The 144,179-nt window shown below is 40.0% G+C and overlaps 1 protein-coding gene across 1 annotated transcript; it reads left to right on the top strand.

Moving 5' to 3' along the window:
- The first annotated feature begins 40,547 nt into the window (after positions 1-40,547).
- Positions 40,548-137,219, top strand: RORA (RAR related orphan receptor A). Its single transcript, XM_045530568.1, has 10 exons — positions 40,548-40,702; positions 95,101-95,186; positions 110,993-111,134; positions 113,726-114,121; positions 119,613-119,734; positions 120,988-121,120; positions 121,955-122,062; positions 124,821-124,931; positions 125,873-125,985; positions 127,928-137,219. The coding sequence occupies exons 1-10, from the start codon at positions 40,672-40,674 to the stop codon at positions 128,090-128,092; spliced, it is 1,407 nt and encodes a 468-aa protein (XP_045386524.1). The 5' UTR covers positions 40,548-40,671; the 3' UTR covers positions 128,093-137,219.
- Positions 137,220-144,179: the final 6,960 nt, after the last annotated feature.

The raw sequence follows: 144,179 nt of genomic DNA, 5'->3' as shown, positions 1-144,179 counted from the left end.
CTACATATAAGATGTGAGTTGGGCAATAGATTTTAATCGTGGTTCCTATTAATTACTCAGCAATTTCAGGCAATCCTCCACTCTTACACCATAGTTTTCCATTGTGTAAAATAGGAAGGGCCATAGAAAATCTGAACTTGGGGACTTGGTCTCTAAGCACTGCTACCAACTACACCTGCCTTTTGGCAAATACCCAACTCTTCTCAGCCGGGGTCACACATTCTGCCAGTTCACAGGAGCCAGGAGGCTTAATTACCTGTATTTTCAAAGACCTCTGAACTCTCTTAGGAAGGAGGCTGTTTAAGTTCAGTGTCACGTTATCCAGTTCCTGAAGCATTCATTTTAGAGAGATAGGGAGGAAGAGATCAGAGATTGGGCTGTGCTCCAAAGAAAGTTTAGAAAAAGCTTTTCTATATAGTATAAGTTGAGGAAATGCTTCATGGTTTGAGAAAAGTCACATTATACTTCCACACAAATAATATGCATCTCAGAAAGAAAATACTTACATTAGATATTAGTTTCAGGTCATCAAAATTCACACTGGTGTGTGTTCACCTTCTCTTTCCTCTACTAGAAGGTGCTCTGTGATTATCTCCTACCAACACAAACCTGTATAATGTGCACCATTGCTACTGTCATTTGGCAGGCACTGCTATGGTACAACCTGGTCTGGATGGTCTCAAACTCCAGGGCCAGCACCAGATTGTGATGAAGTTTTCACAAAAATGAGGGCAACACATTGTCAGGCTGCCAACTTTATTTAAGAGGTATTGTTTTTTATTCTAAGAGTGCATCCTTTCTACTTTGAGGGTATTGAAATGTTACTTTCTTTTATGAATTAATGGTAATTGAAGATGGTAGCTATGGAGTTTTTTTTAAAACATTCTTATTTGATCAAATTTAAACTTGGCAGCAGTTTATTGATCTTCCCACAATTTCACAATTTCCTTTCCCTTTCTTTTTACATTTTACTGGTCTGCAAAATCCAATCTCTGGAAAACATCAGCCTACAGCTAATTCTGTCTATATGGTATAGGGAGAATGCAGATAATCACCATTTTTAGCTCAAAGTATTAAATTCCTCCCCTCCCAAAACTTGTGCCTCAGCTAACGATAAGTAGGACACTCAGTGCACTTGAGTTGTATTTGTCCCTGCACCCTCTAATAGGATTCCTAAAATTAAGCCACTGAAAGATCAGAAAAGAAGGAAGCAGGGGAAAAAAATAATCTGAATAATAAATGAACCAGCTGGTTAATGGACTCAGTGTCAATTAACAATGCATAAAAGAATGTACTATGAAATATTTGGAATATACGTGTTTTGTATCTTTGTTTTTAACTTATTCTACAAGTAATAAATGATTACAATTATTTAAAAACTCCATCATTACAGAAAAACATAATATAAAAAAGGCCCCCCACCCAGAGATTATCACTGTGAAAGGTTGCTATTTTTCAAGTATATAAAAATTATTCATTGTTTATTTGAAATTCAAATTTACCTGAGAATTCTGTATTTTGTCTGGCAACCCTACACCCAAGACTGACCCTTTAGAATATACTTAGGTAGTAAAACATAGATTCAAGTAGCCCCTACACATAAATGGCTATTAATATACTCTTTTGGCTGTCTTTATGTTGTCTAGTTTTCTTTTCTAAATGTAAGATATATAGATTGTTGGGTTCTTATAAATGCATAACCACCTTCAGTTAAATCCAGAGAAGAGTAAAACAAGGTACCTGGACCCCAGTGGGCTTACCTGATAGCCAGTGTTTTATAAGCAGACCCTGCCAGGCCACCTCTGAGCCGTCTGTTCAGGTACTGCGGAGTCATCCTCTTCAACCCACACTGAAGTTTCAGGATCTGAGAGTTTGTGGGTAGGAAGTGGGGAAGAAAGCCAAGATACCATGAGGTGCCTTTAGCCGGACTTAGCACTTGGCCAGCACACTTGTTCTTTGTTTCTTGTTTACCCCTCTGATGTTACAACTGATACAAAGTTAAAAGCTCTACATCACTGTTCTACCTGGCAAATGTAGGGTTCCCCACCTTAGCTTAAAACAAAAGTAATAATAAAACTGTCAAGTAGTGCTAATAACCTCTCTGGTAATATTTGCTGGGAAATGACTTTCCATCTACAAAGCTGACATCTATTTTCTGTTTGGGAAATGAATTGATATGAGCTGGAGATTGGCAGGGAAGTAGGAGTCTGGGTCAGATACCTGGTGTGCATTTCATTAAAATGCGTAGGAATGTGGGTGGTTGGTTTTGTTTTGTTTTTCCCTGGCCATCTCAAGGTTGTTACAGAAGCAATGTGAGGGGAGAAAATGTGAACAGTGCTGATAAATTCAAATACATGGGAGTGAAAAATCAAAATGTGGAATCAGAGCCAATTTTGGTGGTCAGTGACTCACAAATCCCCAGATGGGCTGCTTAGGATTCAGAAAAGAAAGCTGGATTAGAAAAGGCTCCTCCTGGCTCCAACACCATCTACCAGGGTGACTTTGTGTTGTCCGTTTCACATCAGTTTCCTCCCTTCATAAATGAAAGGGTTGGGCAGGCTGCTACCTGGGGTCCCTTCAGCACTAAATCTCTAAGGAGGCACAGAGGAGAAAAGGAATTCCTGAGTTGCATGCAAGACTTGCTCACTTACCTGCTGGGTGTTCAAAGGCTATAGATTTGCGGTAACAGAGACAGACCCCTTGATCTCTTGTTCTGACCTTCAGAGACAGAAGTACAGCTGTTCTTTGTTCTTTTTGCTTTGTCTGCCCACCCCCTGCCGTGTCGGAGGACGGTTGGTTGGACCATGTTCCTGGTCCTCCCGGGAGCCTGGTGACCTCTATGCCTGACGGTCCCTCTGGACTCCTGTACACACAGGTCATTGTTATCTTTCTTTTTCAAAGCCGTTCCTTAGGTTAGATGAAAAATAAGGAGAGTTCAACCATTGTAATTATTTAGATGGGCATACAAAGCTGAAACGTACCACTTTTCCTTGGTTATTAATCACCCTCTAGATTCTCAGAGCTTCTTTGCCACGTGCTTTCCAAGCCTTTTCCCACTGGGTGGTTCTAGTCAGAATCTGTATAAAATACCCCCTTGGGGTCAGCAGTTTAAAATTGAACTTGGATGGGAAAATATTAAATATGTGCTTTCTGCAGTAGACAACGTATACCCCGATTCTGTCCTCCATAACTGTGTAGAACGCACGGTGGTGGGAAAGATCAAAGATTTCTATAGGGTTCTTTCCACTCTGAGCCCTGAAGCTTATGAGTTCATTCTTCAAGGTTTCCTCATGTGATGACTGTTCTTTTCTAGTCCTGAAGCCTACAGCAAATTACAGGTCTTGCATTTTATCTTTCTTATTCAGAAGTATTCACTAAAGTGCCCCTTTTCCTGTTGGGGTTGTGGCAATACCATGAAAGTTAAACTGGATACCCCACCTTGCCTTCCAGGGGCTTTTGTGTTATTCTCATTCATGGGATGCGTTCTCCATGTTAATGTGTGCAGCAGGCACCCTTCCAGCCCTTGTCCCTCCTCTGACCCTTGTCATTCCTAATCCCCCATTCTTTGTCCTACAAATTCTCCTTGGCCTTCCCAAGATGGAAAATTACTGGATGGCCCATACCTCTGTGTGGCCCACACCTAGTACATTGCTGGCCTTTGCCCAAATTATGCCACCCCATTTGGGATGACCTGACACCATTGTGATCCATCTGATGACGTGGCAGCATCCCATCTGCCTGCCCAGTTCACTCTTGCTCCATTTCAGGGCCTCTTACAGCAACGGCTCAAGTGTCTACTTGACACTGTCTCGTGGTTTGTCAGTCTCGGCCAACATCAACCCATTCACTGATCCAGCAAGATAATTTGAGAACCACTATGTGCTCTGCCAGGGCAAATAAAAAATACAGTACTTGCCCTCAAGGAGCTTAGACTTAATGAGGGAGGCAGGCAATAAAGAACTAAACAATCAGCCATTATAAACGCTGACAAGAGCTATGAAGAAAACGGGGTGTTGTGAGAGAGAGTGGCAGGTGGCACCTATTTTAGATAATGCGAGTCTGCAGCGGTCACATTTCAGCCATGACCTCAAGAACCAGAAGAAGGCAGTCGAGAGAAGAGAAGGGTAGAAATGCCTTCAGACTTCAGGCTCAGCACGTGAGCAGACCCTATGGCAGGGAAAAGGTTGGCGTGCTTCAGACCTGAAAAAGGCTTCTCTAAATCCTCCCCACTTTCTGGATCCTTCTTTCCCAGAGATGCTGACTTCACCCACTCATACTGATTAATCCATCTCCCGAACTGCCAGAGGTCATTCTCTCGGTTCCCCTTATTTGACATTTGGTTGCAGACTGTCTTTTATCATTCAGCTGTGTGGATATCTTTACAGGACTGGAGCTCTATACTTCACCCCTCCAAGGGCATCCGTCAAGGTTCTATTTATAGAGAAGGTACTGAATTCTATTCAGTACAATAAACATTAATCAAATGCCTAGTATATGCTAGGTGCTATGTGCTGGGTATTTAGTTCAGTGCTGATGTCTAAAAATAAGCTAACCTCAGTCTAACCATGAGGAAAACATCAGAGAAACCCATTGAGGGGCATCCTACAACATGTCTGACCAGTACGCCTCAAAATTGTCAAGGTCATTGAAAACAAGGAAAGTTTGAGAAACTGCCACAGACTAGAGGAGGCAACAGAGACGTGACAGCTAAACATAATGTGAGACCTGGATGGCATCCTGTGACAGGAAAAGGGCATTAAGTAAAAATGAGTGAAATCCAGACAAACTGTGAAATTTAGTTAATAGTAATGTGCCAACGTTGATTCCTTAGTTGTAACACGTGTACCATAGTAAAGCAAGATGTTAAGCCCACAATAAAGTACATGGGAACTCTCCATACTATTTTTGCAACTTTTCTGTAAATCTAAAACTATCCTAAAATCGTTTATTTAAATTAAGAATAAATAAATTATTAAGACACAGTTCCTACCCTCTATAACTTACACTGCAGTAGAGGAAACACACATCTAAATAAATATTTGCAATACAGTACGATAAGGGCAACAATAGAAATGTATACTACGTACAAAGTAGCCAAAATAAGGGCATAATTGCTTCTAATGTAGAGAAGGATTCACTGAGGAGCTCCATGCCTGGAGCTGGGCTTTAAAGGATTAATAGGAGTTTGAAGAATGTGGAAGACAAGCCTGGAAAAGGTTAATTCCAGCCTAGGTAAGGGCATTTGACAAGATATGGAATTTTTTCATACCTTCTCTTACCGAAAGAAGGGAAGAAAGGAAAGAAAAGAGAGGAGCCCAACTTGGGTATTTGATAAGCAATTATGGTAAAATAGTGACATCATTATTTGTGGCTGGGATTCCACTGCCCACGATAGCTGACCCACAAAGTCTCTGAGTGTCACCTACTAGGATTCCCTCCCCGCATTCTCTTCTCAGCTCTTGGGGTCGTCTGCTTGATCACCTTGGGCTCCACAGCACACTGGGGCATGACCCAGCCCTAGCTCCTAGAGGTGGACGGATAATCAGGAAAAGTCATGGAAGCAGGGACCGCAAGAGGCAGTGACTTAGAGACTGAGGCAAGAGCCCAGTGGTCAGTCATAGGTCACTGCCTCTGAACTGGACAGGCCAGTATGTCTGCCACACCTGTACCTACAGGTGAAAAGAGCCAGAAGGTAAGTGCCATTGAGAGCAAGTGTTTTGTTCTGTTGATTCTCCTGGCCCCCATGATAATGCCTGGCTTCAAGTCAGTTCTCAAAGAATATTTGATGGGTGAAGGAAAAGACTAAGCTGATGAGGACTGTGGCCCTTCAGCCACAGTTGAATGAAACAAAATGGAGCCCTGCTGTGGGACGGCCAACCCACAGGGAGGAAGTGACCAGGCCTCCAACAGAAGGATGGTCTCTCAAGTCTTCTCTATGGGAGTCTGAGCAGGCAGTTTGGAGGCAGCAGAATCAGTGCAGAGGAGGCCTTGAGGTGGATGAGGGCCATGGAGCTCTCTGTAGAAGCTGGTGTATTAGGGAAGCAAACTCGATGAGTGAGCCCAATAGGTGGTGAGTAAGTCTACTGGTATCAGAACAGAGAAGCAACTGTGCAGGGAGAAGTGGCAACTCTGAGAAAGATCCATTTCTGGCCACAACAGTGAGACAGAGAGGAGAGGATTTTCCAGGTCCCGTTTCTGTGAGGCCCACCCACTCTATGGGGACAATGACCTCTACAAGGCTCAATGTTCTATAAAGTGGGGGTAATCACCATGACAGCCTCGTGGGTTCATGGTGGGGTTGAAATGAGATAACCCACACAAAGCACTTGGCACCATCCTGGGCACCGAAGTGCTTCATCAGTGTTATTTTTGAGGTGGTTGTTTCATTACTCTTACTAAATTCCCATGAGAACTCTGCTACTCACATGGCTCCACGTGTATCCTTGCAGTTATCATCCCCTAGCTTGGTGAGACTTTGTTCCTTGCAAACAAAAAATAAAATTGAAAAAAAAGTTTAAAAATCATTCCTGGTTAGAGGTGCAGCAGACGTGTTTGGCATAGCCCAGTGGGGGCCCTAATCCCTAGGGAGCATTTCTTCCATCAGTCCCACGTGGAAGGTCCCTGCGTACTCAGGTATGTGTGCGACAGTGTCTGGTACAGCTCAGGGGGGTCCTGGTGTGGGGAGGGCTAGTTCAAATGGACACCAGGCTACTCACCCTGAGTTGAGCTGTGGGGGACTCAGGAAGTCAGAGGCAGGGAAATAGTCACCGGCTGACGCAGTCAGGCATTCCTGGCATCACCCTGGGTTCCCTGAGGCAGCAGGGTGCTTGGAAGCCTGGTGAGGACGGAAGAACGTGGGAGAACTCTGAAGACATGCCTCATGCCTCCTTGTCCCCACAAAATGGTACAAAGTTCATGTTGTTATTTTGTTGTTTAATCAGTGGTTTCTCACACATTAGTATTATTCAATTTAATTTTTTTGAATAGGACACATAGGTATGTGATACAATATTCAAAAGGTATAAAGTTAGAGGTAAGCCCTAACCCTAAGCCACAGTGACCAATTTCTCATGCAGCCTTCCAGAAGCCCATTCTACGCATGATGAATTCAAACATACATATTCAAAAATCTGTGTACACACTGTCTGCATCTCAATTTTTTTTCAGTTAACACTACATCTTTAGAGATACTTCCATAGCAGTTTGTACAGAACTGCCTTGTTCTTAACAACTGTGTGATATTACATTTTATGGATACACCGAAGTTATTTAATCTCCTACTAATCAACTTTTAATTTGTTTTCAGGCTTTGCTAATACATCAGAGCTATAATGAATATCCTCAAACATATACCATTTTGTACATATGCAAATAGATGTCCAGGATAAGTTCCTAGATGTGGCATGGCTAGGATAACAGGTAAATACATCTGTAATATCGCTGGATGCTGCAAAGTTGTCCTCCACAGACTCTACCAGTTCATTCGCCCACCAATAACTTGGGTGCGTGCCTGTCACCCTACAACCTTACCAAACAGAATGAGTACGTTTGTTTACTTAGCAAAACAAGAAAGGGATTTGGTTTTGTACCAAATACAAGCATTTGGACAAAAGGTTTTTATATCCTTTTTCTGAAGCCCAGTCTGTGTCTCTCTGTATGTCTGTATGTATCTCTTCTCTCTATGAGATACATGATATAGCATGTATCTCTTCTCATAGGTATGTGCACACTCTCCATTGGACCTTGATTTTAAAAGCTGTAATTTAACTATTTCTTTTCCATACTGTGACATGTTTTAGTCTGTGGGGTGCTTTTCATTTGCAAAAGAAGAAAAGTAGTCCTAGGGCAAGTGTTTTTACTAAACCCTACATTTCCCAGTGTAGACGGTCTCTTAATCTTTCCAGAAGTGATTGCACTCTCAGTTTTCCAAGGCCCAAATTTCTTGGTTAATTTTTCCAAAGCCCTGATAATATCGAGGGGAGTGACACTGGGCTGCTAATGCTCAGTAATTCTCAGAATTTACAGAGCTTCTTTGTCTGAGATCTCAAAGCACTTGACAGCATTAAATCATTGTTCCCTTGGCTCTCTCAAAAGCATCTTTGAACGTAGATGGATGCTGCACAGAAACGAAAGCTCTGCTTGCTGTCCAGATTGTCTGGAAGGTGACCAGGAAGAAAATACCAACTAACCAACATAGTTTCTAGCCATAGTAGCATGTTGCTTTGGTTACTTCAAATTTTTTGCCTTTTGTGGATACATTTTGAATGAATAATGGTCTATGTGTATATAAGCAGCAAACCGAAAAGCCTTTCTTCTATAGGCACGTGGTAAGGTGGTTAAATGATATCAGGGCGGTTGTGTCCCTGGATGCAAAGGGAGTTGTGCTCAGGCCTTAGGGCCACTTGATTCTCTCTGGTCTGAGTCTCTGCTGGTCTTTTCTACTGGAGAAAAGGTATAAATATGACAAAACATCACTTCTGGTGGTCCAGGAAAAAAAAAGAGGGAAGGAAGAAAGGAAGGGAGGAAGAGAGAGATGTAAAAAAAAAAAAAAAAAAAAGGAAAGAAAGAGGGGGAAAACCTAATTCAGATGTGATGTTTCCTTCCAATATTAAACAATATCTTATAAAGAGAAGGCCCAGCCCAGCCGCATGCTTAATGTCTGATTCCACCAGTGAGTAATTGTCCTTTTAAAGTCTTTCTGCCATCACCTAACCCTATTCCTCCCTGCCCTTTCCCCATTCTCCATACCCTCCATATCCAACATATACTGTATATGGAATTTCAACCTTAGAGCAAGGATTTTAGTGGGAGAATGTTAGCAAATATTATCTCATATTTCAGATACAGAAACCAAGGCACAGAAGAAGATATAATTTATTTGGTGCCAAAGATTCTATGTTAGGCACACATATCTCAAATTGCATCTATTGGGTCAAGAATGATCAACCAAGAGGTTGGATTGTTTTTAAAAAATATTATAAATAACACTAAACATCAAAATGAAGGTAAATCCTGCCACTCTAACTAATAATAGTGCTCCCACCCACCCCTTGATGTCCTTTGAAATTCTTTGTCCACATGCACGTAAAGTAGTAACCAGAGCCTAGAGCAATAAAATACTGTGGGCAAGAGCCCGGCTCTGGAACCAGGCCACCTGTGCTTATATCCAATTCCACCATTGACTAGCTGGGCCTTAGTTCTGTCATCTGTAAAATGGGAACATTAATAGTACCCACCTCGTGGAGCTGTTATGGGAAATCAATGAGATGTCCAGATTAAATGTTAATTAAGTATCTAGAATATAATAAGCACTTGGCAGATATTAGCTGCTGCTATTACTTTTAAATTTTGCTTTCTGCTTTTTAAAATGTATCATAAGCAAGTGCAACAGAATTGTCTGATCCATCCCAAATCCTTACTCAGCTGACTGCCCACTCTGGGTGGAGCCACTTCCTCTAGATTCCTAGGGTCCCTCGCTGAGGACAGGCAAGCAGCACCGTGAGGCCCCTCCCCTTTCAGGGTCCTTGGCAGACCACACATGTTGTGGGCCTCACTGCTGTCCTGATCCTCAAGATTTCACACACAAAAAAGAAAGGGGTGAGGAAGGACACACAGAAGATACAGCATTCCTTAGGGTTCCCAGGACCTACTACGTTGAGTAGCTTTATCTTTCCCACCAAATTATGTCCTGATTATTGCCGATGCTCTTCTAAATGATGGTAATAGAAGACATTGGCATGTCGGTATTTTAAAAACTGATTTAGTCTATTTTGTACTTTAAAAAATGTTTGTTAACTTTTTGTGTTAGTATCATTTCAGATTTACAGAAAAATCACAAGTATAGCACAAATTACTCCCATGCATCCTTTTCCCAGACTCACTAATTATTAACATTCTGTCGTGCTTGCCCTATCAGTCTCATCCCCTCTGCATAAATACTACCCTATGTGCTATCAGAGAGAGAAGCGTGCACACACTGTGGGTGCTGTGTGCAGGGGACATCCCCCTTTACTCTTTCTCTGAGTAGATTTCCCATGAACACAGTACAATGATCATAATCGGGGAATGTAACATTGATAACAATCCTATTCTCTGACCCACAATCTGTTTTTATATTTTTAAAGCCTCACTTAAAAAGCAGGTGTGGGACAAAGATGATCAATGGACATCACAACCTAATTAGGCCACTTGTTCACCTGGTGACCTCCTCACTGGAGTCATTCTTCAAAGCCAGGCTCTAACAAGGCATCCCTGCAAGCCTTTGTGGGCAGCTATCCCCACCTGGCAGAAATAATTCTCTGCCAGGCCGCTCTCTGTGCGTGCCCCCGTTATAGCCCTTCATGTCACATAGCAGCAATTTACTCTCTGGCTCCACACTGGACTAGGAGCTTTTCTGGGTTTCCAGGGCCTAGCTGGGGAGCTGACCGGTAATTGGTGCTCAGGAGATGTTTGTTAAAAAATGAATGGGCAGAGAGACAAATGGAAGCCTCTGGAGTGTTGAACTTGAGAAAGGGTTGTTTTTTTAATCTAGTAGATGAAAGTTCGGAGATACACAGTACAGGGGGTGAAATGACATCTTCTTAGGAACATTTTAGGGCAAGGAAGTAATCGTGCATGGGATCTTAGCTTGTTCCTCACTGCCACTCCCTCGAACTTTTTTCTCCTCCCTTTGCCCCCAAATATAGTAACTGTTGAAAGAATACAGTTATGTGCAGGGGACGTGTAGCGACTAGACTCTCCGAAGAGCCGTGCCTGGGAGCGTAAGAAAGGCGGCAGGGTTGCAGCGCTTGGCAGCCCTGGGCTTTAGTCGTCCCTGCCACGTTAGCAGGCAGTAACTTTCCGTGCGGCGCTGGGCGGGCACTCCGGGGGCGGAGCTCCAGGCAGTCCCCCTCGCCGCAGCCACCCCCGGCCCGGCGCCAGGGTGCCCGGCAACTGCGCCTTGGGCTAACCCGAAAAGCCACACGTCCCAGCCCTGGGAGTGCTCCAGCTGAACCAGTCTGTGGCAGAACCTGGTAACTTCCAGGGCCTTTGAACCGGAGTGTGAAGTTTACTGTGTTCCCAAGTGCTTCTCCTCCTGGAAGGCGATGTCACCAGCCAGCCCCTTGGTCCTGGCCGCTGCTCCCTCCCCAAGTTCATGCTGGTGCAAGTGTCACAATGTAAGGACAGTACTTGAGTTCAGCGCTGATCCAGCCGCTACCCTGTGGCAGATACTATGTTTGATTCCGGCATTACCGTGTTCTTTAATTTTTATTTTCATCTAAAAATACTTACATAGCATTTGCTGCATGGCTGACACTGTCCTAACTACTTTACAAACATGAACTCATTTAATCCTTGTGACAGCCTATGAAATAGGTTCTCATATTTTAATTTTTTGGATACAGAAACTGAAGCACAGAGAGTTTAAGTGATGTAAGAGGGTGAGACCAGGTGCCTGTCCCTGTTTGAGCTGATACCAGGATGTCTCTTTCTCTTTCACATTTTCTGCACTGTTTTCACTTACCTACGTTTCCATTTGATAGTTATCTTATATTATTTGGATCCACCTATAAATATACATTAATACTTCTGTGCACTAAGTTTCCTGGGGACTCCAGAGGAGTCTGAGGTAGATTCCTTGCTCTATAAACAGCAGAGTTTGGTTAGAGGAATGAAGCATCTATACTTAGCAGCAAAGGGAGGTAGTGAAAGATGCTGACCATGGGACCTTCAGGAGTCTAAAGGAAGGGGAAAGTCTTATGGGCAGAAGTGACTGGGTAAGGCCTTGGGGAAGATGAGTGGAGCCCTCAGAAAGTCAGATCGGCTTTGGACAAATGAAGAGAGAGGATCAGCCTTGTGGACTATGGCTTCCTGTCCCTTGAGGCCTGCAAATGCAGACAAAGATGCTGCGTACCTTCTGCAGACAGTGCCTCAAGCAATGCCTGTGGCTCTTGATCTTAAAATCATAAAACCCTAAAATCTTGAGTAGTTTGGTTGATGTGCCAGCTCCTGAGCCAGGCGAAATGGTCAAAATGGATGATCCTTGTGCTACAATCCGTTATGATTCATTATGATACAGTAGTAATATAAAATGGAAAAGGGGAGGCCGGCTTGTACGCAGACAGCTTTCAGTGCTGTGAGACCGAGGAAGAAGGGAAGCACTCAATGTGTTTAGGGTTCCAGAATTACCAGTGAGTTTCTCAGTTGCTTTATATGTTATGATACTCTTATACAATAAAATTTAAAAATTTTAGCCAACAAAGCGGAACAAAAATCCCTCATCCCTGCTGATTACAAACTAACCCAAAAGGAATCATCATGACACATCATCTGTGAGTGTGGGTGGCCATATTTGTAGCCCGAAGATATTTTGTCCCAAAATTGATTAAATGACGCTGAGATGGCTGCTGACAGCAAGTGAAACTAAATTCCATCCTCAATAACAAGAAGAGTCACAACTTGTCTTAGTCTCCAAAGAAGGATGGTCTATTTAAGGACGTGTGTCAATTTTTGTAGTTGTTTTATTACCATAACAGTGCTTTAAATCAAAGAAACCATTACTGTGAATTCTGGAGTGCACTTTTCATTACGAAACATTACAATAAGCAGCTTATGTCCAACATGATTGCAGTTAGAGTTTAGTGAACCACAAGAAAGGACAATCTATGTAGGATGCATTAGTGTAACCGTGTTTGCCAGGAACAAGTTTTAACCTTTTGTACAGCTGTTGAGGGAAAGGTGCCAGTATTCCCTGTGAGAATACCTGTCAAGTTTTCATTTGAACAGGGAACACCTAGTTTATGTTTTTGGAGACCACTCCCTTTTTTAAGCTGAGCACCTTCGGGCATGTGTCAGCAGGAGGTGTTGGGACAGATGAGGAAAAACAATTGCATGAGCTCCAAACCCAGCAGATTAGCAAGATTCGGGGAAATGGCAAGATAGGAAAAATGACAGAGAAATTGTCTGTTCCCATAACATAGAAACGTTGGGAAATGACATTTGGAGAGTTATTTTGGGGAGTGAAAAGGGGATTATCTTTAAAAGGTAAAACTCAGAGGAAGGATGACTTTCTGCTATCTTGAAATGAGAAAATGAATTATTTTTCTTTTTGTCACCAGAGTAGAGAGAGCATATTACCTATGTATCCCAGCTCTCACAAAGCTCCTGGAGAATAAGTATGTGAAAAAGAAGCCATGTCCACATATTTTATAGTGAGTTGAAGTTAGGTAGGGGCAAATACATCACTCAGTAGGTATCCTGCCTCCTAATATTTTAATCCAGTTATTCAACATTTGACACATTTTGGGGGCACTGCTGTGTGCACGGTGCTTGGGGTACATTACTGAACACAAAGGACAGGATTCGTGTGTGTGTGTGTGTGTGTGTGTGTGTGTGTGTGTGAGGGCTGTGTGTCACCATGTACTACATGTATCTGAAGGGTGCTGTGTGGGTAGGCATGGATCAGAGAGGGGAGGAACATAGCAGAGGTTGTGTCTTGGCCTGGACAGAGGCTTGAGTGCTGGTACCCAGATATTGTTCCATCCCTGTTTCTCAGGGTGGTGCTGCTGTCAGATTCGTAGAGTCCCCAGTCACCTTTGCCTTACCTCCAGAAACACAAGAGAAGAAAACCAGTCAAGCTAAGTATTAATGGCCAAGAAAAGAAAGATATGGGTAACAGTTAGAAGAATGTCTATTTTACAGCTTATCTATGGTCTATAGTAGTCCCATTCCTGTCGGATAATTTACAAACTGCCCTCAGATACGGGCCCCATTCACTGCTCTATGACTTAATAGTTTTAAGAACCAGAGTTGGGTCCACCATCATCGTTCTCAAGAGTACAGTGAACTTCTGGAGTACTTCTTAGACCCAGCTGCCTCCCTGTCATCCCCCAATACGCACAGGGACACCCCAGTCCCTAATCCCACCAGGCCCTGCCTCTGAAACAACCCTGCCCAAACTTGGGCCTAGCAACTGTTGTCAAGGACTGGATGAACCCAGGCCTCCTGCCCACTGTGGGGCAAATCTACCCATCACCAGGTTTGAAGGTCTTAATGAAGACCTGGCTTCGAAGGTTTTAGGTTTGTGTGTATGTGTATATATACATATATTTTTAATTTACTCTTTATTTCTTCCTGATTAATATAGCTCATCATCCACTGTGCTACGAAACTGTAACAGGAACTGAAATTGGCCGACAACAGTTCTGCAGGCAGTCCCTCTAGGGGTCTATGGATGGGATATTCTCTGAGAAGGTGTCTCACTGTCATGCTTCTGCCTCTTGCTAAGTTGCTTCTCAGACCTTGCTGCCCTTCAAGACTCAGGACAGAGTCTGACTTTTGCCCCTGTATTTCTGTAGTAGAAACAGGGGTCCCAAATTTCAGTGGCACCAGGTATGATTTTTTTACCTCAATTAGTGGACAAGTACTTATTGAGGACTTGCTGGGCTCCCTACCCTGTATGATTCATTTATTTATTTAAAAAATGTGGGCAGGAAAACAGCACCTACTGTGTACCAGGCACTGTGGTAGGCTCTGAGACTATACCACTGAGCCAGACAGATATGTTACCTGTCCTACTGGGCTCACTAGCAAAGAATACATATAACCCCCACCTTTGACAAGTTATACTAGGGTAGAAAGGAGAAAAAGCTTGAGGCTACTGTATTGTTAAGGGATTTTTCTGTTTGTCTTTGGAAGCAATTCTATATTGTGGGAGTCTTCCCCCAAATGCATTGCCTTTCGTATGAAGTTTGTCTGCCACAGTAAAAGCATGCCCATGAAGTCTTCTTCAAGTTATTTTCTCTGAGAATGCATCCAGTTACTTACAAGAGGTAGATATGGCACTGTCTTGAACAAGGACAGACGTGACACTGGACTCATTCTTGCCACTAACTCAGCAAACCTTTGGGTTAGTTGTACTGAACCTAGACTTGCCCCAGCCATGGCATGGAGGGGTCGTCATTCTTCTATATGCAAAGTACAAGATTATTCATGGAAAATCAGTTTATTTTTACCTGACAAACTGTATTTCCCAAGCTCTTTTCCTGAAATTTAGTCTGTTTCAGTTCCAGGATCTGAATCCCTTAAACCCTGACAACACTGCAATTTCTCACAACTTCCCCTCAAAATTCCTTTGCTGCTTTTCCAGACTCTTGATTTCTTTCTGAACCTTTGTAAGGACTACAAGGGATGTTTTTCTAACTTTTAGTTAACAACAGATACCAGTAAAACAACAAACAAATTGCAATTTCTCAATCCTCACCAACCAGTGACGGCCCTCGTGCAACTGGGAGGGTGCCCGGGCAAGTGTGGGAGACGGATTTGAATAGACAAGGGGAGGGAGATGAGAGAGCAGGTGCATGTGCTAGCATTAGTCTCACACACACTGCAGACACGTCACAGCACCTCCCTGAGACACACACGCCCTTGTGGGATTTGACCAACACTTTTATTGAACTGTTTAACACTATCAATTCACAGGTTCTCTCATTTACCTTGCTCTGGCTGATACCCAAACCACAAATACTTATGTGTGCATGCATACATTGGACAGGACAGAAAGTATTATATGTGTGTGAATATATGTATATTTACGAAATTTTACGTATTTTTCTAATATTTTCATAGTGAGTTTTATGAGTCAAATGGAGGTGCATTTGCTTCCCCTAAAGCAACGGCACTTTTTGGAGGACATAACTGCAGTGCCCCCCAGATGAGACATGCCCGTGACAATACAGCGTATGGCGTGCCCACGTGTGAAGAGCAGGAGTGTATGGGCGGATGGTGAGAAGGCAGATTTTTTTTCCAGAACAGCCCTCTCAACCTCCATCCACAAAACTCCGTGCAGCTAAGGGTTTTCAGGCGGCAGCGCCTCCTCAGAGTCATTGCTCTTAACAAAAGGACTTGTCATCTGGAGAACCGGTTGCCATGTGTTGATTGTTAGGAGTTCAGGACAAACAGGTTTCAGCAACGCACAAAGGCTTTTTTGGCAAACAGAAAACATAAACAGTTTCCTTAGGAGCTGGGTTGATGGGGAGCAGCCTCCCCAGACCTGGGCTACCTTCAGCTCACGTTCGCTCACGTTCTCCTTCCACCTGCGCAAGACTGCTGGCTGTAGGTTTTACTGGGAACACTGAAAGCCCCTTATTAACCTTCTCTTCCCCAGCTGCTGCTGGAGCCCCGAGGAGAACAGTTCCCTGCTTAGCAAGCTCCTGATAAGTCCCAGAGCCCCATCCCGTGAGACTTTGGGGAGAAGCGGCCCTCCCTTTCTCACTTTACACGCTGCAAGGTGAGGGTTAGAGATTGGGGCTGGGGGCTTATTCTCTCCCATTAGCAGCTTCCAGATGAGATAGGCAAACCTTCAGGACTTAGGAGCAGTTGGTCTCAGGGCTCAGTAGAGAACAGAAGCCACCCTTTACCCCTTTATCTATATCCCCTGACCCCAAGCATGGTAAGCACGGGCTATTACAGGACTCCAAATACAGGAATCAGGGCCATCAGCTCAGCCCAGTGCTGCGGCACTAAGAGGAAGAAACGGAAGAGAGCAATAGGACTTGCCTCTGCGGATAGTGGCAGCTAATCCACCGCCAGCTTCTGGAGAGCGGGGGGAGGGCTGCTCAGTTTTCCCTGGCGGTTATTCAACCCGTGGCCCCTGGAGAAGGCTGTTCTGGCTTCTCCTTGAGCATATAAACTGGGATGGAGTCACAACCTAAAACTTCGTTAATTTTCTTATTATCTTAGACAGGAGTTCTTATCCTTTCTGCTCCCTGTAGCAAGAATAGGCACATTATCTGAGACTTTACTATGTTCCAGGCATTTTATATGTATGTAAGCATATCTATCTGTGTCTGTATGTGTGTATAATCTCATTGGAACCTTATGAGAACTGTGAATATTAAGTATTCTATTTCCTGGAGAAAACTGAGTTTCAGATGTTAAGCCACTTGGTGCACGTGGCTAGTCGGTGGCAGAGATGGGCTTGAGCCTTATTCTGTCAAGCCCGAAGGCCTCCTGCTTTCTGCTGTGCTGTGCTGCCCGCCTCCCCATAAAGGTTCATAGAACCGACAGCAGAAGCCGTGTCTTTATAAGCCAGATTTTCAGTGAGCTTATTCCAAACTCTTGATTGCTTTTGTTGAAGACTTCTTCTCATCAGTGCACCCTAAAGATGTCTCTTGTGTTCAAAAATACACCCCCCCAAAAGAACCCCTTAATGCTGCCCCCTATGCAACCAGAGCTCCCCAGCGGTAGCCTTTGTAGAATTTGCCTTACCTCTACAACGTTCTCATTCCCACTCACTCCACCGCCTCCCCACCACCCATCTCCTGTCTAGGGTCCGGTTCCTCCAAGTCTGCTTCCCTGAGCTGCCGGCTCATCTTCCAAAACTGTCCTTCTGTCCTCTTCCCCAGCAGGCACCCTTGCCTTCCCGCTGTGCTATTAGGAGGAGAGCATTCCATTTAGCCAACTATATTAAACTTCCATTCCCAAGATATTTACCTTTTGAACCAAGTAACCCATCAACCCAAAAGGATGAATCTCTAATCCCAGAATTCCTTCTTTGCTCACCTGAATGCCCAAACCTCATTATAATAATGTTATTTTTTTTTATTTCAGAATATTACGGGGGTACAAACGCTTCGGTTACATAAATTGCCTTTGCACCACCCAAGTCAAAGCCACAAGCATGCCCATCCCCCAGACAGTGCACACTGCACCCCTTAGGTGTAAATTTACCCATCTCCTCCTCCCACTCCCACCTGCGTGATCCCCGATGAATGTTACTTCCATATGTGCACATAAGTGTTGATCAATTAGTACCAATTTAACGGTGAGTACATGTGGTGCTTGTTTTGCCATTCAAATGATACTTCACTTAGAAGAATACTTTCCAGCTCCATCCAGGTTAATACAAGAGGTATTAGTTCACCATTGTTTTTTATGGCTGAGTAGTACTCTGTGGTGTACATATACCACATTTTATTAATCCACTCATGTATTAATGGGCACTTGGGTTGTTTCCACATCTTTGCAATTGTGAATTGTGCTGCTACAAACATTCGAGTGCAGCTGTCTTTTTTATAAAATGTCTTTTTTTCCTTTGGGTAAATACCCAGTAGTGGGATTATTGGATCAAATGGTAGTTCTACTTTTAGTTCTTTGAGGTATCTCCATATTACTTTCTATAGAGGTTGTACTAGTTTGCAGTCTCACCAGCCATGTATGAGTGTTCCTATCTCTCTACATCCATGCCAGCATTTGTTGTTTGGGGACTTTTTGATAAAAGCCATTAAAGGGTGTTATTAAAGAAGAAAAATGTACCCATTTTTTTCACTAAACTACCAAAAATATTTACAGTTGTCCTTTTTCATTTTTTATCATATACCATTGACCTTTGAACAACACAGGTTTGAACTGCTCAGGTCCACTTTTGCACAGATTTTTTTCAGCCAAATGCAAGTCAAAAATACAGTATTCGAGGAATGCCAAAACCAGGTATACAGAGGGCTGACTTTTCCTATATGCGGTTCTGCAGGGCCAACTGCAGGACTTCAGTATGGGCAGGTTTTGGTATACCTGGGGAGTCCCTGGAACCAATCCCCCAAATACACTAAGACTATGGTCCACAACCCCCAAATCACAGACCAGTACCGGTCTGTGGCCTGTTAGGAACTGCGCCACACAGCGGGAGGTGAGCAGCAGCAGTGAGCGACTGAGCGAAGCTTCATCTGTACACATAAGCTCCACCTCCTGTCAGATCAGCAGTGGCATTAGATTCTCATAGGAGCACAAACCCTACGGTAAACTGCACATTCGAGGGCTCTAGGTTGTACGCTCCTTATGAGAATCTAATGCCTGACGATCTGAGGTGGAGCTGAGGTGGTGATGCTAGCACTGGGGAGCAGCTGCAAATACAGATTATCATTAGCACAGAGGTTTGACTGCACAATAAATGTAATGCACTTGAATCATCCCGAAACTGGAATGAATTGTCTTCCATGAAACCAGTCCCTGGTGCCAAAAAGATTGGGGACTGCTGTACTAAGGGACAGATGTTCCTATATGACTTTTATGTTTTTGCAATTGTAGTACAGATTCAATATTGAATTCTTTTTTTTCACATACTCTCTGCCATCAGATATCACTTGTTTGTCTGAAAGGCTACCAAGGTTACAGCCACAAATTTATTGTCCCATAATGCCTTCCCATGAACCCAGGATTTTGAGGGTGCCCCTTCACTAACTAGTAAACATGAAGGGAGAAGGTCTTTCTCTTTGACACCCTCTTTTAAGGTGCCTTTGTGATTTTTATCTAATCCTTACCCAAAAACCAGATATCAAATTTGAAATTTTGTGATCATTATCCTCTGTTACATATTAATAATTTTTAGGATTTTGAAAAGAGATCAGAAAGAGACATTTATTTAACACCATGTACCTGCATCCTAGTGGGAATTTTACAGTGAGTTGTCTTACTTAAATCATCGAACAACCTGTGGGGAAGGTACGGTTACCCTCCTTTACAGCTGAGGAAACTAAGGCTCAGAAGGATGAAGCTCCCTGTTCCACGAGCAAGTGACAGGACAAGATCGAAGATGGATCCGACTCCAAAGCTCCTTTCAATCTGTCACCTGATGTTCTTCCTTTTAGAAAAATCTTCACTAAATGAGGGCTAGTCTAAGTGCTGTTTCCAAGGCATGCCAGAGAAAAGGTGGCAAAGAAAAGGAAATAGGGAAGGTTTTATGGTCGATGACACCCCCATATATTACAGACACACAGAGATATGAAACAAATGTAAATTTATTCAAATATGAGAGAGGCAGTTATAGGGATACATGTTAACAGGAGACCTATTACTCATAATTGATTTTACTAATATTTTAGCTTCTGACCTGTTTCTCTTAATTGAATTGAAATGACTTATGCAACACATTTGTTTTAATAACTTTGGAAAGATATAATCACCTTCACCTACACTTTTATTTTTAAAATGGAGTTTTTCAAAAAATAATTTCTTAACAGTGGCCTTAAAGCTAAGTAAAATACAGTTAAAGTTTTCCTCCCTAAGAAATGCCTAGAAGATTGCTGTTATTTTATTTTAAGGAAAAAAAAAATTTAAAGGGCATTTTGTACAATGATCAGTGAGGTCACCCTGAACGAAAATAAAATATGTCCATTAAACCCTTCCCAAGAATCACAGATTGAGTCACTCGGGAGAGTACTAGAGGACTGCTCTGCCCTTTTTAACTTAGTCGAAATTAGTAATTCCAAAGCCCTTAAAATATAAACTAATTTCATGTTTGCAGAAAATACTTTACCACTGGGAACAGAGTAAAACAGAGAGAGAGCAAGAACAAGAAAGAGAGAGAGAGAGGAGATTCTTACAGATACTGAGGTGTCTTAGCTCTCAGCTTTCTCAGGACAGCTGACTTGTTCTGCCAAACTGCAGAGAATACCAGTCTGCTGGGTTTGCTAATGCCTGGCCCAGCAATACACCAAGAATGACAATTCAGGAACATACCAGGGGATTGTTCACTTAAGGAGGTAAAAATTATGACTCTAACCTCGGGCTTCAACTGGGCGTACATCCACCAGTTTCTGCCTGGGGTTAGTTGAGGCTTGGAGAAACATGCCAAAATTAGGGGAGGTTCATTTTTGTTTTTCAAGTTGGCACGTCGTGTCTTGGAAAAGAAACAGAATGGGTACACCAGCTTTAATGGATTATAAGATGATTGGACATTGAGTGAGAGCAGAGGGGGTGGGAAAGGCAAGCAAAAAGAAAAAATTATTTTTGAGAACTTGCAAGAAATTTGTCTTGCTGACCAATAGTGGCCCTAGGTTGACATCTGTTGTATGTTAGTTTCGAATGTGTCTGTTTCTTAATAAATGACCTCAGAACTTCAGTGATAGCATCCAAGGGAAAATCAGAAAATGAGCTTGAGGAAACATTTTTTCTGGGTTCCTTCTCCCTGTGCCCAACAGGAAAGAGCCGATAGAAGCCCTGCCTAGTCTAACTTGAGGCCACCCATTGGCTGGTAGGACTAGGATGAAACATCAGCACCTTTAATGTGGGGTTGAAAAACGGAATGCCAGGAAGTTAAAAGGACTTAGGGGAAAATGTCCTTTGGCCTTCCGCTGCGTGACAGGATTCTGAAGTGGCAGCTAGTGAGCAGAGTAGACTCAGTTAGTCCAGTCAGAGGAAAAAAGCAGCAAAACCAGAGGACCAACATCAGTAATATCTTTGAGTACAGTGATGAAAGAGTGAGGATGGCTCTGCCAGAAAGGCGGGTCTCTTCATCAGGTTTCCCAAAGCAGCTTGTGTCTCTGGCCAGCTCTCAGAGAAAACCAGCCCTGCCCAGTGCCTGACATTTATTGAGCACCTACTAGGTGCTAAGAGTTCCCTTCTCTAGACCCTTCATGCAAAGAAGTCTCCATCCTTTTTTTTTTTTTTTTTTTTTTTTGCCAAAGTTAAGATTATTTCAGGTGGAGACAGATGGTGATTTTGTTTTCTACCAGCAGAATGGAATTATGAAAAAAATGCATTTCTACATGGTCAGAAATCCAGTAGTATACAAACACAGAAGACTTCGAGGAAGGTTAAAGCTATGGTGAACTGGATCCCGTTTTCTTTCCACTCGTGCCCTATTCTGGCACTGATGCAGTGCTGGAAACATGGTAGAATATGGAGTGAACAACCAAAAGTTAAAGACAGATGAAATCACAACAAGGCTCTAGTTACTGCTGCTGTAGAAATTCCCCTGGAGACCTTTTGAGGTCTGAAAGATTGAACCCATTCAAGAGTAAAGAATTTTCTATTCCCCACTGTCTAAGTAATAATACCCAGCCTGGCAGAGTGAAGATAATCGAGTGGGAAGAGAAATTTTAATTTACCTCTAAATGCAAATTCCCTTTGACTTGTCCCTACTTCAGAATACCTCCTTCCTCCCTTTTGTCTGAAATTAGGTTAAGGGTCACCACAGGAAAGCCCACTGGCCCATAAACTTTAGGTAACCTGACTGCTTAGCTGTATCTACTACAAACTTTCGAGTATCTTCTGATTTTTTGACCTTACATAAACCGAAACACTCTCAATCCCGAGGAGTTATCGATAATTATCTGCATGAAAACAGAATAGCTTTTTAAAAGTCTCTATATTTCATCTCCACAATGCAATTTAGCCACATGGTACTTGAATGAAATTCAAAGTTCTTATTCAGATGCTTGCCCTGGATTGGACATAGTCCTAAAGAGAGCCTGTCTGGTCCTTTGGTGCTTTCTCTCTCTCTCCCTCTCTCTCTCTCTCTCTCTCTGATCTGGGTGCTATTGCTCAGTTGTGCTGTTTCTGTCATTGCCTACTTAGTAACAGCAATGGGAAATGAGCCTTACAAGTGATAACCCATCATATTTTGTTTTATTCTGCTGCACTCATAAAAAACTACCAGTCATTTATTTCATCTCACTTATTGTCGATCAGTCCCTCATTTTTTACCTCCTTACCGTGATTTTCTTTGTGCCGTGCTTCCCAGCCACGGCCCGCTTCCTGCTGAATTAAACTGCAACCCAGACAAAAACCAAAGAGCACATCGCTCCCAAAGTTCACTCGGAAGGTCACCCCTGGTGAGATGGACATTGCAGATGTGCTAGAAAGATTAGAGGCTGCTTTGATGAAACCTGCATCTGTTCTTTGCTGCTGGTCCTCAGAGTGGAAGATGGGATGGATTGCCATGGCCTTGCCTTATTTAAGAGTTTTGATGAGCACCTCCCATCAAAATTCCCCACAGACCCTGAACCGTGTGTGTGTGTGTGTGTGTGTGTGTGTGTGTGTGTGTGTGTGTTTTACATGGCACTTTAGAATAATTGAGATGTTCAAAAGGACATTGCCAAGTGAGCTCTTTGCAGAGCTCACATTCCATTAGATTGCCCTTCCTTAAGGTCTCTTGGTGGCCCCTCTGTTCTATTTGATGGCAATTTCTGTTCATTCCAGATTGTATTAAATCTCTTTAGCAGCTTCAAACAGCTCCCTCGAGCTGCAATTTTAGCATTTGGGTGCTGATCACATCAGTCCCTGGACTTTTGTTATTTTTCACCCCTTTGATGGTTTTCCTCCCTGCCTGTGTTTTCATTGGCTCCCGCTTTCATCTCCACTGTCTGTTCTGTAAGGGTGTTATCTATTCATTCGAGAGAGTCCGGCCATTCAGCCTCTGAAGAGGAGGCCATCCCCTCACTTCTCTGTCCTGGCTGTCCCAGTGGGTAGTCCGCGATTTGTGCCTTTCATCAGGCAACTGTGGAGACCCCTCTTTGGGCAACCACTTTGGTGATAGGAGAAGGATTCGTGGATCATGATTTCATTTTTATCAGCCTCTTCTGTGTCTTCCTGTTTGGGGTTGGGAGGCAGCGGTTTCTGTGATGGCAGGTATTTTTATAAATGGCTTCGTCTCTGATGATTGCGAATGATGAAAGGTAGGCCACCTCATTTCCATCTTATGGACTTTCCACAGATATATATTTATTGTCTCCTCCTAGAGTGTGACCAAATGATCAGAACACTGAGCAGGAATGCCCTTGAAGATTTAATTCCCAGGCCTGTCAGTATCTCTACCTGAGACTCTATATGAGTCATTTAACCCTATGACTACCACATTTTGGTTCCCTCTAAAATCCCTACTATAAATGTTGCAAACTACTTTGCCTAATTAAATATTTCATGTTTTGTTTCAAAACCCCTAGTGCCAAATAACATAATTTTTTAAACAATACTATAACCTACTATGGTTCTTTTCTAAGCTAATTCAGTATTTCATATCAAGCAAAAGATGTTAGGAGCAAAGGTCTGTGGAGTAGAATTTCCAAATGAACATCCCTTAAATGTGGAAGGTTAGTTTTAGATTTGATCATAGGAACCCTTCTTTCTGCTATTGGTAAACACCTGTGACACAGCCTGCCTTGACCTCCCCCCATCCGAATGGATAAAACATTAAAAGGTCCAAGAAAGGTTTAAATAAATTAATCGAAAGCAGAGCCACAAAAGAGAAGAGCTGTAACTTCAAAATACATTCTTAACTTCTGAGACTAATGTCATGATGAACACAGGGACCCTTCACAAGCACTCCGTGTTTCTGTGTCACACAGAAAGGACTGGAGACTGTAAAATGACCATGATATGACCAGGCTTATTGCCCTACATCCTATGAGCTGGTTTTCTGGAGATTATTATGAGGCCCAATTAATTGAAACTTATTTGGTGATTTATTGGTGGCATGTTATTAAAGAGCCATGTAAATTATCTCTGGTGGCAGGAATGAATAGATAATATAAAAATGTATGAACAGAAAAGGATAGATAATTAGTGACAAAAAAAATCTGAAGAAATAATAAGACAGCTTCATGTTTCACTTTCAAAAAGCCTCCTATGGAAAACTTCCTTTATATTAATACTTGCCAGCCAGAGCTCCTCAGAATATAAATTGTTAAAGAACAAGAAATCAGTTTTCAATACCTAGCATGTGGCAATACATAGTGAGCACTCGAATGGGAGTCAGAAATCCAGGTCCCAGCTCTGCCATCCTGCGGCGGTGTGACCTGCCGAGCCAGAAGCCTGTCTGAGCTTCATTTACCCAGCTGTGAGTGAGGATGATGATCCCTGCCTGCGGCCTTTAAACTGCATGCTTGTTAACAACATCGACATAATGGTAATAATAATAAAATTCAACGGCAGTTTAGAGGTGGCCATGGTGATTTTAATATAAAAAAAAAAACATTATTCTGGAGCCTGGACAACATGTGGAGTAATAGAAACAGAAACCCAAAAGCATCTGAGCTCTTGGTCGAAGACAGCTTCAGTGGCCACCTCCCATTTCTCTGTCTAGGTGGGACCCAGGAAAATTTATCTGAGGACCTTCGTTTGGCTCCTGCCCTTGTAAAGTCTGTACAGTGTGGATCTAGCCTGGCAGGTGGAGAGGCGGCAGTTTCCATGCCTCTGACAAATTAACTAGTTTTCACGGTTGTTTTGCAGCTGCCCTGGAAACAGGCTAGCAGTTTTGAAAAAGAATTATTGCAGCCATGAAGAAGGTGTCGGTATCGTGCGTGTGCACGGATAAAGCGTTCTTTTAAAGACCTGTCACTTCACCTGCACTGAGTGAAAACAATGCCAAGTTGTGCCTATGGTTTTCTTTTTTCCATCAAACTTACTTTAACTGCTAACCCTCCCTTCTCCAGAATCCACCAGTAGGTTAAATATTATTACATATTTAATAACAGCAATTGCAATAAATACCTTAACATAATGATATATATTTAAACCTTAGTACTCGTAATTCAAGAAAACGTATACAAAAAACATTCTAGCTTTAAATAGGGAGGAAGGGGTTGTGCTTGAACAGTTTTTATTTTACTGATATTTGGCTAATATTAGAATTGAATGAAATACCTGTGTATAAAACAGATATCCTACTATGGAAAGCTTTTCATTTCCCCAACAGGCTTCAGAACATAGCTTACTGAAACTAGAATACCCAAGTCCCTGATCATAAGTCTTAAGGAATTAGGGTTATTATTTTATATATGTATACCAATGTCGTATTCACAGGCATTATCAGAAAATGAGATATCCCATATAAATTAATTTTCTGGGGCATATTTCTGTAAGTGCCTAAACCACTTTATTTGAGAAGGGGGGGGCTTTCAAAATATATTATGTAAGTCGCAGTCTTCTTACAGTTCATGGGTTAATCCATTCTTAATGATTCAAAGTCATTATAAACATTAATTATTATGGCGTGTACAGTATGCTGTAATACAGGATGTCCTCAGAGACTCGGCAGGTGTGGTAGGTTGTTTGCCTCTATGCTAAACGTCCCCGTGCTGCCATATTTTTTGAGTTCTTATGTCTAACTTTTTATCTTTTTAAAAAAATCTCTTCCTTCAGTATTTGTTACTTCTTCTTGCTCTTATGAGCAGAACTCTCTACTCCTTTCTGCTGTGCTTTTTTTAATATCTTCTGCATACCGGCAATCCAGATAATCATGGTTGCCAGAATTATGTCTTACATAAGAGAAAATAGTCTCTGAATGAATACCGGAGGAATGATTTTTTTTAAGTGCATATACAAAGTTTGGTTTTTGGAATTTTAGTGGTATCTTTGTCCATCTTTGTTTCTTTTTCTTATTCTTTCTTTCTTTTTTTTTTTTTTTTTTGGTTTTTGGTTTTCTTCCATGTTCTATGTCATATGGCTTTCAAGCAAGAGATCTCTAATTATGAAAAATGTGATGGCAGTTATTTATATTTCTCTGATAGCAGTTTTAGTTTAGTGTTACTTTAGATAACCACTTGCCTTACTGGAAACTGCACACCTTCTACGAGTCTCAGTGACAATCTTTGGTGCATATTCAAGAATGGGACTTTTTCCTTTTAACTTCCTTTTTCAAACATCTCACACTGTGCCCCACCCAAAGTCTGCTCCCAGAAAATATCTGATGATTAACTGAGATTTAAAAATAATTATCACACACAAGCTACATACAAATGAAACTTTCTAAGAACTATATTTGTCTTTCATGTTCTGGAGAATGCTTCTGTGCTTTTCACACCTTAGTTTAAAAAAAAATCAAGAAAGACCAAGTTGAGCAAAAATGATAAAGATAATTTGTGAAGGAGGCGAAAATAGAACTCTTCATAGATACAATTTCCAAGTACAGTGCAGCTTTTCTGTGGGATTATTTTGTTGATGGAAGCATGTGTAGCTCATAATAAGGAACCCTTTAATTCATTCATTCGTTCCAACAACAGCATTTATTGAACGCTTGCTGGGCCCCACCGGGGATGCACAGGCGTATCAGACACAGTCTCAGGAAACAGACATGTTGGCCAGAATTCGAAGGTTGCTGTGAGTCAGGGCCCAGCTGCCATATGTTAGAAGCATTTCCCTAGTTAAAGCCGAAAGCTTTCAAGTCAAGCTTAACTTGTTTTTTCAAACTAGGCTTGATTCAATTAGAACGATCCCAAATATTTCATGTTCTGGGAAGAAATCTGGAGAAGTGGTGTCATAATGTTTTCCTGTTCACTGACAAGTCATTCAGTAGCCCTGTCCAAGATCATTTAATAGAGCCCGGGAATAATCGGAAGTGATGTGCCTCTGTGGAAAGTACTTGGAGGATGCCTGTCAGCAAACGATGTTTTAAACCCTACGTTTGATGTAGGCTTGTCGTTAGGTTCCTTATGACAATTTATATGTTTAAAAAATGTCATCTCCAGGAAATTTCATATAAATGCAAGTTAGGAAACAATGAAAATGTCATATGAAATAATCAGTATTGATTCTGTTGCTTTACTTATCCCCTCTGCTTTGTAATCAAATACACAAACTTAGCATCTCTCCCTGCCTGCCATTAGCTTTCTTCATCAGTGATCCATCATGTTTTGCATCTACTAAAGACCGATAATCTTAAATAGTGTCACTTAATCATATTTGATCATCATCATTTTGTAAGAAAATCATTTGAATACATTTTGAGTGAAGTAACCATCGCATTGTTTATGCATGTTCTTTTCCACTGTATTTTAGCATTTAGATTATGTTGTTAGCCTTAGTTACCCACAGGAAGATTGAGATAATTTTATAGAAATTATTGGTCTTTATTGCCTCGAAATCTTGAGGGACACAACAGATTTTTGTAAGAACATTTCAGACAGAATCATAATATGCTCCTTAATTAAATTTCTTTGTTTTTTTAAGGAGTGTTTGGAAGAGAAAAAAAATCTCATTTCCAGAGAGTGCAAACTCTAACTACATTATTAAAGAATCACTTTTAAACATTCAGAAAATATTTTTGAAACAGATTGGATAAATTATCAGTTCTTATGATGACATATGCATAGTATATAGTACATATAACCTTTGATCCTGAAGGCTTCCGTCCCCAACCCCTGGGCCACAGACCGTACCGATCTGTGGCCTGTTAGCAGCTGGGCCACATAGCAGGAGGTGAGTGGCAGGCAGGCCAGGGAAGCTTCATCTGTATTTACTGCAGTTCCCCATCACTCACATCACCACTTAAGCTCCGCCCCCCCGTCAGATCAGCGGCAGCATTAGATTCTCATAGGTGCACAAACTCTACTGTAAACTACACATGCGAGAGATCTAGGTTGCGTGCTCCTTATGAAAATCTAATGCCTGCTGATCTGAGGTGGAGCTGAGGTGGTGCTGCTAGCACTGGGGAGTGGCTGCAAATACAGATTATCATTAGCAGAGAGGTTTGACTGCACAATAAATGTAATGCATTTGAATCATCCAAACCCCCTCACCTCCCCCCCCATCTATGGAAAAATTGCATTCCATGAAACTGGTCCCTGGTGCCAAAAAGTTTAGGGATCACTACTGAAGAGTATGGCTAGCTTGATGGAATAGCAAAACATCTATTTCCTTTTCTTTTCTTTTCTTTTTCTTTTTCTTTTCTTTTTTTTTTTTTTTTTTTTTTTGAGATAGAGTCTTATTCTTTCACCCTGGGTAGACTGCAGTGGTGTCATCATAGCTCACTGCAATCTCAAACTCCTGGCTTAAGGGATCCTCCTGCCTCAGCCTCCCAAGTACCTGGGACTACAGGCGTAAGTCAGGGTGCCTGGCTAACTTTTTTCTATTTTCAGTAGAGCAGGGTCTCAGTCTTGCTCAGGCTGGTCTGAACTCCTGACTTCAAGCAATCCTCCCATCTCAGCTTCCCAAAGTGCTAGGATTGCAGGTGTGAGCCACCATGCTTGGCTGCAAAACATCTATTTCTGAAGTGAAAAAGTATCTTAGTTATCTGGGTGCTCTGAGTACATAACACCAAACACTTGGATGGAGAGTTGGTGCTATCTGGATGTCTAAATAAACTTACTATTCATACTGTTCATCAGTATATTTGATATTATTCATATAGTTATAAATGACTAGTTGTGAGTTTTAAACCATTCCAATCCAATGATCATTAGATATCAACAGTGTGCCAGATACTAATGGTTTTCATGTTTATTGTTTGACTTTTAAGGTCTTAGAAACATCTTCAAAGATAGGTATTATTTCTCCAGTTTTACAGGTGAGAAAACTGAAGCTCAAAGAATACAAATAACTTGTCACCAATCACACGGCCACTGTTAGAACTAGGATGGAAAACCAGATTTTCCAACTCCAATTCCAGTCAGTACTCTTTCTACCATATATGCTACTTTCAAAATAGTGTTCATTTATTCAACAGCTATTTACCCACTGTCTATGTATGCCAAACCTTAGAGATATAAGAGATACAAAGGTGACTAAGACAGATGTTTCCTGACTCTAAAGAGTAGAGTTCAGTGAAGAAGATAGAAAAGATAACAAACGTTTACAAAACACAGGGTGAAGAACTAGGTTGACAGAAAGGGAGGAACAGAGGCCAGTAGGAGCCCAGAGCTTGTCTGATGGTGGCTGGGGGTTTGGCTACGACCTCCTGAAGGCAGTGACATTGAAACTGAGACCATAAGATGGCAAAAATAGACAGAGATAGTCCGTTCTCATTAGTGCCAGATTTTGTATTTATGAATTTGCGTACTCACTAAAATTATCTGTAACCCCAAAACCAGTACTAGCCGTGTGGTCATTTGCAGACAAGCACAGACATGGTGTCCCCCTACACATTCCCTGCTGAGGTCCATGAAGGTGATGTTCTACCTTCTTGTTTCAGCACTCATATTGTAAACAAGTGTTCTTTTTGAGGTCTAATGCCACATTTTTCTACTTTTTGTGCTTTTCGTTGGTGATCTCGCTGCCTTGTTGTGTTCTTAAACACAAGAAGGTTGTGATTGTGCCTTACGGAGAAAATACGGCGTGTTAGATAAGCTTACTTTAGCCATGAGTCATACTGCTGTTGGCTGCCAGTTCGATGTTAATGAATCAACAATATATATTAAATAAGATATCTTTAAACAGAAACCCACATAAAACAAGTCTGTGTATTGATTGATTAACAAAAACGTTATGAGCACAGAATCACAGAAACCTATTTCCTCTAGAAGCAATGATTTCATATTCTCTAATTCTGTGTTTCTGGTGACTTTATAGAACTTAAATACTGCGAATAACCAGAATCAAACAATAGATTGATAAATATCTGACAACACCCAGATCTGGTGAGGATATGGAGCAACTGGAACTCTCATACATTGCTGATAGGAATGCAAAAATGGCACAGCTACTCTGAAAACCATTTGGCATTTCTCATAATTCAATTTATACACTCATCCCATATGATCTAACAATCACATTCCTAGGCATTTATCCATATAAAATAAAAACATATGTTCACACAACAACCTGTACCGTGAATGTTTATAGCAGCATTAATTTTGATTGCCAAAAAGTGGAAACCACCTAACTGTCCTCAGTTGGGGAATAAACAAACTGTGGAATGGAATATTATTCAACAATAAAAGAGAACACATTATTGATATGCTGAAAACAGGAGTTGAATTTCAAATGCTTCATGCTAAGTAGAAGAAACCAGTCAAAAGGTTCCATAATATACTATTCCATTGAAGTAATATTTTTCAAAGGCAAAACTATAGGGATAGAAAACAGATCTCTGGTTGTGAGATAAGTTGGCTACAAAGAAAGCGGCACAATATTCCAAAGAGGAATATTGTGGAAGAGGGGATAGAACTGTTCTGTGTTTAGATTGTGTTGTTAGTTATAAAAGAAAATGCCTTAGCCTGTATATTTAAAAGGGTGAGTTTTAGTACATGTAAATTATATTTTAATAAAAAGATAAGAAATCCCGATATTTGAAGGATGAATTAAAGTACGGTTCTTCTAGTGTGCCACAGTAACATCAGAAAATACCATAAAAACAGAAAGCAGCCTCCGTGCTTTACTGTAGTTCTAGTAGATAATATACTGTTAGTATAAAATAAAAGCTATATAATAATTTGTTGCACTACAAATTGAACAGTGATTGCTCTGAACATATAAAACATGTTTTCTTTTCTCCTGTTTAGTTATGCCTAAATCTAATATGGTGACAGGAAACAGTTTCTTACTGGTTTTTTTGACAAGTGCTGAAGTCTGCAAACCATACTATAATTCTCATATATGCATTATTCATAAGTGGACAAAACTTTTTGTTTTTTAATGACCCTTGTTAAATGGCAGTTGACCCTGGGATAATATAGAAAACAAGGCAACAGAGCAAATATGATAATATCACTTATCTTGCTCATATATAATTATTTAATGGTAGACAACTGTCAGAAATGGACAGTTAAGCTGCTTATATCCTTGGAAGAGGGAGACCTACCACATAACCTCTTTGAGTATCTTCCGACTCTGATATTTCCCTTTTTTATTCTTCCTTGCTTACAATGGCTGTGCCATATGACCTTTGTTATATTTCGAGACACAAAGATATTATAAATCAAATCACCATTGCCTTCTGGTTTATGAAAGTCAGTTTCATCATGTAACATGTACCTAACCTTTGGAATAATGGACAAGTTGGGTTTTCTGAGACTAGCACAACTAATTTAATAATGCATATCAGTAGTTTCTCAATAATGTATACCATAGCTTACACAAACAAGTCACTCTTTCTCACTTGTATTATGACATTTTGGAAATTACTTTATCTTTATTTTACTTAAGATGTGCTTTCAAAATATCTCAAGGCTATGTATGTACTATGTTCTTTTATAAATAACAAGACCATACATCACTATAGTTACTTAATAAACATAGACAACAATTTATTCAAAGTGCATTGATAATTAAATGGCTCTGCTTAAGATTTTTATGCTATCAAAGCCATTTGTTGGGTGATTAAAGTAGATGAACAAATTGCTATATTATATAACATATGTTGCAAAAACTGTTTAGGAAAAGAGCAGCAGTGATACAATTTGGAAGAGTGAAAACAATAAATATCTTTGTCTTGTGCTTTTTGTGGAGAATAGCATGAACTATGAATTTGTTATTTTCTCCATTTTTAATATATTTTTCTTTTGTCTGGAATCTTTCAGAAATGCCAGCATTGGCTTTTGTATTTTTAAGTTCCTTTGCAATCTTATCTAACATTCCATTACTAATATTTAGAGTTGTTTAATTACTCCAAAACACAAAAAGCTCTCCTCAAGAATTGTTACTGTGTAACAAGTGTTTCTTAAATGTACAAATGGCAACATTGTTTTCCAACAGGATAATTACAACTGTGTACAGTATGTTTCTTCATTAGTAGTAATTAAATAATTTACTAAATTGTGCAATAATTCATAAGGACACGTGCTAACCCTGCTCAATTACAGGAGCCAAGTGATAAAAGAATTTCTCACACACATGCCTAAATGTTATCAGAGTAGTAATTTTTGATTTCTGGAGAAGTCAGCTTGCCATTTTCAAAATACTGAGTAGTGCTGAACTCAAGGAAAAAGTAAGAGAATTTTTGAGAGTCGTAGTTAGGAGTGTGCACCCTAGAATCAGTTTACTTAGATTTTTCTTATGGTTTCACGAGTTATTAGCCTTTTGCTCTTGGACAAGTCACTTAATTTCTTTGTGCCCCAGTTTTCTCATCTGTAAAATGAGGATAATAAAAGTACAGAATGTTTTTGGTTGAATGAAATGATAAAAAGAGCATAAAATAAATGCCTACCACGGAGGAAGTCCCAAGGAATGGTTAACCTATAGGAGACGTAATAGCAGCAACACCAACAGTATTATGTAATTAGTGGAAAGCCATTTTGATTTAAGAAAATGATTTTGGGGGACATACGGTTTAGCTGGATACTAAAAATCTAACGTTAATTTTGGAGCTTCTGAATGGAATGCCTAATTTATCTATCCTCATCTTACACAATGTAGGAATAGCTTTTATTTCAAGAAAAGAGTGATTATTTTTTAAATGCAAATCTAATGTTTTTAGAAGAATTTAACATTTTTATTAAAACAAAAAAATACCCATGTCTGTTCTTGTTTTAGTGCTCACAACACACTCTACAGGGCAGGACTGGACATAAATAATAGATGTACTTCTGAGAGCAGAGAATAGACTTCTGATCAGACGCTGTCAGCCCAGATGAATCCCGTCCTATAAGCTAGAGCTTAAATGTGAGCATCAAAACCGCTATTGACATGTGGCACAACTGTCTGAAATGTCAATAGTTATCAAATGAGTATTTCATAATGCAGAATAATTGATTACTTTGCTTGACTGAACAGGAACATATTTTCTCTGCGAAAGCAAAATAATGCCAGCATTTGCTCCTGGAACACTCCTCGCTGCGAGATTTGGATTTCCCAAAGAAGCCCACATTACTCTGCGGTCCTTGATCATGCATGACAAAAATAGGGAAAACCATCTGTAACCGCTTATCTTTTCTCCATTATTTGAAAATATATTTTTAAGATAGTTCTTTAAAAGAAATAAAATATGGCCTATATATGAAGCATCTATATTAATAGAACTGTCTCAGATAATTTTCAGAACCAAAATGGATGAGATACAAAATCAAATAACATTCAATTTATCTTGTTCATCCTAAAATGCACTGCTTAGCTTTTCACTCTGATGAAATAACATCCATTTCCAGTTTTATTCTTCCTCGGTGTGCTATGATGTGGAACTTTTTTGCTCTATGTGTTTTATTAAGTGTAATTTAACTTTATGACTATCAAACCAACTATTAATCCCTACAATAAGACTATGAAATAGGCAAGCTGCGAAGAGATTTATTTTCTAAAGCACAATTCTCTTCTCATACCCTCAGTTATTTTTTAAAAATCATTCTCTGGATAGGTAGAGTTTGCAGAGCTCTGTTCTAGGCACTTGGAGGAAAAGCAGAAGAAACAGCCACCAACTACATTTTGGGCTTTTGCTTTTTCTTGTCTGTATGTATTTTATGCTACTGTAAACCCTTACTACTAGTTGTTCCTTAAATGAGAAATGCATTTTCTGTCTGTACTTTAACCTGTGTTCTGCCCTCCTTCCAAGAGGCAACTCATTCCTATTTCTATCCACTGAGATGTTATTTGGCCCTCAAGGTCTAGCTCTAATGGCATCTCCTCCTTGAAGTCCTTCTCAGGAAGTTTAAGATTAACCCTGCACACAGTAACCTCTCTTATGCTTGACTTATGTAGCACTTTATTTCTAGACCACTTAGACTATGTGCCACACATTCTGCCTTACTTTATAAACATTGCATTTAGTTTCTACTAGTTTGCAAGCTCCTTGAAGGACAGACTGACATCTTGATCTTTTTTCCTTTCCTCTCTCTGTCCTAGTACAATGTAATACATACAGAAGATATTTAGTCATTGCTCAGTGGATGACAGCTTGCTCTCTTATAGGAAATAAAAAGCCTGCTGGACCACGAGGCCTCTTAGTCCAATGGGCAATTTAGTTCTTATTCATTTTTATATGCCCAATACTTAGCAGATGCTTAATAAAGACAGTTGACTCTTGAATAACGTGGGAGTTAAGAGTGCTGACTCCCTTGCAGCCAGAAATGTGTGCATAACTTTAGACTACCCAAAAACTTTGTAATGACTAATAGCCTACTGTTGACTGGAAGCCTCACCAATAATATAAACACTAGATTCACACATATTTTATGTGTCATATGTATTATATACTGTATTCTTAGCATAAAGTAAGCTAGAGAAAAAAATTAAGAAAATCATAAGGAAGAGAAAACATTTATTCATTTAGTGGGAGTGGGTCATCATAAAGGTTTTCATCTTCATTATCTTCACATTAAGTAAGCTGAGGAAGAGGAAGAAGAGGAGGGTTTGGTCTTGCTGTCTCAGGGGTGGCAGAGGTGTAAGAAAATCCTTGTATAAGTGGACCCACACATTTCAAACCCATGTTGTTCAAGAGTCAACTGTACTTGTGTTATACACACACACACACACACACACACACACATATACACACTCTCACATAGTTTCAAAATTGTAGAAAGCTTAGCAAAAGTGCATGCTAATAGGCATTTCAACAAGTCTTTATTAAGGATCATTATTTTATGTCAGGCACAGGCTCTGTGTGTATAACAATATAGGGGGTAACAGGGGTGGTGATGGGAGTGCCACTTGTAAGCCCTACTAAGACATAATTACTTTGTCCTTTCTTGATAGTGTTTAATTCAATCCTTCTATTGGTCCTACAAGGCTCCACTATCGTTATTTCACATATGGTGCAACAAAGGTTGCTCAAGCTGACACAGCTAGTGAGTGGGATGAAAGTTGGTTTTGAGCCCAAGTTTGTCTAATGGCAAAGCTCATTCTACCATTCCAAGGAGTTCGAGGAAACAAAGAAGTTTCATGGATGGGTAAGTATACACGGCACCACAGAGAGAAAGGGATGAAAGTGTGCCTGAAAAGTGGATGGGGAAGGATCCTGAAACCAGTCATGAGATGTTCAAATGGTAGGTTTGAGGTCTATTCCCACTCCCTCATTCTGCATGTGCAGGATCTAATGTCCTGAGAGGTGAAATGACTTATCCAAGAGGACATAGAAAGCTAGTGACAAGTGTGAAACTGGAGCCCAGGATTCCAGGTTCTGAGTTCATTTATATTTCCTGTATTCTCTTAATTTAAAAAAAAAATGTTTCCTGAATGGCCTGTTTCCACTGCCAGCTCTAGGAGTGGGGTGAGGACGGCACATGGGAACACAAAGGGACGGAGGGCCCTCTGGGATCTGGTTTGCATCTCTTCCTTTACTGCCTTGGCAGGTGTGTGTATGGTGAGGCACCTGCTACCTACCTATTCTGTGAAAGTTGCTCCGCTCTGTCTGCCTGTGAACTTTACCCTTTTCCTCATTGTGATAGTTACAAAACATAAGCCAGTTCTCTGAATTTCCTAATAGGTGTATGAAATATCTGGTTCCAGAAATCACAGAATCCCTGCACCATTGTCTCCATCCAGTCAAATCTTTCACCTCCGACATCCCATTACACTAATAGACACACTAACGACCTGCAGCCATTTATCAACTCTGAGTGGCAAAGTGCTGTGCAAACATCTTTTCAATGGGCAACCACACACACTGTGCTCCTTTAGGAAGGTTCCAACTGACTCAGGAACTGACTTCTATAGAGTTTTCAGAGCAAAGGTCAGCTGATTCGTGAGCTTTTCAAGCTAGGGCTACTGTCTTATTAGATTCTCCAGCACAGTGCCAGGCACATAATACATACTCAGTAAGTGTGGTTGATTATGAGAAGTACATGTGAGTGTGTAAAATTGAAGATAATCTCTTGCAACCAAAATACAGTTTTTTTCACCATATTTCATGGACCATGCAAAAGCATACATACATGCATGTTTAAATCTACATCTATATTTGCTTTAAAATCATGGATAAGACAGATAAGCCATATTAATCTGTTCATCCTCTCCCATCCCGCCCCCCTTTTTTTTTTGAGACAGAGTCTCGCTTTGTTGCCTGGGCTAGAGTGCTGTGGCATCAGCCTAGCTCACAGCAACCTCAAACTCCTGGGCTTAAGCGATCCTACTGCCTCAGCCTCCCGAGTAGCTGGGACTACAGGCGTGCGCCACCATGCCCGGCTAATTTTTTCTATATATATTTTTAGTTGGCCATATAATTTCTTTCTATTTTTAGTAGAGACGGGATCTCGCTCTTGCTCAGGCTGGTCTCAAACTCCTGACCTCGAGCAATCCACCCGCCTTGGCCTCCCAGAGTGCTAGGATTACAGGCGTGAGCCACCGCGCCCGGCCATCCTCTCCCCCTTAACACTCATAAATAGCGGGGCTCGTCTCTCACTGTTGGTTTCTGGGTCTCACTAGTATTAATATTACTCCATTCATAAATGTTCTTTTATGAGATACTGACTCTTCCTGGACTCAAAATTAAGCAAGGCCATGAGCTATTGTAGGTAAGTCTGTGCTTTCTCCATAGCTTCCCAAGCAGTCTTGCTTAGAACTTTCTAGGTCTGACCCTGTTTGGTTTATAGGAAACTTGGTCCCCTGGCTCTGTGTCAACCAGAATGGCCTAACTCTTAAAGGTCACTGCTTGGTGGTAGCTAAGGATTCAGTTGAATCAAGCTGCCTAGGACCTCATTAACCTTTTGCTGATCCTTTTCTTGTTCAGCTAGAAAGAAATTAATTGAATTAGCAAGCTGCCACACGAGAGAGACACAGGGCCTGGGTGGGACAGAACCAAAATGCTCTCTCTCACATCCATCAGCAAACTTTCAAATCACCTTTGTCCCAGGAGCCACTTAAAGGCTTGGGATAAGTTTGTCAATCCGCTGGTCTGCCCTTCTCCCCAGTAGCATTATATGTGTGATTTGGGGTGGCATACCATGAGATCAGACCTTGTAAAAAAACAAAATACACTCTCATAAAGTCAAGTATTATTTCTTCATTTAACCTCTAATGTAGGAAGATTGGCAACCAATTTACTGATTATACTCATCTAGACTCCTGCAAAAATGCACCAGGCTTTTCTGATAGGCATTTTGGAACAAACTGGCATCAGAAATGTCTCTCCACTTCCTTGCTAAGTGACAGATTCAATGGGAAACCCAGCACAGAGGGACAGCATGTGGGGCTGTGACTATCTCTAGGGGACTCTGAGATGAATTACATTGTGTTTATAAGTATGCTGTGTGCCTTCTTTTTCTGAGATTAGCCAACAGAAACCTTTGAGTTGAGAATTAATACATACTGGGCTCTCATCCACGGTAAAGAATTCCCATTCTGTTTAATTATCTTCGTGTAAGCAAAATTATTTTTGGTTTTTTTTTCAGAACACTTGGTAAAATGAAAAAGATGGAAAGAAAATATTGCCTAGCACTGTGTTTTCCCCATAGTAGGTACTCAATAAGCATTTGTTTAATAAAATCCAAATAATTATTCCTACATATCTCTTGTATTTTAATATTTTATTATATTTCTGCATTATCTCATTTTAATATAATAATAGTAAAAATTTGTACTGAAATGTATCATTGATGGCTCCAAGTTTGTATTAATAAAGAGAGGTATGGACCCTTTCATTCCTCACTGATTTGTTTGGTTGGGGACTTATAATTCTGTAGAAAATTTGTACTTCAAGTGTTTTGTTTTGTTTTGTTTTGTTTTTAAAAAAAAAAACAGCCTCTCATTTTTTACTTTGAAAGTTTCGTGAGAGCATTATCTTAATATAAAGAACAGTAATATGCCCTGGGTTAAAAGCTGAAGACGTTTAATAGAGGCATGTATTACAAATAGCATCTAGCCACATTGGAAGATTAGGACTTCAGATCTGAAATTTTGTTGCTCATTAGTTGTAGGATGTGAATGAAATACATTTTTAAAGGGTAAGGTCAGTATTACATTATCCTGGAAATGTCTTTGTTGAATAAATGTGTAAATATTTCAAATAAGTATTATTAGATTATATTTCTATTGGGGACATTATCTATAGGATGAATGATTCAACTGCTTGTAACAGTAGGAGCACATGTCACCTTACATGTCGTTCCCAATGACCAATTTCATTTGAAATGAAATAAATACTGATTACTAGCTATATAAGACTATTCACCATGGAGTCAGATGTCTAAAAGTCAGGCTAGAGCTAATGGATTTAGTTATTTTCAAAACATTATTTTCTAAAGCAGGATACTGTTTTAAAGTAACATTGTGAATTATCAGAGTTGTATATCTGGGTTCATTTGTATTGAATATGGAAGAACAAACCTATGAGCGTGCAGTTTCTGATGGTTTTCGATCCTTTAATGGTACAAGAAAAAGAAAATTGTACCTGGTACTTAACTACAGAATAGCTTGGCATTACCTTTCCTTGTCATAGTGGTTAGCACAAGGGAAATCAAGACCCAGATTTGAATGATGGTGTCAGTGCATGACGGGTGTTGCCTCACTGGGAGATGTAGTTGCATCATGGGTACGTGGTGTGATTTCATTTCATAATTGTAAACATTTCAGTGGGTATGTTCGATTCATTTGTAACTCTTGTCCACTTCTCTGTGGCTGGACAGCTGAGTTAACATGGGTAGGTCTTGCCTTCACACTTTTATAATTTCTTTTCTTTGTAGTTTTATTTGAAAAAAGTTATAAAGGAAAAAATTGTATTAGAATGAATTTATCTGAAATCAAACTTTTATAAAGCCACAGCTTGACTGAAGGGCAATGAACTTTCTTGACCTTCTAAATCAGAGCCTGTGTAAATGTTTGGAAGACTTAATTTTGCCTTGAAAGGGGGCTGGGGAGTGGGGAGTGTATGAATCCTTGTTTTCTACAGTGCTGATTGGTCTGCTTGTGTTTTTAATTAGAGCCCTACTCAGGGGCAAGGGCAACTCAGTTATACGGAAAAATAAATGCTAGAATTCTCCTTGCTTAATCGTCATGAATGCAACAACTAATAGCCATCTAATATTTTAAGTTGTACATGAAAACACAGACCAACAGAAACGAAAGCAGAATGAAATTTCGTGAAGGAACAGCAGTAGGTATGCAAACTTGGCTTTTGAGAATTTTTTTCTGTTATGCTCAATACTATAGATATACTTGCCAAAGTTTTAAATAATGCAGAATGTGAGCATGTAGCATCTGAAATTCATCGCAAGGAGATTCATCTTTGAAATGACAAAGTCATGATTTACGGTTCCATAAGGTCAGTAAAAAGGATTAAGTTTCCAAGTTTGCAGGGAATTATGTCTTGGTTGCAAGTTAAAATTCACAAAGTTGACCTTTAGAGATTTTTTTTTTTCTGTCCAAAATACCAGAGTCTCATTTTTAGGGTATGAAAACTACAGCCTTTTCCACTTGTAGATGTGTTCTCTGGAGAGAAGGCTGGATATGAAAGAGCCTGGGAATTTAGTGGCCCAAATTAGCCGGCAACTGGAGTTCATTTAAGTGATTCACGTACAGTTTTGTGCTCTCCTTCCAGGTATCGGCGGCCCTGGACGCGGGGAGGGGGGCGAGGGATGTAAACCGGGCCCCTGGAGTTGGTACGATGAGGGTTACCCAGGGTTGAGTGGGCGGAGTCCCCCTGCCCAGGCGGAGTCTCTCTGGAAAGACTTCGGAGGTGCTTTCTCCAGTCCCCCGACGGTCCCTGTGGCTTCGTTCCCCATGGCCTGGAGGGGTGTGTGTCTTCCGAATAGAGCTGGGGCTCTCAGGGAAATGAGGGTGCCTGTTACCCGCCCCCGCGAGCAAGCCCCTCTTTTCCGCCGACAAGCTGGCGCATCTGTCCCCCCCGGGGGCCGCGGGGAGGGAGCGGGAGAGTGGCGTCGGGTTGTGCGCCTCTGGCCTCGCGGAGTCGAGGAGGCTAGTGGTCAGACGCGCGATGTGCGAGGCGCTGTGTGCAGAAAGCGCTCCGGCGGCCACAGGTGATGCGAGAGGCTCGGAGCAGGCCGGGGCGCGGGCGCGGGCCGGGGGCGCGGGTGGGCCCGCCGAGCCGCCGCTGCTCACCTGCCCGCGGGGGCGGGGCGGGGCGCGGCGCTGGGGCGCGCCCGCCTCCCGCCTCCCGCCTCCCGCCCGGGGAGGAAGCGGAGGGGCGCGGTGTAAACAGAGCGGCGGCCGTGATGTCAGCCGGTCACATGGAGCCTCTTATGGCTCGGGATGGCTCTCGGCGGGCGGGCAGCTGCGGCAGCTGCTGCTGTGGCTCGGGCGGCGGCGGCGCGGCGGCGGCAGAGGGGGCTCCGGGGTCGGACCATCCGCTCTCCCTGCGCTCTCCGCACCGCGGCTTAAATGATGTATTTTGTGATCGCAGCGATGAAAGGTGAGCCCGGGCGCCCCGCCGGGGCCGGGTGGGCTGGCTGCTCCGGGGGGGCGGGGAGGAGGGCGCGCAGGGGGAGGGGTGGGCGCGCCTGCCCGAGCGCACGTACTGCTCGGGGCTCGGTGCGAGGGCCCCGCCAGGGCCTTCTGGGCCACCGCGGCGGCGCCACCTGAGCCCGGCCGTGGGATCGGCCTGGCTCCCATTAGGGGCAAAGGCGCACGGGCTGGATCCCCCTCTTCCGCCCCTTCCGGCTTCTGTCAGTCGCCTGGGTCCTCCTGGCACCCGGCAGGGCTCCCAAAAGAAAGTTTGCCGGGAGTCGCTGCGCTTCGGGAATGGAGGGGGAGGATCTGGGGAGCTCGGAGGAAGCCGGGGCCGTCCGCGGCCGGTCCCTAGGGCCCGCACCCGGGACAGCTCCGGCCTAGGTGGGGGAGGCGCCGTGGCCGGGCCGGGCGGTGCGTGCGCGCGGTCGCGCTGTCATCCCCGGAGACTGGTCAGCGCCCCAGGCCTTGCGCCCTCCCCCTCTGGCGGCCCGGCGGCCCCTAGCGCCCGAGCGACCGCCCGCCGGGGAAGTGCGGCAGGTCCCCGCCGCGTCCCGCCGCGGCCGACTGCGAAAGCGCGCGGGCCGGAGCGAGACGGGCGCCTGGAGCGTGCCGAGAACCCTCGCTAGCCGCAGCGCACTCCCACTTGATACTTCAGCTTGTGGATGGATGTGGGGAGGCAACTTGTCAGCTGATGGGACTCGCGGGCAGAGGTGGAGGTTAGACCGTGGTGAGGGCCGACGGGGCCGGGCCAGTGGCGGCCAAGCTTCCCCGCCCGGCCTGCCGCCCGGATCGGGACCCCGGGCCGGTAATGGGATGGCAAGAGGGACTGGTTGGAGGTGGGGGGGCTGGCTCGAGGTCCTCTCAGGTGAGGAGGAAAGAAACCTGGCAAGTCAGGGAAGTTTGTCATAAGAAAGCCAAAGTTTGGAGGTGTGCAGGAAGTCGCCTGTGCCGCCGGAGGAACCAAAACTCGCTCTTGCGACTGTTGCAAACAGCCCCGGAGAAACTCAGCCCGCAGAGCGCTGCCCGCTTCAGCGCCTGCAGGTCCCTCCCGGTGGATAATCTGCCCGAGCGGCTTCGCAGGCCCGGCCGCCAGGCTTGGGGATTTAGAGCCCCATCTGTTTGTGGCCGTCGCGGCTCCCCTAATGCGCAGCAATTGTGCAGACCCAGACTGTCCTGCGGGCTCTGCCCACACGTGCGGGCGCCGAGCGCTGGTTAAACGTTTGCTAGGTTGGGGTTTTGCTGCAATCCAGAATGAAGAACACCAGTTCGGTATCTGTGCTGGGTTTACTTTCGGATCACCGAGCTTTGCCTTTCTTCACTAGAGATTGGGTAGCATCTCTTTTATTAATTATTAACAGCCCGAAACGTACTGGACGCTAAGATGAGCTGCTTGAGATGAAATCTTTCTATACAATGTGCCCACAGCAAATTTTCTATCTTTTCCCCTGTGGCTTGCGGGAAATGGGATTTAATCAGTTTTAGAATATGCAGCTGATATAGTAAAAGAAAGGAAATCTCCCCGTGATCCACGCTCTTAAGCGCTTAAAATCATTTGGGGGAAAAAAATGTAAAGGTGTCTTACCCGACTTCTTATGTAAAACAAATCTATTTCTCTTCCCGTCTCCCCCCAAAAAATTTTTATGCTATTCCTGCATTTCTTTAACCCTGTAAGTATAAAACGACTCAAATAGTTTTTATAGTTAGCACGTTTCCTTCCATTTTTCCTTTAAGTTATGAAATAGATTTTGCTATTTTAGGAGGTGTCAATGCTAGTCTTTATCCATTTTGTTTAGTTTAATTTGCGTTGATTGGGGGAAAGGTGAGAGGCTGAGACATTTTAAACTGCTTTTTCCCCTAAGAACAGTAACCACCAAACAATAAGGAAAGTACATTTTAATATTTTAATTTAATTTTGATGTTTCCTAGTACATAGGCTTTTGCTTTTGTAGTTCTACAAAGTGAATTTCCATACTATCCCTTGCTAATAGAATAATGAGAATCACACACACTACCCCCCTCCCAAAAGCTCCAGCCCACACATTTGTCTTGGAGTGACCTCTGGCTGCCATAAAATAATAGATTCATAGTATTGTGCTTTGAGAAAAGTAGCTCAGAAGTACTGGCAATGCAATTTTTCTATAAGCTCAGCTGAGAGAGAGTGAGAAAGACAAGGGAGAGAGAGCGAATGTATCTGGACAATTAGAATATTTCATTCCCAATATCATAACATCCTGTGTTTTAATGGGATTATCTTGCTTTGGTACAAATTTAAGCTGAAGAAAAATAGTTTGTGGGAAAATGAGGAATGCACTAAATGTTTCCATATCAGATTTAAGGGGAAAAAACTGGCCCAGAATCATATTAAATACTTCCCTATTGCTGTTTTAATAGTTAAATTGGTTCCATATGTAAGAGAGTTTGTATAATTAGATTTTTCATGCAAAACAGAAACACTCTTTACAATGTAGCTTTTTGGTATGTGGATGCATGTGGACAGGGAGGAGAGAACAAGCGACCATAAAAGAGAAACATTCTCTTTGTTGGCTGATTTACTTATGTTTTTTAAACATCATTAAATCAGGCCCTTTGAACTCACCAAAGAAGAAAATCTTCCCTCTGTGTTAGTTGTCAAATAAGTTTAGGCTTAAAGTAGTTTCATGATTAGATGTAATAAATCTGCATTTGAACAACTTTCCTCTCACCCTTCAGTTTTGTTTTTGTTTAATTAACAACAAAATTCCAATACCATTTGGACTGCTTCTTGGCAAATGGAGAAGGCCAGTGATAACGTTTATAATCAGGGGAGCACTTGTTCTGCTCATCATAAAAGTGCCTTGGCCAAATGTCACACGGCAGCCAAGTGCTGAAAGGAAATGCAAGAGCTTCATCAGTTTCAGTAGATTATATACCCCTTTGCTTCGTATGAGTACTCAGCCTATGTTCATGTAAATGAAGTTATAAGAGCACAGGGAGGCTTAAAGGGAATTTCTGTCCCATAATAGATTCTTCCTCTAGCCCGATTCGTGTGCCTTACCACTTTGAAAATGCTATATACATTGGTAGTTAGTAGTATGTCCAACAGGAATAAATGTGATTTTATAGTTTTGAAGAATTTGGCCGTTTTTTTTTTTTAATCACATGAAAATTGAATTCAATCCCTGGTCTCATTTTAAGCACCATTTTTCTGGTATCCCTTAGCTGGGATTTTTATTCCACTTTTGTGACCTGCGATGGGTAGGATTGGGAGAGGGTGATGGCTGGATCTTGAAAAGAGAAAATCCAAATGGTTGCCACTACTGAACATAGTGCTCATCTGGCAAGAAGGCGTCAGTTCTTTTAAAGACAAAGAGGATTTAGGAATCCATTTTTCCCTGGGAGGAGGAGGGAGCCTGGACCCTCGGTGAAGTAGAGAGTATTTCAAAAGCACTGTTTTCATGGGCCCCCACTTGATTTTATGTATTTCAGTCACATCACTTTAAATGCAAAGCAACATCATGCTCAAGTAAACCACTTTGCCCTCGACTTGAATTGAGAACCATATAATTTCTTTAATGCCACCCAGTTATGAAATAATATTTCTAAATAGAAACAGTCCTTTCAAAATATATAGAATATGTGATTTAAACCTTAGGTCTTTAATATCTAGTAAATATGCTTGTAAATATATTAATAGTTCTCACTAGACTCCTTTTTCTCCCATCTTTCACTCCTAGCCAAGTGAATCACAATAAAAATGGTTGAGATCAGCAAGTAGATAATTGCAAAGCACCTGCAATAGCACCCAGCCACTTTGTAACTTGCTCTAGGCTGCCTAAGAAAATAATATTTACAAATGGCCATTTACTGGGAGAAAAAGTTACTGGATGGATGAATAGATTGGAAGAGGTAGATATGGAGTTCAGTTTTCTTAAAATACTCTTATTTTGGAGATCAATAACACCCCTTGTATGGACCAAATCTTCTAAAAATACTTTGTCATAGAAATGTTTTCTGCATACATTTTAAATATTTATAATGTTCATTAGTAAGAAATCCAGGCTGTCTTTATATATTTCATATTTAGTAATTTTAAAAACCGTAATTAGATAGTCAGCAGCTATACCATTTTTATGTTTCTCTACTTAAAACAAAATTTTATGGAGAGATCTACCAGGGACAAGTCAGGTGTCATTTGATAGCATCTCAAAGAACATATATTGACCCCCTGAGAAATGATTTACAAGTTCCCTCTCCCCAATCTAGCTACGCCCGCCACTAAGGATACCTCCCTTCTACCCCAGCATTTTGACTCATGGACTGAGAGATTCATAGGCAGGGCTTTTTGTATCTGTCAGTATTGTTTGTGACATGATAGAACATGCTTTTTTGGTAAATTGTCAGAGTGCTATGGCCAGAGATAAGAGACCTAAATAGTCAGATAATTTAGCCAATGGGAAAAATGCAAGAAGGTAGCTGAAATCTTTTGTTTCTGGATTTTCTTTTTAAAGTAAAATTTGTTAGCCCTCATCATATTTTAAAGAAATAGTATAACTTTAAAGTCTTTGCTCCCGTGGGCATAAAAAAGTAACATCAAGTTTATTCCTTAGGTTTGCCAGTGATTTCATTTTTTGCTTTTGCTTTTATAGCTCCTGAAGTTTACTAGGCATTTCAGAAATAAATAGGGAAATGATGGTAATCTATATTTTGTGCTTTATGGTTTACAAACAGTCTTATTTAATCCTCCTTAGAAAGTCACTGATAGTGTCATGTTTTTTCATGGAAGAAACTGAGGCTCACAGAGGTTATGTGTTGTAGCCAAGCTCTTCCAGCCGATACATCGTGAAGCACAGACTGAAACCCTAATTTCTATCTTCATGCTTCCCCTGGAGGAAGCTATGAAAATGTCCTGGATATAACTTTGTCTCTAGTTAGTGGAAATTATAACTCTGGCATTTATAAGGGAAAAAAATAGATCCAATTATGTAATGCTTTGCTGAGCCTAATATCTTTAAATTACTATTTAATAAAATCAATTTGGTACAAATGGGGTTATTCTTATTTGCTTATCATTAGCTCTCTTCATGATTTTCATTAAGTCCGCTTGTTGTAAGAGGATCTGGGTGAAATATAAGCATTACTCTCCTAAAGGGTACAGAATACCATGAAGTAGAGCTAACCTGTGTAACTGATCACCATTGTGATAGAACTGAGAGATGTATCTATATGTTCCATTTATCCCTAGGCAAAGGGAGCATCCACAAATGCATCTTCTAATTTTAATATGCCTTTACGGAGCAGAAAGCTCATGTACCTTGTGCTTGTGAATGCTGTCCTGTTTGTTCCCATGACAGCTAGGGGGAATGATTATAGATATACTCTTGAGAAATCTGTTGTCTTTTAGAAAATCACCCAAAATCTAAAAGTTTCCAAGTAGATCTGCAAAAGCTCATTTCTTATTTGGCGAGGACTTACCTTTATGACTGCTGGATTGAGGTGTGTTTGAAAACAAATTAGCCTCATTTCATAGAGTCTCAGAGTAGGAGAAACCTTAAAAGTCAATTAGATGAAATGTCCCATTGGCATTTGGATCCTCTCCACAGTATTCCTGCCAAGTGGTTATGTGGTTAGGCTTGAACACCTCCAGTGATGGGGAACTCACTATCTTTAAAGGTAGCTTATTTCATCTTGAATTAGAAAAATCTTAAATCAAGCGTAAGTCTCTCCTTTGTTCTTTTAATCCCTTAATTCTGATCCTTTCTTTTGGGGCTGTGCAGAACACATTTAATCCATCTTTCAAATGAAAGACAGTTATTTGAAGCATAACACACACACACACACACACACACACACACACACACCCCTCTAATCTGCAATCTCTGCTGTCTGTCTCTGGTCCGTTTTGCTCAAGGTTTCACCTTCCCACAATCTTGGTCAGTTTCTTCTTCAAACACACTTCAGTTTGCCTAGAACCACGAGAAATTTTCATGCCAGAAGTGGACCCCAAGTTCCAGTTGTGGTGTGATTGACTTGGCGCTTAACCCAGCACATAGTAAAGAGGAAGAAATGACTTAAAGATGAAAAACATTTGTGGTAAACTTTTTAAGATACATAAGCTAAGGTGTATCTTTAGCGCCTCCCATGACCAGTCTTTGGGATCTCATTGTAATTTGTGGAAGTGGACTTTTGCACTGTTTAGGAATACTTTTAGTTCCGTTGAAGTTGATATTAAATATCCAGGAAAATCAAAGATATTAAAAAAATAATTAAAGGAACATTAGAAGCGTTTGAGATGTTTTTCGGCAAAGTACTGTGTCAGATCTGAGATAAGGCTGCCCTCTAGTGGTCGCGTACTCGTGGACGGCTACAGCCGTGATGGTGCCAATGAATTTCCCATCAGGCTAGTGGGGAAGGTCAAAGGTTGAATTATTTTCTGAAGTGCAATGGGACATTCTACGTTAGATTCAGAAGTGTAATTCATTGTTTTACATGGTTCTCAGAAATGTAACTGTAGAGGAGATAACGAATTTTAAAAGTTTGCTTGGAAGGAAGGAAGGGAAGTTTTTTTTTTTTTTTTTGCAAACTTAACGATAGATTAAACCTGATTTATAAAATTCTGTTTGTATATTAAATTTAAGTGAGATTTGGCTTGTGAGTAAACAATTATTGTGACCTGTATGGTAATCTTTGTAATTTTTTTTGAAGTTTCAACCTCAGTTCTTTTCCTCAATTCTTTTCCTCTATCCCTTGAATATTTTTTAAAAAGAAGTTGTCATTTGATCAGCTAAATTCAGCGTTTTCTCTTTTTAAATCTAGACCTTTTCTTTTTCAAAAATGATAAATGTTTAGAAAGAAGTAAATTACTGTAGCTCTTTTTGGTAATAAAACAATTTTAAACATGGATAAAAAAAACTATTAACCCCTTGGTTTCTGAAGACTTGTGGTTAGATTGTTTGGTTCATTGAAGTATATACAGTTTGCCTAAAAGCTAAGATATAGTTACATAGGTTTTTAGAACATAAAAGAGTTTATGCTTTAAAACACTGCGTGCAATAGAGATAAACATTTGTTTGCATAATTTTTAGGACAAATAGATAATAGAAGTGAATTGTGGGTTCAGTTTTGGTGCTGTATCAAACGTGAAATGATCAGAACAGTCTGATTCCTGTGTTGGAACCAGAGGATTAAATATAGATATCCCTATTTAATTAAATATCATTTGTCCCTGATACTACACAGAGGTATAAGAATGCATATTTATGTGAATTTTGTACTGCTCAAGAAGTCAAAGCTTCAAATCTGAGCTGTAATAACCAGGGTAATAATCATCCCAGATAATCATCAGGATTTTAAAGGATGCCAGTGCTCACTTGTTCCTACTAGAAAGATGAAATTGCATTGTTTCATGAAAAACAAGGAAAATAAACAGCAAGGAAAACCTGTTGTTTGAACCTTTCCATCATAGAAATACAGTAGTGGTTCAGAAAATGAAGACTTTTGGTTAAGTTTCAGATCAGTTATTGTAGCCAACCGTTTTTCAATCCACACCACCCAGAAGTGTGATTCTTTTACCACATGAGAAGTATTCTCTTTTGCACAGAATGTTATTTTCATTTTTCAGTTGTTGGGAGTTTTTTTTCCCCTTTCTTTTTATTTGTTTATCTCGCTTCAAATCTTCTGTTGGAGACTGGGTAAAAATAAGTAAACAAATTTGTTTCAGCAAATACTTACGTGCCTATTGTGTGGAAGATAATTCAGGTGCCACCTTTGTGCCTTTGTAATAGAGCTGAGACACCTTCCTCCCAAATATCTTAAGCCATGAATCAGTGCTTAAAAAATGCATTGAGAAATTGGCAACCATACTTAACCACAGAAGGCTGCTTTACAACTACTAGGCTTATAGGTTTGCAATTTCTATGAGCTACGTGCCATTTGAAATGAAGGAGATTTTGTGACATGCAAAATAATCCAATGAAATGTTAATATAATTGGATACGGTCAACCTCTATACTTATGTGTGAATGTGGTTGCTTCCAAATAAGCCATGAGTTAGCTCTAAAACCTGTATAAAACAGTGGTTCTGAAACTGTAGAGTATATCCCGTAATCCAGGGAGTCTGTTAAAAGGCAGATTCCTGGGTCCCACCCAGACAGAGTCTGATTCTATCCATCTGTTCTATCAGTGACGCCCAAGAAGGCATATATTTAAAAAGCACAGGCCAACTGTGGTGGCTCACACCTGTAATCCCAGCACTTTGGGAGGCCAAAGCAGGTAGATTACTTAAGCCCAGGAGTTCAAGACCAGCCTGGGCAAAATAGCAAGACCTTGTCTCTACAACAAATAAGAAAAATTAGCTGGGGGTGGTGGTGCATGCCTGTAAATTCCCAAAACAGTTTGGGAATCACTGTTGTTGTCTAACCCTCTCCTCTTACTAATGAGGACAGTGAAGCTCAGAAAGGTAAATAATATTAGAGTGATCATACATTTTCCTTTAGTCCACTGAAATCTGCTTTCAGAGCAGAAGAGGTGCCCAACATGAGCAATTTCTTCCATTATTTAAATATTATTAAAACTCTTGAATTATTTTTCTGGTTACTTTGGCCTTGCTATCACCCAGCATGTAGGAGGAAGTAGGCAGACTTTACTCCAAATCTCTTACCCCAAATGTCCCAAACAGCAGAGGACCCAGAGGCTGTTTTGGTGCTAGAGGTGCCCGTGATACTTTCCAAACACTATATTCCTTCTCACCATAGAGCCTTGTCTGGGAGCCCTGGCCTCTGCATGTGACATACACACAATGCATTCTAGCCCTCAGTGTGTGCTCGCACTGGGTCTTGCCAATATTGTGACCATTTGTGGGGACAAGCTGGAGATTCTATTGCAGGAGTCAAGGCCAACTCCAGTGGAAACAGTGATGTATTTTCTATGTGGCTTTTTACAGCAACAAAGTAAAGGTTTCAGTGCCCTGCAAGCTCCTCAATGCTTCCTATTTACCAAAGGGCCTTTCTCAGTCACTGAGCGCTTGGTGTGTGTGTATCTGCCGGTGTCCATGCCCTGAAGGAGGAGTCCAGACAACACAAACCACTGCCTTCAAGCCGCTTAGATTCTAGTCTGGGGGAACAGGTAAAAGTAGAACTGCTCTGGCTGTGAGGAGGAGAGCAACCTGCCCCCTTCCACACTGCAACACCAACTCCCTCCTTTGGAAAATGCTGATGCAATATTCCATTATTGTGGCAGATGTGATTCTGGGGGCTGTGGGGACAGCAGTGATCATGGCAGACCCTGTTGTGTGCAAGTGTACATTCAGGTGGGGAGAGAGAAACAACACCTAAGTAAACATAAATGAACTAGATAAATATAGATAGTGACAACAGCTGGGCCAATGTAAAAACAGTATAATGCCTTAGAAATGCTTATGGCCTCATGGATCAACACCAGGGAACTGAATCAAAGAAACTTTTCCAACTGATGGTGAACATTCTGCAGTAGACCCAGAAGAGATCCTAGAGGTCATCTGTCCCAGCCTTGTCTGCATATTAGTCTATCTAGAGAGCTTTTTAAAATTTGTAAGTAAAATACATAAGCCCAGGCTTGGCTCCTAGAGATTCTGGTTTTATTGGCCCAAGGTGAAGCCAAGTACTGGTCCTTTTTTTAAGCTACTCAGGTAATTCTAGTTGAGAAGCCTCAACTAGAGGCTTACTTTATACGTGAGTCACCTGGTCCCCACTGTAGTGAAACAGTGTTGAGTAGCAGAAACCCTTCTATATAGGGTGGGAGAGGATGAAAACATGGGTTCTTGTCCCAGATCCATGATGCAATAATTGTCAAGTTACATCAATTTCTCACTTTCCCCAATTCTAAAATTAGAGGGTTGGACTTGGTAGCCATCAAGATCTTTTCCAGCTCTAACAATCTATGAAAGTGTCTCTGTTAACGCGGAAAAATGATCTGGTTTCTTGTTTGAGACTTAGTAGAGGCAAACAAATGCCTCTTAGGTTCTTTATTCCCAGTCTCTACCCTTAATTGCTATAGGTGCTATAGGTGCTTCAATCAGCTAATCAGTTCCTTTGGAAGTAAAAATTAAGGCCGAAAGAAGTAATTACTTCGTGCCGACTATTTAAGTAAATTTAAGAACAAGCAAGCTTTCATTAATATTAATAATAAATATGCCCCGACTTAGTTCTGGTAAATTACAGTCATACCTTATTTATCAAATTCTAGCCCAAAGCTTTTTCCATTTTTGATGGTTGGTTTAAAACTGAGGGGCAGAGACGGTCGTTAAAAATGGAAACCCTGGAATAGCCTTAACCATTGCACACCACAGTAATTTCATTCCTTACCAAATGTTCCAGGCCAGAAACCCAAAGAAATTGAGTCACTCCCTATGTATTGTTTGCAGTTTATTAGCAAGCAGAAACAGAGTATCTCTTATGTTGCCAGCTTATAAAAATAATAATAATAACAGAACCAAACTCTAGCATGAAAAATATCATTTTACTTCCTTATTTGAGACCTGATATCTCTTAAGAACTTGGGTTTCATTGAAACATTTATTCAGAAAGATAGCTGTTCGTTATAAACCAGCATGGTGTGATGTAAGCACCTTAAGTTTATTTCCTTTTTGTGTGGAATTTCCCAGTGGGGTTTGATAATATTCAGCAGTTTCAGAAGTGATAAAGGAGTTTGAAAAGAAAATCTGATGGGAACTGGTAAATGAAATTAGAGCCATATCTTTTTCAACAGAGGTCTTCAAAGATTTGCATATTGCGTATTTTGCCTGAATATATTTAAGAAATTGTACACGCATTGTATTCACATCCACGTTTGCCTTAAACATAAGTTATGAAACATCATCTTCCTTTAACTTAAGTCACATCCATAATAGCAAGCAACTCCTGAGAGTGATATGGTTTAACAAAACAATTGGTTTGATAGAAATCTATTTCAAAAGCAATGTTTCTACCACAAGCAAAATCCTGTAGAACAGAAGTGTTTTGTTTCCACCATTGCAGAGAAACAAAGTTGTTTAAGATGAGTTAAGATGTCTCAGAGTTTTGGCAGACTTTCTAAGCCCCCTGGTGCTGTTGCCTTCAGAATCTCTTTTGAAGTGACTTGGAAGTTTCTATGTAATTTCAGTTGGCTGCTTAGGGAAAATATTGGCTAAACTACTCATTTTGACTGTTAAGATGGATTGAGCATTTTCAGAATGTTTTCATTCGCTAGAAATATGTTTTGCACTCAGGCTTCTCTTGTTGAAGAAGGTTGGTTACCAGCCATCTGATGATGCCTCGGGGGTGTTTACAGAAAATGTGGGTGCTGTAGTTATATTTGAGCACAGCCCTCCCCCAACAAAGATAGTGTGGTAATCAGCAGGAATGTGAAAACATGTATTTAAGGATTGATGCTTGTAAAAGAGGTGCCGTAAAGAAACATGGTTGTTCAGATGTGAGAAATGACTGACAGCTCTCCTTGTAGGCATGCTAGTAACAATAAAGTCTAGAAGTTCAACATCAAAGCGATCACAGCTTACTCCACCAGTGACTTGCACATCAAAGAGGGAGCACAAGACAAAGGAAGTGCACTGAGGTATATTTCTGCCTCATAGCCAGATCCTGGGGGGGAGCTCCCAGAACTCCTTTCATGAATGCATAGTGATTTTTGCAGATCAGCGTCTTCGTTTCATAAATGACCGGGAATATAAAAGCAGGGCAAATGAGCATTGTAATTGTTCCCCATCACTTTAAGTTTGGTTAGGGAAGATTCATCACAGGAGAGATTGGTCTCTCTGGTTTCCCTGAGTAGCGAATTCTGTACCAATGTGGGCAGCTCTGACTTTACCTAATATAGTACAGGGAATTTTTCACAAAATAAGAGTGTACAAATTGGATACATTTCAAGTTGGTTGTTTGGAATGATGCTTAAGAACATAAAACTGGACCTAAGTTGGGAGAGTTATGCATTTGTTTTTTTGCTCTTGATTGCTTGTTTTTTAACTTTAAAAAAAATTAATCTCATGGGTGGATTTTTGCTGAATCAGGTGTGCATTACTTAACAGGTATGTGTGTGTGATAATGAAATTTAGACCTGTTAAACCAGCTCCTAACTAATCATCAGGTCTATGCCTCAGTTCTCTAACTCAAATTGTGTGTGTGCTCCAAAATGCCAAAAGTAGAACAGAAGACTCTGGATTTGACTCCCTCGCCCCTTGATATTAAATGGAAAATAAAATTAACCATGCAAGTATTATGGGTGGTTTGAAATAATGTGCTTTTTTTTTTATACTTGCCTTTGAAATATGAAATTCTTTTATAGTTCATCTTCAGTAATTTACTCATTTTTAAATGCTATTGAAAAATAGTAGTGCTCTGTGTAGTCATTAATAAATACAAAGCAGCTTTCTCAAGGCTCTAGGGAGACCTAGTAAACACAACTGTGTTACTAATTGATGTATACTAAGCTGACAAAAGTAGTGCATCGGTAAACAGAAGGTAGAAAGTAAGAAGTTAAAGAACTATAGGGGATTATGTAGACATCAAGGGTTGGAAATTATAATAAGGCCTCTTTGGGGGAGCATTAATTTGCATGTGGCTGAATTAGGACAATCAATTATTTCTGAGGACACTACCAAGTGCTGATCCAAAATTTCCCCCAAAGTGCAAGGTTTGGGAGGGTTGGAGTTAGGTGGGATGGAGGGGGAACTGAGCATGTCATATTTCCTATAATCATGATAGTTTGATAGTTTTCTCAATAGCATGTTAAGAGTGTTAGAGTAGCTTTCTTTGTTAGGGAGAAAAATGCTGATGAAATCAAGAGCACTGCAATTCTTTGTTCTATACACACAATTTATGTTGAACTACCACAATGAATTTTTTTTTTTTTAAACAGGGAGGGCAGGAGAGTGGAGACAGAAATAAACCTTTTAAATCTTCTTTACATGAACTCCACAAGGACATGAGCATTGAGCAGATTAGAGTGTTTGGATTTATACTTACTATCCCCTATAGTAGTGGCCTTCGATGTGTGATCCAGGAACCCCTAGGGGTACCCAAGGCCTTCTCAGGGCCTCCAAGAGATAAATCGTGGTCGCACAATAATACTAAGTCATTATTCACCCTTTTTACTATTAATATATTGACTACATTAATGATACAAATCATTGATGGGTAAATCTGCTGGCGCCTTAGCAGGAATCAGGACAGTAACATCAACCTGTCGTAGCCATCATGGTATTCTTCATTGCTGTGCATTCGCTGTTAAAAAAAAAAATTACCAGTTTCATTTAAGAATGTTCTTGATGAAGCAGAAAAAAATATTGAGTTTATTAAATTTTCATCCTTAATACTTATTATGACAAAACGGGAAGTATACATAAAGCCCTTCTGCTCTGTATCAAAGTAGCAGCCTGTTTGTCTCCAAGGAAAAGTGCTTATGCCATTGTTTGAGTTAAGAGCTAAACTAGTTGCTTTTTGAATGGAATGACATTTTACTTAATAGAATAACTTGAATGTGGTTATTCAGTTCGGAGTGTTTCATATATTTTCTCAAAAATGAACTAAATGAGCCTGTCATTTCAAGAAAACCAGTTGACAGTATTTATTGCCAGTAAATTCAGTCTTTCAGACAAAACTTAGAATTTTGGAAAATTTGCAATCAACCCCATGAATTTGACAGCTTCCCAATACTTAAAAACTTTCCTGATCAAGTGGGTACTGATATTAATCAATGTGATTTGTTAATATAATCACATAATGAATATATGTGTATATATTCATTTTATAATCTGATAATGAAATGTGTCAACAACTAAAAGAGGCACAAAACTCAGTGAACCAATAGTTTCCAAGTGACCAATGCATGATACTATAAAAACATACATGGAAAAAAATCCATTCCAAGTGTAAAATATGCCAGTGTCTTTGAATTTAACAGAGTACAAAAAAATCACTAGTATGGTTTCAGGTTCCATATTCTAACTAACCTTTGAGAAACTCCCACTTGTTGACTTTTGGTGTAGTACCAAAGAAGGATATGCAAAATTATCTGAAAAGGCTATTAAAACACTCCTCCCTTTTCTAGCTACATATATGTGTGAGGCAGGATTTCCTTCACATGCATCTACCAAAAAACATAGCACAACAGATTGAATGCAGAGCCAGATATGAGAATCTACTCATCTTCCATTAAGCCAAACATAAAAAGATTTGCAAAAATGTAAAATAATGGCATTTTTCATACCAACTTTTTGTTTTGGAAAATATACTTACTTTTCATATGTTAATAGGTAATGAGTTTATTACTATATTTTAAAATTAATTATAAGTAAATGTTTTTAAATGTTCCCAGCTTTAACTTCTAATATGGTAACTGTTGATATATAACCCACATAAACAAAAGCTCTTTGGGGCTTTTAGGAGTATAATAGGATACAGAGACCAAAAGGTTTGAGAGCTGCTGCGGGGCACTTTAGGAGACATAGAAAAATTTGTAATAAAGCAAAAGGTGACAATAGAAGGGGCTTTAAGTTCAGACAGATTTACCAGGTCAGCCATAAATTATATATATTAAACAAAGCACTTTTAAATATGAATTGAAGAGCACATTTTCTAATCCTCATTTTCTTTATAATGTCTTCGTCGTTAATGGCAGTGGAAGACCAGAATCATTGCTGATGTTCTATTTTCAGAGATTTTGTTGTTCTCTTTATTAATATATCAGAAATATGGGCATAAAATTATAGTTTATGGAGGCTTTATAATTTATCTTTAATCATCTGCCACTGACATTAGCAAAAATAGTACTGATAAATTACTGCTTTTTTTTTTTTTTTTGAACTTGCATGGAGGAAGAAAATCTTATACAGTTAGTACCACTTCCAGAGCTAACCCAACTCCTGGTAGACATGAGACTTTTGCCACTAATGTGGGTGCTTTGGAGAATTTTATTGTTGTGTGTAGTGATGGAAAGGCCTTCACAGGAGCTGCTATCGTACCAGTAATGGACACCTTAACACAAGGTGCATCATTTACCCTCCCTCAGACCTTCTCCAACAAGGAAGAGTCAGGACCACCTAGAGTGTGACAAGGAGGCTGAGCCCTCCTCTAACTTCAGATGCACTTGGCAGAACCAGTTCCATTATACTAATTAAATGTTTGAAAGCCCAACCTTCCCTGAAATTTCTGGTGAAAAATAATGTGCACTTGGAAAGCAGTGCCCAGATACTTGTCCTTAATTTTATAATCACTTTGTTGGCATCTAACATATAGACATTTACATCGCCCTTTGTGACTGGGCCATCTGCCTCTTAGTTATTATCAAGTAGGGGACACGCAGGTCTTGCATTCCATTTGGTTTCCTATCAAAAGGCTGTCAGCTGAGTGAGAGCAAATGTGTTCAGGCACATTCTGCATTTCCAGGGTCTTGCTCCTACTCATAACTCAGAGAGGAGTTGGTGCCCCTAGCACCAGATCAGTCTCAAAGTACTGGGCTACCTTGCTCTCGGCGTGGTTTTATCAGCCAATTAAAGGTAGAGGCTGAAACACACTCACTGTATAAACAGAGGTTGTGCAATGGCCCATGAGAAAAAACACCTCCCTTCTTCTGTGGAGCTTCTGAAAATCAGGAGGACTGAAAAGAATGAGATTGCCCAGTTTCAAAACAATTCCCAGGGACAATGTGGGGAAAGGAGGGGGGTGAAGAGGAAGGAAAGCAAAGACAGCCATCCTCTGTTTTTGGAAAGGCTGTTAGGAAGGTGCAGCTGAGGGAGCCCTGTCTTTTTAAGGGGTGAAAGAAATAACCACGTGCCCACTCATGGTTAAAAAGAAAACAAAACTTTTTAACTTTCCAACTCGGAAAATAAAACCCCAAGATAATTATCCTCTTTGAAGTAAAATGGCTCATTTTTAGGCATTGTATTTTATTAAATTTCTAGCATTTTCTGGCAAACTGAACTTAAAATAATAAATTTTATATGATAAGTTTTTGCATTATTCAGTGGTTTTGACCCAGGCATAGAAAACTGTTAAAAAAAAAAAAAAAAAAAAACCAAAGGGCATTTTTTTTTTTGATCTGGGAGTGTTCACTCTGGGAAAATTCATCAAGCATACATTCATGATTTGTGCTTGCTTCTGTGTGCTTGTTTTGCACTTCAATAAAAAGCTTACTAGAAGGTGGGAGCATTCGAGTAATTTTTTGTAAATAATATACTCTCGGTACTGAAAATATTCTCTAGACTAGACTTTGGAATTTTTCACTCTGTCATGTAACAAACACTTTTTTGATTCTCAGTTCATTTCACAAAGGCATAATACATTGAATCTACTGCCTTACAGTAGGGAACCTAGGCATTTATATATTAATACATCGAGGATATATACAAAGCCATAACTCTATATCATGAAGACACAATATCAACTTGTAAGAGGGTTTTTTTTTTAAATCATTGGCTTTTGAATGACCTGCAAAGTAGGTGGGAAGGAAAAAATGAATTGGAAGATGTGATGGTGGCGTTATAGGAACGGGAAAGTCTTCCAAGACTTAATGCTTTCTGTGCAGTTTCTAGCTCTCTGCTAAAGGTCCTGGCCCTAGGTAAGGCTGGCCAGAGACAAACAGGGGTTATGTTTTCAACATTCATCATCTCCTCTCGCAGGGCTCCCAGTGGTCTTCTGGCTTAGCTGAGGGCAGAGTTGCCTCATCACCACATACTGGTCAAGTAGTACATCTCTCCAGATGTCCTCCTCTTCTCCTGCCTCCAACTCAGTGTTTTGGTCTTGTGTCCCAGTCTGTTCTGGGTCTTCCAGGTGACATGAGATAAATGAATAAGAAAGACAATAAGGCACTTGGCATAGGTAAAAGGTGAGGTATGGATTTGGAAATTTTTCCAAATATAAGGTTTAAGTCACAGAAATGCTATATACTAGCTGAAGGATCCTGGGCAACGTGTGCCAGCTAAGATTAGATGCAGTCATTACCCTAGCTCAAACTTGTATATGTGATGTGTACCATTCACCGTGTGTACAAGACTATATAACCTATAAACTTCAGTTTTATCATTTTTGAAATAAATATGATGGTAATATCTTTATCATAATGGGGATTTTGGAAAGGAGGAAGGATCACATGGAAGCCACTTAATACAACGTTGCACTTGTAACAAGTACTTAGCATACAGTAGACACTGAATAAGTGTCGTCATTAATATCGTCATCCTCTTGTTGTACCATGGTGAATGGTACACATCACATATACAAGTTTGAAGTTAGGGTGAAGACTTCATCCAATCTCAGCTGGTGCACATTGCATTGTAACAGGGTTCTTTGCCAGTGCCCCAACATATGAGTTATGTGATGTGGTCAGATGGGGGCTGATGGAAAGAGAACTTGGGTGATATTTTTCATAATATAACATAAGAGGCTTCTAATTCTGCATTATCCAAGCCCTGCTATCGTGGCCAGTAATACATGTTCTAACCCCATCATTTATAAAGCGCTTTCTCTGTGCCCAGCACCATGAAATGGACTACCACATTTAATACTTACGTTAGCCTTTCATCCTCCTTTTTACAGAGGAGGAAGCTGAGACTCAGAGACGCAGAGCAACCTGTCTAGGATCACAGGACTATCATGTAGCTGCAGTTGGAGGCCTAGTCTGTCTGACTCGTAGGGCTGTGCTAACCTCTCTGCTGTTCTGACCCAACAGCCCCCACGCCATGGGAGTCTCACAAAATCACATTGTTCCAGATTCCCAGATTAAGTCATCGTGCAAACTGAGGTTGGGGGCTCTTTCTGAACACTTCCGTGGAGTAGGAGTAGACAAAATACACACAGAAATGTATTGCACATCAGATGTGTGCCAGGCACTATACCACACGCTGGAACCAGAGAGATGAAAAGATGTGGTCCTGCCTTCAAGGAGCTCACAGGCCAGCGCGGGCCCAAGGTGAGAATAAAATCATGCTACAGTGTAAAAGCCAGATTAGTGTAATGCAGGAGATGATGGGAGCACAAAGGAAGAGACAAAATCAGCCTGAAGGCTTAGGAACAGCTTTTTGGAGGTAAAGGCTTAGCTGAGCTTTGAAGCAAAAGAAGGTTACTACCAGCAAAGGGTAGAGCTTGTGAAAATTCTCTAAATCTAGACAGCACGCAAGACAAGTTGGAGGGTGGCAAGAAGTTCAGTGTGGCCTGCAGGGACTGCAGGAGATGCGGCAAGTAGAGGAGGCCGTCACTGTCACTAAGGGAGTAGTTCTTTATATTGAAGGTGCTGGGAGGCCACTGAGAGAGGTGGCCAAAATCTTTAAGGCACATGAAAACATTAGGAACAATCAGAGGTTCTCAGTAGCTTCCTTTCCCTAAATTATTTCACCAGGATGGGAAGAAAGCTTTTTGGATGCAGCAAAGGAACATTCTATAGTATGATTTTTGTTTCTGGGCAGACACTTTGCCTCTTGTGTGCTGTTGAGGGATGTATGAAAGGCATCTTCAGTGGATTTTTGCACTTTGCTCATGATAAATTGATTCAGGGACTTCATTATGATGTCGCTAAGATGAATGGGGCAGTAGTGTTTTGGCTTTCGCTGCCAGGAGGAGGGAAAACAAGTTTCTGTGATGCCGCAGTTCAATCACGCTGCTTACAGAAGTAGGGCCATGAAAGGATGGAGGAGTGTGTCTTTGATACGAGAAACCCTGTAGCCCTGTTGGTGCTACAAGCGAATGCTTAAATTAAAGGTTGGAGCCAGCTTTCAAGTATTGACTGTCGAGCAAAAAGCTCAGCCCACACTCATGTACTTACTCAGGCTTGTTAAAATAAAAATACACTCTCAGCCGAGCTCGTGTCACAGCCAGTGTAATTATTACATTAAAGATTGTTGTTTGAATTGGAGTTGCTGCAGCACACGTTTATTTAAAGATACGCTTGGTAATTTAATACATGTTAGTCAGGACCGATGCCCAAACCGGGAAGAAGTTGCATTGCCAGCTGCCTTTCAGGTTGTTTTTGTATTCAAGGTAAACATTTGGGACTTGGCAGATTTATCCAGAACAGAGGTGGATTGACTTCCTCACCATAGGGCCAGTGGCTTCACTTGCAATGGCACCAACCTCATTGGATTATTTTGAGGACTGAATTAATTAGTCGTACATTTAAGGTGGTTGGCCCATCAGTAAGTTCATAAATATAGTTTTGTTATCTGTATCATTTGTAGGTTTTTTTTTTAATAGTGGACGGGAGTACAACTAAAAAGCCACTCTTTTTTTCTTGCTACCAGTGGTAGAAGCAGGACAATCCAGCTATCTGTAACAGCCATGGGCTTGTCAAACCCTTTGGGTTGTACTTTCTGTATTTCTTGCAGCTCAATATGTCTAGAGTATTAAAGTATTTGGGAACGTTGTGGAAGGCAATGCAAACATGAGGTAGCGTGCTCTTTTTCTATTGTTTTCTTTTGGGGTTCTTTCCCCTAGCCTGCAAATTTCTGAGTCTCCCCTCCTTGCTCCCTACTGGCCATGTGAAAGGCAGGACAGCATCGTCTCCAACAGATGAATCCACTTGATAGCCACTTACTAAGCTGCTTTCTACATTTATGGCTGCTCAACTTTGCTGTGTAATTTTAAGGCCCTAGGATGCAAATCATGAATACTGACTGAGCAATGGACAAGGGTATACTTAGTATCGTTTCTGCAGACCTATGGAATTTCATGCATGGAACTTAGATATCAGGCCTCCTTCTCATCTAGGAATGCTGGCATTTATGAACTACATATGTGCTCTGCAATATATTCTGATATGTTTAAGATATCATTCTATTTATATAAATCACACTCATACCCTGTACTTTTGCATGGATTATTACTTTTTTAATAAGGTAACAAAAAGGTAATGAGGTCAATTTATGTGTTGGCATAATATTCTCAGGATGAATTTTGATAACTCCCCAGTTGAGAACAGAATTTTCATCACAGAAGATGATATAACTAAAAACAACAGTCCCCAACTAGTTGGGCATTTTATAGAATATTAGACCTATGAGAGAACTTAAAAGTCATCTAGTCCAATCTATTAACTTGACAGGTAGTCGGGAGATTTGAAAGCCATGCCCAGGATAAGATAGTGGCAGGAACTAGACCCGGGGACTCCTCATTCCTCTACCATGATCTTGTCATAGCTCATACTTCATCTAAGAGTGCTACAAAGAGTTCAGGTGTCATATTATTATATCAAAATGTGTCACAAGTGATGTATTAGGCCTGTTTAATTCTTTAGTAACTAGGCCATACATTTCTATCATAAGGTCCCTTTGACCTGCACAATTATTCGTGTTTTCATAGAAAAGGGAAAAAAAATTAATTCTGGTTAAGAATAACAGCACAAAAGAAGACCCATATGCACTGGAGCTTTAATTCAGCCTTTGAAGGTGCGCGCACACACACACATACACACACACAAAAAAAACACACACAGGAAACCACTTCAAATATACCATTACGATGAATTCAAACTGTGTCAGGGAAGCCAATGAAACGGTGTCCGTTCATGCTGAGTATTGTGAAAATGTATCCTTGTTGTTTGCTGTGGTCTTCCTGTGGGAGACACATCGAAATTCCTCCCCTCCTCGAGAAAAAAATAGCAAGAACAGTAAATAACAACCTTCAGATAATACAGATGGTAAACATTTCCAGAATTGATTACACAAAATACTGTTGACAAGCCACTAGCAGGCAAAATGAAGAGAGAGGAAAAAAAAGAACTTTTATCTGCCATTCAACGCTGGGCAGGACAGAGACAGGGCAAAATAGGTGATTAGTATGGTAATGTCCTCATTGCATGTGCAGGACCCTAAGAGAGGCCTGAGTTATCTAGTCCAAGCCACTTCCGTTACTCCGGAGGAAACAGAAACTCAGAAAGGTTAAGTGGCTGGCCCGGCATCACACACTTAGCAGCAAAGCCAATTTTGGAACCCTGGTCTCTTGACTCTCAGTCCGATGCTCCAGCTACTGTACCGTGACCCTCTAATTGAATCTATGACGGCACCTGTGTCCCCTGACAAGATGAGCCTCTTGGAAATTTCTTTAAATGAACAGCTGTTTTAAAATCATTATTAAAACTGTCCGTAGTTTTAAGCATCTCCAAAGGACAAAAACTTGTTAAGACCATACCATATAAAAATCTCAATTTATCTTCATAATCAAAAAGGAAGGAATCTTCCATGTATTTTTAGTTATTCAGCAAATATTTATGAAGTGCCCTTGCTATATTTGTGATACCCAAGGTTCATGATCAGTTATCATCTCCCCCCCCCCCGCCTCCCCCCCGCCCTCGTGTCTGAGTCTACTAAGCCAGGAATCGTTGGGTCTGTCCTCTCCTCCTCCCTTCTGTCTAAGGGTCTCATGCTCACCTCATCTTACTGTTCTCCAGTTTTCCTATCCTTTTAATCTGGTCTTTAAATGTCAGTCTCTGTTCACTTTTTTTTTTTTTTGGCCAATGTGGGTTTCTCATGTTTATCTCACTCTCCTTTGGCTGACGTATTTGCATCACTTTAGCTGCAGTTAATATCTGCTAAATCAAACCACATTGGCTTGAATAGCTCCCATTGAGTTGTGAATAAAAGGATGCTTCAGCTGCCCAGCCCTGATCTCTGTACGTTCTTTGTGGCCAGTAGGTTTAACTTACTCAAAACCTTCCTTGTCTGCATCCCTCCTTCACCCCTGTATTGTTCATCCTCCCCGCGTTCGAGCCGGTTCATCCTTTTGAGCTGTCATTACTGTAAACACGATCTCTGTTTTGGGGGATGACTGCTATTCCATTTACTCATTATTTAGAGAATGAGGAGACCAATTCTCATTTTTCTTTGCTGTTGTCCTGTCCTCACTTGTAACCACCACCCCTCCCTCCTAGTATTGTGAGGTCCAGAATTCCCGTTGCAATCAGCCACACCGTACTGAGCATTGGCGACATATTTACTAAGCACCATTCGCAAGGCTTGAACTTTGTAAAAATGGAGCTTCTGGTTTCTTGTGAGAAGGGATGCAAAATGAATAAGCCACTTTCGTTGATTAATTTAATTCAACCAATTTTCTATATGTAGTACCACTTACCACAGAGAAATGATTAGATTCTAAATGCCGGAAGGTAGAGGTGTGAAAAGACTCTAACCACAAAAAGGCCTTTTGTAAATTATATCATCAGCCTGTCTGTTTTACACTCCAGGAAATGCCATAATCTTGAGATTGATTTTCCTTAGTGCAAAACCATCCAAACCAAAATCCGTATGAAAGATATCAAAACTATTCAGCCAACTGTTACCTGCTGCGTCACTCTGTCATTCAACAACTGCCCGCTCCTCCTTTGCAAAGAAACTCATCGTTTTTACTTATAGTAGGAAAACATACAAAACCATCTTGACGGTTTGATAATATATTAATAACAGTAATGCTTAGGTTCGAGATAAATGTGTGTTACAGGAAAAGGGAAAGCAGCTCTCAGGGGAGTGCGCTCCATGTCAACGGCCTTAGCGCTGAAGGAGGAGGCCACCCTGAACTTGACCTGATAAATTCTGAGATCTGTGCCTGGCCTGCTTCCTGCCTCCCAGGTGTTCTCTGCAGCAGCCCTGCTCTCCCCGGTGAGACCCAGACTAGACCTCTCCACAGCCTTGTTGGAGAGAAGAGGCTTCTTCCATCCTCCGGGGCATTCTGACCACACTGGGCCATATGGGAATGGGGAGGTTTGGGTCTTGAGCATAGACCATGCAAGGTCCTTGCTTCTTTCCCTCAACTGCATCAGCAATAGGAAGCAAAGAAAGAGGAGCCTTCACTGCCATGCTGCTTTGTAGAGGTATTGAGGGTTGTCACAGGTAGGAGAGGCCTTTGGGGCCTATTTTAGCATCAGTAACTGAGGCTGCCTGACTGTTCCACCTCCCTGTGGTTGGAACCCTTGTCTCTGGCGGAACGGAAGGGTGGACAGGGGCAGAAGTAACAGTGGGGGATATAAGCATCAGCCTATCCGTTTTCCAGCAGAGCACCACTCTCCTCCCCATAGCCTATTTTCCTGGAAACTATCCTCCCCGTAATACAGTGGTCCTCAACTGGGAGCAATTTTGACCCTCAGGGAACACTTGTCAATGTCTGGAGACATTTTTGATTACCACATTGAGGAGTGCTACCAACACCTAGTGGGTCGAGGCCAAACACACTGCCAAACCTCTTGCAGTCTCCAGGACATCCTCCCACAACACGGACTCTGGCCCCAAATGTCAATGGTATTGAGATTGAAAAATCCTGCCACAGACCACGCTCTTTACCTTGTGATCATCGTAGGCCCCCCCGCACATGACATCTGCATTTTCAACCCAAATAAATTTTCCATAAAAGCATGTACCTTCACTTTTAAATAAAGGAATAAATGGGAATCTTATTGGCATGAGGGGCAACAAAAGGAAAATGAATGCATTAGCAAAAGAAGCCAGAGATAATCCATATAAGTTAACTCATTTGAGTTAATTCTGCATGCAATGGCAGAAATATTCCTGCTAATGGAAGAGGGTATCTCTCTAAAAGAGACAGTGCAAACCCAAATGTTTCATGCCCCTAAGCAGGTGATGTGGGTGTGGCAGATCGAGAAGGCCCCTGGACCACTGGCAGCACATGTGCTGTGGAGTGGGAGCCTCCTCCCTTGGCTCTGACCAGGGTTGCCATTTGTAATAACTGCTCTGCCATCACTAGGTCTTTGATTTTTTTTTAATTGAAGAGAATCTGGAAATCTGAACTTCAACATGAAATTCCCTGGTTATTATAATTGTTAGAAACAAATTTTTAAAACTCACAGGCTAAGCTAGTTTTAGAAGCTGATTAATGTTTGTAGCTAGTTCATCTCTCTTTGTTAGTGTCTTTATCCTTGTTGAGATTGTGTGCGTGAACATTGGGCAGATCAGACAAAATCTCGGCTCTAACACATGGATCTGAACATGCTCTTCCCTGCTCCAAAAACTTTAAATGACCTAGAAAGTAAGTTAAAACTCCTTAGTGGAGTATTCAAGGCCTTTTAGGATTAGTATTTGCCAACCTGGCTACCCACTTTCCTTCCTTATATTGAGCCATTTGCTCCTCTCTACCCTGTATTTTGAGACACAGTGAGCCTCTCTTTGAATATACCACGCATGCTCATGCGGGGAACTCTGCTTGGCTTTTCCTTCCACTGCCTATGGAACTGTGTCATATTCGTTCTTTATGGCCGATCAAATGATCTTTCTAAATTCCCTCAAAAAAATCTGGCTTGGTATATTATGTTATGATCTTTGCAAGTTGCTACCATGTGTTCAACTAGTCATCTCCCCCACCTCAAGTAATATATAAGACTTGGAGGTTAGGAACCAAACTTTATCATGCTCTTTTTCATATAAACCTAGCTTTCAATAATATAATGAAAGATAATCTAATTTAAATCACCTTCTCCTTAACCATCCACCAGTGTGCAACTGTGATTGACAAGGTAGTTTCTGCAGGTAATGCCAAATTTTCCCTCTTCCCTTCTTATGACCACATTTTCAAAAACAAAAAGAAATATTATTAATGGCAATAAAGAAATTAAGATTTTTGAATCATCTAAGATCTTTTAAGAGAGAAAAAGTAAAACTTGAGCGATGAGTAATACTTATTAAACATTTAGAATAGCATTAAAATAAGTATTTTTACATAGTTAAATATTTGCGTCTATACTTAGATGTATAAATTACCATTCTTTGAACTTGAAGTGGATTTTGAACTGTGCTGTCCATAATTATAATAATCATACATTTAATTCATATATAGTTAGGCTATATAGACATTAACCAATTAATTCTTGATCACATCGCCTAATAGGAAGACTTTCCTTGATACCCTATTTTTAGAGTGCACATATGAGTGTGTGTTAATTATAGATCTCTGTTACTAACTTTGCATCATATTATCCAAATGCTTGCTTAACAATTTACCAACATCAAGAGTGTAGGTGGGCAAGAAACTTGTATTAGAATTAGCTTCTGTTTTCAAGCCAGGAAGTGAGTGACATTTGTGAATCCATCAAATACCTGGCCTGAGTCCAAGAACGATTCATTTTCCTTAAGTGTTTGAGTGGATGTTTAAAGGGGTGTGTTGACTTTATCAATTCAGGTCACATCATAATTAGCTAATTTTTTTTAAAAAAAGAGATGATGTCTATATATGTTTGAGCCAAATTGAGTTTTATTATAATCCTGGTTCTATGTAGGTGATATGGCTAATAATTAAGTTATCCCCATTAGGTTATGCTTTCAGAAGTTGCTGTTGCCTCCTGCCTATTCCATTAAAAATCTGCCTTTATCACTAATTTTAACATGAAACAGATCCATTTGGAGAATATCCATTATGAATGAGACAGTTGGCTGTTGAATAACATTGGTTTAGGCTCAAGGCTGAGTATAAATGTGATATAGATGGGAAGATATTGGGCAAATGTAATTTATCTCATTATTCAACAACAAGGTATTCCAAATGTCTCTACTAATTAATACACAAAAATAGATTATATGTAACGTGCACACTGTGAGTTGCATTTACAGAATTATTTTTACCACCTCTAGCAGTGTCTGAAACCAACACTATTGGAACAGCAGCAGCACTTGAGCTTCTAGTTGCAAGAATAAGCACCTTTAAAAATTTAAAAAAAAAAAATGTTTTTGAAGAAGAAGAAAAACATGTAAGTGTCTTATCTGTGGAATTTACCTTTATGGGAGAATTCATGGGAATACACCAGTTTTATCTAAATCTAACTGTATTGTCCTCTGTTAACTTCTATTGTTCCTTAAAATCAGCCCACATGAAAAGAAGACAATGTTCTTCAAAGCTCTGATGGAGGAAGGCAGAGACTGAGGTTCCAGGAACACTCTGTCGTTTTGCTGAGATACTGGTAGAACACAATAGATGATATTTACCAAGCTCACAGGGAGGTCACTGCTTGCCTTCAGCAGTTTGTAAGCAGTTGGTTGTGGCATTAAATTTAAAGCCCTGAAGAGTGAAGCAAATATGTATAATGATGCTATTATTGCACTGGTTGCAGGGTTTTAACTCATGTATTAAGGTATTGAGTTGTTTAAATATCAATACTTTTATGCTTTCGTATAATTTTCTTAGAATAATCACTGTTTTGCACTGAGAAACACTTTTAATCTAGGATTCTCTCAGATTCCCCATCCCCCACATATATTTGAATGATAAACTTGTGGAAAGTTCAACAAGTCAAGGATGACTTGCTCTAGTGAGCTGCAGTCTTTCCTGGTTAGAGGATTGTCCTAATGAGAACAAACGATCAGATTTAATATAGCCCAGTGTGCTTCTAACATAGGAGAAGAGTATTTTGTGGCCCTCCATTGTACCCCTAGCTTTAGCCAGCTCTCCTGTAAGTGAAGGTAAAAATAACTATATGAGAGAGTGTGGATCATTCTGTCCAAATTTTCTTCACTGCCAGGGAAAAAACAGCTCCAAAAAAAAAATTCTTATATGGTGGGCCAAATGTGAAGATTATCATATTCAGATAAAGTCAGTAACAATTATAACAAAAATTGACATTTATTGACTCTTTTCTATATGCCAAACACCAGGCTAAACACTCAGTGTATGTGATCACATTTAGCTTTCAACAACTAAGTAGGACTGTTGTTATACCCATTCTACAGATGAGGGGAACTGAGGATCAGAGAGGTTAAAATTTTGCACATCGTGAACAGAGATTTGAATTTAGGTGTCTAGCTAGCCCCAGAGCCTCTCAACCATGTTTCTACAGCCATGACATGTAGCAGTTGTAAGCATGCATATTTCTCTGCCATTGGGTTCATTGTCTGGACATAAAATTCACAGGCTAAAATAAAGGGAAAAAATGTGCAGTGAGAATCATGCTCATGTCAAGAGGCCTCTAGAAGGCTACACAGTAGAGGACAAAGTGAAAGCTGGATCCAGGCCCATAGAATACCATGAGGGTGTTTCATACAATACTGAATGCCACATTCTCTGGAAAAGATTGCTTGAAAATAAATATATAGGCCATCACTACTTGTGTGTGTACTTGCCGTATTGGAACAAATTTCCCAATGACCACTAAGAATGAACCGCAGTGAACTAGAACAAGTGTCCTCTGACAAATAATGTTTGTGATGTAGCCACACAGGAAAAGCCATGGTTTGAACACCTGGGGAGCCCGTTTCCTAGTAGACTCTTTAAGGGCATTACAATAAGAGGTACTGTTTACTGAAAGTTCCCTATCCCCCACACATTTTGCTATGTCATTTTGTTTTTAGGGTACTGTGTAGTGGGGGGAGTGGTAAGATCCTTGTGCTACAAATGAAGAAACTGAGGCTCAAAGAAATTTCTCCCAGATCTGCTACATAACTGGTAGAACTAGAATACTAAGTGTTCTTGACTACTGCAAGAATTGAAAATATACATAAAGACTAAAATCTCATGGAGCTTCCCTAATTAAACTCGCAAGGTAGACTTTTGTTTTGAAGCAAAATGAGATGCCTTTTATTCAAAAGTCTGTTTAATATCCTCCGTCTATTAGAATAAATGTACGCTTAAGCCAAAATAGAAGTGGAATTCCATGTGGAAAACTTCAGATGTGCCTAGTGAGGGCAAGAGACGTAAAGGCTAAACAGTTGTCTGGCACACGTGGTATTTGCATAGTCAGAATCTTACACTTAGTGGGTGCTAAGCAAATATTTGTGGTTTGTTTCAGTAACAGAGATTTTTATCTGAATATTTAAATATTCACCTTATTTTGGTTTTGCTTTGGGAGGCTGACTCCATGTTCATTTTGGGAGAATTTCAATGTATATAAATACAGTTTTGTGTTGACATTTACTTTCCTTTTGTATTCCTTGACCCTTTTAAAAAATGTACTGGTATTTTGCAATTCAAAAATACGGTATGGAAGGGGGTCCAAAAACCTTGGGAGCCATCTTGTGGTTAAAGCATCTTCCTCAAGTTTTCTTGGATCTACAACACTGGATGAAATCCTTGCCTTAGTTTCAAAGTTAAAGAGTTTAAATTTTTTTTTTCATTACTTTCTTGTCATCACAATTACAAATATATGCCTCAATTATTTATTATTAATTCATGTTTTTTAATATTTAGAAAATACAAGTTAAAACTTTCTATGTATAGAAACACTGATATTTTAAAACATCACTGGCAACATGTGTGTGTGCTCATGTGTGTACAGATGTGTGTATACAGATATGGACGTATTTAAAACCTTGATTATCTCCAGGAGTGAAGACAATGAATATGTTTTATTTTTTTATATAGTTTTCTGTATTTTCTACATTTGCTTCAATAAGCCTGTGTAACTTTTAAATAGGAAAAAAAAATGTCAGCCTAAAATTACACTTAAATGTTAGCACTGCTCCTAAGGGAAGGTCAACAAATTGCCCTAAGGGAAGATCAACAAATTGCCCTGGCAGCCACGTTAGACGGTAGCTATTGGAATATAATTATTCAGCATAAGCATAACAAAGACAGAATGGCAGCTCATTTCCTGTGTTAATGAAATATTAAGGGTGTGACTGGGGCAAGCTGACCCTTGTTATGTCACATGAATTTGGCTGTTTCAGAAAGCACTCTTGAGAACAAAAATTTTTTAGAAGAGAAAGAACAAAAAAATTTAGAAACACACTCTTGTTCATTTGTTTTTAAAGTGACGTACATTTTAATACACCATGAACTGCGTTTTGTGGCTGGTATAACAATTTTCAGCCTAAATCTCCCTAAGAAGTAAGGCAAATTCTCTAGAGAGATCTAAATTTAATACAGTCTCATAGGGAACACAATAAAGAGGTGTTGTGATAAACTTTTAGCTTTGCCAGATATGGGCTACACATGATTGGTTGATGTCAGACAAAAATGAACTGAAATCACAAATTCAAATCATTCAGACTTCTTGTTATAACTTAAGTTACTTCCTTAAGAAAAAGCAACATATTAACTCTTGATTATCTGTAGTTAAAACGAAACCAGTGGCCAAATGTATAAAGTTATTTGGCTGTGGAATATTTTTGAGAGAAGCATGAAATTTGCCTTGCTTAAGTAAATATTAAGTTAATTTGCCATTCCTTAGAACATACCTACGTGAAGGCAGTGAGAAGAGATGAAGAAACTTTCTCAAACTGAACATAATTGTGATAATTATCAAGCCATAATGCAAATAACAGAAAGGTGATTGTCATACTCTCTGCACCACACTTTCTCTTAGTAATTTGAAGAACATGGTCTTTCAATTACTTTTTTGCCTTTCTACCGCAGTAATACATCACCTCTGGTGAGTCTGTCCTCTTGCAACCTCTTCTATCAGGGACTATCTGAGAACTTGGAAAGTAAGCAAATAGGCCTTTGAGTTGCCAAAACAGGGTCCCAAAGTGCAGGCACTGCAGTGCATGAACTTGGCTCAGAGGAAATCCCTTTAGACCCAGTACTTCCTATTTATAATTGGTTTTTACACAGGTCCTCCGACTAGCTTAGTTATCTTGGTTGGGTTCCAAGATATAGCTAATTCTAAGACAAAATATGAATTACAAGTAGAGGGGGAGCCTTATAAGATCTAACATATGGGCCAGGCGCGGTGGCTCACGCCTGTAATCCTAGCACTCTGGGAGGCCAAGGCGGGTGGATTGCTTGAGGTCAGGAGTTTGAGACCAGCCTGAGCAAGAGCGAGACCCCGTCTCTACTAAAAATAGAAACAAATTATCTGGCCAACTAAAAATATATATAGAAAAAAATTAGCCAGGCATGGTGGCTCATGCCTGTAGTCCCAGCTACTCGGGAGGCTGAGGCAGTAGGATCACTTGAGCCCAGGAGTTTGAGGTTGCTGTGAGCTAGGCTGATGCCACGGCACTCACTCTAGCCCGGGAAACAGAGCGAGGCTCTGTCTCAAAAAAAAATAAATAAATAAATAAGATCTAGCGTATGACTACAGAAGGAAGGAAAACAACTGATGAAGGGGAAAAATACTATTAAAAAGGATAACAGACTAGGGCCATTTAGTGTTGGGGCAAAATGTCATATGAATCTTAGAAGGACTTAGAAGCATTACAGCATATATAATAATTTTGTATTTTTTAAGTTGCTAATAAATTATAATAAGTTTTACAATGACTCTTCATCACCAAGAAAGGGTAAATTCTGTTCAAAATACCATAAGAAGAAGAGAAATGTGTCATAATTTTAGAAATAGCCTATAAAAACTATTTATGATAACTATCCTCTTTGTTTTCATGCATTTACTTGTATAAAACTCCAACTATTTGAAAATTCGGCTATCTCAAATTACTTACTGAAGCTTTAATCAGCTGAGATTCATTGTTATTTGCTCTGGTAATGCCCTAAAATGTATGATAGTCACAATGGTTTTTGAAGTTAGGAGGATTTACTTTATCGTATTCTCTGAGAGAACTATGCAGAAAGTCATTTTTATTTGTTTCCAGTTTGCAGAATGTTTCTTTTGCAGCCCAAGGGAATGTGTTCCTATGAATGGTGTACTTGACCAATTGGAGGACCAAGTACAAAATTTCCTATGTTTATGCTTCCATCCCAGAGTTTATAACTAGTTGACTCTACCCTCAAGCAGGGGTGAGCTTGTATGTCATTACATAATAGCACCAAGTAACTCAGCCAAAACACTGTGTTCGCTCCCCTGGCCTTTTCTGTCTTGTAACCGCCACCTCTGTGATTTCTGCTGCTTCCAGATGAAGGCCAAACCACATGTGTCGTCTTACACATCCTCTTGTAGTGGGCCAGAAAGCTCCACTCTCTAGTTCTCAGATAACCTTAACAGTTGCGTGCGTTCTAGATCATCTTCGTTTAAGAAAGTAGGTTCACTTTAGGTATGACTATGAACCTGAGAGGAATAACGCAAGCTCTTTTGTGGCAACTTGAAGTTCACAGAATCAGAGAGTACTACAGGTGGCAGAATATTATTCTTGCCAGCAAATAGCAGTAGAAGTTTCTTAAGAACAAAAGGAGAAAAAGATGTATCCACTGACAGTGAGATTGAATTAGACAGCGGGAGCTGGCTATTTAAACAGTATTTGTTGGGTATGTATTGCTGTTCAAACATTTGGAAATGCGCTATGCAGAAATATATGCTCTGATAAATCTGTTCTTTGTCATTTATCATTGACTTGGGGTGGACAAACGTTCCTGGAGGGAAAATGGCAAGCCAACATACTCACACAGGGAAGATACAGAAGTACAAAGTGGATACGTGAAGGGTGAGCGGAAACATCTATTGTAATTTGCTAGGTTTCTTCATTTTTGAAAGCTTTTAGGAAGAAGTGAAGTTTGAGTCAAAGATGGGGCCTCCAGCAGAACGGGAAATGATGTAGAGAAAGGTGAAGCCATGAGCTTCCAAGCATAGAGGACCTCATTCGTGGCCAGAAGGTTCATGGGACAGGACTCTTGCATCAGAAGAGATGCTGACTTTGGGATATGGTCCACAGCACATTCACCCGCCACACTTCCTTAGAAATGCGAGGAATAGTCAATTTTTTTCACCTGCAGAGTGAGTGAGAGAACTGAGAAAATAGCCTGGACACACAGAATAGGAAAACCATTTCCCTAAAATATTGAGTCTGGTAATACGGAACTGATTTTAGATAACTGCCTTAGCACTCCACTTTTACGTGATGTGTTCCTAAAAGAGAAGGGACAGGATAGGCATGGGGGGAGATGAGAATAAATGGCTCAGATTCAGAAGTTGTCTCATAGGCCTGTTTCTATTTATGGAACTATCCACAGCACCTTCAATGCCGAGGGTAGATTTAGAATACTTGTTTTCATTTGGGGATGGATGGGGAACACAGACCCCCTTGTCCACAATTGGGTGGGTTTATAAGGAGAGAGAGCAGGAAATAAAGATGAGAGGGACACCCGGGATGAGTCTCATTTTTTCCTAAACACTTGAAATGCCAGCCACTCCCAAAGCTTTTACATTTACAGAGAGCAAGAAATCTCTCTGCTGTCTGTGCTTTGTTGGAAAGTAGACGGACTACAACTCTTTCAAGTGGGGGAGATTTGTGTAACAGAAAGAAACGGCAGAAAATAGGTCAGGGAAGTCGTGACCTGCACAGATGGGTGTTTTGAGATGCGTAAACCGAAATTCCACCGTCATTACCCAGATTCACTTATAAATGTCAGGAGTAAAGGCCGGAAGTGGAAAAATATTTTCCGGGCAGGAGGGAGTGGGGAAGGGGAAGAAGTGAGGTTATCATTCTTTTTTCAAATAACAACCACTTAAAGCATTTTTTGAAAAGTTTCCTTAAAGTCATTTTGCTCAACAGATGACAGTATTTCTTAGGAAAAGAGTAAAAAAAAATGGTTTTTTTCCAAGCAATATGAATGTCCTTCCAACCACTACCTTACTTCTCTTCCCACCTGTGATAACAAGATAATTTCGTTCTACTTTATTGGCCCCACACTGCTTGAATATCACAGCCTCATGCAATCACTTCTTGTTTCAGATGGGAACTTAGTACCAAACAGAATTTTTAACCTAGCCACTAATTCTTTTGAACAAGGCTGTGTTGGCAAGTATAAAACCGGGTAGACGTTGGCAAGCGCTTTCAGAATAATTACAGGGTTCCTGGAGTAGTACAGTATAAATAATTGCTGGTTTAAAAGCGTTATTGTGAACAGCAATTTATACTAAAATGTATATTTGCTCCTTGAAACCAGTATACATCAAGAGTGCCTCACTCCCACTCCCACCTCCCCACCTTGAGATCTCAAGGGCTCTGGACCCTTTGGAGTCCATGACGTATTCAAGTTAGCAAGGCGACGACAAGGCATGTCTGTGCCATAGTAAATAAGGGTAAGAGTGATGCATTTAATAAATGGGCATAAATGAAGTAATGAAGTCATTTCAGCTCCGGCCACCTGGGGTGCTCCCAGGATACTGACGCGCAGAAAGGCCATTTTGGTACAGAGAGGAGCTGAGAACTGCAGTGGCATCACTTTTGCCTGGCAAGTAGGGCACGCCGAAGATTATCACCTCTTCTTTGGCTTATGATGGTGTGGACACAGGACACAGAGGACCAAGACACAGGAAACTCTTGGAGATAATGCAGCTCTAAAATAGCCACAGAGACTTATTAAAATATATATTTTCCTCTCTGTGGAAATTTTAATTTTATGCTATGGCATATTAAAAATGGATAGGTACATCAGAAAAGCAGGGGGTGAGAGAGAGGAGAGAAAGCCTTGGTGACGGGGAAGAATGGTTTCTGATGAGTGAATGCTGAATAGCAGCCCTTCTTTTCCAAGCAGGTGACTGTATATGGCATCTTCTTGTCTTTCTGTTGATCCTAGTGGCTTCTTTTACCCAGCATGAGAACTCCCCTGAGACTTTTACATCCTGAAGGTTTCTCACCAAAGTAGCTAGTGTTCTAGGATAATGTGTTTTTTGTTTCAACTGCTGTTCCTGGTTTCTGCTCTCTAAAGCCCTTTTAAGCCATATTTTCCATGATTGTTCAGTGCTGCCTTTGGTATTTAAATAAACCTTTCAATGGGTCATTAGCCCTGTAATTAATTCTAGCTATTTTTAAATGGTGCCTTGGTTATTAAAGAGCCACCATGTTCACAACAGTCTTGTCTTTCTTGGAGAATTACTAAGCATTAGCTGATTTTTTTTTTTAGTGCCCAAAATATTGTAGTTTTAATATTCTCACTCAACTATATTCTCATTCTCATTTCAACTGTATTCCTCATTGATAGGAATAGTCAATCTTTTTGAATGAAGGCAGAAAATATTTAACTGTTACATTTCTGTATGATAGCCTTGTGTTTTTATTTTTCTTTCGGATAATCTCAACAAATATTCATCCATATCCCAGGCCATGTCCTACATATATTTTACTTAAATTTTTAAAATAAATAGCAAATCACAGGATTTAAGTAGGAAATGACCTTCTGGAGTAGGAGAAGTGACTGGATTAAAATCACTTACCCAGTGTTGGGGAAGAAAAATAAAAACATTTTTCTCTACCCTCTTATGTTCTGTGTCTGGGGCCCTTCAGTATAAACTCACACAAGACAGAGTAATGGAGAAAAATGTTTATTTCATATGCATATCAGGGGGCCTCACAGAAATTAAGTGAAAACCTCCAACAAGGTCGTCAGACCTGGAGGCTTGTATACCATTTTAACAAAGAGCAATAAACTTATAGAAAAGTGACAAGATAAAGGAAAATGGTTTGGGGCTCCTTGGGGCAAGGTAAATATATGGGGGAACTCATGGAAGATAAGGGTTATTTCAGGAAGGTTTGTTTTCATAGATTTCAGTCAGTGCCCACCTCTAGTGATAAGAGTTGTCTCCTCTTCTGGAATGGGATTGGAGAGGAGGGAAATCCATGCCCTGCCTTAAGCAGATAGCGGGAGTGTTGAGAGCTTTTCCTGATGTTTCTCAATTGCCTTCAGCTCAAAAATAATCCTTATGTCAAAGTGTCATATTATGGGACAGTATATTCTGATCCCCTCACCAGTTACTTGCTAAAATTAGAACCCAGGGCATCTGACTTTTAGCCCATTCTTTCCATTTCTCTATGCTTGGTTATATAATATTAAAATAGCTGGTAGTGTCTGTGACACTACTTCAAGAGGCTTATCAATTCTAATATTAGAGCTAATAAGCCTGACCCCACACCCTTGGCACACCTCACAGTCAATCGCAGCATGGTGCATCTCAACCAGCGCCCCCCACCCAGACATTCACTAGAAATTCACCTGACTTGGAATATAAGCTGAAACTCACTTGCTACCTTGACCCTATAGTAATCCCAGGATAAAACAGTAATTCCTGGTTCAGAAAAGCAGATGGAGATTAACTTTGATTATTGAGTATTATCTGGGATCAGATAAAAGTATCAATAGCTTTTATAACAATAGTAATAGCAGTTGCCATTGTATACCAGGCACTGAGATAGTCACTTACACATATTCTCACATTTGAGCCTCCTAACAGCCCTGTAAAGTAGTTACTGTCATCTCCGTGGTAAAAATTAGGAGATAGAGGGTTGGAGAAGTTAAATAACTTGCCCATGATCACAGAGCTACTAAGTGGCAGATTTAGCACTTGGGCCCAGGTCTATCTCTAAAGCCACCCTTTGACATCTAACAGCACACGTGTGAACATCCTTTGCTGACCACTTGTAACCCAGCCCTAGGTGTCAGAAGAGTAGTTACTACCTTTCTCACCACGCAAGCCTCCCCCATCCTCCCAACCTCTCCACCCTTTTGTTTTAGTCCTGTGAATTCCTTTGGCATCTTTGGATGGCAAGCTCTAATAAACATATTCAGAAGAGAATGCCTGCCCCAACTGATTTGTTTGTTTGTTTGTTTCGTTGTATGATAAATTAGGAACACTTTAATTTGTTTTGGTTCTTGCCATAGAGTTTCCATGCTAGACGGAAATGCCTGGGGCTGCCATTGGATATCTTTCATAACCCTTTGATTCCACTCTGGAGTGATAGAGATTACACTGCTAGAAGCAGGTGGTAGGATTCCCTGATTTATTTATTCCTCTGGAGCACCTGCTGTGTGTCAGGCACTAGGAATATAGGATGAGGAAGAAAGACAGGTTCTGCCTTGTATGTCTTATTCTAAATGTGTACAGATGGCTAATAAATACATAGTGTTCCAGGGAGTGATAAATGCTGTGAAGAGTGAATCCAGGTGACTTGCAGGGAAAGGACTAGGGATGCCTCTGATTTTTGATTTCCTGTGGACCCCAGGACAAATATTAAGGGAGACTTTAAAAGGCAGGTCAAGCTTCTATATCTCTAAATGTGACTACAGTTCATTTGTGGCTAAGGACTGAGACTGGCGGAGAACATAGAGTGAGTGGACACAGTGTAATTTCAACGTAGTCCTCCTCCTTGGCACCATCATCATTTTCCCAGTCTCCTGGGGACCTTCTCTCTCTGACAACTCCCTCCACCCCCAGCTGCCTAGCGTTCTGCCTGTGGTGCCAAAGCTCACTGCCTCTCCCTAGCACCACTGTGAACAGGAATGATCCTGTGTCCTCAAGGTCGGGCCCCCTGCAGCTGCCAAGGCCCAACCAGCTACCCTGACAAACAGACCTCTGCTGACTCCTCTCAAGTGAGTTGTTTCTGTTGACACTGGTTCTGTTTTTCCATCTGTGAAATGGGGAGGTTGGGACAAGCCTAGTTGAAAAGATGGCAGGAGAGTGAGCAGATGTGGGTGGCGGCATCGCCTTGGTCTCAACGCAACTTGGTGACCTTGGGACAGTCGCTTTACCTCTCTGAGCCTCAGTTGCCCTGGCTGAAAAGAAAGGGGTGTGATTTGGTAATCACAGAGGTCTTTACGGGTCTGGAATTGAATAATTCAAAAGGCTCCACTTAGCTCTGTAGTGTACACAAAACCAAACCCAAACTGATTTCCTAGAGGCAGTGCTTCTGCCTTTATCGTCCCAGAGGAATTTCAGACCAGGAAGGAGGACAGGAGTAAGGTATCATTGTGGAGCTGTAGGAGAAATTATTCAAATCCTTTTTACCTTTCCTTCCTGAGGACAGTTGGTATGGGAAATGAACTCTTAATGAGGTTGTTAATGAGATGAGAACAAAGGTGGCTCTTCATACTCCTGAAATATATTTAATTTCTTAAACCTTAGAAAGAGCAGTTTTAACTAAATCAGCCACATCTGCTGACCAGGAAATGAGAACGGAGCAGGCACCAGAATGAGCCAAAGCATCAAAATCACTTACTGGTGTAACTGACCGGCTTCTACTTGTTATCTGTCATTTTATCCCATATTGAGGTCAGAGTGGTAAAGCTGTTATGCAGTATACATTTCCTCTTGCTTGAAAAACATGAGATTATCAAAACAACAGGCAAGAGTGCTGAATCACTCCCACCAGTAATTTCCAAATGCTGGATATATATATAGAGAGAGATACATTCCACATGGATATATTAATGTGCTGCATGTTCCCTGTACAGCTATAGGTATTACTTAATTGATTTCACTGTGGGATCCTGTGAAATCTCCTTGCAGAAATCTGAAAGAGTAAAAGATACTACTTACTTCATAGCTGTCTTGTGTTCTTCTAAAGGTGTTGGTTTAGTGCAGATGAAAAGCAAGTGGTCCACACGGTGAATCTTCTGCACAAACTGAGCAGAAGGAGCCGCAAAAGCAGCATAATTCTGCAAAATACTTCTTTTGTTTCCTGAAAGAGTGATAATGATTTCACCCCATTGAAAACTTATTTTTGCATACCTGTATTTGGTGCAATTTTGAGGTGTGAATTCAGCCAATCATTGCTTGAGTTTTTTATTTCAGAATTAAGGTAGCATTATTTGTTCCCTCATCATCTCTCTTGGGAGTCACATGATAATATGTACCTCTGTTTACATCTTTTTCTGAATGTCCTTAGGAAAACAAACATCAAACAAGATTAATTCTTTTCCAGTAAAAGTTGATTCGTGTGTATATGCTGACAGTAACTTTAATCCCTTTAATGTCCAAGTGAGGAGGATTAAAACCTGGTGACGCTTCTATTAGTATTTTCCATATGTAATGCTATAGCAAACAAAATTGTTGAAATATCTTTTTGGTGAGCACTAAAGGAAGAAACCATTGATCACAGATCATGAATTCTGTGGCTTTAAACATTATTTTTTTAGATGAATGTGTTTGGAGTTGAGTATGAACAATTAAAACACTAAAATTTCCAGCTAAATTTCATGTCTTACATGTTCCTCTCCTATATTGTTTGCAAGGTCAAAAGCAGCTCATATGTAAGCAATTACATCTTTGGCCATTTAGTTTTCACATACCACTTATATTTTGTTTCATAAAATGAGCTATGTTGTCCTTATGATTTAAGGATGGCCAGAAAAATAATCAGACACTTTATATAAGGCAGGACTTGAGAACCAACTGGCGTCCTATTACTGGCTATTTCACAATACAAATAGTAAAACATGGATTTTATTTTTTGTTTTGTGGATTGGGAAGGAGATGGGAGAGAGTGGAGAGTGACATTGCAGTTTGAATTTATAATTTGAAGCAGAGAAATTGGGTGAAATAAAAAGATTGCCATATGCATAGCACCAGATTCCAGCCCTCCCCTGGCCCGTCCCCCACACCTATTCCCGGGCAATCCTTCTGTGAGAATTTACCTTGGTGTTTAAAAATCATTGCAATAAAAAAGTGTCATTAAAAATGGTATACTATCACTGTAGGAAATAGGACAAACATGATATCCTGAGAAATTGCAAAATACTTTCTCATCCAAAGTTTAGTACCTTGCTCTTATAGTGTTTGAAACCAAAAAATATAGTAAATGCTATTTTATATTTATCCCATTCCCTGATGGCTTGTTTGTTTCTTAAACTAATTCATGGGCAACAGATAGGGGGAGGAAAGTAACAACAACAACAAATATCCCCTGGAGATAGGCTAGTGAATACTACACCCTAACACTCACTCTCTACCTAAGAAAATAAATTTATTCTCTTCTCTCTTGTGCCCAGTTTGATTGCAGAGAACAAGAGAGTGGATGGCAACCGTTTTTCAATGTTATGCTATTCACACCACCCAACACAAATGCCCAATTCTTCATTCCTCATACTTTGGGATGAAATACAGTGTTTTGTTGCCTGTTTATGATATAATCACACGGCAGGCACAGAAGATGAAGAGTGCTGCATGTCCTCAAACATATCAAGAATGCCAAAGAGTTTTCCTACTTTTTTCAACAAGTCCTTATTAAACTGTACATATCAAGAAGTTCAATAGGAGCAATGTAAAGCAACTCTGATATCATTATATTTTTATCCAAAACTTGGTTTATTTTAAACCAACACTATTTAAGTGAAGTATTTATACTTCTTACCTCCCTAAGCTTGAGACTCTCATCAGTAACTTACAGTGTGTCCCAGAAAGGAACACATTCTCCCGTGGAAATTATTGACTGACTTTAGCAAATTCAGGCCACTTATTCATTTAAGAGTATTGTGTGTGTTTGATTATCCAGAATGCATTGCCCAAAGATTCTCTCTTGGAAAAGTACTAGCACAATGCCCGAGATGCCAGAGAGTGGGAAGTCATGGTCTCTGCGGGGAAATGACTGCAGCGTTCATGGAGACAATGTTTTCGCTTGGCTGGCATTAATGACAGCCCAATGCGATACACTCACTGAGTGTTTTCATTTCAGAAGAGCATCAAAACCACTGAGTCCTTTCAAGTCGTCTTCATTTACTGCGAAACCAGAAACCATGCCGACGACTACTTTCAGTAATAACCTGTGTCCCAGCTACAGGCTGTATTAAACTCCTGTCATATAATTTTCTAATTTATATGTAGGTGGTGGTGGCAAACAACTTAGTTTATTTCAGAGCATGACATCAGAAAGCATATTTTAATACCGCAGTGATGGGTAATGAAAGCAGAATTTCCACAAATCCGCCCTAATAGAACAGTATTGTCAGGAGAAATAAAAGTGAGAACCCTGAGTTTCCTGCCAAAGTCATTGGTGTTATTAGGTAATGAGGCTGATTTTATTTTAACAAATGTACTAGGAGGTAGACCTCCATGTGGACGTTGCCCCCTTCAAAGCAGTCAACTGGGGAGGTTAAACATCTGTGCCAATAATGCTGTCACTGCCAAAAGCTAATATGTAAACCCTCTTGTGGAATGGCTGTCACCTCCTTTAGCAGTGTTTTCATATCCTCCATGGTGGCCATGGTTCTGCTGGAAAAGTGAGCCGGATACTTGAAAACAACCAATAGTTAATGTGCTGGAAAAGATAAGTAATGAAACCAGACCAGGCCATTTTCCCTCTTTGAAAAAAGAGGGAGAGGGACTATAAAATGACAAATGTGTCTTTCTCATCTCATTGGCACCCAGAGCAGTTGCAAAAGAAGTAGTTCCAAGTAGTTCGTGGCAATGACAACATCAAGATTTTGAAGATCAATCGTCATTTTGATGTAAAGGCTGATGCCAGTGATTTTGTTGGAAGAAACTATTGGCCACTGATTTTCTTCTTCCAGAAAATTAATAGCATGGATGACGATGACAACAAAAAGAGCATCCAGAGGCTGTGGTCTGCCGCAGCGTAGGGGCAGCTGACATGGCACGCGTCAGACATCCGGACTACCCCACCCTTGAGCATACACGCTTTCGGTTGTGTTGGAGTTACTGCTCCCCTGACTAACAAAATGGTACAGCAAGCAGCGAGTGTGGGAAGTCGAATGCAGAGAGAACACAAGGGAAACTCCTGCCCCAGGGGACCGCAGAATGGTGACTTTCATTGTCGTAATCTGATAGTAATCACAGGACAGTTCTGACTTCAGCCACCAGTTCAGAAATCGCTAAGATGCAGCAAGCGTGGTCACGGGGCAGCTTGGTACTTTTCCTGCAGTCACACAGAATTCCCTGTTTCCCAGCTCCACAGGCCTCTGTTACGCAGCCCCGGGTTCCCGGGCAGGGTGTGCTGGGGAATTCAATGTAAATTTTAGTTGTGACATTGAAGCTTTTTCCCCACGAGAAGTCCTTTGGGACTCTGGTGGTTTTATTCTATTTCACAGTTTGGTGTGTTTGGGATATCAAAATGAGCTTTCTTAAAGTTTCGTTTTTTAAGGTTTATGAGATGCTACTGAATACTACGAAGAACTGCTACTTGTTTTCCTGTCTCTGTGCCTCTCTCCTGGGGATTGTTCTGGCTTGCTGCAGATAGGGGGACATAGCCGCACTGGACTGAAATGAATGACAGTATTCCCAGAGAAGGTACTCGTAATCTCCAAGCCCTTGGCCCACTGACCACGTATAGCCATTGCTAAAGTATTTGTGACTAGTTTCCCTTAGTTTAGCAGTTACTCTTGATAGACAGCCTAAACACTCATTCAGTAACATAATAACAATTAATACTATATCAAATTCCTAGGATGCTAAAATACATTATTAGTTTAGGAAATTTGTTAGTTGGCCCTTGGAGTTTTCGTTTTTCTCCTACATAATCCTTTCTTGCTCCTCATTTTTTTGTTATTGTTGAGTAAAAAGTGGGCCTGGCAATGCCAGCAGTGGTGGAGATGCCACGCAGCTGTCAGGTTAGGAGAAGAGCGAGCAACTGTGGTATCAGGTGGGGTTGCTGGTTCCATAGTCCTGTGTTCAGTCCTCCCTGTCACAGGTGATACTGAAGGCAACCCGATCTCCACTTTCAATGGTTGGTTTTGTCCATTTTGAGCTCTTCCTTAAAGCCCCTGTAAGGAAAACCCCTGGGATGATACAATATAAAAATCATACAGACCTTTTATAATCTTTGCTTTCACTATTCCTGAGGTCCCACCTGCTTTATCGAGGACATTATGTTTTTGCAAAGTACCTTGAACTTTGATATAGGCTCTCAGAGAATATTCATAAAATTGTTCCCAGAGAAAGCATTTTTTTAATTAATTAGCAATATCTAAAAGTTAAGAATGAGGAAGAAAAGGAAAATAGAAGTGTACACTAAAATGGACTGTACTAATTGGGCAATGAAATAGACCTCTTTAGTACCATTTATCTCAACAGACCAAAAGAGAGAAAAGGCTTGATTCTTCACTGTTAGATACACTAATTCACTCTCAAGTCCATTTTTGAAATGGTCTGATATTCATCTGGTAGAATTCCCTGCTTTGCTCTTGACACTGGTAAGCTCTGTGGTAATCAGCTCACCTAGGCTAACTGACAACTCAAAAAGCTGATTCCAAGAACAAGCAATTGGCGTTAACAGAAACATTACTGTTTATTTTGGCGGGTGGGGATGGGTAAGGACTGAATAAACTTATCCTTGTGACATATTTTAAAGGATATTTTAAATGAATAATAATTCCTCAGAAGTGCTGGCTGTTCTTCTCATTTTGGGCGGGTATGTTTGAGGTGTGGCTGGTTTTTAAAACAAACATACAAAAGGTTATGCGCCCGAAAAAAATCCTGTCCCATTCAGAATTTTGATTTGGAAATCTGCACATTTATTCAAATGATTTTTTTTCTAAACGTCGATTTTTTGTTTTGTTTTGTTGAGCTCCATTTCTTGGAATTGTTTTCAGTGACTGCTTCAGGTGTCTTTGAATGACAGTGAAGGCAAAATCAGGGCAAGTCATGGTGAGGAGTTCAGTGGGTTTTCCTGGAACACTGAGCTGACTCTAGCCCCTCCAGCGGGCATTGGTTCCCCAGCACCTCACAGGGAAGGCTCTTGTCTGATGAGTACACTTTTGTGTCACCACCAGGGCCTGCCTCAGAAGTAACCTCACTGTCTTGATGGTTTTTGATTTGGCCATGGACTTGCCCTTGACATCTAACACCATAGACAGTTCTAAGTGGGAACAATGGATGGAGCTTGAGGTCCTAAAATGCTTTGCTGATGGAAAAGGTTTGGTTTTGAAAAATTAATTACAATAGGAAATAGATTTGCATTACTGAAGCTACCTGCCATGGGCTTTGTTTCTGTTGATTTAAAGCAAAAGTACACAATTAGTGGCTTTCCAAGAAAGAGAGAGAGAAATAAAAACAACCCAACTGTGTCCCAGCACATTCAATTAAAATTGTTTACTTTGAAGGAAAAAAAAAATATTTTCTTTTCCATCAACACAGTATTAGCATTGTGTTGCCCTGTTTCTTCTATAATGAAAGGCGTCCTCTTTGATAGTGGTAAGCATTAGTTTTAAAATAAGGAAAAAAAAAAAAAAAAGACAGGAGTAGGTGTATAGAAACAGTATTCTAGCTCCAGTCAGTATTCTGCCAGAACTTTTCACTTTGGACCTTGAAAAGAACATTCTGCATGTGAGGCCTGTCTCCCACTTCCTCCCTCACCACCTCTGCAAGATGCCAGCCTGGCTGTGGGCTTTCCCTAGAAAGAAACAGTGGATTCTTTCAATCATGCTTTGTACCTGGTTAGTTTATTTCTCATATTAGACTTCTGCATTAGAAATAAAGCTGCTAAACTCCTTGTCTTTATACCAAAGGAATATAATAACGTCTCCTGCTTCGGTCTTCATTCTTCCTGGTTAGTTCCCTCAACTCCAGCTGCAGCCCCTGTCAAATACTACTTCCTTACAAGATAGGTGGTAGTGATCGCAGCTGACATTTATTGAGCACTTACTATATGCTAGGCACTGACTTTATAGGCACTTCACTTGTACCTTATAATAATGAGGTAGGAATCATTTTAAAGATGAGAAAACTGAGGCACAGAGAGCTTAAGAAAGTGCCCAAGTTCACATAGCTAGTAAGCGACAGGGCAGGGATTCAGCCCCAGGCTCTAGAGTTTGCAAAGTGAATCTCTACACTTTACCTTCAAGGTTGGACTCAACTCTCCTCTTTCGTCTCCTTTTCAACAGTTTTTACCTTCAGCCTTAATTCATATGCAGTGAAATTAATGTAACAAGACTAAGTGTACTAGTGGGTCTATGTACACTCTTTGTGTCGCTGGTGCCAGTCATGCAGGTTCTCAGCAAGTGTCGGTAGGACTTGGAGCTAGACGGGCCTGTGTGTGAGCATGTGTGCTATATGTGTGCCTGTGGTGTGCATCTGTGGGGTGTGTGAGCATGATATGTGTGTGATTGTAGTGTGTATGCATGTGTGGTGTATTGTGTGGTGTGTGTTAACACGTGAGATGTGAGTGCATGTGTTAGTTACAGTTTAAAATGGTAGCAGCCATTGGCATTAAAACAGGACCTGCTATTCCAAGCTCTGGCTGTGACAGTAAGATGTGCCCAGAGCAGCTGTTAGCAATCAGAGTGTGTTTCCATCCGATGTGAAATGCGCTGCCACCACTTATGAAATGGATTTCAAAACCTTGCCGTACTGAAGTACCAAAGTGTGTGAATGGTACACTTTTACTGCAAATTAGAAATATTCACTTATTCCAGTGATAGTGTCACGCTCATTCACTCAAGCTATCTTAAATGACAATGACACGCATTGTCAAACACTGGTTAGCTGATGGGAGAATGTGCAGGGCAGCATTAGAATGTCATCTGAAATGTTTGTCTCTGCAGGCAAAAGAAGCACCTTGGTCTCTAGGAGCCAAAACTAAAAATGGAATAGGAAGGACAGTGTTGTGTACCTTGTTGTGACATCTTTACATGGCTGTTGTGTACTTACCTCACCTTTAGTGCATGACTTACATAAAAATAAGTGGCTTCAACATAAACACCCAGACTATACATTTACTTTTGTTGAAAAAAAATGACATTTATTAGATGTTATAGTGTGTGAATTGATGCTCAGATGTCAGATCTTCTTAAAATAAATCTGACAATCTCTTAGCTTGGTCCAGCACATTTTTTCTCCTTATGTCTCACAGCCACTTAAATCCCCAAGGCTCTGCTGCCTTTTCCTACCAAGAAACAGCTACCAGCTCCTGCTGTTTCCCCTTGGGAACAGGCATAGAAACAGCTGTGCTTCAGCTATCAGCAAATACTGCTCTCCATTTTCTGGTTGAGCTTATATATTATGATTAAGAGGGGAAATGTTTCTTTAATCAGCAAGTTCAAAGACTGTGCATTTTGAGAGAGAGAAAACAACTTCTCAGGTTATTTGGTCATTCCTATGCCTGGCTGAACTGGTTGTCTTAGAAAAGCACTATAAAAGAGAATTAAAAAAAAAAACATTGAGCTGCAATCCATAAATACATCTATGATATAGTTGAAGGCTTAGAACTTGCCGTATCTATTGTTTAGATGTTATTAGCTATGTCCTGGAAATTGGAGGTAGAGAAACTAGTAGATTTTGTCTTCCAGGAGCTGGTCACTAATTCTTCAAGATCTTACAGTCTTAAAATGATTAATATGACAACATCTACACTTCCGTTTCTGGCAAGCCTAAGTAATTTGCTTGTGATCTTTAATAAAAACCAGACCCTCCCCTGGTCTCTTGTCCAAAGCTCCGTTCTCTCAATCTAATTCTAGGGGGACCTTTTTGAAATCGAAAACAACACAGAAGTGGATGGATTGGGGATATTGGCTGTAAGATAATCCTCCTAACCATCCTCACCCACTAAAATGATCTGTGGACCAAGAAAGTTTTGGTGTCACAACAGTGTTCTGGTGACTATGGATGTGTTTGTCTTTTTAGTCTTCTGTGGCTTGATACAGAGGGATGTAAATGCATTTTCTGTGTTTAATGTTACGAGTTATTTCCAATCTTTTGCCATGAATCCAAAGTTTATCTGGTTGGGGAATATTTCTTAAATGACATAATCTACCATTCAATAAGCAGTAACTGATCTTCAAGAAAAAATCCAAACTAGTGGAAAGAAGCAATGGGGTTTCTTTGCCTGGTAAGCTTTTATGACTTAACCTGAATTCTTGTTATTTTGACCCACTTCTGCACATCTCATTTCATCTCACTGGGTTTTGTGATGGTGCGGTTAGAGGGTCATGGAAGTGGTGCCATTGGAATTAGTAATTAATGGTTGTTAAGAATTTGTGGGGTTATGTGAAATCAGGTGTGAAGTTAAGACAGCTGGAAAATGGAGCTGCTCTCTCTTGGGCTTAGGTGTGAGAATTTTGGGGCGATTGTGTAAAGCAAGATTTTTCATAAAATGCAGTAGGAGTAATTCTGATGTCTTTTGTTGAGCAGAAACTAGATAAGATCTCCAGATTTGGTTTGGTTTTAAAGATGTTCTTTTCTGTTGTGAAAAACAGACTTTAAGCGATCAAAGCAAAGAGCTGACCCCATTGCTGTCAGCTGTGAGCAAAGGAAGACTTCACCTAAATGTGGCGTAATTGTTCTTGTTAAGGGGAAAAAAGGAATTGGTGTCTAGAGTGAGGTTGATCGCAAGAAAAGATTAGATGCAGTTCTGTGTGTCAGATGACATTTTTTTGTCTAGTATTATCCAGAATTATATAAGGGACACCTACTGTTGGAAAAGAAGTTATTAGGAATTACCCTTGAGCATAGTCTCATCACTTGGCAAAATAAATGGATTCTCTTTTCTGCTGATGAGAAATGACATTTAACCCATACAGAGATTCAAGAGAAGGGTTTTTGTTAGATGTTCCTGATCTCAGGCTCCTAGAAAATCTTCAAGGAGTATATATTGAAAAAATGTGGTTAATTCTAGAATCTCAGAGGGACCTTATTCCGACTGAGAATAATTGGTCGAATGGCCAGTTACGTTCGTCTTAGCCCCTGATTTCACATAACCCCACAATCTCTTAAAAACAAGTACGTTCTATTTAAAAGGAGAGAGAGAGATTAGATTAGAAAAAAAGAAAAAAGGATTTGTATTGCTGATCTTAGTGACATGTTCTCTTCTTGGGTAAGAATTTATTCGGTACGTGACCCACTAGACGAAGATGAGTAGACTGAAGTATTAGGAAGCTGCTTCTGTTGCTGGTCAGATTTTTTACTCAAAGTTTAAGTTGGTTACCAGGTAGTTACCAAAAGAGGTAAAGAGTCGATTGTCTTAAATTTAGGCATTTTCTGCAATACTGTGTAATAAATAGAACTCTAGAGAAAACTAGATCTAAAAATCAAAGCCACCCACTGTTTTTCTATATGAAAAATCTGTTTCCTCTCTGATTTGACAGAATTTCCCTGTCTAGGGATAAAAGTGCTCATTTGGATTTGGCTTTTAGCAAATATACATATGCATCAGGGAATGTGAGTCAGTTTCTCCGGAGAGCTTAATCTAGTAGGGATGGAAACATATTACAAAGGATTAATACTCAGTTCCCATTGTCAGAACTACCTGCATATTCGCAGAAAGCCACATGAGAAGATGTGCCTGGCGTCCTTGTTCTTCAGAGATTTCCTGCATACACAGCTCAGCTTTCTCTGAATCCAGAGGGGCCATTCTGGCCCAAGGTTTTAACTCTTGTACACCTAAGCCTTATATATATGAAGACTGAAGGGAAATTGTCAAAGTTCCAAAACTCCAATTTTGCCGTATTTTAGATTTAGTTTGCAAATGCTTGATCTCTTGGTGGTTTGAGGTTATACTTACGTGTGTGTATTTGGCAGGTATATTCAACACTTTTTACTGAAAAGTGATTTTTTTAAAAGCTGTTAAGTTTTCAGCAGAAATTACAATCAAGTTGAAAGCTTTTAAGAAGTGGCTTATTTAGTAAGGTGTAAGACTTTTTTTTTTTTAATGGCTATAATTTGACAGAGCATTTGAGTCAGAGAGCAACTTAATACCAAGGTTTGGGATGTCAGAGGGTAACATGTATGTTTATTATGTTAAGAAGTAGTAACAATGCCATTTTCATGATGCCCCAGCAAGACCAAGATACAGTTAGGTCAATGACTTTATATGTTACAGCTCTCATAGAGAGGTGACTTTTTTATCTAAGTGCTCTTTTTCTTTGAAGTTGAGACTAAGATAGTCAGGAAGGCATTTTGGAAAGCAACAATTTAAAACAAAATTTAAGTAAGTCTAGCTAGCAGATAAAACTTATAGTACTATGTAATTTTAATTCTCTTTGAGGCAGAGCCTGTTGTGGGTAATAAGAGTACAGCGTCCTCGTCCTCCCAAGAATGATATGCCAAGCTTCCTGAAGCTTCCCATGTATATAGGGTTTTCATCTTCAAAGAGCTTTGTGAGCATTCATTTACCACCACCTGCCTGGGAGGTCAGAAGTATTCCCATTTTATAGATGGAGGAAGTGGAGTGTAAAGTGACTTGTCCCAGGCCACCCAGGGAGTTGGGTGTCAGAGGGAGACCTGGCAGGGCTGGCTCCACCTCTCAGCTGAATTCACTCCCAGCTCTTTCTTTCTGGTATCATTTCCCCTTGACAGCCCCAGATCGGTGATAAATCTAAAGGCATCAAATAATCCTGAATAGGAAAGACACACCACGTCTGTCTTTTTGGTGACTGCTTCTGCAGTGAAACCCTGAGAAATCTAGACATAAAAGCAGCAGCCAGTGAACCCTCCTGAGGCTCATTTTCCACATCTGTAAAATGGGGATAATAATACCCATTTGCCTCCTTCAGGGGTGTTGTGAGCACCAAAACCAAACCAAGCTGAGGACAAAAACTTTTCAAATGGTATAGAGCTCTGCAAAAACTCAGGCATTATTATTGTTGCCAAAAATGATTACGAGACTGTTTACCGAAGGGATAGGCCTTTTCTAATTAGAGGTCTCATTGTTTTAGTGACGTTCAGCTAGGATTAAATACTGTTGTGAAAGAATCCAAAATCAAGGGAAGAAAAGACCGATGCTATATTATATTTGTATGTACTTAACAGACAAAGTGGCAAAACAAGTTGATTATGAGTTTGCATAGTATGCAGCTGGAACGTGGCCTGCCTTGCACCAGAGGACCACTGACCATGCCTGGGCTAGGGAACATGTCCACACTCCACTCCAAGCCACAGGTGGCCCGGGGCCTCCCATGGCAGCAGTGACAGTGTAGAGAAAGCATTCTGCTCCCTGAACACTCCACCACTGACTACTCAGCACCTCTGCACACTTTAGAGAAGGGTGCTACCTCTGGAAGGAGGATTTGAAAAAGAGGAGCCCATCTAGGGTAACAAGTTGGAAAGAGTCTCCCTCACTCCAGGCTGCTGCTGCCACTCTGCAGCAGGGCTCACAGCCGGGTGAATTTCAGCCCCTACTTTTGCCCCTTTGGCTAGCTCCTTTGGGCAGTGCACAACCTGCATAACTGTCTTTAGAAGCCCTGGAACTAGGAGATGGTCAGACCCAGAGGGGCCACGAAATTCTAGAAGCCAGGAACTCCCGAAGTCCCTCCAGTGAACAAGGTGAAGACACCATAGCTTGGCCAGCCTTGACACACTGCCATCCAGGCAGCTGCAGAAGCCTTTAATACCCCAGCAGTTTTAAACTGGGGATAAAATAAAGTGACTAATCCACAAAGGACTCAAGCCATTTTACTGAAAATAAAATCAAATGCCTTAGGGTTTTTCTTTTTAATCTTTATTGGTTTTTCTGCTTACAAAATACATGCTGGTCGTAAAAAATTCAAACATTAGAGAAATATGTAACACAGCAAGTGAAAAGTCCTCCGTATTCTCAGCACTCCCATAAAAAAAAAAAAACCACTGTCAACAGATTTATGTAAAACATAGGTTTTTTTTTTAAAGCAGTAGTTTGTGACCATTTTTGCAAGGCACACAAATTGTTTGACATTCATAAGTGTGACAGACATACTGTCATAGGTGTACCCAAGGTTTGGCCATTGGCGATTTCCTGCCAAGCCAGCAGTAACCTCACCCCATTTAGTCCAATTCAAGAAAGTATATGTTGTGCAAGTGAGCTAGAGTGAAAGATATTACTGGGGTACCTTTGGGTCCGTGTTAGTTTATTTTTTATACGAACCAATAAAAAACTTTTAATTTTTTTTTTTTACTATTCTTAGTAACAAAGTCCTTGTGACACATCTTGCAACTGATTGCCACATACCACTGTGTTGTAGCAAACTGTTAAGTGCCAGTGTTGTGAAGGATTGCTGTGGTAGCTGGTACGAACTGCCTGTCATATTATTTGGGGGATAAGCAGCTTTTCTCTATCCTCACTTCGGAAAGAGCTTAAAGTCTGGAGGAAAGAATTTCATTTCACTGTGAGGCAGGATTCCTTATCAACAATAACAATAATAATAACTACTATTTATTGAGTGCCAACTATTTCTAAGAACTATGTGATGTGCATATAGAAGAATACATAAATAAAATAATTATATATATCAGATATATGCTGTGATATATATGATATATCGTATTATTGAATTTTAAAATGTGAAACTGAGGCTCAGAGAGGTTATGTAATCTTCCCAGCCTGAAGAATTGTTAAGTCATGGCATTGGTCACTTTAAAGTCAAAATTCCCCCTGGAATTTTGTGAAATTGAGAAGAAGGACCTAGGAGGTTGAGGGTTATTTTCAGTTATAAACTAAGCAGATAACCCCCAGAAAGGGCTCTTGACATCAGTTCCTGAGTAGTCTGTAAGTTTAAACAAATTACTTAAAGTCCCCAAGTGCGGCCCCGCAACCGAATCCAAACTTCACAGAACAAACCTCTTTTATTACAAGAATTTTTCTGTAAAATTTGGATTCAGTCGAAAGGCTGCACTCAAGGATCCAGAAGGCCACATGTGGCCCCAAGGCCGCAGGTTCCCCACCCCTGAATGTCCTTTCATCTTTGGTTCAGGATTGCATACCAAGAGCAGGATGTTTGTGATTGGAGTAACTTAGCTTGTTGGTGCAGGACAGTGAGAAAGGGGGGGAGAAAAGCCCTAAACTTTTGTTAGACCAAAAGACAAAATGTGTCCAAATCCCAGCCTTACCACTTCCTAGCTTTCTGACTTTGACAGGTCATTGAGGCTTTCTGAGCTTCAGTTTTCTCATCGGAAAAAATGCAGATAGTGATGATAGCGACAATAATGATAATTAGTGATACCTCCCTCCTAGCGTATTGGAGGAGTGAGATGATGTCTGACACATTATAAGCACAAATACGTTTTTGGTACTATTGATTATTACAAATATATTAGATTATTATCAAGAGCCTACTACTCACGCACAGAATGAAATAGTGGGTGCCTCTCTTATACAATGTTATTTTTCTTAATTCTTTGGGAGAACAGGCATTGTTCTCTGCACCTAGGTATCTTGCAGGCTAGGTCCTGATGAATAAATGAAGTCTTAAGAATGCCAGTGCCCGTGTTCTTGTTCCTGTTATAATTAAAAAGCAAACTTTAATGGAAGTACAATGCTGAATGGCAGCCCAGCCCAAGGACCACTTGGCTAATTAGCCTGCTGGCATCCCAGGGTTCCCTGACGCCCGCTGCCACTTGTTGTCAGATCCTTGAAACTGCAGAAATTTGCCTCTGCAGGTGTGGAGAGCTGCTTGAATTACATAGGGTGCATGAGAGAGCAAATTATTTAGGCAATAGAGCTGAAAATGTGGGCAAATTAGAATTTTTCATAGCAAGATTGTTCATTGTGAAGCCAATTCATGATTATATGTGCGCGTCTTGCTTCAGATATTCCACTACACAATAAACCTCTTTGCTGGGATGAATATGTATGCGGGCTAATTTAATCAATATACTTGTGAACGTTGACAGTAGTGGTGTCTGACAGAACTCATCCTTTGAAACGCTGGCTGAGTTAATGTGTGCAGTATATATGTGGGCCAAGACTCATAATTTGTGTTAAAAGAAGATTATTTTGAGAAGACACAACACTGCCTGGTGGAAAATGGGAAAGCCTGAGGGATGGAAGGAAAAGGGCAAAGGGATTTTTGTCCTTTTCTTCTCGTTGGACTGAAAACCTTAATTCATAGGAGTAAACTGCCTTCCTTTTGGAAAATTTGCAAGGCATTGACTACATTTTTTTTCTCATTGATTCATTTGAATTCTGTAAATTGACTCAAAGGGGGATGGGGAAGGCTTTTTGTGCATTGATGGATTAAACGGAGGGCTGAGGAAGTGTCCTGCTCCAATCTGCAAATGCTTGCTTTCGGGGCCACTGTCCTGTGTCATAGCAGCACCAAACTCTGGGTCTGTGCCACAATTGGTCTCCACCCGCACCCCCACCCTTCCCTCAGCAGGGCCTCGAGCTGATCCAAGGGCAGAAGTGCTGGGACCAAGGCCACCCCCGTCATGAGCAGACCTCCATACCAGACAGCATGTTGGTCACAGCCTTAAAGCTCATCACTTCACTTCTCATTAGGAATCTACTACGGGTCCACGCGGATGGAACAGCAGCAATACCGTGTATCATTTGCAGTGTGATCCAGAGGCAGTTTGACTCAGTGTTCTCAATACACCCTGCTCATGGCCTTCATATTCTTATAAAGGACTAAACAGATACGCTTGATCTCCTCATTGTTAAGAGGAAATAAAGCGACCGGGCGCCGTGGCTCACTCCTGTAATCCTAGCACTCTGGGAGGCCGAGGCAGGAGGATAGCTCGAGGTCAGGAGTTCGAGACCAGCCTTGAGCAAGAGCGAGACCCCATCTCTACTAAAAATAGGAAGAAATTATCTGGACAGCTAAAAATATATATGGAAAAAATTAGCCGGGCATGGTGGCACATGCCTGTAGTCCCAGCTACTCGGGAGACTGAGGCAGACGATTGCTTAAGCCCAGGAGTTTGAGGTTGCTGTGAGTTAGGCTGATGCCATGGAACTCTAGCCTGGGCAACAGAGCAAGACTGTCTCAAAAAAAAAAAAAAAAAAAGAGGAAATAAAGCCAACTCTTGGAAGGCCCAAGTTCAGCATTAGTGTTGCTTTAATTGTCTCAGGTAGTTTTGATGCTGACTTAAACTGCAGGACCCAAAGAGGTTTGTTTATCCCTAATTTCTGTGATTACAGCTTGAGGTAAGACGTAAGCAGAAGCAGCTCCAAGTAGGCCTTCTTTATTTCACATATAAATTCCATGTAATAGGTGGTTCAAGTACTTGGTGTTGCCTAATTTTTCTATTCCTGTGCGTCAGGGTGGGGGAAGCTGCATCTCATTATAGACTAGTTAATTCATGTGGGCAAAATCCAGGCAATAGCTCCTTTCAGAATTTTTCTGCTTCCACTTGGGTTTTGTGAACCTCTGAAAAATGTTAGGCATAACTCTCTCTCTCGAGTTGCAGACAATTAGTAGGCACAAACCTTTCTCTTGACTATATTAAAAATATTGTACCGGCCATTAAGTAGGAGGCATTATTAGATTTCATATCTCATAAATAACTTTTCTTGAAGAAATCAAGCTAAGCACTAACGTGAAGAGGCAGATTTGCAAGTGACAGCTTTTGTTAAATGCAACCTGAAACTTATGAAGTTGCATAACTCAGAATATACCTGTTAGTATACCAAGTCACCACGATTGGGGTATTAGAAAGTCTCCAAATTATGGAAAGTACACTGGATGTGAGATTTTGAACAATCTCTAAATCTGGGCAAGCAAAGACATTCAGTATACCAGCAGTAAAAAATTATTGTTAAGAAAAAGACCCTCCTTCTAGAATAGCTTGCTCTCCCTAAGAGTCACCACCGTACTTATACTAGGCCCTGGGAAAGGGAGTTAGCAGTACACGTGGTTTATAATGAGGTTAAATCCAGCAGTTTCATGTGTGCTCTTTCTAAGCATTGAATACATCTCATCAAATCCAAAGTAAGTGGTTATGGAATTATCCCAGGATATGGGACTACATTAGAAGAAAGAGTAGGCTGTGTGTATATGTGTGTTACTTACATCATGAAACATATTCCTTGGGCAAAGTCATTGCTCTGCATAAGGCATGGGGCTAGGTAGGGGCTATATAAAAATGAAATAGACTTGGGCACTTGCAATTGTGTTTGTGTGTACAATTTAATGAATAATCTGACATGATATTCAGTAGTGAAAACCATGGAAAATAAATTTAGCATAATGGAGCATTCCAGGTAAACTGGTGACTATTGCCATCTGGTCTGTGTAGCTCAGCATTGGTCTTTATTTCATGTATAAATTCTATTTAATCGGTGATCCAAGCACCTTCTTTTGCCTAATTATTCTATTCCTTAAGTTATTTTTTAATCCTTAATTACGCTCTTTTTAACTCTACTGAAGATATAATGTGTTTACTTGGAAATGTGCTTTGTCATATTTGAGAACTTTGGTGTAATATATGTTAATTATTTGGCTACTCTTCCAGCATGAGGCATCTTTAAGTAATCAATTAGGTAGAAACACAGGCAGCTTTCCCAGGAAATCAATTTCCAACATAAAGAACTCGGAAGCAACATATCCTATTTGTCAGGATTCATCATTATTAAATCCAGATAGGACATTAACTTTAGGGTTGAAAGGTTTTGATCGTATGCAAATGGATTAATTTTTATAACACACGGCAGCTACATTAATTTAAAAAAAGATGAGTAAGGAATTCTTAAGTTACCATCGTATGTAACTTACTAATATTTTGAATTGAATCATTTTCCTAAGTAGACGTGACTTTCTGGAGTGTGTTTCTCTCTACCAGTCCTCTAGCAGCCCAGCTACAATGCTCAGTGCTCAGCCAAGACAGATTTATGACCTTTTAAAAATAATGATGGAAAATGAGATCGGAGGAAACATTTTGGTATCTGCTTTGCTCTGAGGCCTAAACTGCGAGCTCTCCAGTTCTTGAAGGCTTTGAAATGCTGATTCCAGTCTTCTTGTGGGTTCTTAAACACCTTCTCAAATGACCCATTTTAATAACCCGAAAGCTATTATATAACGAGCAGCCATAATTTAGTCCAGGGCTCTAGGGGGACCCTCACAGTTCAGCAATGAATAGTTAATGCAGTATAATGTTTAGCAGGTTATTAGTTTTCACTATACAAATGCTGATCAGGGAACGCTTTTATAAGGTGTTTAAAAGAAAATGTAATTAACTGGTTGCGTGCTTCTGTTGCAGCTCAAATTGAAATTATTCCATGCAAGATCTGTGGAGACAAATCATCAGGAATCCATTATGGTGTCATTACATGTGAAGGCTGCAAGGTAAGCCTTTTTAATTGTTGTTGTTTCTATTAATATTAGAATGTATCCTTGTGATTTTTATTTTTTAATTCTACTATGTCTAAAAATTCAGCTCCCTGGAATTTTGAGTGATGAGAACTGACAGGACCGAATAAATATTTTGGTGTTAAATTACAAGTTAAGGAAGTTCTATATTTTTTTACTCCTTCAAAATTACAGGAGATTAGAGAAAGATATTTGAGCGTTGTTTATGTTTGTCACTTTCAATCTCAGAGTTGGTTGAATTGATGAGCAATCTCTTTGGTTATCTTTTTTTTTTTTAAAAAAAGGAGATGACTCCAGATTTCTGTGATGCTATAAGCTTTATGAAAAGGTATTTCTGATAAGTTTAATTGGAATGTGATTGAGTCTTATTGTTGGCACACAGATGTTAACACATCTGGCCAAATTATGGGAAGGCTGTTAGGCAGAACTGCATTCTAGTGCTGGTGCCGCCACTTGTCCATATTGTTTTGGGCATATCTTAATCTTTTTGTGACTCAGCTTCTTCATCTATAAAGTGGGCATAACATCTGTTCCTCCTATTTTTTAGGACTATTCCAAGAATAAAGTGAGAAGCTTTAAACAAAAGTCTTTACAAATGGAAAAGTGCTAATTCAATCTGAATATCATTATTATTGCTATTGTTCCTAATTTTGTTCTTACTGACCTTGATCATGGGGCAATATATACAGCACATGCATAATGTGCAACTGGGAAATAGAGATGTTTATCCTAATAATTCAAGACCTCCCCCAAACCCAGATTGCCTGTTATTCAAATTTCAATTTATTAAGATTTAAATCCTCATGCTTATATTGGAAGGGCCTTGAGACAGTTTACAGGATAAAACAGTGCAAGATAAACAGGGGAGAAGCTACTTACACATGCAGGAGGCCTCTGAGACAGCCGACTGGTACAACCAGGCCAGAATTAGCCCTAAGGCTTTTGGAGGATGAGGCAAAAAATAAAATCCATGAATTTGGGTAGCTTTCCTTTAGCGAAATGAGAGAATACAATGTCATAAAATACAAAATCACCTACAGACACAAATAACTACTGAGAGACTTCAAGGAAGTTAACCTCATAATTTCCTTAATTCTTTGTTTTACTATTAATCATCATAACATTTACTAATTTGTACACGTACAAATGCTTCATGTGGTTCCATCTTATTGAAGCTTGAGATGTCTGCACACCAGCAAATGCACTTAATACATTTTTTTAAAAAAAATCATGTAAGGAGTGGGGAGCTTGCTATTTAAAGGGGATTTTGAATTATTCATCTCTATGGTAACCCTCGAGGCCTCAAGTTCTTGATTATCAAGAAAAGGAAAGTTATGCCCTTTTACTTCCTCAATCTGCCCCCTCCTCAAAATTAATTAACCGATTAAATAAATAAAATAAAACAAAATGAAATAAACCGCCTGGCCCATCCCCATCCCAGGATGTAAGGAAGAGAGTGATCTGCCCATGGCAGCTGTTGTCTTTCACCTTCACCCTCTCTGTGTTCACCCCTCCAAAGCTGGGACCCTAGTAGAAATGTTGTCGCCTTTCTCCATGAAGGGTATATAGATAGCAGTGCTTGCCTACTAGGAGTTCTAAGCAAACGTGATTTTTGTGCATTGTGTATCACCTCTGTGTTTTCTTAAACAAACAGGGTCCTAGGCTGCATCCTGGACACCAGTTCACTACTTGTCCCTTCATTCTGCCCAAAAAACTCATCACTTCCTCTGAGTCTGTCAGTTATGCTACCTGCAGTTTTATATGGCAAGTGGAAGTGATTGTCTAGGAATTGAGTCTGGGGGAAGAGCAATGTAGGGCTTACTTCATGTGAAATACCCCAACAACTTGGAAGATTAACAGCATGCTATTAAGTAAAACCTGAATTGAGTGTCTGAGTACCACTGTGTTTGCATAGGCACAAACAACATGCATTTTCTTCCTACCCCTAGTATTTATCATGACAAAAACCATAAGAACATGAAGGGCGGCTATTATTCCACAGTTGTCATATTTCTAAGTTCCCTTCTAGATCTTGTCCGAATACAGACTCAGTGCCAAACTGGTTTTTCAGTTATCTGTGGTTCTGTTCCTCTGTTCTATTGACTTTATACAATGAAAACCACAAAACAATTAAAATGTATATTTCTGACTATGCCCAGTCAGAAACTTGTACCCTGTTATGTGTTCATATCTGATGCATATACTATTTGTTATGTGTTATAGTTTCTCTCTGCTGTAACTAACGTTTCTATTCCTAGTTATGGTAAAGTCAAGAGACTTCTATTTTTTTGCCATCAGTGTTAATTATTTATCATGTTCTAACCAGGTGAAGGTGGTTATATCATGACCAATTATAAATCATTTATCTCTGGGATAGTAGAATCAGACATAAGGAAAATTTCTAATTAGACATATCAAATAGATATCTAATGAGAGGGAAAAAAGTAACTGAGTCATTTTCTGAGCTAATCATTTTGTGAATGTATTTTAAATTGCATTTTAAAAATCAACAACCTGAAACCATAAGAAACTGGAGAACCTGTTTAATTACTGAAATAATTATTTTACCACATATTTGTTAAACATTGCACATGAACAACAAAAATGGCAGAAGTTTTGGAAGCACTTTCTTCCGTTCCCAGCTCAGCCTTTCCTGTCACCTTTACTATCCGTAGAGAGACCCTTTTGTGCCATGCTTACGCTCTGACTCTGGGACCCCACTGCCTGGTTTGAAATGCCAGCTCTGCTATTTACCAACTCGAACACCTACTCCACCACTCTGTGCCTCAGTTCCCCCATCTGTAAAATGAGGATAGCAGTTGTAGCTGCCTCGTGGGGTTATCACGTGCATTTCGGCAAAGCACGTAGAAGAGTTCCAGGCACAAGAACGAGCACTGCCTAAGTGCTGGCTGTTGCTATTGTCGTTACTAGCCAGACTGCTCAGTGGCTTGGTAATGCTGCTCTGTACCGTCAGATATTATTTCCTGGACATCTGTGGGTCCAGTCCTATTTGCTGTGACCATGTGCAGTTTGTTCTGTAGAATCTGCCAATAAAAACAACAACAATACGAGTATTTCCTTGGGGCTAGGCACTGTGTTAAGACCCAATCTTTCCCTCCAGCAGTTTATGGTCTAGTCGTAGGGACGAGGCCTGCGTAGGGAAAGCTAAATAGCAATGCAACAACTAAATAATAGAGTAAGGCCACAATCTGAGATATACACAAGAAGCACATGTCCACTAGGCAGCGTATCTAGGTGGCTTAGAGGAGACTGGCCTAGCAGGGTTTCACAGAGGAGGAACCAACAGCGGGCTGGGGCTGGAGAAGGATTTGCCCAGTGAAGGAGGACTGAGAGGACATTCTGGGCTGGGGAGGAGGGAGAGCGAGGGATGGCAGAGGCAAAGGCTTGGAAATAGGGCAGTCTTGGTTGTGTGTATTCAGGGGACAGCACATAACCGAGTTTGATTGAAGCAAAGCCTCACTTTCTGTGCATAGTGAAAGATCAGGGTAGACAGGCATGCCATCCCCACATTTTTAAGGACTCCATTTTGCCAGTGTTTTTATTATAAAGGTATTTTATTTGTTCTTTTAAAAGAATGAAGGAACAACGTACTGGGACAGCTCAAGCCCTGGATATTGCATTTCAGAAGAGCATATGTTAGAATCCAGGCCTGTAAGGAGTTAACAGAATTTAGTTCCAGCTTTGAGTGAGCATGAAGAGGGGGTATAATGTAAGCTGAGGCAGGCCTGCCAGGCGGGAGAGACCTGGCCATGGGACATGCCAGCAGAAATAACACTATAGGTTGTAGATGTTAGGGTTAAGGTCCAGTCTTCAAAGTGACTATAAATGTGAAGCATTAAAAGAAAGATGATCATTGGTTAAGGTTTTCTTTTGAGAAAGGATCTTGTTTGCCATTCAACTTCAGTTCCTAACTTTGTCATGAGATACAGTGGCTGCTCAAATAAGGAAGATAAAAAATTTATCTCAAGATACACGCACACACAAAAAATTTTTCATCCTTTTAGACTTTTTGACTCTGTAGTTTTAGCTATAAGTTTCTTAATGATAATGTGCAATCCAGTATTGAGGTTAGTGAATTGGTTTCTGATTATGTTTAAGACCCTTTGCTCTTGATAAGTCTAGGAACAGAGTAGCATTCATTTGTCAAATATTTCATCATCAATCAATACATTTCAGATGATGTCCTATGCAAAGCTTCCTCTTCTGCCCAGTAAAGACAGCATTTGGGATAATTTCTTTACATTAACAAATATATTTTCTTAAATTAACAACAAGAAAGACTTTTCAAAAATATCCAGAGTATATAGTTTATATATTTTTTCCCCTGAAATAGTTAAAGCAATTTCTGGAGCTTTTTATGTCTTAGGTTAAAAAGAAATTTCCATGAATGTTCCTTTTAGGCCCAAATTTTCTTTTAGAGGATTCTAATATTTTTATTTCGGTTGTGAGATGTCACTAGCCCTGAAACAATTGGCTCCTTTTCAGCATTGATACATTCATGATCAACATTTTATTGTAATGCTTTACACCTGGCTGCAGTATTAGAGCTAGCCATTTAAAATGAAAATTAGTCTGTGGGGTAGGATAAGCTGTTATTGCATCCTTATGATGTCTGTTATATACAGGCGATAAGCAGAAATTTTTGTTCAGCCAAATCTTCCAGTCCTATGATGAAATGCAAATGGTGGGGATGTATTAAACCAAATTTGCACCAAGGTGATTCAGATTTTTTTTTAATTTTTTATTTGTTTATTTTGGTCTTAATCATGTCTCAGCAACTACTGCCCTTCCTTAGCGCATGGAAGACACTGGGCTCAAGGCCATGTTGTAGACAGGGCCCTGGCATAGTGCCTGGCTCGGGACAGGTCTGTCATGCTGGCTTGGGAACGACTGTTGCTGAATGTGTTCCCTTGGATTGGATCTGAGTGCAAGGCATAGTCGAAAGCAGACATCTACAGTTACCGAATGTGACACACGAGTTCCACTTTAATCAGAGATCATTTGCGCATACAATTCTACAGGGAGGCCAGTCATTATTGAACAAGAGAATAGTTCAGGAGATCTGAATTTTCGTGATTTATTGCTGCCAGATGTATGAGTGTGGGGCTAACCCAGCTAACTGCTGTGAATGAGGCGGCCTGTTCTTTCTAAAGAACAAATTTTCTTCCTCATTTGCTTCTTTAGAGACTCTTATTCCTGCCCCCCACCAATTTTAATTTTATCATTTCCTCTGCCTCTTCCTCTCCCTGATTGTAATCTATCGCAAGCCCTTTCCTTACTCCTCAATAAAATTACACTGACAGTTATCCTCTTTCCCCCTTTATCAGATACTTTAATTTCTGCCCACATTTATCCAAATGTATTTCTTCTTCCTCACCCCCATGCTTCTGAACACTCTCAACAGAGAGTTCCCAAGACAAATAAAACTGTAACATAATGCATCCTCTTACATATAGGATTCTCTGCTCTTCTCAGCCTCAGAAATAGAATGAAAGGTAGACATACGCCCCCTTCAACAGTCCCCCAAATTTCAAAATTTTAGTTGTACTGGAAAATACAATAATTTGGGCAGGCATATGAGCATTCACAATAAATCACAGAGTTATGAATAAATCTCGGTTGTCAAAAGCAAATGTGTAGCCGTTCCAAAGCGTCTGCCATTAGAATTCAGCAAGGCAGCTGTCAGCTGTTTTCTTGTAATTAAACAGCCAATGAGCAGCTAATTAAGACATATGTGTATACAGAAGTGGAAGTGGGTATGTTAATGAACTGTAGGAATCAATTCATTAAGTGAAAATTGTCAAAAGACCAAACATCAGATCAGCATTTCAGCCTGTGCTTCCCTGAGAAGGAGCCCCAAGCAGGAGGGGACCCCCTCAGAGTCAGATGCCCTGAGCACCTTCCAGCCACACCCACAGCCCAGCGGAGGGCCAGCCCACACTCTTGGGCAAAACTATTAATAACTCCGATAGGAAGTGCCATGTATATTTCAAAGCCTTTTAAGTATATCTAGCAAATGAGTGTTTTCCTACCCATATAGAAACCTGGTATGGAACTTTGACTGCCGAACTGAAAAGTTGTTCTTTGCTTGTTTGTTTTGTTGTTTTTCTTTTTTTTTTTTGGTTTGATATACCCTACACGTGTGTCTCAGTACTTTTTAGGGGGTGCATTAAGAAATCCATGGCCTTTTTTAGCAAGATGTGGTGGCACACACCTGTAGTCTCAGCTACTCGGAAGGCTAAGGTAGTAGGATCACTTGAGCCCAGGAGTTCAATGCTACAGTGAGCTATCATTGCATCACTGAACTCCAGCCTGGGTGACAGAGCAAGACCCTCATCTCTAAAAAAAAAAAAAAATTCAAATAAATGAAGAAGTTTATGGCCTTTGGAATAAGGTGCACCTACGACGATTCAGGAATTCAAACCCTTTACCTGCCACATGACACTCTGGACACATGACTTAACCTCTCTTCACTTTAATTTTCTCATTTGCTAAAAGCAGATATAAAAATACCTACTTTGCAAATGATAGGTTGCTATGAATTGCACATAATGTTTGCACAGAGTCCTACACAGTGGCTAGTATAGAGTAGGCGCTTAGCATAGGGTTGTCACCCCTGTTTTTATCCCTACCATCGTTTTTTCCTCTGGTCATTCATTCTATAAGAATTTGTTCACTTCTCTGAGCGTTGGGTGAGCTACAGGGAACAAAGACACAAGGCAGTCTGTGGGAGAGAGATAAATAGCTCAGCAAGGCACGGGCCATGAGGGCATCAGTGTGGGCTCTCAGGGTACACATGGGAGGAGCCCCTCAATCAGCTTTGGGAGGACAAGGTCAGAGGAGGTTCCCAGAGAAAGTGACTATATCTCAGTGAATCCTGAAGGGAAGGGGAGAGTTTTCAGGAAGTGGCAGGGACAGGGCTCCTTTGGGGAACTGTGAGCACAGGAGTTTAGGCTTGGCCAGAATGTGACTTTGAGAAGAGGACTGAATATAGGAGAGAGATGCCTGGACAGGTGGTCATCGCCTGCTCATCATAGAGAGCCTTTGAGGGCTGGCAAGCAGGGAAGTGACTCGGTCAGTTTGTTTTAGAAAGGGATCTTTAGTGACTATGGGACATGGATTGGAGGAAGTGAGGATGGAAGCAGAGATACCAGGTGGGAGGCTGTGTAATAACCAATTCAAGAGATGATGGACATGCGAACTGAAGAAAATTACAGTAAAGGTGGACAAAAGTAGATGGATCTGAGAAATATTACAGGAAGGTGGCAAGAAGCGGCCTAATTTGGTGACTGCTTGGATGTGCGTGGGGAGAAGGCAGAGATGAGATGAAGCCCATCTTCCTGCCTTGAGTGACAGGGGGAAGGTGGTGCCTGTCATTGAGCAAGAAAACACTGGAGGAGATAAGGCTGGAAATGGGCAGTAGGTCAAGATATATTCTTTTCTAGAAAGAAAAAAAAACCCAAAACATTCAGCTAAAGTTTTTGGAACTTGTATGGGTAAAGGTAAAGGTGCGGGGGCTCTAGAAGGCCAAACCACAAGGTTGGGTAAAGGCATATCCAGAGTCGGGCGGATTCATGCAGACAACCTGGTGGGGAACTGGGGACCCAGCGAGGACTGGGCCCCGTCCAGTCCCGTGCTGGTAAGTGCTGAACAACAGGCTCTCTGGAAACAAAAAGTGTCTGTATATATGTGCTTAACTCTGCTGTCTATTCCACTGGTCTGATTTCACACAATTCACTCAATTTACCAACAGTAATGAAATGTACAATATTATTTTATAAATTTCATAGAGAGAAATGATTTTCACTGAATGTTATCACTGCTTTCTGCTGAACTCTCACATCCGTACCTGTAGTTGCAGTGGACGATAGACTATATCGTTCCAACACGAATGTTGGTTGATATTTCATACACATTAATGAATAAGAAGAAAGTGAAACAACAAAGACATATTTTTTGGGACTTCACTCATTCCTCAGTGATGATGTGAACAACTTCTTTGCTGAAGTTAATAGTTTTCAAATACTGAAAGGCTATTTCCTTCATTTTTATGTGCTATTCATAATATGATAGCTACAGATAAGACATACAAGTTTAATCTGCATTATTATTATTATTATTTTCTTCATCACTTTTTTTTTTTTAGACAAGATCTCTCTCTGTCACCCAGGCTAGAGTGCCGTGGCATCTGCCTAGTTCACAGCAACCTCAAACTCCTGGGCTCAAGCGATCTTCCTGCCCCAGCATCCTGAGTAGCTGGGACTACAGGTGTGCACCACCACACCTGGCTGATTTTTCTGTTTTATTGTAGAGATGGGGTCTTGCTATGTTACCCAGGCTAGTCTTGAACTCCTGGCCTCAAGCAATCCTCCAGCTCTGGCCTCCCAAAGTGCTAGGATTACAGGCATGAGCCACCACACCCAGCCACCTCCATCACTTTTTAAATCCAGACAGACAATAAGCAAAATAATACATTAATCCCTTATTTGTAGCATTTGCCTGTTTCTGTGGTGCAGAAACTCCCAGCACATGGCCATTTTCAAGCTGCCAAGCACACCATCTCACTGAATACAAAGTAGAGGAGAGATGTACAGTAGCACACTATTATATAGTATTTCTGCCATTCAGATATAATTGATGTAAATAACCTGAAGAACATAGATAATAGTAAAATAATAATAAAATAGTATGTTTTTTAACATCAGATGGGATAATGAGTAAGTTTAATTTTTAATAACAGATTTAATAACTGGATTTAACAACAGAATTCCTGAAGTTTTAGCACTCAGCTCTTGCAGCCTGGAATGAGCCTTCTCCTCCTGAACACCGTAGATGGCCTGGTCCCAGTCCTGGGGAGCTCCAGCCTAGTGGGTCTATGAACAAATCCCTAGTGTACAGCCATATTGTTTTTTAAAAGAAGTATTAGGGAATAGAATTTCCCAGAGATTGGAAGGCAGATATCAGAAATAAAACCCAGTGAAAGGCACTTTGAAGAAACACTGGGGAGATAGATATCTTTGCGATAGTGGAAATTGAAACAACAGGTGGACATGCAGGAACTGTGTGTCAGGAAATAGAGCCTGAATTCCACCAGTTTTGTCAGTCCAACATTTTAGAAGAGATACATAAGTGAGAGGCCACTGGACTTAAAATCAGGACACTGGAGTTTCCATCCCAGCACTGACACCAATGTGGCATCTTGGACAAGTCATTTAACATTCTAAGCTTCATTTTTGTGATCTCCAAAAGCAGAAAACTAGAGTAGATCTGTGGTTCTTAACGAGAGGAAGTCAGAGTCTTCAGGGAGCTTGGTTAAAATATTTACCATACAAAACTGACCATCTTTCTTTGACCTGCAAAAATGACAATTTCATATTGTTCAAACTACTATGTAGGCCTGGACTATATACCCAGAAGTTCTGGTTCAAGAAATTTAACATGTATTTTTTCAAAGCTCCATGGGTGATTCTGATATACCATCTGTTTGAGAACTACTGAACCCAATAATTCCTTGACTTCTTTCAGCTCTGAAGGCCTGTTTGAGTCTCATTTTCTATTTGCGATGACTGCATGCTAGTGTGCTGCCACTAGGTGGTGGTAGTGTGCCACAGTCACGCTAAGTATCTACTCCCTGAGAGTCATCATGGTGGCTCTCTGCTCAAGCCCGCCATGTTTGTAATTGCACATCTCCATGCATTTCAGCTTCCATAAAAAGCGAAGTTTTATGAAAGCCAAAGGCGTAATTCATAAGCTCATCTTTTAGAAATAATAAAATGGCAAAATTATGTACTTAATATCTTTCCCAGCTAACTCACAGCTTCGGCACTTTCTTTTTAATACATACCTTCTCAATTCCACCCAAAACTCCAATGCTGCCCTGGCTTGTGCTGCCTCTGCTCTCTGTATGGCCTCAGACTCCCCAGCCCCTGGGATTCATGTCTCAGCTCACTTCACAGTCCTTTTTCGGGCTTGCTCCACAGTCAGACAAGATCCTACGTCTCACTTAGAAGCATACTCCCACTACCTTTAGGTAGGAGGGTTCCTACCATACTTTCTACTTTTCTTCTTCTTCTCTTCGAATCCTTCTGCCTCTTATGTGTTCTTTAACTCTTAATGTTTTATCAGTTTCATTTCCCAAGCCCATAAGCCTCTGAGAAACCCCAGGGAATGCTGTAAAGAAGACATTTTAAAAAAAAGAAGACAATGACCAAACCCTCATTCTGTCTGAAATGCAAAATTCAGCGTTTGTCTGAGTCATGGAGGTTTTCCCTGTTTCTCCCTTCTCAGCTCTCACCTTATAATGCCACTTGACCCCTCGCATCTGATATTTGATAGCTCTCCTTGTGGGGGTGACTCTGTTGACTTAGTCCAAAAGAAAGATCTCTTTTCTGGTTCCTAGCTATGCCACTCCCAGAACTTTTTAGCAGGCATGTGTTCAGCTGACTCAACTGAGGCATAAATAGTGTTGTGAAACATAAGGTGTGTCTGCTTGCTCCCCCCAAACCTTCAAAACTGAGACATCTGAGTAAGCGTAGCCCTCTTCCAAGCAGATAGCGTGGAAGCCAGATATTAGTTCCAGCCGCAGTGCCGCTGCTCAAAGCACATATGGAATGCCTTGCAATTTATGGCTTAATTACTCAGACATCTTGAATGATAGTGACTCTGGGCTCTTGCAGTAAGTTTTGCTGTTTGTTTGTTTATTTTTTAAATGAGCCCAAGTGATTTGGAAATAAGTAAGGTGAAGCAAAGGGGGCATAATACTTCTGGTCGGAAATGAGGGGAAATTATGGGTAATCATGAGACTGATTTTCTTTTGTGACTTCTAACCCAAATGAAGATGCAGCTGCAAAAGAGAATTTTGTAAAATGTCTGGGCAGTGACAACCTGGGTCAGCTAAAGGGGCTAATGTGAAGGAAAACACTAATTTCAGAGTAGATCAGTCCTGCTCCTTTACTATGTATACCTTGTTTTTTCACACTGCCTAATTTAATGGTCACCCTCTATGAGAACAACCAAAGAGGAATTCTTTTGGCACACAAGAGAAGCAGAAAAACAAAAAGGGTAACAGTGTGAGTTCTGGAATTAAACTATGTGAGTTCGTATCCTGGCTTTGCCCCGTGCTAGAAGTGGGACTCTGAGCAAGTCACTGCACCTACCCCAGCCTCAGTTTCTTCAGCCTTGCAACCAGGGAAGTGATAGTTCCCGCCCTATATTGCCCTTGTCACCATTCAATGTCACAATCCACATAAAGCATGAGGTGCCTGGTACATAGTAAGTACTGTTTTAATGGTACCAGGATTTGTTTTAATCAGATACTCTAAAGTCACACAGATATGGAAATGACTATCATGAAGGAAGAAGTTCATTATACAGCAGTCCCCCTTAACCTCGGGGGATACATTCCAAGGCCCTCAGTGGATGCCTGAAACCTCGGATAGTACTGAACCCTATGCATGCTATGTTTGTTCCTATATATACATGCCTATGATAAAGTTTAATCTATAAATTAGTCACAGTAACAGATTAACAACAATAATAAGATAGAACAGTTATAACAATATACTGTAATAAAAGTTATGTGAATGTGGTGTCTCTCCCTCTCTCAAAGTATCTTAATATTTTTGGACCACAGTTGACCACAGGTAACTGAAAGTTGGAAACCCCGGATAAGAGGGGACTACTGTACTGACAAATCCCTAGAAACAGGATCCCTGGCACTCCATGCAGGGAGCCCCATGGGGAAGCACAAGGGTCGGTGAAGGGGGTGAGGGGGAAACATGGGCAAGAGCCTCTATCGTGGTTTCCACATGAAGGAACACGCAGGGCAGGGTGAGCAGGTTTAGGATTGACTAGTTGGAATGATTACAGAGGGTGCTGGCCATAGGGGCTGTCCCTAGTTGTCTGGTACCTGGTCCTGAAATGATTGGGGTAGGGGGATAGTGGCTGGAAGTATAAGAGCCTGATAAGGAGGTGGTTGGGGTGTGGGTTCTGCATGGTTGGTTTGGACATGAAAGGCATACTGTAGGCAGGGTGCCTGCCATCTGTAGGAATTAGCTAGCCCCAGGAAGGGCAGTCTCTCCAGGGTCTGCAAGGCCCTAAGATAGCAAAGCATTCAAAAATATAGACTAAAAAGACATGATTAATACAAGCACTCATTAAGATTGATAATCTATCTGTCATCATCATCCTCATGCCCTCTCAGAGTTCCCTTGTAGCAGAGCAAACCGATGGTTCTATGTGGCCTCTGTGCTAACAGTTGGAACTTTATGCACGATGGTTTGACGTTAAATGAGTAAGTGGAAACTAAAAAGTTGCATCCTTTCCATTAATGACGCAACCATTATTCAAAAGCTGTGCCTAGTTCCAGAGTACAGACTTTCTAAAGCAGTGAAGATATTGGAGAGGACCCTGAGAAATACTAACGGTGGGAAAGAGCCTAGCACCAAAGATGGCATGGTGTGATTTGGTCTGTAGAAGGGATATCTAGGAGATAGCTTGGCAGCCCTCAAGGACTGGTCCCATTTAAAGGAAAAAATGATCGTAAAACAAACTGTAACAGGCTTAATGTGAAACAAACAAATTCTACTCCAACTAAAGAAAAAGCAAATAAATGCCTGATCCTGGGACCCACGGTGAGGACAAACCCACTGAGTGGTAGGAGACTCTTGAGAAAGAGATAAACACCTTTCAGCTTTGACAGAGATTACGTGTCTCAGAGGAAAATGAATACCTACAACAGCTGACCTCTTGGTATCGCTTTCTAAGGATTATCCACCTCTGGGACCATTTATATTTTCTTGAATTCTGTCCATTAAATCCCAAAGAAAGCTTTGCTTCTTCTCACTTCCTTTTACAGGGGAAAAAACATACACACAAACAACCAAAAAAACCACAGCTTTAGATATCTTGAGAAGAGAGAGATTGTGTCACAGAAGAGGCCAGACTTGATGTAAGATAGACTTAAAGTGCAACAGAAAGACAGTCTGAGATGCTGGGCCCCCAGCCCTGCCCTTGTGGAGGTTAGCAAGCAGCTTGGCAGAAAGCGAGAGGGGGTCAGGAATCAGGGTCCTGCCGCATCCCATCCCAGGTTAGTTTTCCAAAGTAAAGAAGTGAGAACTGAGGTCATATACATCAACTTGGTCCACAAAGGCCTCCAGCTTCACAACAGAAAGATGTACTAGCTTGTTCTTTCCAAGTAGCTCATTTCATGCACCTTTCCACCTGCATATTATGGGGGAAAAAAATCAGAAAACACAGATAAACAAAAAGAAAATGAAAATCTGATTGGCCCTACCAACAAGAGCCAACAATTTGTGACATAATTTTCCAAAGTTTCTTCTATATAAAATATATGGGTTCCTTTTTTACCCCCCAATCTTTTGAATTATTAGTTCTTTAGCTGCCTTTTTTTTTTTTTTTTTGAGACAGGGTTTTGCTCTGTCACCGAGACTAGAGTGCAGTAGAGTCATCATAGCTCTCACTGCGATGTCAAACTCCTGGGCTCCTACGATCCTCCGGCCTCAGCCTCCCGAGTAGCTGGGACTACAGGTGTGCACCACCATGCCCGGCTAATTTTTCTATTTTTGGTAAAGATGGGGGTAAGCTACTGTACCCTGCCTCAATAATTATATTTCTAAAATACCATTTTAGTGGTTGCTGAATTCTATTGTATGAACATACAATATGTCTCTTTCAATTCACTGATATTGGACATTTAGGATCTTTCTAAATTTTTTTATATAAAGATAGTGCTGTGAAGAGCCCCCTTGTAGTAAAATCTTTGGACTGTTCTTAATATTCCTTTAAAGTGTATTTCTTGGCTGGGCGTGGTGGCTCATGCCTGTAATCCTAGCACTCTGGGAGGCCGAGGCGGGTGGATCGTTGGAGCTCAGGAGTTCGAGACCAGCCTGAGCAAGAGCGAGACCCCATCTCTACTAAAAATAGAAAGAAATTATATGGACAGCTAAAAATATATATTGAAAAAATTAGCCAGGCATGGTGGCGCATGCCTGTAGTCCCAGCTACTCAGGAGGCTGAGGCAGAAGGATCGCTTGAGCCCAGGAGTTTGAGGTTGCTGTGAGCTAGGCTGATGCCACGGCACTCATTCTAGCCTGGGCAATAGAGTGAGACTCTGTCTCAAAAAAAAAAAAAAAAAATTAAAGTGTAGTTCTTAAAAAGTTATTACTGCTTCCATGAGTACGCTTACTTTTAATGATTTTGATACAACTGCCAAATTGGCCTCTCAAAAAATCTTTCGGTGAGAGAGTACCCTTATCAGTTTGCCTACCACGCTGTGATTCTTCAGGATTTTACCTCCCCTCTAGCCACTTGTCCCCTTTGTTGGGGTCATCTATCTTCGCCAGTAAAGCTTTGAGGACAATCATTCTCTTTTGTACCCGTCATGGCTCTGCTTCATAGAAATGACTCTAGTTACCTTATTTTTCTTCTGCGTATCTCCCTAGCTTGCAAAACCACTGAAAGATGAGTCAACAATAAAAAGATAACCAAAACCCCCCATGTGTTTGGAAATTAAGAATTATGCTGGCTGGGCACAATGGCTCATGCCTGTAATCCTAGCACTTTGGGAGGCTGAGGTGGGAGGATTGTTTGAGGCCATGAGTTCAAGACCAGCCTGAGCAACATAATGAGACCCCCATCTCTACAAAAAATTGAAGAACTAGCTGGGCATGATGGCATACACCTGTAGTTCTAGCTACTCAGAAGGCTGAGGCAGGGGGACCACTTGAGTCCAGGAGTTTGAGATTACAAAGTGAGACCCTGTCTCAAAAAAAGAAAGGAAAAAAAAAGAAAGAAAGCAAGAAAGCTTCTAAATCACAGAAGGGTTAAAGAAAAAAATCTATTGAAAAATTAGAACATGTTTTCAACTGAATGATAATGCAAATACTGCATAGTATTTTCATAGTATGCTGCTAAATATAATTGAAAAGAAAACTTCAAGCTTTAAGAAAAGAATAAACACTGAAAATTAATGAGCTACGAATCCAGCTCAGGAAGTTAGCAAAAAAATAACCAGAAAAAAAATTCTTGAGGTCAGTAGCTCCTTCTGCATCTCTGTACACCCTCTTATTTCCAAAACAGTGCTTGACACATGAGAAGAACTTGATGAGCATCAGATTGGATTTGTTAAATCTTAAAGGCCATGATCTGAATACATGCTACTTCCAAACTGTCGGGGCTGAAGTAGTATTCCCAGTCTGATTGATCTGCCAGAATAATCCATGCAAGTGTCATCTAGCTGCTTGGGATGGTAGATTCGGACTTGAGGAGTGAGAAATGCTGAAAGGGCCACGGATTTAAGTGGGCTGATGGAGATTACCACGGTGTACCATAATTCTGGACATTCCAGGGAAGTGTTTTGTGTGTATTTTGCTAAAAATGTTTTGGAGATAAAGGTTAAAGGGAAGTCCCTCTGTATCATGCCATCAAGCACATTGCTTTTGCACCAGAGGCCTCAGAGGCCAAGAAAGGAAACTGATCCTGTGCCTTTTTCCTAGGCAATTGTCTACTGACATTAAAGAAAGTTTTGCATGTGTAAGGGACAGAGGATTAGGCTCTGGGGATCAATTTTACTCAAGGAAAAAGAAGTGACTTTAATTTCATTAATGGTCTCCTGGATGATTCTGCTACAAGTTTAATTCTCCATTAAATATTAATGCCGCTTGGTGCTTAGTACACCGCCTTTGGTATCCTACCGCTCGAACCGACACTAACCTGTTTTGCATTTTATAACTGAATCGCAGGGCTTTTTCAGGAGAAGTCAGCAAAGCAATGCCACCTACTCCTGTCCTCGTCAGAAGAACTGTTTGATTGATCGAACCAGTAGAAACCGCTGCCAACACTGTCGATTACAGAAATGCCTTGCCGTAGGGATGTCTCGAGACGGTGAGCTCTCACAGCTTGAGTTGTACGGTAGCATGGGGTTGTGAAAGTGTCTTCGGAAGCCTGGACCAGATCTGCCAAAATGTGCCCTCTCTGCCCACCTCCTCACTGTCCCCTTCACGGCTCCTCTGGCAGCTTCATGGCATTCTCAGCGGTTGCTTCCTCCCGGGCTCTGTTGGGGTCAGCTGACTGGCAGATGGGTGGGCGTGGTGTGGAGGAGAAGTGTCATGTGGTCAGAACACCTTCAGATTCTTGATGCTTCAGACATGACAGGTGGGTGGATTGATTGGAGGTAAGTGTCATCTGAGGGCCTTCATAAATATACCTCCTGTAGGCATTTTCCCCCCTGCAGGAAACACGAGCCAGAACTGATTGTTACTTGCCTTACACTATTAAGTTCATTGAAGGCTGGGATGAAGTGGCTTTCATGCTGACTGGATATTGGGAATCACGTGCCGAAGCCAAATATTTGTACATTTGCAGGATGTGTGAAAAGAGTGCAAAGCATGGCTCTGCCATTCAATAACAAAACATTTCAAGATCTTCCTAGAAAATGATCTTAAGTGCACTGAATAATCAACACCAGATTTTGAGACAGTTATGCTTACACGTGGAAACTGGGCAGAAAGTACAGCGGGTCCATTTTAAGGATTTTTCCAACTATACCAGCTGGATCTCTTAAGAGATCCCTTTGAAGGAAAATGTCTCCTCCAGTGGAATTTCAGCCTGTGGAAAAATACTTTAGAATGCAGGGCAGGCTTTGCAAAAGCCTGCCTTCCCCGTAATCAGATGTCCTTAGTGCCTGTGCACCCTCCCAGGCACGAGTGCACTTTTGTTCCTACATATCCTAAGAGACCACCCTGTGCACAGCTACAAAAGTGGAGTTTTTCTCATTGGAAGATACAAATCACAGTACTTGTATCATATTCTCAGAAATTCCTGTGACATGCAACTCTGCAGATTTCAACATCCAGTGGTACTAAACTGACAAAGTTAGGTGTATCTCTTATGAGCTTGGAAGTTAAAATCACAATGTGTGGGTGCTTTTTCTCAAAAGCGGGTCCTTTTATTCACTCACAGGATGATATGATTACTGTTGTTAATAGTAAGGCAAAAGTTAAAACACAATTGCAGAGTCACAGCAGAATGAATTTCATCTATGGGTGTTCATCCCTTTGGGTGTTCTGGAGTATTTTTTTTTTTTTTCAAAAAAATTAAAGATCTTCGGTATGCCTTCTGGCAATTTTGCATATAAGAAATAGCGTAAGTTGTCATAGGCTGGGAGGAAAGTTTGTGGCTTATAAAATTAGGGGCCTGAAATTCAGAGCCCACATCAGCCTGACTGCTATCTAACCAGCTCCACCCAGGTTTGTTATCTGAGTCGTGAAAACTGAAAATTGACCAGTATTCCAGCTCACTTGTTTCCTCTGTGTGAAAGGACAGTGTGTCCTCCTTGGCAGGAAAAGAATCTACCAGCTGGCCAGTATGGTGGCCTTGGTTCTCAATGTCACGTCCATCCTTCCTGCCTCCCACCCCAGACTCATGTAACTATGATGACAGTCAAATGGATGAACTCATCCACCCCATCAGGTATAAATGTAACCATAATCAATTAGGGGAACTAAATCCCTCCAGCAGAGGCTTCATCTGGATATGCAGAGTCTAGCTGAGAAATAAACGAGTTAGTGGGAGAATTCAGACCAGGAAATCATAGGGTTTGGGTTTTTTTAAAAAATTATCTGGGTGTTTCGGGAGAAATCATTTGAGATTCTGAGTAAACTGGAAAGTTACTACAGCCATTATTCCACTTTAATATGGGGGCACCTCCCAAGGAGAAGGGTTGCAAATACAGACCCATCCAACAGGGGTCTTATACCTCCTTTGCTCTTCCCAAATCCTGATGCTGTCTTCACTTGAGGCTAAATGAGAACAGCAGAAAGTATCATTTAAATATGGGCCCAAGGGTTTCACGGGGGCTGCCGTGACCCATAGGTGGAGCAAGGGGCTTCTCAGGTCACATAGACTCAGATGTAATTCAGGGAGTTACAATGGCCTTGTCCAGTCTGTTCAGGCCTCGAATTGAAGACCCAGATCTGGCTGCTTGATCGAGGAGAACCTCATTCAAGTGTACGGAAGAGTGAACTGAATGAAAGTTGAGGTTTAACTGCTTATGCCTCGATGAGCCCTGTGAGTCTTTGCAGCCTTGCACCTGGGCTGAGCACTGGAGAGAAGCGGGCCCTGCGGGCCAGCAGCACAGATGGAGAGTGAGCACGTGTGTGAAGTTACATATCGGTGGTACCCAGGGAGCCCAGGGGATGTGACAGCGGGAAGGCAGAGGTGGCATCTCTCCAGGGCTGTCCTCTGTTTCTGGGACGTTAGTTTCTCTGGGATGTATGTTTTGCTGTTGCGGGTGTGGAGTAAGTAAGCCTGTGTGAGGTGGGGCTGTCCTTACCTCTGGATGATATCTTTATTTTGTGGTCCTGTGGTTTTGGATGGAGCTTGTCTGAGACTTCAAAGGAAACCCTAAAGCACACAGGAGAGGATAATGAAGAAAAGCACATTGTATATGGTGTGGTTTGGCTTTTTTCTTCCAGCTGTAAAATTTGGCCGAATGTCAAAAAAGCAGAGAGACAGCTTGTATGCAGAAGTGCAGAAACACCGGATGCAGCAGCAGCAGCGCGACCACCAACAGCAGCCTGGAGAGGCCGAGCCGCTGACACCCACCTACAACATCTCGGCCAACGGGCTGACGGAACTTCACGACGACCTCAGCACCTACATTGACGGGCACACTCCCGAGGGGAGCAAGGCAGACTCTGCTGTCAGCAGCTTCTACCTGGACATACAGCCTTCCCCAGACCAGTCAGGTCTTGATATCAATGGAATCAAACCAGAACCAATATGTGACTACACACCAGCATCAGGCTTCTTTCCCTACTGTTCGTTCACCAATGGAGAGACGTCCCCAACTGTGTCCATGGCAGAATTAGGTAATGGCATGCATGTTTCTACTGGGATGCTCCACTCATGCCCTTTGAAATAAAAGGGGTACGGTTGACCTTCCTCTAATGGGTTATATTACTAAAATGATAAAATTCACCTTTACCGCCTGTGTGGGCCACTTCATACTCCAGCTTTCCCCCTTGCTTTTTTGACCGTCTGCTGTTTCCCTTGGTATATGCAATAAATGCATTGACCTCTCAGCATCAGAATGGGACAAAATAGTCGTAAGCAGTCTTTAAGTTCTGCAGAAAACTGTCAGCTCGGGGAATGATCACATTAACTTCATTAGTTATTTACTTGTGTTATATTCCAGGTATTGCTGTATACCTAAGATGACAAAAAACAGCAGTCCACAAACTGAACCTGGCCCATAGGCATATTTTTTTAGCCAGTGCAGAGTTTTAAAATTTTTTAATCTATTGCTAAAATTTAAACTTGGACAGTTATATCAGCTTCTTGTGGGGTGGGGGGAATGATCTATTTACACTGGGCCAGCATTTGTGAATGTCAGCAGCCAACAGGCACTAGCCAGGGGCTAGCTAACACCTTTTGATGGGCCCACCCCACTTTTCCCATTTATATCACCTGCACAGCCCTTGTAGGTTTTCAGTTTTTCCATCCTGATATATACTGTAAATGTTAAGCGGAAATTAGCTTCTTTACTAGCCAAAATGCGCTGATGATGGACATGCTGACAAAATCGATGTATTTCACAAAAGGCTCACCGTGCCAAAAAAAAAAAAAATGTCATTTTCTTATTGCTGGGACATTGCTGCTGCTTGGGAGATGTGACCTAGAAATGTTGATAACACAGACAATGGAAAACTTTCCATTTCAAGGAAGTTGTGTTAACATCCTCTGCTATTTTTAATCGATTTTTAAGTACAGCACTATTATTAGAGAAACTTTGATAAGAACCTTTGTAGTTTTAGAATTTGATCTGTTCCTCCTGGTGATTCCTCACACAAGGTTATAATCCTTTGGGATATTTCAATTAGTTGCTGTGGAGATGACTAAGTTAATACGAGGAGAGAATGAAGACTTCAGATGGCAAAGAACCAGCAGGTTCTGACTTGAGCACAGAAATCCTCAGTTCACAGAAATAATGGCTGTGTTCTTTAGACGGTTTCTCCACCTCTGTACCCCATCAAACATCTTTTAAGTGAAAATTTATATTTCCAGTAAAATCTTTCTCCAAATAGAACAAATTGAATGTTCTTTACGGTTTTTACACAAGCATCTCTTTATGGGTCTAAATTTAAATCCTCAAGAGCAGGGACATTTTAAGCCTGGTCTTTAACCACTGAACAGCATTAAAGGTGTATTGCAGCTCTTTTGATTAACAGAGAAACCTCTGAACTAGAAGCCAAGCTGAGCAGAGGTAGGTTTGATTTTTTTTTTTTTTTTTCTTGAACTAGAACAAAACCCTTCCATTTTTGTCATGAAATCTTGGTTGGCTGAGCCTTAAGCAGAACTGTAATGAAAGTAAAATTTTCAGATATGAATAAGGATTTGATTGAAAGCTGACATGATACCATGAAAAATGACCTGACTCACTTTAGGTTTGCTTCCATCTAACCATTAATACTAGTGAATCTGTCCCGTTTGCTTGTCAAATGTTCAATCTGAAATAAACCCGTAGGCCTTAGGCAAAGTGTTGCCCTTGAACGTGGCACTTTGGCTAAAAGTACACTAATACCCAGGTGGGGCCAGAATGGCCAAGCCGATTCCCTGAGGCTCCCAGGCAAGTCACCTTCCTCTTCCTTGGTGGTCACTTCCCAGTGCAGTCTGGGAGCCCTGGCCCTCATATTTTCTCTCTGTTCTTTTAAATTACAGATTCTTCACGTGTGTTGTGGCATTTTTCCAGCATGAATTAAATGAATTCATTACTAGGAATAGTCTCAAATCCAAAACTAAACCAGAATTTGTCTGGAAAGAATATAATTGGGCTCTAATTTTCTATCCCATTTACTTATATATTGTAGTTCAGGGAGCTAAGAGTACCATAAAAGTGGCCCCCACGTCTTGCTGCTCCTGAAGCTATAAAGTTCCCTGATATTTTCTTGGGGGCTTTAGGTCTGCTCTCTCTTTAACTGAGACTCTTGACTTCATTTGAGGCTAAACTTTGTCATCAGGTTTTAAACAAATGAAACCAATTGTACAATAGGGAAATAAAACTGTAAATTAACATATCCTAGGTCCAAGTCTTCTTTCAATAATAGTATCTATTACTTTCAGTGGAAAATGTGTCTTCTTCATCCTTGGCTAGGGTGAAATTTTGCCCTTGCTGTACAATTAGTACCTGAATTATCCATTGTAGATAAACAACTTAGGTTCATCTTTATTTTTTGAAAAAAGTGCTAATTGTAGCACTATAAATAAATAACTGAAGCTCCGTGCAGGAGCAATGACTGATATGTTGGGCAAAGCATGAGACAAGAAGTCAACTTATGTGGCTTGTTGCCCTAGCCTTGCTGTAAGTTGTTCAACCCAGAATTAGTCGCATAACCTCTGCAAGCTGCAGTTCCCTGACCCACAGAATGTAAAGGTTGAGAGCACAGACCCTGAGGCCAACTTGTCTTGTGTTTGAATCATAGCTCCGCCACTTGCCGGCTGTGACACCTTGAAGAAGTCACTTAACCTCAGCGTGGCTCAGTCTCCTCACCTGTAATATGGAGATAATACTAATACCTTCCTCCTGGAGTTGTATGAATTAAGTGAGGGGAAAAAATACATATATATATTCAGAATAGATATAAATTATATGGGTCTGGCACACAGTAAATGTTATATAAGCATTAACTATTATGATCATTATTGTTATTTTTTGTAAAATAAGGAGAGTTTGGACCAGATGATGTCTAACGTTCCTTCCCACCATAAAAATTTGTGACTAATGCAGAAGCCAGGATTTTCCATGTGAAGTATGTAGATTTTGGCTGCACTGATGAAGCAGTCGTGCTTGAGGAGGTAAACTGACTTGCCCAGCCACAAAGTGAGACAGATACCTGCCGAGCTCAGACCAGAAACCAGGTCTCCCAAACTCCTAGTTCCAAGGTATTTCACTATTCCAGACTGTTTCTCTGAGAGACCACACTAAATCCTCAACTTTTATTCAGTCTGCCCATGTTCTTCTTTGCTGAAAATGGAGATTTAAAAATAGCCAAGTGTCTCAAATCTTACACTTGCCAAATCCACTGTGAACTGGAATCAAAGGCAGTTGGCGAGCGGTTGGTGTGAATGCAGCCACTGCCCTCTGCTGACATGTCACACACACTGCAGGGTTCGACGTCTCACTTCCCATTGGCTCTTCTAAATAGGGGGGGATCAGTGGCAATATTTTTTAGAACAAAGTGAAACAAGATGCTCACTGTCTTATTAACTGGAAAAAAAAGCATAACTTGGAAGAAAATGGCATAAGCCTCTCCCCGTGGTTCACCCCACAAGATTTCCCCTGTTTCCCTGGGACCACTCATTTTCATCATTTTTTTTTCATATCTGCAGAAATCAGTTTACATTCTAGAAACTATCTTATATTGTGAGTGCTCTTTCTAGGAGACGGTTCACTACCTTATGTATACATTTCTATGCTAGTTTCTGAATCCCCATCATTTTTTGTCTTTACTCTTCTTTTCACAAGCATTGATTCTAAGACGTAATCTGCTGGCTTCTCCCTCTTTCTCTCAGTTTCTCCCTGTCTCTTTCTTTCCTTTACATTTTTTTCTTTTGTTTGTGTTTTATTTTCCACGTTATTTGTTTTTGCTGTTTTGGTGTCTGTGTTTTGCCAAGTAGGGCCATTAGGGTTTATTATGTTTCAACATCTCTAAGGAGATTCTGGTTTCAAGCTCCATTTAAGTGAACCTGCGCTTTCTTCACACAAACAAGTCTGCTTCTGTTTGAAGAAAGCAGTAACAAATTTCATACAAATAGACACTCTTACTAGTGTTGCCAAGTTTGCATTCAGCACCCTTCTTTTAAATGACTTGACTATTACAAATTCAAGACCCTGAGAGGGGGATTATTTTCTGGTATGGTTTCACATTCACAGAATCTTGTCTATTCTTTTCAGAAAACTTCTTCAGTCACCCTTCCCATCCATAACCATTACCACCAACCTGCTCCAAGCTCTTAGTCCCTCCCATCTAGACTCCAGCAGCTTCTTACTTCCTACCTGCCCAAGCCTCTCTGTGCTCCAATCCACCACGCACAAAAGTGCTTGCCCTATTTCCCCAGATACAATTTTCAATGTCACCTTTCCCTTGAGAATCCTGCTGATTCTTTTTGTTACATCAAGTCCAGACTCAATCCTAACATTCAAGCTCAGGACTTGAACTCTTAACCTGTCTATATTTCTATTTTGACAATATTGCTTTATCACGAAGACCTGTTCCCTATAAATGACATATTTGTTCCTTCATGCACCATCCCTCCTACATGGAGCTGGCCCACCTCCTGACACCACTGAGGTGGGCCATCCTTCAGGGTCCGGTGCAGATGTTCCCCTGCAAAGAAGCATCCCCTACATCCACTAAGCCAACGTGAATCTGTCCATTTTCTGATCGCAGATATTATTCTTTTCTTTCTCTTCTGATATGGTTCAACTTTATGCTTTTCATCTAATGTCTTGAATTGTCCTTTCAGTATGTCCATACATGTTCAGCAGATTATAAATTCCTAGAGAAAATTCTTTGGCATCTATTTTTTTAATATCTTCAAACCCCCTACACTCAAGTATAATAATAATTAATGTTTTGTGTTACATGCTATGTAATCCTCCCTGTTTTAAGTGCTCAACTCATTTAATTCTCACAGCAACCCTATGAAATAGGTACTATTTTTCTCATATTAAAAATGAGGAAACCAAAGCACAGAGAGGTTAAGTAATATACCCAAGATCACACAGCTAGTAAGTTGCATAGCTGAGATACAGACCCAAATAGTCTAGCTCAAGTCTATGTCTTAACAATTACACTATACAAAGCCATGTGGTAGCCTTTCAGTAATGCTTTTTCTGCAGTTTGCAGGAAAAAAAAAAAAGAAATGCATAGCTGTCATTGTAAAAGAATATCATTTCCTAGTTTTTCAAGAATAAGAATAATCTTCCCCGGGTCAATGTATGTGGCAGATATGACTTCATAAAAATGCCAGGAAGAAGCCATGTCAATCATTTCCTGTACCTACCTAGGTCATTCATTCCTAGATATTGGTATAAAGACACAGAACAAGGTCAAGGTCAGGAGGAGCTTCAAAGTCATCAAGCCTTATTTTCAAATGTTGGCTTTGCAAAGCCCCTGTCCTCCAGCCTCATGTTCCCAAGTACAGACGAGTTCCAAATTGCTTGTTTAAATGTGTAAAGATAATCAAAACTAGTTCAGCACATTGCTTTATACTTCTTAATTTTTAAAGTAAATATTAAACCACTGATTATCCAAAGAAGAACTTGGTTTTTCATTTTGTGATGTCCTGTTTTCTCCTTAGAACACCTTGCACAGAATATATCTAAATCACATCTGGAAACCTGCCAATACTTGAGAGAAGAGCTCCAGCAGATAACGTGGCAGACCTTTCTGCAGGAAGAGATTGAGAACTATCAAAACAAGGTATAATCTGAGGACTTTTTCCTAGGATTGAGGCAACATTGGGACTGGTATGGGTACAGGAGATTTGGTCAAGAGTTCAAACAGACCAAAGAATGAGTGTCTTTCATCAGATATCAGATTTCTTTCTGGTTGAAAAATCTTTCTTCCAGAGCTGCTCATGTACTTGAAGTTTTGCCATTTTACTGAGATGCCAGCATGTGAAATTTCAGCAATAACAAACAATTTTTATTGTGCTTTATAAGTGTGCACATATCTCTCTTTCCATTTGTCAACAGGGGACTAGATTAAGCAGATTCCAAAAGCCTAAATGAATTGAGATTTGTCCTGATATCACAATGGAAGGTTTTAAGTCTGGAAGTTGATGTAAAATAATCTCAGCCTGATGTTTCCAGAGATTAAAAAGAAGGCGTTTAGAGAGTGTGTACAAAAAAAGTTTGGAAGCTATGATCATAACTCTAATCTGAATCTAGCAATAGGAGGCTAACAAATAGTACTGCTGCTTACCTTTCTTTATAAAACACTCTGATCGACAAGACTGTCTAGGCTAATCCTCCCCTTCATTTGACATATGAGGAAACTAACATCCCTTGGCATATGGCTGGAGGGTGAAACAGCAGGACCAGACCATGACTCCTGGCTCCTAAGTCAGTGTTTCTTCCACCCCGTCATATTGGTGGAATCAGTCTTAAACTAAGATTGGGGAAATAAGTGAATAACACAACAGATCCAGGTCACTCTGTAAGTGAATGGAGAGGAGTATATAAAAGGAATTTAACATGACAAGTTGGGGAATAGCAACACATCAGCAGCCAAAGCTACAAAAGAGAAGCAAGAAAACAGTAAGAAGCAACAAGGCATGTGAAATGGGATTTTAGAGTCAGAGATGCTTGGATTTGAGTCCTAGCTCTTGTACTTACTAGCTGTGAAACCTCTGTGAGCTTTAGTGTCCATTTCTGGAAAATAAAAAAATATGCTTATGAAAATGAATTAAAACAAGGATATCATGAAGCACCTAGCTTATAATAGGTACATAGTAAATTCAATCCACTCTCCTTTTCTTCCCTTCCCCCAGTAAAGTGGTGTTAAATTTCCCGAGGCAAAATAATTGCTTCTAAGAAGATCTCACTCTGCTATTCTCTGTGGCCCAGGGCTAACACAGTGCCATGCTTTGCTTTCATGACTCTTCTTCTAAGCTTCTGCTACATAGCATAGCATCTTCCTGGAGTATGTTAATGTGTTTCCCTCTTTAACAGCAGCGGGAGGTGATGTGGCAATTGTGTGCCATCAAAATTACAGAAGCTATACAGTATGTGGTGGAGTTTGCCAAACGCATTGATGGATTTATGGAACTGTGTCAAAACGATCAAATTGTGCTTCTAAAAGCAGGTATGTGCTTTGCAAGTGAATTTTGAGATCTCTCCCTAACCTGCTTTCACCTACTTATTAAAGAAATGCTTGGTAAGGAAGGTGTCAGGAATAGTTTTTCTCCGTTGATAATAGCTCAAGTTTTTCTTAGTAGAAACTGAGTTCTTTTTAAAGGGTTTTGAGCCATGTTTAGAAAATATTCCCTCCCAATTTGCTTCTCTTCTGGGTGCAAAGATTAATTTGAAGGACGCTTGCATTCCCAAATTTTAGTATCACCTGTATTTTGTTTCTACACTCCAGGTGTAGCTCAAGTTTTTCTTGATTGATAATAGCTCAAGTTTTTCTTAGCAGAAACTGAATTCTTTTTAAAGGGTTTTGAGCCATATTTAGAAAATATTCCCTCCCAATTTGCTTCTCTTCTGGGTGCAAAGATTAATTTGAAAGACACTTGCATTCCCAAATTTTAGTATCACCTGTATTTTGTTTCTACACTCCAGGTCCTCTGGAGTTTATAATTTGTTAGGAAGAATTCCTGTTTTTAATTGTTTTAATAAATATGAATCAATGTTTTCCTAGCAACTTTTGAGAATCTACGTTGCAAGGTAGAAGAGTGCCAAGGAAGTAATTTGTAAATCAATCCTTGTTTCAGTTATACAGGCCTTAGCCTCAGCACAATAGTCTTTAATTATAGGAGAAAACTCTACCCTTTTGGATAGATAGCTGATGCCCTGAGAACCCACTAGCCAAACTGCACACAGTACCCATTGTTCTGTTTCTGAAGGGGTCTCCACGTTAGCACCTTAGAAATAAACTCACCGACATCAAATGACCTAAACCATTTCTGCCTCTGCTTAGGTTCTCTAGAGGTGGTGTTCATCAGAATGTGCCGTGCCTTTGACTCTCAGAACAACACCGTGTACTTTGATGGGAAGTATGCTAGCCCGGATGTCTTCAAATCCTTAGGTAAGGAAATATCGAGGTGGCTTGTCTTTAAATCAGGGATATAGGAAAACATGTGGGTTGGGTAAAAGTGATGATTGGAAACTGGTTATTTGCAAACAAAAATTAAATGATTTTATACCTATTTTACTTTGTATTTAGTCACTATACAAAAAAGTCACATAGCTGAAAAGCTTTTTGTTTATATCACAGGTAATGATCTAGAGTTTCATTATATTACCTATCCTTTTAGTTCCCTTCCAGATTTTAAAAAACCGGATTTTCAGGGGGTATAATTCAGATAACTTTGAGGATGTGACTTGTTACATAAAATCAAGCAAAGACCGAAAAGTCCATCCTCCCATACCCCTGAAACAACCACCATTAATAAGAGTGAAATGTAGATATCAAAGACATAAAAGTGTAGCTAAGTAAAACTATGACATAATTCGTAAATAATTTTGGATTTCTATAATTTAAATAAAGTGTAATGTAGTCATTAAGAAGAATGGAAAGATATCCGAGATATGCTGTTAAGTGATGTTTTTAAAAAGTTACATAACAGAAGGTATATATAATTAAGTGTAGTATAGCCCATTGCCATTTAAATATATGAGGGCTGTCAGAAAGTATCCAGCCATTGTTAATATAACTAGAACATGTTACATGGCTGGACACTTTCCAGACAGCCCTATATATATGAAAGAATAGATACCAAACTTAACCAGTCTTTTAGGGACTGGATTATTATTTTAGGGGACTTTCACTTTCTTTGTTTTCAGTTTGGTAAATAGTTGCAATAGTTTTATCACCAGAATGTGTCATTTATTTAACATTTTCAAGGGTGTTTTAGATGAAATAGAATTGAAGACACAAATGAGTGAATTTACCATGTCAGTTAGATTGTAGCTGTTAGACTCCATTGGTTAACAGTGTGGGTGCTGAAGTCAGACAGCCTGGTTTGCATCTCAGGCTGTACTTGCCACCTGTGTGACTATCAAGTCTCATTTTCCTCACCTCTAAAATGGGATGATGATGATAATAATAATAATAATACCTCCTTCATAGGGCTATTGTGAAATAGGAGGAAGCATAAAGAAATCTCTTAGGGCAATACTTGACATAGTAATCACAACAAAAGTTCACTCATTATTTTTATTTTTTTAAGTATTCAGAGCATATTTACTTGTTATATTACAGAGTCACCAATATAGCTTCAATAATAAAAACAAATAAAAACTGTTAAAGTGAACATTACTGTTTATGATGAAGAGACATAGTCATCTTTTGACTTTAATATTTTATCTTGTTAACATCTGTTTTTCCTTTACATCCACTCCGTCATAATAAAGCTTTTACTGGAAAGGAGAAAAAAAACTAACAACAATAAAGATTCTCTGCTCTTTTTTTTTTTTTTTTTGGTTACATGGATGGCTTTTATAATGCTTGAGTCATGGTTACAAGTGTGCCCATCACCCAGATAGTGTTCACTGTACCTGTTAGGTAGGTTTTTGCCCATCTTGTCCTTCCCCCTACCCCCTGCTTGTTTGCTGCTGAGTTTTACTTCCCTCTATGCACATGTGTGCTCATCAGTTAGTTCCAGTTTAATAGTTAGTACATGTGGTATTTGTTTTTCCATTCTTTAGATACTTCACTTAGGATAATGGTCTCCAGTTCCATCCAGATTGTTGCAAAAAGGCATTGTCATCCTTCTTCATGGCTGAGTAGTACTCCATGGTATACACATAACACATTTTGTTAATCCACTCATGAATTGATGGGCATTTGGGTTGATTATTCCTCTTTACAATTGTGAATTGTGTTACAATAAACATTAGAGTGCAAGTGTCTTTTTGATAAAATGACTTCTTTTCCTTTGGGTAAATACCCAGTAGTGGGATTGCTGGATCAAACAGTAAGTCAACTTTTAGTTCTTTGAGGAATCACCATACTGCTTTCCATAGGGGTTGTACTAGTTTGCAGTCCCATCAACAGTGTATAAGTATTCCTTTCTCTCTGCATCCATGCCAGCATCTATTGTTTTTGGACTTTTTAATAAAAGCCATTCTGGGATAAGGTGATATCTCATTGTGGTTTTGATTTGCATTTCCCTGATGCTTAGTGACACTGAGCATTTTTTCATATGTTTATTGACCATTTGTCTATCTTTTTTTGAGAAGCTTCTGTTCATGTCTTTTGTCTGCTTTTTAATGAGATTGTTTGATTTTTTTTCTTGCTGATTTGCTCGAGTTCTTTGTAGATTGTTGTTCTTAGTCCTTTATTGGATGTATAGCTTGTGGATATTTTCTCCCATTCTGTAGGTTGTCTGTTTGCTCTGTTAATTATTTCCTTGGCTATGCAGAAGCTTTTTAATTTAATCAAGTCCCATTTATTTTTGTTGTTGTTTTGATTGCCATTGGGGTCTTCTTCATAAATTCTTTGCATAGGCCAATATCTAAAAGAATTTTTCCAACATTTTCTTCTAGAATTCTTATGGTTTTATGCCTTACATTTAAGTCCTTTATCCATCTTGAATTAATTTTGGTGAGTGATGAGAGATATTGATCCTATTTCATTCTTCTGCATACTCTCATTATTTTTAAATGATGATGGTAGTGGTGGTGATGGTAGCTAAACAGAGTTTTCTTTCAAGTTTTCAAACTATAGAAATGTTATTACTTTTCCCTCTGGATGTGCAACCACTAGATCTTTCACCTTCTCCCATAGTTTTCTCCTAAGATAATAACCAAATCCTAAACTGTCTTTATTTTAATTTTGGCAGGTTGTGAAGACTTTATTAGCTTTGTCTTTGAATTTGGAAAGAGTTTATGTTCTATGCACCTGACTGAAGATGAAATTGCATTATTTTCTGCATTTGTGCTGATGTCAGCAGGTAAGCTAATCAAATAAAAAAATAGTTTAAAAATTATCTGGGATAAAGAATTTTTACAAAGTGTATAACTGTAATGGCTATAAAATATTTGGGAGCTACCAAGAGAGGTTGCCACCTTATTAAATCTAATTTTAAGTTTTCCAGATATCACCTTCTCCTCTAGCCCCTGAACACATATTCTTTTAAAAAGACCTTATGCCTTTCAAATAAACTTAAGAAATGAGAACTAAATAAAACCCAGTCTAGAATTAACTCCTGATAACAAGAGAAATGCTAGAGTAGAATAGAGTTACCCTTCTTAACACCACTCTCCAAGATAATATGGTTTTTAAGACATACTACTCTTTATTAAAATCCCTTTGGATGTTGTCCACTAGTTTATCTGAATTTAATCTGTATTTTCAATGAGTACTGCCTCTTGGGGATAATCACTTTTGCAAAGTTACTGTCTTCTGTTTGGAATTCCTACACATAAAGACTTTATCCTAAATTAAAAACCTTTAGATCATTTGAAATTCTATGGACAATCTTAGTTGCCCTGGATTACAAGGCAATCTTCATGTCTTCCAAAAAGGCTAACAGGATTGATAATGAATATTTCATTCAGAAGTATAATTACTAGAAAGGCTTGGGGGCCACAGTGGCTTTATTTCAACTCCTACAAGTAGGGCCTTATATTTAAATGGCTGTTCTTTGGAAGGGGAGGTGCCTCTCTTCCTTTAATTATCAGTAAAAATAGAAAGGTTTCACACCCTGTTTTATAACTGTTGTAGATCACTTTTCCACTCCCTTAAGAGCAAACTTTGAAAGAGGACTGAAACTGGCCTATGAGTCTCTAAATATGCATGGTGATGTGATACTCTGTGCCCAAGGATGGGAGGAATGGGGTGTTCTGACACCACATGGGAGGAAGACTAAGGAATATAATTTTTCGTGTGTAGATCGCTCATGGCTGCAGGAAAAGGTAAAAATTGAAAAACTGCAACAGAAAATTCAGCTAGCTCTTCAACACGTCCTACAGAAGAATCACCGAGAAGATGGAATACTAACAAAGGTGAGAGCCAAAGGCTTCCGGTTGGCATGGCCTGAATTTTTCCCTGGCACAGACCATGAGGCCAGCTGCCCTTGGAAGTCATATGACGAAGTCCCCAAAGTGTCAGTAAGCAACAGGCTACTAAAAAGAAAGAAATCTCCATTTCAAAAAATTCTGTTGGGCCAAAACTCACTATTCAGGTTAAATTCTATTTATTATCACTGATCAAAAAATGTCCTGCAATTGGTAGGAAAAAAAGTTTTTAAGCATTAATACATTCTGGAACTCCTCCTCCTGTTCCATCAAAGTTGTCCATAAAGCACAGTTAATGTTCTGCATTGATAAAAATTAGAAAAAGAATCTTTCGATGTAGAAGAAGGAGGTCATAAAGGACTAAAAGAGTTAATCAGGATAGCCATATAATAATAGTTCTATTTCCATTAATCATTAGTAATCAAAAGTAAATGACTTTTGTATTTTCTTCATCTATCTCCCATTACTACCATATATTCAAGGAACAAGGATTCATTTTTGCTAATTATTATCTTTCACAATAATAATACAATTCAGATATCAATTTAAAATGTTAGTGTCCTTCAGTGGCAGTACTAGTAGTATGTATTTGGTCTGAGAAAAACCAGCCCTAAATTATTTTTATGTGTTTTATTGTGTGAGATGATTTAAGAGGTTTTGTTTTTGTTATCCTGTTTGTTTTCTTTTCTCCTTGTAGCTAGGTTAGATCAGAAAGTGAAAGTTGGGGGCTAATTGCTGTTTTATTTTTGATTTTGCACCTGTTAAATGAGCAAATGGGGCAGGACTGGGAAATGGAAGGGGGAAGAACCTTCAGGAGCTTCACTCTCTTCTCCCTCTTCTTGCCCAAATGCCCAAATGCTCTCTTTTATCATAGAGAGCCCCTAACGTAGACAAGAACTGGTGAAAAAGCTTCCTAGAGAGGATTATTCTGGGTTGAAATAATAAGCATTTTGCCTTTGTATATAGTGCATTAGAGTCTAAAGGCATGTTTGCAAATCGTATTATTACCCTTATCGGGTAAATGGTCAATGCTGGGACTTCCATTCAGACCTCTGACTCTCAGACCCAGAATGACTTTGTTACAGGGAAAACTCTTTATCGAGAAGAAACTTGTTGCATTGGAGTTACTAGTGCTAGTTCTGCATAAAATGTGTTCTACGCAGTAGCAGTGCCCTCACTCTCCACGACTGCCCCCTCGCCTACTTCCCCATCACCAGACAGTGGCAGAGGCCAGGGTTCCAGGCCTTAGAGCAGAAAGCATCTTGAAATAGGAGGAGGAATCCAGAGCCGTAGGTTCTCATCCCGACTCTGCACTGATGAGCTGTGACAACCTTTGCTTATGAACATATATTTTATATAATTTTTTTTTTTTTGAGACAGAGTCTCACCCTGTTGCCCTGGCTAGAGTGCCATGGCATCAGCCTAGCTCACAGCAACCTCAAACTCTTGGGCTCAAGCAATCTTCCTGCCTCAGACTCCCAAGTAACTGGGACTACAGGCATGTGCCACCATGCCTGGCTAATTTTTTCCATATATTTTTAGTTGTCCAGATAATTTCTTTCTATTTTTTTTAGTAGAGACGGGGGTCTCGCTCTTGCTCAGGCTGGTCTCGAACTCCTGAGCTCAAATGACCCACCCATCTCGGCCTCCCAGAGTGCTAGGATTACAGGCGTGAGCCACCATGCCGGGCCTGAACATATTTTTAAGTTATTACATTGTTCATCTTCAAAATCATGGTTAACATGTACCTGGCATTATAGGCTATGACTGTATCATCTTTTACTTTTACCAATCCTCTATTAACTGGATGCTTATGTTGCTTCAAGTGTTTCACCATTATAAACAGTGTTGTAAACACCATCCAGATTCCCTGATCTTTGATTCTCATGCCCGTTCTCTCCTGACAACATGTCCTTTCTTCCACTTACAGTTAATATGCAAGGTCTCGACATTAAGAGCCTTATGTGGACGACATACAGAAAAGCTAATGGCATTTAAAGCAATATATCCAGACATTGTGCGACTTCATTTTCCTCCATTATACAAGGAGTTGTTCACTTCAGAATTTGAGCCAGCAATGCAAATTGATGGGTAAATGTATCACCTAAGCACTTCTAGAATGTCTGAAGTACAAACCTGAAAAACAAACAAAAAAAATTAACCGAGACACTTTATATGGCCCTGCACAGACCTGGAGCGCCACACACTGCACATCTTTTGGTGATGGGGTCAGGCAAAGGAGGGGAAACAATGAAAACAAATAAAAGTTGAACTTGTTTTTCTCATGCATATGATTTCCATTATGCCTACAGATATGGACCCTTTTTCTGTCTCAACTTCTCGATCTTTGACCTCTGTTTACAACAGAAGGAGGGTACTAAAGTCAGAGGATTTCCTTTTCTTGTAGCTCACTGCCCACAGACTTTCTCCAGAGTCACCAATCTGTCCGTAACAACAGAGAGTCCAGCAATAATCGGTGACTGGTGTGCATAGCGGAGGTGGCGGCATTACTTTGCACAACTTGCTCTTTGTTTCATGAAGGAAGTTTTTATTTTTTCACCGATTATTGCCAGTCAGCAGGATGGCATGAAAAGGGTCCATAGCAGTAGCAACAATAGCATTATAATATATTACAGGGTAAATGGGCATGAAGACTATATATAGCTAAAAGAGATATTGTTTATATATTGTTTTAATTAATATAAAATGTAGTTACTGGTGTAGCTTTTCCTGTTGAATTGATAAGGCACTTTCATTTTGCACCTTTTTCTTTAAATTAAATGCTAGCGTGTTCACTGTCGTGTCGCATGTGCACCAGAAACACAAGTTTAACTGAGAAGGCTTGGAAGGTACGTCGGGAGGTATTTATGCTGCTGTTTACAAAATTACTTTTAAAAGACTGGCTGGTCATATCTAGAAATCACCATGTTGGATTTTTGTTTTTACACGTGAACTTGGAATTAGAAACGGAACTCTCCCTAAATTATACTTTGCTTTTTGGCAAGTTTAAGGATAGATGTGTTTATGCTTCATACAAAGTTGAATGATTGATTGATGCTGTGGTCTTATACCATCATGCACATTTAAAAAAAAAAAAAAGCTTTTTAAAATGTCACTTCATGGAGGCGGGAAGGGGAGGCTCATTTTACACAATTTGGTAGTTATATGGACTCAGTCTCAACTTGGAATTTTTATGCTTTGAGAACAAATCCATATCCAGAATATATATTGGAATCTAGCTTTTATTATAAGGACCCAAAGATTATATCTGAAGCAAACGCACACTCTCCACATGAGGACGTGAAGCATTTACTTTGTGAATGTTTATGTTCTTGGTATAATCTAGGAACCCTAAAAGTTTATCTCAGAATGAGCTAATTCTAGATTCATTGTCTACAGATGTTATAATTCTAGAATATTGCCCTCTATATTTGATAGACAATGGATAGGAAGGTGAGGGAGGCATACAATGTTGAACCAGTTTCTCTTATTTAAATATTAAATACTTTAAGCCTTTAAAGTAAAGTTGATGCTAGCTGCAAACATTTACTCTTGTATTTATCTTCAGTAGAAAACTGTGGACTGTAATTTATTTTATTAATATTTAGAAGATTGTTTGGCTTTTGTGTTCAGATGAGAAATATTGAGTTGTTTTTATTTAATTTCATGTTGTTATTTTTTTTTAATAATTCCCAATGGGAGGAGGGGAAAGGAACAGTCTGGTAGACAAATGTGCATATTTTAAAAACAAGTGACCTTTTAGGAATGTAGGCATTTAGAAGATAATTTTTTTAGTCACACAAAGGGTGGGATTCAAACTACTGGTCTGACATCAAAGACCGTGTTTGTAAGGAAAAGGGAACATTTTCCATGCGTGTAAAGTAGGAGTTTCCAAGCAGCCCTTTGCATCAGAGAGTCTCCTCTGCCACCAGGGTCCCTGCAGAATCTTCCGCAGGAATTTCAGCTCCTGATGTCATGCTGGGTGACCAGCATGGGCTTCTCAGAGCACTTCACTCTGTTTTTAACTCCACTGACTTTCTGACTTGTTTCCTGAGGGATGTGGAAAAGGAGAAGGAATTATTCGCACAGACATGTGTATGAAGCCTAAATAACATCCAAAAAAATTTTTTTTTCAAAAATATAGTAAGGGAAGACAAGAGTAATATTCCTTTAAATTTCTTACAGGCATATAAAATTTTATGTGAGTGTTTATATAGAGAGGCTAACTGTCAGCATATAGTATTTATATTTGGTCAAGAAGGGTTAAATCAAATTTTTAATTTAAGTAAGCATAGTTCCTTTAAAGATCAATAGTATTTATACTCTGAAAAGAGTACCAAGCTTAGTTCAGTTATTTATTTGTCCATTTTTCTTCTTTTGTTTCTCCTTTGGGGGAGAATGGTGTGGTGTTGTTTTGGGGGTTTCTTTGTTTTGTTTTGTTTTGTCATGTAGATTCACTAAATTTGGGGATGGTTTTATCCAAGTATATTAACTTCTTTTTAACCAAAGCTTTCTGAATATGACCAGCCTCAGGTGCTAGCGCATTAAAGAGCAACTAAACCTAATTCCAGTGTCCATTTGTGAAATAATTAAGAGCTAATTGAACTTCTCTAAGGGTGAAAGAGAACATAATGTTGAACTTAAAAGAAATTCCTTTTCCCAGAAAGGATTTTGCATGTACCTAATGCAAAAAACATGAGGCCCTAACCTCAGTAATATTCATACCATGGTGACATTGCTTTTACAGTAAACCAAGATAGAGTAACATCGTGCTGCTTCCAGGTGTTTCTGAAAGAAAAGCCGAGATGGACTTTAACAGCAAAGTCCATCAACAGTGTAGGAAGAGAATAGTAGACACAGAGACATGCTCGGTGAAATGAGGGAACAACTGACTACTATTGGATCTAAGCTGGGATTTGCAGTTAAACAATAAATTCAGTTCAAAAAAATATGGAGTCCAGAAAAGGATGTGAAAAACTTTGCCTTTTTATTTTCTTCCTTTATTATAAAAACACCTGTATGATGACACAAAATATTTGGTTGATATCAGAACTATTCTTAATAGTTCTTATAATTAAAGTTTCCTAAATTTAAATGTCCAATCATCTTTTAAGAACTGGAACCACATCATTGTCAACCTGGCTGCTATAATACCCTTATACAATTTTTTTTTCCCATAAGGTAAATAAGGCTTTTGTACAAAGCCTGAAGACCTTCTACTACCGTGGTGTCCAGATGGTTGTATCATATTGTGAAAAAACTGGCCTTGGTCACAATGCAAACAGAAGTGCAGATGAAAGTGCTTTTCGGACAGTTTGCAAATTGTGTTATAAAGCTATGGATTTTTTTTAAGTGTTCAGCATCTTAATTTGTGTTAAAACTATGGATTTTTTAAAGTCTTCAGCATCCTAATTCACCCTTTATAACTTAAGAAAAATACGACTTAAGACACTGCTTCTAAGTTTGGTTGTTCTTTATAGTGTGGATACCCAGATATTTGTGAGCGTATGGAGGTGGGCTGAGAGGTGAAGAAGGAGCGTGTGTATGTGTGTGTCCGTGTGTGTATGAGGTGTATGATGTGTGTGTGTCGGACCGCTTCTAGGCTACTAAGTGTCAATGGAAAAGAAAATGTATTCAAAATACTTAAATCAAAACTAGAAGATGGAAAAAAAAAAGATTTATTCTATACAAAGCCTTGTCTGGACCACTTTAGAGAGACTTCTATTTTTTTAACCCTTCTATAAATATTTGATGGCACTTGAAATATTCCTGCAATAAAATGTGATTTGTGTAAAGAAAAAAAAAAGATTTTGTAATGTGAAACAAAGAAAGAAAGTAATGTAATTTTCTAAAAAAAAAAATACAAACAAACAAACTTTGTATTATTTTATTGATGGAATTTGTCTATCTGTCTTTGGAAAACTTTTTATTTCATTGAATGTGCCATAGTAGAAATGCGTGTTTTTAGTTTTAGACTAAGGAATAGCTAGCTGTTGTGTTCCGACATTCCAAAATGCAAAACAACCTAGTAGAATCTTTAATGAAAAGGTTTAAGTAATGTGTAAGCTTCTCTCATTGTTGCTTTTTTGCACATGTTCCTCATTCCTCTCTAGTGCAATATGTACATAGAGCACTTGCAGGTGTACCTTGATCCCTCAGGGAAAAATACATATTTGTACAGTTTTTTGGGTTTTTTGTTTTTGTTTTTGTTTCTGTTTTGCCTTTTGTTTTTGGCTAAGGAATGTCGATCGAATCACTTGTAATTGTTGAGGGGCAGCCAGATAATAATCCTAAAGCCACTGTTTCAAACATTTATTGTTTAAATCATGTGTCCTTCCAGTGCTATTAATTTAAGATAATAATAAAAGGTTATTTTCTGACAGTTCTTTGTGCTGATTGGTGAAAAAAAACAAGGGTAAATAAGCACCTTATGATTGACTTACTGTGAATGACAATCCATCTTGATATCAACAATAGAAGCCCTATCATTTTGGAGTTGGGGTTAAGAGTCAGAAACAATGTGCTCAGGGATCTTCTAAAACTCTTAAAACAGGGTGGCCAGTACTACTGGGACAAATTGTGTTTTTTATTATTAATAATAATGATAATAATACTATCCCTCCAAGGCACAAGTGAACTGTATAGAACTGTGTGTGTGTAAACTCTTCACTATCGTCTCATTTTGAGTTCACAACTTATGTGCTCTTCAGTTTTGTGTGCTTAAAAGCATTGAATAACTTCCAAAGCAAAGTTATGCCAGTGTGTTCAAAAGATAAACTAATAGGTAATGTACCAGCAAAGAGCATCATTCAAAATACAGTCCTTGCATACTCCTTTTACCACTTCTATAATAATTAAAATTTTCATGATAAATATATATAGCATTATATGTTAAAAACTAGTCCAAATTCTTACATATTATGGATTAAAAATTTTAAAAACAAGTGATGAGAGAAGAGACCTGCCTATCAGTATAGTGAGATAGGTAAAAGATGAAACATGTTTTTAAAATGCCAGCTATTAACTATTATTTTCATGTGTTCTCCTCTAGGCACAAACCAAAAATTCCTTTATGTAAAACAATTCTTACTTCTACATTTGTAATTTATACCTGATGAATTAATACAAGAGCTAATGTTTAAAGACAAAACCAAATCTGCCTGTAGACAGCAACTTGAGCCAGCTTTTAGGGTTACATGCTATAGTTTTGAAATACAGTTTTCTTCTCATATTCCCACATATTATTTTCCATAAAGTCAGAAAACCTCAGTGTAATTGTTGGCTCTGATTCTTCCACCCCTGGAATACACATTCAGAAGATTTACATATTTTCTTACTATGATAGAGGACTATAATTTGAGAAAACTTTCCATGTCTATCAGATGCAAAAGATGGCTTTACCGTGTTGTTTTCGATAATAAAGAATATGGAAAATGGCAGTATCTCCTTTCTCTCTCTCTGTCATTGATACAGGTTATTGACATTTTTACATATTATTGCATGTGATTGCCACTTCTTACTTATAAAGTTAACCCCATGAAAACAACTTTATACTATGGATCAAATTATGTGCCCAGAAATGCAATTGCAACAGCAAATCTTGATCTTTTGCTAATAGTCTGTGATGCAGGTCTTCATTCTGTCCCTAAACACTAGTCGTATAAAAAGGTTCCACCAGATTTGATTCCAGAGAACTGCTTACTGCTGTTTATTTTTAAGAGAAGGGAAGGCTGACTAGCAATGGCTCCGTAGTACCATTGGTTTTACTTCTGGGTCTGTTTGCTTGTGTGTTTGCATAAATGAGATCAGTTTCGTCAGGCTCTCAGAATCATTTTTAATATAATCCAGAAGCTTGACTTCATACCAAGGAGCTGTCGTAGATGGGGGGGATCTCCATGTTCAACCAAACCCTCAGAACTTAGAGCAATAAATACATTCAGTCATTTATTTACAAATGAATGACAGAATATTGAATCCAAATAGAAACAACCTTTTTCCAGTGATGCAACATAACATGGAGCCTTGTGTTGAGAAAGTGAATATGAATATGTTAGTTACCTAGAGAATTCCTGTTTGCTGTTTACATTTAGTGTGCTTTGCCACATTAGCAGTATCACACTTTTTTCCTTCTGAGAATAATGAAAGATAGCTTGCTGTTAGCTTTGACTTGCTGCACATGCCATTGTGTTGTTCTCTAGAACGACTAAATTCTCTCCAGTGTTCACGTGTGATTCCTTTCTCACCATTATTATTTTAATGTGGATACTATTTCTAGGAACTTGATTATCATTGAAAAGATTGCATATGTAAATGCAGATAATTCTTGAGCAATATAGTGAATATGATTTCACAAAAAAAAATCCATATGTACTGTATGCATCTTCCTGAATCCAAAATTCTCTTCTTATCCACAACAGTTTGAAATCTCATATTAAACAGTGGTAAATTTTTAAACATTAGGACATTAGCTGGCTGCTTCTTTAAATGTACCTGTATTGTCTGCCTGCTCCTTTTGTGGAGATGTGTTTTTGTATTGGATGTTTGGGCCAATGGGAGGCTTCAAGCTACAACATATTTTCCCAGTTTAAATATATTTAACATATGACAAACCCCAGACAAGGCTTTTAATATGTATAAAGAACTGCAGTGTTAGGTGGTTTATTTGCAAACCGTTTTCAATGTTGTCCATTTTTATGGCACCTTTAACAATATTCTTGTTTCCAAAGTACAAAAAAAAATAGGTTAAATAATCTAGCCATAACTGAATGTCAAGCAATAAAACAAATGACTTTTGTGCATAGACTTAAAAAAATACAAATTTTAGACATCTGCATGTAAATGCAATCTCTTGTTTACTGCTTTCTTCAACTTGAGCAATTGATTCCTTATTTACTATTAACTTAAGAACTTGTAATGGCCTGTAAACATTTTCTCTCTTACTCTTCTTTCAAATTTACCTTCGTCCCTGCTTTTGAGTCATAATATTTAATGTTGTTCTGCACATCTCTATACAGTTAACTTTTTGGCTTTCATTCTGTATAGATAAGAAAATGTTATATTATAAACAGCCTACTCAGTGCAAATATTTATCTGTTTATCAAATCCACAATATGCTGTATAATACCGGTTTTACTATATAATCTATTTTAGACATAGCTGTTTAGAACTAGAGTGTGCTATTTTTGTGTTTTTCTGATGTGTGGTGCTAGATAAGTTACTTTTGTGAACAAAAAAAAATATCCCTTTTATTCCTAGACAATACCACCTTTGGGTCTTGTTAATTTCACTGAGTATAACTATATATTTGTATATATATACATATATATATATCTACCTATGCCCAACTAGCAGCTGTATCAGAGTGCTGGATTTGGGACATGCTTTTCTCTTTAAATACATAATATCATTATATAAATTATTCTAGAGTGTATTTAATTAGGATAAAATTACTTCCTTAGTATGGATATTTGACATCTATAGGGTGAATTTGTTTATAAATATGGTTATATGAAAACTTACTAGCATTTACTTTATGTTTGCTACTTGGCTTTATACCCTATCTCCTGAGCTGAAAAATAATTTGCCAGGCCTTCAAGATCCTAAAGAAACATTCTCATTTAATGGAGTAATACATTTTTTTCTTATTAAGGAATTATATTATTGGCACCTGACAGAGTTGTATACTTAGCTCCTATTATAGACAGTAGGCATTTATATAAAACATCCTTGGTAGCTTGATGGCAGAATAAACCTTTCCCCTCCTACCTGAATCATGAGAAGTATGGAGACATCACTGGTGGAACATGGGCCATAAAGCAAATTTGACAAGGGATGTTCTGATTTAATATGACCTTAACCAGTTCCATGAACTGAGTGAAGGACCTTCATTTTAAAAGTCATTTAATAATGAACTTTAATTAAACCCTTTCACCCAGTCTCCCAATATCTATCTATTGGCTTTGTTAAAAATCAAAGTATATCAAATATCTAACTAAGGATGTAGTTAACCTTATTAAATATTGATTAGAATTGTTCTGTAATATTACTGAATTTGTAAGATCTTTAGCAAAGATTTTTGAGCAATTTATAAATATAGAGCAAATGTTTCTGTTTACTGCACTTTTTGTAATTGAAGGTGATAAATTCTCAAGCCATGATTATTGGCTTCCATGCACTGCATATTTACCCACAATTCTAGACATTTTCCATTTTTATGGAAGAGTTGCTGTTACCTTGATTATAAATGCAATTGTGTGGTTAATGAGCGCTAATGCTAATAGTTAACCTTTTAAAGTGGATTGGCTACAGTTTAGGGAGAAATCTCTTTTAATACAAATCACGTCATTCCTCAACTGCCTTGCTTGGAAAGAGATTGAAACCTTTTTTTTTTTTTTTTGTTAGAGCACCATTTAGCATCCTAAGCTTCCTGAGGGTAGAGATTGTATGTATCTCTTTGCGTCTGCACAATGGCCAGCACATGTCAGCATTTGATAATTGTTAAAGGATAACAAGTGTGCCCCCCAATTAAAATTTTTTCCTGGGTTGTTTTGGTAAATTTATAAAATAAGCCAAGCCTTATGGTTAACATTTTCTTCTACAACCAAGTATTAAAGCCACATTTTAAAAGACCACATGAAATGCTGATTCTAATTGTGTGTAGGTCTCGAGGATTAAGCACACAAATTTCACAAACCTCTGTGAGTAACAAACTCAGCCTTCTGTAAATATACATGCAAGTTTGGAAACAGTAATACTGTACCTATAAATATATGCTGTCTGTTTTGTGTACAGTATGTAAAAAAACTCCTTTTCTGCCACACTAAAAATGCAAGCCATTTATGGGAACCCTAAAAATAGTATTTAACTAAAACTTTGCTAATGATCTTTATTAGAGGATCATCCAACTTTTCACTTACATTGGGTTTTCTTTTCAATTCACTCTTACAGTAGTCTGCTTATTTCCAGCTGTTTATTTTATTGAGTCCTGAATTTAAAAAAAATATTTTGATTCATTTTGTAAATACAAGCTGTAAAAAAAAGAGAGATTTAATGTTGTCTTTTAAATACTGCGATTTTCATTCTAATATGAATGTTGTTATATTGTACTTAGAAACTGTACCTTTAATATTACATTACCTTTATTAAAAGTGCATTGAACACATCAATTTTAGATGTGCTTTATGTACTGTTATCCTATAATAAAACTTCAGCTTCTAATGGAACACTTGCCTTGTTTTTCTTTTCTTTTTTTGTTATTGAGTTGCACTGTACATAGTTTTGCAGCTTCCATTTTGTCTCTAGTGAAGGGCCTAATAGAACCTTGACAGTCAAAGAGTCAAAGTGTGGTCCACAGACCAGTAACATTGGCATCACCTGTGACCTTGTTAGAAATGCAGAATCCCAAGCACCACCCCAGACTTGCTAAATCAGAATCTGCATTTTTATAAGATTCCAGGTGATAGATATGCATATTAAAATTTGAGAAGCACTGGTCTACAGTATAGTCCTTTAAAAAGAAAAAAATCATTCGCTTCCATTTTGCAGGGAAAAAAAAAGTCTACAAGGATTAAGCTACCCTTTTGATCAGAGACAGCAAAGAAAGAAGTATTAACTTGTGAGATAGCGCCCATTGATTGGTGGTTGCTGTTGGGAATGCAGAATTAAGGATTCTGTGGCTGCTTCCTGTCTCAAAGGGGAAGGATGCCATGGCTAATTAGTGATATCTTCCCTGAGTGTAGAAGGAGAGAAATCCTGAATGCACACCCTACTGTGTCATCTGTGCTTTAGAAATCATTAAAATGGAATTGTAGAAATGATGCCAAAGACTTTAAAATTCTCACCTGCACTGTCACTGCCCCACCCCCTTCTTTTGAGTAGATTACTTAGGGGCGAACCATAAATTTAACATTAGCCAAGTATCACACTGTTTTAATATGCAAAAACTTGTAAATTACTTCTAAAGTAATCTCAAGGACATTCAAATTATAAAATATTCAGAAGTCAGAGTAAAGGCAACTGAGCTGGCATTTGCCTCCATACACATACTGGAATGCCTAAGCATCCCTCACGCTCAGTAGGCATTCAATATATATTTGAACCTATCCTCGAAGTTGCTGCATGTAGCAAACAGTCCCTAATACTGCTTTTATTTTCAACCACTTCAGAAAAGAGGAAGAATGAGATTACGCATGTGGAATCTTTTAGACCCTTAAGTTCTACATAATTATAAATATTCACCACTTTCTAAGGAAATTGAGAGTTAATGAAAATAATGGAGATCAAAAAAATGAAATCTGTCACCTCTAGGCCTCTGCTCAAACCCATGCCTAAGCTCCTTTTGCTAAAAATGATGATTTACACTCACCTCTCTACCTTGGATCAGCTTGCTCAGTTTCAAGAAGGGAACTTATGTGGGAGTACAAGAGGGTCTTCTTAGAATTCTGTTTATAATGGTCTCACAGGAAAATCAGAAAGGAGAACAAATGCCACATTATTAATAAACTCTGGGAAAGAAAGCAAAAGTAACCATCACAGACTAGTCGTTAAGACAGACCTGTCCTCAGGAATGTCTTAGTTGCTATCATTACTACTAAACTTTTTTTCATGAGGCGAGTTCAAGCAGTCCTGTCCCTGAAAAGTAGACCTCCATGTCCAATGTGCATTTGGATCAAATGGAAGGGTACAGGGGCGTTCGCTTCTTCTAACAGGTCTGCAAAAACACTGAGCCATGCTCATGGTGCTAGGAAGACTAACTGCTGCGGTGCTGGGATACAGCTCAGCACCTTGGTTCCCCTTTTGAGCAAGAAACTGAAGATGAGGCCCAGTGGTGTTCAAAGCCATGGTCCAAAGGAAGCTATTCATGTCATATATGTCACCAGAGACAGGAAGAAAAAAGAAGTTTACATGCTTTAAGGGATGTCAAAAACTTGGGAGTGAGGAGAGAATTTTTGTCAAGAGAACTCTCCTGGATCCCAGAAGAATCACGCTGATGGATCCTGCACCGCTACTTTTCCTCACTCCCACTCCCACGCCCACTGCAACTTTTTTTTTTTTTTTCAAGACAGAGTCTGGCTCTGTCTCCCAGGTTAGAGTGCAGAGGGGTCATCATAGCTCACTGTAACCTCAAACTCCTGGGCTCAAGCAATCCTCCTGCCTCAGCCTCCCAAGTAGCTGGGACTACAGGTGCACACCAGAACGCCCGAATAATTTTTCTATTTTTTGTAGAGATGGGGTCTCGCCCTTTCTCAGGCTGGTCTTGAACTCTTGACTTCAAGCTATCCTCCCGCCTCGGCCTCCCAGAGTGCTAGGGTTACAGTTGTGAGCCACCATGACTGGCCCACCACGACTCTTAAGGCAAGCCTAGACTCCCAATGATGGCAGAAGCCTCCTGCTAGGAGATTAACAGGAACTCTATCCTTTCATGGTACCACCAGTTGTGAGCTGAAGAAATATCCTGTTTTATTCTAACATCATTTATCTCTGATGTTGGAAAGACAGAAACCAGTCTTTCCGCATTTAATTTGATTCTGGATTTTTTCCTTCTTGGGAGAGGAAATATTGACTCCAGTAAAATATAGTCATTTCGCAGCAATCCACTTGTTTATTTGATGGACTTTTCAAACAATATATTTTTTCAATTCCAAAATGACTTCTCTTTTGTGGAGCAGAAGCTGCTTCATCTGTCAATTATTCATTGCTTAGGCAGCAGTCCCCAACCTTTGTGGCACCAGGGACCGGTTTCACGGAAGAGAATTTTCCACAGATGGGGGTGGGGGGGTGGGGACCGGTTGCTCTGTGCCCAGTACCTAACAGGCCACAGACCAGTACCAGTCCTTGGCCCAGGGGTTGGGGACTTCAGGCTTAGAGGACAAAAATTAATTTAAATATTAGCCTCACCCAACATTAATTATAATAATGACCACTTAACAAGCCCCAGACCCACCCCTTCTACCATTCTTTCTATACCCTCCTAATGAGATTCATGCTGTATTCTAAAGCTGTGGTCCTCAACCCCTGGGCGGTGGACTGGTACCAGTCTGTAGCCTGTTAGGAACTGCCTGCATAGCAGGAAGTGGCCAGCAGGGGTAGGGTGGGCACGGGAGCTAAGGTTCATGTGTATTTGCAGCCACCAGTCCCTGGTGCCAAAAAGGCTGCGGACCACTGTTCTAGAGACACATATAATTTTTAAATTCTACTTGGAATTATCTCTGCTATCATCAACCTCTCTCTATGGGATACTTTAGCACTCCCTATAAAAGATTAGCATTCAGATGAACAGTTACTTCTGTGTCTTTTTATTCAGCCCAGGGACCACGTAATATAGAACATAACATAACATATTTTAGAAAATACTATCTTCTGAGTAGAAAGATTTGAACACTGTAGCCATTCTGTTCTAATACAGCATATCCTGGGCCAGAGTGTTTTGCTGATTTTCAGGATAAATGATGATTCTCTGCCGATTGGAAATACCATTTATTGCTGGAAAGCCTGATTTGAACAAACTACTATTAGCAACAATATTTTCCCCCCAAATTTCTGAATCAATTACTAGATTGAAACCTCTTTGCTAGAGGGCTATTTCTAGATTCCCGTTTTGAAAGTACCTTACACATGATTGTAAATTCATAAAGCAATTTCCTGAATGAAGTAGTTACCAAGCTATAAACTCTCCAAGGCCAAGTTCACCCAAATCAAGCAAAGGAAGCTCATTAGCTGAGGGGTAGAAAAATGACTTAGTATGGATAAAAAATAATAATAAAAGGATTATCTTGCACATTTTTCTGTCTTGATTTGGTCCACAAGAAGAAATATATACCTAGTAACAAGTACGATAACTTCACTTAGCCTTGCAGTTTTAAGAGTTCTTTTTGAAATTTTGGTCCAATGTAACATTTTGTAAACTCAAACAAGTGCATACTGTTACAAACTCTTTCAAAATTAAATTGACTTCTCATTCAATTTCTGGGTTTCTTTGCTCCTCAGTTTAGCAGAAATGGAAAACCAAATCTTTCTTCTGCTTAAAAACAGCAGAATAGGCCTGGCGCCGTGGCTCACGCCTGTAATCCTAGCACTCTGGGAGGCCAAGGCGGGTGGATCTCTCGAGGTCAGGAGTTCGAGACCAGCCTGAGCAAGAGCGAGACCCTGTCTCTACTAAAAATAGAAAGAAATTAGCTGGCCAACTAAAATATATATAGAAAAACCTAGCCGGGCATGGTGGCACATGCCTGTAGTCCCAGCTACTCAGGAGGCTGAGGCAGTAGGATTGCTTAAGCCCAGGAGTTGGAGGTTGCTGTGAGCTAGGTTGACACCATGGCACTCACTCTAGCATGGGCAACAAAGTGACACTCGGTCTCAAAAAAAAAAAAAAAAAAAACAATAAAATGGTACAATCGCTTTGCAAAATAATTTGGCAGTTTCTTAAAAAATTAAATATAAATTTACCATACAACTCAGCAATTCCACTTCTTAGATATCTACTCAAGAGAAATAAAAACACAAAGTTCACACAAATAGTTGTACACAAATTTTCATAACAGCGTTATTTGTTATAGCCCCAAAGTGGAAACCATCTAAATGTTCATCCAATGTTGAATGGATAAACAAAATGAGGTATATGCATAAGTGAGTTACTATTCAGCAACTCAAAAAAGGGATGTATACGAACACTACAGCATGGATGATCCTAAAAACATTATGCTAAGAAAAAGGAAAACATATTTTATAATTTCATTTATATGAAATGTCCAGAAAGGGCAAATATAGAGAAACAAAAAGTAGGTTATTGGTTGCCTGGGGCTGGGTGTGGAAAGAGGGATTGACTGCAAAAGGGTACAAAGGAATTTTTAGGGTAATGGAAATGTTCCCAAATTTTTTAGTGTTAATGGTTGCAAAACACCATACATAAATGGGTGAATTTTATGGCATGTAGATTATAACTCAGTAAAGTTGTGTGGCACACACACACACACACACACATACACACACACAGTGGTTCCCCATAACCCATAAAATAAAGTCCAAAATTTCTAGCTCCCCCCACCTTTCCAGTCTAACAGCCTTTATTTCCCCCATAGAGCAATGTAACATTTTTTTATCTTCCTCAGAACATGTAGAACTGTTTCATACTTCTTTGTTTTTTCACACCTTAAAACTCACAGCCCCTTCTCTACCCAGTGAACTCCTACTCATTCTTCAAGACCCAACATAAATTAAACTTCCCCTCTGAGGTAGTCACTAAATTGTCTTCATCAGAATGAGCTCCTTCCTCATTTGTTTTCCCACAGAATCTTCTGTTATATATGTGTATGACATTTCTTCTTCATATTATAATCCTGCTTACAATGCCACCTGTGTTGTGCTTTATTCATCTTTTTTTTGCAGAAAAAATGTATACTAACAGCTACTATTTATTGAGCATTGACTCTTTGCAATGCACTTTTTATATTTTACTTCTAATCCTCACAACAATCCTGTAAATGATATAATACTGTCTCCATTATCCAGATGAGGAAACTGAGACTTGAAGAGGACATATAAAATATCTAGGATCACATTGCCAGTAGGCAGAAAAACTGAGATGCAAACCTAAAGTACACATCTGGTGGGATCCAAAGAATCCACCTTCTTTCCATTAACCCTCTTGTGGTTTACAAGGCAGAGCATACAGGAGAAATTATACATATATTTAATATATTGTAATGTGTATTAGTCTGCTCAGACTGCTATAACAATACCATAGACTGGGTGGCATAAACAATATAGATTTATTTTGCAAAGTTCTGGAGGCTGGGAAGTCCAGACCTAGGAGCCAGCCAATTTGGTTTTTGATGAAGGCCCTGGTTCTGCCTTGCAGATGGCCACCTTCTTGCTCTGTCCTCACTTGGTGGAGAGAGTGAGCTCTGGTCTCATAAGGGCACTAATTCCATCACTGGGGCTCCACTCTTGTGCCTTAATCTAAACCTACTTCCTTCCCAAAGGCCCCACCTCCAAATAGCATCACATTGAAGGTTAAGGCTTCAACACATGAATTTTGGGGAGGACACACACATTGGCAAAAGTTATGAGAACTGATTTTTAGTATCAGTTTTATCACTGATCACGTGATATTAGGAAAGACACCTGACAATCTAGGCCTGTTTCCTTATAAGGAAAACAAGAGGGTTGGACTAGATAATCTCCAAAGTGCCTTCTGGTTCTAAAAATTCTGTTCTGTGTGCTATCTTGCAACCACTGGAACTCAGATACACCAGACCGGATCATATTCTTTGGTGATGATCTGGAATCTTAACACAGGGCATGTCTGGTGATGCTACCATACCATATTAATATGAGCTGGTACATACCAGCAGCATGAATTCTTAAACAATTCAGCAGTTGCTGCAGGCTAGGATAGGACTCTTCAACTCTACTTGCCTGCTTTGTGAGATAGTACATAAGGCATGAACTTCTACACTGCCTGTGTCCTAGGACAAGCCATCAACATCACTTACCTAATAAGAAATGCTACTTGCACAGCGCCAGACATTGCACCAGTTGGTTTTTCAAGCATTCACAAACACTGTCTCCTAACTCGTCTCCTCCCTCTAATCCATTCAGTATGTTGCAAAATAAACTTTGATGAACATGGCAGCTCTGAGTGTGTCATCTCTCTGCTTTTTTGTTTGTTTGCTCCCTAGCATTTCATTTCTTATATAATAAAGTCAAACTTTAGTCTGGCACATAAGGTCTTCTGTATTCTGGCCCCAACCAATTTTTCCAATCCCTTTTCCTATACTACCCTTTGGAGACCTCGCATTCCAGACAAAATAACCTACCTATGGTTCCCTATAGCATATTTTTTATGTTAACATAATTTCTAACATCGTAAATCATTCGAGAACTTAAAACATACATGCTTTCCTAATGGTATACAAACTAGACTTTGTTCATGCAATAGGTTTGTGCAGTTCCTTGTGTTAAACAATAATTACAGGAGGCCATTGTTTTGGACTAAACCGCACTAGGCCCTAACAGACCACCCTGAAAATCAAAACGAATCACTCATGCTCCCCAAACTGAAAATGAGTTGTTATCTGGCCTCCTGAGAAATCGGGGGGGGGGGGGGGGGGGGGGGCGGTAACAGCCTAATTTCTCAGACAGGCCAGTTTCAATCTGCACTCAGCATGATAATGAAGTTCCCT

This window comes from Lemur catta, chromosome 1 (assembly GCF_020740605.2).
Source record: "Lemur catta isolate mLemCat1 chromosome 1, mLemCat1.pri, whole genome shotgun sequence".
NCBI lineage: Eukaryota > Metazoa > Chordata > Mammalia > Primates > Lemuridae > Lemur > Lemur catta.
Note: the sequence above shows the minus strand (reverse complement) of the source record. Positions and strands in the feature narration are given on the sequence as shown.

Excerpts from the sequence above, each read along its gene's own strand:
- RORA (XM_045530568.1), top strand. The coding sequence starts at position 40,672 with ATGATGTATTTTGTGATCGCAGCGATGAAAG. Across the intron at positions 124,932-125,872 it reads ATTTGTGCTGATGTCAGCAG|ATCGCTCATGGCTGCAGGAA; the intron begins GTAAGCTAATCA and ends TTTCGTGTGTAG. Across the intron at positions 125,986-127,927 it reads AAGATGGAATACTAACAAAG|TTAATATGCAAGGTCTCGAC; the intron begins GTGAGAGCCAAA and ends TTCCACTTACAG.